Genomic DNA, 144,179 nt, shown 5'->3' on the forward strand with positions numbered 1-144,179 from the left:
CCTAGGTGCCAGCTGAGCTAAAGGCCAAAATCAACAGGTAGGCACTTTGCAAAAAACACCTCTGTTTTCTTTAAAAAAATGTGATGTGTCCACGTTGCGTTTTGGGGCATTTCCTGTCACGGGCGCTAGGCCTACCCACACAAGTGAGGTATCATTTTTATCGGTAGACTTGGGGGAACGCTGGGTGGAAGGAAATTTGTGGCTCCTCTCAGATTCCAGAACTTTCTGTCACCAAAATGTGAGGAAAACGTGTTTTTTTTGCCAAATTTTGAGGTTTGCAAAGTATTCTGGGTAACAGAACCTGGTAAGAGCCCCACAAGTCACCCCATGTTGGATTCCCCTAGGTCTATAGTTTTCAAAAACGCACAGGTTTGGTAGGTTTCCCTAGGTGCCGGCTGAGCTAGAGGCCAAAATCTACAGGTAGGCATTTTGCAAAAAACACCTCTGTTTTCTTTCAAAAAATGTGATGTGTCCACGTTGCGTTTTGGGGCATTTCCTGTCACGGGCGCTAGGCCTACCCACACAAGTGAGGTATCATTTTTATCGGGAGACTTGGGGGAACGCTGGGTGGAAGGTAATTTGTGGCTCCTCTCAGATTCCAGAACTTTCTGTCACCGAAATGTGAGGAAAACGTGTTTTTTTAGCCACATTTTGAGATTTGCAAAGGATTCTGGGTAACAGAACCTTGTCAGAGCCCCACAACTCACCCCATCTTGGATTCCCCTAGGTCTCTAGTTTTAAAAAATGCATAGGTTTGGTAGGTTTCCCTAGGGTCTGGCTGAGCTAGAGGCCAAAATCTACAGGTAGACACTTTGCAAAAAACACCTCTGTTTTCTGTCAAAAATTGTGATGTGTCCCCATTGCGTTTTGGGGCATTTCCTGTTGCGGGCGCTAGGCCTACTGACACAAGTGAGGTATCATTTTTATCAGGAGACTTGGGGGAACGCTGGGTGGAAGGTAATTTGTGGCTCCTCTCAGATTCCAGAACTTTCTGTCACCGAAATGTGAGGAAAACGTGTTTTTTTAGCCAAATTTTGAGATTTGCAAAGGATTCTGTGTAACAGAACCTGGTCAGAGCCCCACAACTCACCCGATCCTGGATCTCCCTAGGTCTCTAGTTTTAAAAAATGCACAGGTTTGGTAGGTTTCCCTCGGTGCCGGCTGAGCTAGAGGCCAAAATCTACAGGTAGGCACTTTGCAAAAAACACCTCAGTTTTATTTTAAAAAAATGCGATGTGTCCACGTTGCGTTTTGGGGTATTTCCTGTCACGGGCACTAGGCCTACCCACACAAGTGAGGTATCATTTTTATCGGGAGACTTGGGGGAACGCTGGGTGGAAGGACATTTGTGGCTCCTCTCAGATTCCAGAACTTTCTGTCACCGAAATGTGAGGAAAACGTGTTTTTTTAGCCAAATTTTGAGATTTGCAAAGGATTCTGGGTAACAGAACCTGGTCAGAGCCCCACAACTCACCCAATCCTGGATTCCCCTAGGTCTCTAGTTTTAAAAAATGCACAGGTTTGGTAGGTTTCCCTAGGTGCCGGCTGAGCTAGAGGCCAAAATCAACAGGTAGGCACTTTGCAAAAAACACCTCTGTTTTCTGTCAAAAAATGCGATGTGTCCACGTTGTGTTTTGGGGCATTTCCTGTCGCGGGCACCTGGCCCACTCACACAAGTGAGGTATCATTTTTATCGGGAGACTTGGGGTAACGCTGGGTGGAAGGAAATTTGTGGTTCCTCTCAGATTCCAGAACTTTCTGTCACCGAAATGTGAGGAAAACGTGTTTTTTAAGCCAAATTTTGAGGTTTGCAAAGGATTCTGGGTAACAGAACATGGTCAGAGCCCCACAACTCACCCCATCTTGGATTCCCCTAGGTCTCTAGTTTTAAAAAATGCACAGGTTTGGTAGGTTTCCCTAGGGTCTGGCTGAGCTAGAGGCCAAAATCTACAGGTAGACACTTTGCAAAAAACACCTCTGTTTTCTGTCAAAAATTGTGATGTGTCCCCGTTGTGTTTTGGGCATTTCCTGTTGCGTGCGCTAGGCCTACTGACACAAGTGAGGTATCATTTTTATCAGGAGACTTGGGGGAACGCTGGGTGGAAGGTAATTTGTGGCTCCTCTCAGATTCCAGAACTTTCTGTCACCGAAATGTGAGGAAAACGTGTTTTTTTAGCCAAATTTTGAGATTTGCAAAGGATTCTGGGTAACAGAACCTGGTCAGAGCCCCACAACTCACCCAATCCTGGATCTCCCTAGGTGTCTAGTTTTAAAAAATGCACAGGTTTGGTAGGTTTCCCTAGGTGCCGGCTGAGCTAGAGGCCAAAATCTACAGGTAGGCACTTTGCAAAAAACACCTCTGTTTTATTTTTAAAAAATGCGATGTGTCCACGTTGCGTTTTGGGGCATTTCCTGTCACGGGCACTAGGCCTACCCACACAAGTGAGGTATCATTTTTATCGGGAGACTTGGGGGAACGCTGGGTGGAAGGACATTTGTGGCTCCTCTCAGATTCCAGAACTTTCTGTCACCGAAATGTGAGGAAAATGTGTTTTTTTAGCCAAATTTTGAGATTTGCAAAGGATTCTGGGTAACAGAACCTGGTCAGAGCCCCACAACTCACCCAATCCTGGATTCCCCTAGGTCTCTAGTTTTAAAAAATGCACAGGTTTGGTAGGTTTCCCTAGGTGCCGGCTGAGCTAGAGGCCAAAATCTACAGGTAGGCACTTTGCAAAAAACACCTCTGTTTTCTGTCAAAAAATGCGATGTGTCCACGTTGTGTTTTGGGGCATTTCCTGTCGCGGGCACCTGGCCCACTCACACAAGTGAGGTATCATTTTTATCGGGAGACTTGGGGGAACGCTGGGTGGAAGGAAATTTGTGGCTCCTCTCAGATTCCAGAACTTTCTGTCACCGAAATGTGAGGAAAACGTGTTTTTTAAGCCAAATTTTGAGGTTTGCAAAGGATTCTGGGTAACAGAACCTGGTCAGAGCCCCACAAGTCACCCCATCTTGGATTCCCCTAGGTCTCTAGTTTTAAAAAATGCACATGTTTGGTAGGTTTTCCAAGGTGCCGGCTGAGCTAGATGCCAAAATCTACAGGTAGGCACTTTGCAAAAAACACCTCTGTTTTCTTTAAAAAAATGTGATGTGTCCACGTTGCGTTTTGGGGCATTTCCTGTCGCGGGCGCTAGGCCTACTGACACATGTGAGGTATCATTTTGATCAGGAGACTTGAGGGAACGCTGGGTGGAAGGTAATTTGTGGCTCATTTCAGATTCCAGAACTTTCTGTCACCGAAATGTGAGGAAAACGTGTTTTTTTAGCCAAATTTTGAGATTTGCAAAGGATTCTGGGTAACAGAACCCGGTCAGAGCCCCACAACTCACCCAATCCTGGATTTCCCTCGGTCTCTAGTTTTAAAAAATGCACAGGTTTGGTAGGTTTCCCTAGGTGCCGGCTGAGCTAGAGGCCAAAATCTACATGTAGGCACTTTGCAAAAAACACCTCTGTTTTATTTTAAAAAATGCGATGTGTCCACGTTGCGTTTTGGGGCATTTCCTGTCACGGGCACTAGGCCTACCCACACAAGTGAGGTACCATTTTTATCGGGAGACTTGGGGGAACGCTGGGTGGAAGGACATTTGTGGCTCCTCTCAGATTCCAGAACTTTCTGTCACCAAAATGTGAGGAAAACGTGTTTTTTTAGCCAAATTTTGAGATTTGCAAAGGATTCTGGGTAACAGAACCTGGTCAGAGCCCCACAAGTCACCCCATGTTGGATTCCCCTAGGTCTATAGTTTTCAAAAACGCTCAGGTTTGGTAGGTTTCCCTAGGTGCCGGCTGAGCTAGAGGCCAAAATCTACAGGTAGGCATTTTGCAAAAAACACCTCTGTTTTCTTTCAAAAAATGTGATATGTCCACGTTGCGTTTTGGGGCATTTCCTGTCACGGGCGCTAGGCCTACCCACACAAGTGAGGTATCATTTTTATCGGGAGACTTGGGGGAACGCTGGGTGGAAGGTAATTTGTGGCTCCTCTCAGATTCCAGAACTTTCTGTCACCGAAATGTGAGGAAAATGTGTTTTTTTAGCCAAATTTTTAGATTTGCAAAGGATTCTGGGTAACAGAACCTGGTCAGAGCCCCACAACTCACCCCATCTTGGATTCCCCTAGGTCTCTAGTTTTAAAAAATGCACAGGTTTGGTAGGTTTCCCTAGGGTCTGGCTGAGCTAGAGTCCAAAATCTACAGATAGACACTTTGCAAAAAACACCTCTGTTTTCTGTCAAAAATTGCGATGTGTCCCCGTTGCGTTTTGGGGTATTTCCTGTTGCGGGCGCTAGGCCTACTGACACAAGTGAGGTATCATTTATATCAGGAGACTTTTGGGAACGCTGGGTGGAAGGTAATTTGTGGCTCCTCTCAGATTCCAGAACTTTCTGTCACCGAAATGTGAGGAAAACGTGTTTTTTTAGCCAAATTGTGAGATTTGCAAAGGATTCTGGGTAACAGAACCTGGTCAGAGCCCCACAACTCACCCAATCCTGGATTTCCCTAGGTCTCTAGTTTTAAAAAATGCACAGGTTTGGTAGGTTTCCCTAGGTGCCGGCTGAGCTAGAGGCCAAAATCTACAGGTAGGCACTTTGCAAAAAACACCTCTGTTTTATTTTAAAAAAATGCGATGTGTCCACGTTGCGTTTTGGGGCATTTCCTGTCACGGGCACTAGGCCTACCCACACAAGTGAGGTATCATTTTTATCGGGAGACTTGGGGGAACGCTGGGTGGAAGGACATTTGTGGCTCCTCTCAGATTCCAGAACTTTCTGTCACCGAAATGTGAGGAAAACGTGTTTTTTTAGCCAAATTTTGAGATTTGCAAAGGATTCTGGGTAACAGAACCTGGTCAGAGCCCCACAACTCACCCAATCCTGGAATCCCCTAGGTCTCTAGTTTTAAAAAATGCACAGGTTTGGTAGGTTTCCCTAGGTGCCGGCTGAGCTAGAGGCCAAAATCTACAGGTAGGCACTTTGCAAAAAACACCTCTGTTTTCTGTCAAAAAATGCGATGTGTCCACGTTGTGTTTTGGGGCATTTCCTGTCGCGGGCACCTGGCCCACTCACACAAGTGAGGTATCATTTTTATCGGGAGACTTGGGGGAACGCTGGGTGGAAGGAAATTTGTGGCTCCTCTCAGATTCCAGAACTTTCTGTCACCGAAATGTGAGTAAAACGTGTTTTTTAAGCCACATTTTGAGGTTTGCAAAGGATTCTGGGTAACAGAACCTGGTCAGAGCCCCACAAGTCACCCCATCTTGGATTCCCCTAGGTCTCTAGTTTTAAAAAATGCACAGGTTTGGTAGGTTTTCCAAGGTGCCGGCTGAGCTAGATGCCAAAATCTACAGGTAGGCACTTTGCAAAAAACACCTCTGTTTTCTTTAAAAAAATGTGATGTGTCCACATTGCGTTTTGGGGCAATTCCTGTCGCGGGCGCTAGGCCTACTGACACATGTGAGGTATCATTTTGATCAGGAGACTTGGGGGAACGCTGGGTGGAAGGTAATTTGTGGCTCCTTTCAGATTCCAGAACTTTCTGTCACAGAAATGTGAGGAAAACGTGTTTTTTTAGCCAACTTTTGAGATTTGCAAAGGATTCTGGGTAACAGAACCTGGTCAGAGCCCCACAACTCACCCAATCCTGGATTTCCCTCGGTCTCTAGTTTTAAAAAATGCACAGGTTTGGTAGGTTTCCCTAGGTGCCGGCTGAGCTAGAGGCCAAAATCTACAGGTAGGCACTTTGCAAAAAACACCTCTGTTTTCTGTCAAAAAATGCGATGTGTCCACGTTGTGTTTTGGGGCATTTCCTGTCGCGGGCGCTAGGCCTAGCCACACAAGTGAGGTATCATTTTTATCGGGAGACTTGGGGGAACGCTGGGTGGAAGGAAGTTTGTGGCTCCTCTCAGATTCCAGAACATTCTGTCACCGAATTGTGAGGAAAACGTGTTTTTGTAGCCACATTTTGAGGTTTGCAAAGGATTCTGGGTAACAGAACCTGGTCAGAGCCCCACAAGTCACCCCATCTTGGATTCCCCTAGGTATCTAGTTTTCAAAAATGCACAGGTTTGGTAGGTTTCCCTAGGTGCCGGCTGAGCTAGAGGCCAAAATCTACAGGTAGGCACTTTGCAAAAAACATCTCTGTTTTCTGTCAAAAAATTGTGTTGTGTCCCCGTTGCGTTTTGGGGCATTTCCTGTTGCGGGCTCTAGGCCTACTGACACAAGTGAGGTATCATTTTTATCGGGAGACTTGGGGGAACGCTGGGTGGAAGTAAATTTGTGGCTCCTCTCAGATTCCAGAACTTTCTGTCACCGAAATGTGAGGAAAACGTGTTTTTGCAGCCAAATTTTGAGGTTTGCAAAGGATTCTGGGTAACAGAACCTGGTCAGAGCCCCACAACTCACCCAATCTTGGATTCCCCTAGGTCTCTAGTTTTAAAAAATGCACAGGTTTGGTAGGTTTTCCTAGGTGCCGGCTGAGCTAGATGCCAAAATCTACAGGAAGGCACTTTGCAAAAAACACCTCTGTTTTCTTTAAAAAAATGTGATGTGTCCATGTTGCGTTTTGGGGCATTTCCTGTTGCGGGCGCTAGGCCTACTGACACAAGTGAGGTATCATTTTTATCGGGAGACTTGGGGGAACGCTGGGTGGAAGTAAATTTGTGGCTCCTCTCAGATTCCAGAACTTTCTGTCACCGAAATGTGAGGAAAACGTGTTTTTGCAGCCAAATTTTGAGATTTGCAAAGGATTCTGGGTAACAGAACCTGGTCAGAGCCCCACAACTCACCCAATCCTAGATTCCCCTAGGTCTCTAGTTTTAAAAAATGCACAGGTTCAGTAGTTTCCCTAGGTGCCGGCTGAGCTAGAGGCCAAAATCTACAGGTAGGCACTTTGCAAAAAACACCTCTGTTTTCTGTCAAAAAATGCGATGTGTCCACGTTGTGTTTTGGGGCATTTCCTGTCGCGGGCACCTGGCCCACTCACACAAGTGAGGTATCATTTTTATCGGGAGACTTGGGGGAACGCTGGGTGGAAGGAAATTTGTGGCTCCTCTCAGATTCCAGAACTTTCTGTCACGGAAATGTGAGGAAAACGTGTTTTTTAAGCCAAATTTTGAGGTTTGCAAAGGATTCTGGGTAACAGAACCTGGTCAGAGCCCCACAAGTCACCCCATCTTGGATTCCCCTAGGTCTCTAGTTTTAAAAAATGCACAGGTTTGGTAGGTTTTCCAAGGTGCCGGCTGAGCTAGATGCCAAAATCTACAGGTAGGCACTTTGCAAAAAACACCTCTGTTTTCTTTAAAAAAATGTGATGTGTCCACGTTGCGTTTTGGGGCATTTCCTGTCGCGGGCGCTAGGCCTACTGACACATGTGAGGTATCATTTTGATCAGGAGACTTGAGGGAACGCTGGGTGGAAGGTAATTTGTGGCTCATTTCAGATTCCAGAACTTTCTGTCACCGAAATGTGAGGAAAACGTGTTTTTTTAGCCAAATTTTGAGATTTGCAAAGGATTCTGGGTAACAGAACCCGGTCAGAGCCCCACAACTCACCCAATCCTGGATTTCCCTCGGTCTCTAGTTTTAAAAAATGCACAGGTTTGGTAAGTTTCCCTAGGTGCCGGCTGAGCTAGAGGCCAAAATCTACATGTAGGCACTTTGCAAAAAACACCTCTGTTTTATTTTAAAAAATGCGATGTGTCCACGTTGCGTTTTGGGGCATTTCCTGTCACGGGCACTAGGCCTACCCACACAAGTGAGGTACCATTTTTATCGGGAGACTTGGGGGAACGCTGGGTGGAAGGACATTTGTGGCTCCTCTCAGATTCCAGAACTTTCTGTCACCAAAATGTGAGGAAAACGTGTTTTTTTAGCCAAATTTTGAGATTTGCAAAGGATTCTGGGTAACAGAACCTGGTCAGAGCCCCACAACTCACCCAATCTTGGATTCCCCTAGGTCTCTAGTTTTCACAAATGCACAGGTTTGGTAGGTTTCCCTAGGTGCCGGCTGAGCTAAAAGCCAAAATCAACAGGTTGGCACTTTGCAAAAAACACCTCTGTTTTCATTAAAAAAAATGTGATGTGTCCACGTTGCGTTTTGGGGCATTTCCTGTCACGGGCGCTAGGCCTACCAACTCAAGTGAGGTACCATTTTTATCGGGAGACTTGGGGGAACGCTGGGTGGAAGGACATTTGTGGCTCCTCTCAGATTCCAGAACTTTCTGTCACCAAAATGTGAGGAAAACGTGTTTTTTTAGCCAAATTTTGAGATTTGCAAAGGATTCTGGGTAACAGAACCTGGTCAGAGCCCCACAACTCACCCAATCGTGGATTCCCCTAGGTCTCTAGTTTTCACAAACGCTCAGGTTTGGTAGGTTTCCCTAGGTGCCGGCTGAGCTAGAGGCCAAAATCTACAGGTAGGCATTTTGCAAAAAACACCTCTGTTTTCTTTCAAAAAATGTGATGTGTCCACGTTGCGTTTTGGGGCATTTCCTGTCACGGGCGCTAGGCCTACCCACACAAGTGAGGTATCATTTTTATCGGGAGACTTGGGGGAACGCTGGGTGGAAGGTAATTTGTGGCTCCTCTCAGATTCCAGAACTTTCTGTCACCGAAATGTGAGGAAAATGTGTTTTTTTAGCCAAATTTTTAGATTTGCAAAGGATTCTGGGTAACAGAACCTGGTCAGAGCCCCACAACTCACCCCATCTTGGATTCCCCTAGGTCTCTAGTTTTAAAAAATGCACAGGTTTGGTAGGTTTCCCTAGGGTCTGGCTGAGCTAGAGTCCAAAATCTACAGATAGACACTTTGCAAAAAACACCTCTGTTTTCTGTCAAAAATTGTGATGTGTCCCCGTTGCGTTTTGGGGCATTTCCTGTTGCGGGCGCTAGGCCTACTGACACAAGTGAGGTATCATTTATATCAGGAGACTTTTGGGAACGCTGGGTGGAAGGTAATTTGTGGCTCCTCTCAGATTCCAGAACTTTCTGTCACCGAAATGTGAGGAAAACTTATTTTTTTAGCCAAATTGTGAGATTTGCAAAGGATTCTGGGTAACAGAACCTGGTCAGAGCCCCACAACTCACCCAATCCTGGATTTCCCTAGGTCTCTAGTTTTAAAAAATGCACAGGTTTGGTAGGTTTCCCTAGGTGCCGGCTGAGCTAGAGGCCAAAATCTACAGGTAGGCACTTTGCAAAAAACACCTCTGTTTTATTTTAAAAAAATGCGATGTGTCCACGTTGCGTTTTGGGGCATTTCCTGTCACGGGCACTAGGCCTACCCACACAAGTGAGGTATCATTTTTATCGGGAGACTTGGGGGAACGCTGGGTGGAAGGACATTTGTGGCTCCTCTCAGATTCCAGAACTTTCTGTCACCGAAATGTGAGGAAAACGTGTTTTTTTAGCCAAATTTTGAGATTTGCAAAGGATTCTGGGTAACAGAACCTGGTCAGAGCCCCACAACTCACCCAATCCTGGATTCCCCTAGGTCTCTAGTTTTAAAAAATGCACAGGTTTGGTAGGTTTCCCTAGGTGCCGGCTGAGCTAGAGGCCAAAATCTACAGGTAGGCACTTTGCAAAAAACACCTCTGCTTTCTGTCAAAAAATGCGATGTGTCCACGTTGTGTTTTGGGGCATTTCCTGTCGCGGGCACCTGGCCCACTCACACAAGTGAGGTATCATTTTTATCGGGAGACTTGGGGGAACGCTGGGTGGAAGGAAATTTGTGGCTCCTCTCAGATTCCAGAACTTTCTGTCACCGAAATGTGAGTAAAACGTGTTTTTTAAGCCAAATTTTGAGGTTTGCAAAGGATTCTGGGTAACAGAACCTGGTCAGAGCCCCACAAGTCACCCCATCTTGGATTCCCCTAGGTCTCTAGTTTTAAAGAATGCACAGGTTTGGTAGGTTTTCCAAGGTGCCGGCTGAGCTAGATGCCAAAATCTACAGGTAGGCACTTTGCAAAAAACACCTCTGTTTTCTTTAAAAAAATGTGATGTGTCCACGTTGCGTTTTGGGGCAATTCCTGTCGCGGGCGCTAGGCCTACTGACACATGTGAGGTATCATTTTGATCAGGAGACTTGGGGGAACGCTGGGTGGAAGGTAATTTGTGGCTCCTTTCAGATTCCAGAACTTTCTGTCACAGAAATGTGAGGAAAACGTGTTTTTTTAGCCAACTTTTGAGATTTGCAAAGGATTCTGGGTAACAGAACCTGGTCTGAGCCCCACAACTCACCCAATCCTGGATTTCCCTCGGTCTCTAGTTTTAAAAAATGCACAGGTTTGGTAGGTTTCCCTAGGTGCCGGCTGAGCTAGAGGCCAAAATCTACAGGTAGGCATTTTGCAAAAAACACCTCTGTTTTCTTTCAAAAAATGTGATGTGTCCACGTTGCGTTTTGGGGCATTTCCTGTCACGGGCGCTAGGCCTACCCACACAAGTGAGGTATCATTTTTATCGGGAGACTTGGGGGAACGCTGGGTGGAAGGTAATTTGTGGCTCCTCTCAGATTCCAGAACTTTCTGTCACCGAAATGTGAGGAAAATGTGTTTTTTTAGCCAAATTTTTAGATTTGCAAAGGATTCTGGGTATCAGAACCTGGTCAGAGCCCCACAACTCACCCCATCTTGGATTCCCCTAGGTCTCTAGTTTTAAAAAATGCACAGGTTAGGTAGGTTTCCCTAGGGTCTGGCTGAGCTAGAGTCCAAAATCTACAGATAGACACTTTGCAAAAAACACCTCTGTTTTCTGTCAAAAATTGTGATGTGTCCCCGTTGCGTTTTGGGGTATTTCCTGTTGCGGGCGCTAGGCCTACTGACACAAGTGAGGTATCATTTATATCAGGAGACTTTTGGGAACGCTGGGTGGAAGGTAATTTGTGGCTCCTCTCAGATTCCAGAACTTTCTGTCACCGAAATGTGAGGAAAACGTGTTTTTTTAGCCAAATTGTGAGATTTGCAAAGGATTCTGGGTAACAGAACCTGGTCAGAGCCCCACAACTCACCCTATCCTGGATTTCCCTAGGTCTCTAGTTTTAAAAAATGCACAGGTTTGGTAGGTTTCCCTAGGTGCCGGCTGAGCTAGAGGCCAAAATCTACAGGTAGGCACTTTGCAAAAAACACCTCTGTTTTATTTTAAAAAAATGCGATGTGTCCACGTTGCGTTTTGGGGCATTTCCTGTCACGGGCACTAGGCCTACCCACACAAGTGAGGTATCATTTTTATCGGGAGACTTGGGGGAACGCTGGGTGGAAGGACATTTGTGGCTCCTCTCAGATTCCAGAACTTTCTGTCACCGAAATGTGAGGAAAACGTGTTTTTTTAGCCAAATTTTGAGATTTGCAAAGGATTCTGGGTAACAGAACCTGGTCAGAGCCCCACAACTCACCCAATCCTGGATTCCCCTAGGTCTCTAGTTTTAAAAAATGCACAGGTTTGGTAGGTTTCCCTAGGTGCCGGCTGAGCTAGAGGCCAAAATCTACAGGTAGGCACTTTGCAAAAAACACCTCTGTTTTCTGTCAAAAAATGCGATGTGTCCACGTTGTGTTTTGGGGCATTTCCTGTCGCGGGCACCTGGCCCACTCACACAAGTGAGGTATCATTTTTATCGGGAGACTTGGGGGAACGCTGGGTGGAAGGAAATTTGTGGCTCCTCTCAGATTCCAGAACTTTCTGTCACCGAAATGTGAGTAAAACGTGTTTTTTAAGCCAAATTTTGAGGTTTGCAAAGGATTCTGGGTAACAGAACCTGGTCAGAGCCCCACAAGTCACCCCATCTTGGATTCCCCTAGGTCTCTAGTTTTAAAAAATGCACAGGTTTGGTAGGTTTTCCAAGGTGCCGGCTGAGCTAGATGCCAAAATCTACAGGTAGGCACTTTGCAAAAAACACCTCTGTTTTCTTTAAAAAAATGTGATGTGTCCACGTTGCGTTTTGGGGCAATTCCTGTCGCGGGCGCTAGGCCTACTGACACATGTGAGGTATCATTTTGATCAGGAGACTTGGGGGAACGCTGGGTGGAAGGTAATTTGTGGCTCCTTACAGATTCCAGAACTTTCTGTCACAGAAATGTGAGGAAAACGTGTTTGTTTTAGCCAACTTTTGAGATTTGCAAAGGATTCTGGGTAACAGAACCTGGTCAGAGCCCCACAACTCACCCAATCCTGGATTTCCCTCGGTCTCTAGTTTTAAAAAATGCACAGGTTTGGTAGGTTTCCCTAGGTGCCGGCTGAGCTAGAGGCCAAAATCTACAGGTAGGCACTTTGCAAAAAACACCTCTGTTTTCTGTCAAAAAATGCGATGTGTCCACGTTGTGTTTTGGGGCATTTCCTGTCGCGGGCGCTAGGCCTAGCCACACAAGTGAGGTATCATTTTTATCGGGAGACTTGGGGGAACGCTGGGTGGAAGGAAATTTGTGGCTCCTCTCAGATTCCAGAACTTTCTGTCACCGAATTGTGAGGAAAACGTGTTTTTGTAGCCACATTTTGAGGTTTGCAAAGGATTCTGGGTAACAGAACCTGGTCAGAGCCCCACAAGTCACCCCATCTTGGATTCCCCTAGGTATCTAGTTTTAAAAAATGCACAGGTTTGGTAGGTTTCCCTAGGTGCCGGCTGAGCTAGAGGCCAAAATCTACAGGTAGGCACTTTGCAAAAAACATCTCTGTTTTCTGTCAAAAAATTGTGTTGTGTCCCCGTTGCGTTTTGGGGCATTTCCTGTTGCGGGCGCTAGGCCTACTGACACAAGTGAGGTATCATTTTTATCGGGAGACTTGGGGGAACGCTGGGTGGAAGTAAATTTGTGGCTCCTCTCAGATTCCAGAACTTTCTGTCACCGAAATGTGAGGAAAACGTGTTTTTGCAGCCAAATTTTGAGGTTTGCAAAGGATTCTGGGTAACAGAACCTGGTCAGAGCCCCACAACTCACCCAATCTTGGATTCCCCTAGGTCTCTAGTTTTAAAAAATGCACAGGTTTGGTAGGTTTTCCTAGGTGCCGGCTGAGCTAGATGCCAAAATCTACAGGTAGGCACTTTGCAAAAAACACCTCTGTTTTCTTTAAAAAAATGTGATGTGTCCATGTTGCGTTTTGGGGCATTTCCTGTCGCGGGCGCTAGGCCTACCCACACAAGTGAGGTATCATTTTTATCGAGAGACTTGGGGGAACGCTGGGTGGAAGGACATTTGTGGCTCCTCTCAGATTCCAGAATTTTCTGTCACCGAAATGTGAGGAAAACGTGTTTTTTTAGCCAAATTTTGAGGTTTGCAAAGGATTCTGGGTAACAGAACCTGGTCAGAGCCCCACAACTCACCCAATCCTAGATTCCCCTAGGTCTCTAGTTTTAAAAAATGCACAGGTTCAGTAGTTTCCCTAGGTGCCGGTTGAGCTAGAGGCCAAAATCTACAGGTAGGCACTTTGCAAAAAACACCTCTGTTTTCTGTCAAAAAATGCGATGTGTCCACGTTGTGTTTTGGGGCATTTCCTGTCGCGGGCGCTAGGCCTACCCACACAAGTGAGGTATCATTTTTATCGGGAGACTTGGGGGAAGGCTGGGTGGAAGGAAATTTGTGGCTCCTCTAAGATTCCAGAACTTTCTGTCACCGAATTGTGAGGAAAACGTGTTTTTTTAGCCAGATTTTGAGGTTTGCAAAGGATTCTGGGTAACAGAACCTGGTCAGAGCCCCACAACTCACCCAATCTTGGATTTCCCTAGGTCTCTAGTTTTAAAAAATGCACAGGTTTGGTAGGTTTTCCTATGTGCCGGCTGAGCTAGATGCCAAAATCTTCAGGTAGGCACTTTGCAAAAAACACCTCTGTTTTCTTTAAAAAAAATTGATGTGTCCATGTTGCGTTTTGGGGCATTTCCTGTCGCGGGCGCTAGGCCTACCCACACAAGTGAGGTATCATTTTTATCGAGAGACTTGGGGGAACGCTGGGTGGAAGGAAATTTGTGGCTCCTCTAAGATTCCAGAACTTTCTGTCACCGAATTGTGAGGAAAACGTGTTTTTTTAGCCAGATTTTGAGGTTTGCAAAGGATTCTGGGTAACAGAACCTGGTCAGAGCCCCACAACTCACCCCATCTTGGATTCCCCTAGGTCTCTAGTTTTAAAAAATGCACAGGTTTGGTAGGTTTCCCTAGGGTCTGGCTGAGCTAGAGGCCAAAATCTACAGGTAGACACTTTGCAAAAAACACCTCTGTTTTCTGTCAAAAATTGTGATGTGTCCCTGTTGCGTTTTGGGGCGTTTCCTGTTGCGGGCGCTAGGCCTACTGACACAAGTGAGGTATCATTTTTATCAGGAGACTTAGAGGAACGCTGGGTGGAAGGAAATTTGTGGCTCCTCTTAGATTCCAGAACTTTCTGTCACCGAAATGTGAGGAAAACGTGTTTTTGTAGCCAAATTTTGAGGTTTGCAAAGGATTCTGGGTAACAGAACCTGGTCAGAGCCCCACAACTCACACAATCTTAGATTCCCCTAGGTCTCTAGTTTTCAAAAATGCACAGGTTTGGTAGGTTTCCCTAGGTGCCGGCTGAGCTAGAGGCCAAAATCTACAGGTAGGCACTTTGCAAGAAACACCTCTGTTTTCTTTCAAAAAATGTGATGTGTCCACGTTGCGTTTTGGGGCATTTTCTGTCACAGGCGCTAGGCCTACCCACACAAGTGAGGTATCATTTTTATCGGGAGACTTAGGGGAACGCTAGGTGGAAGGAAATTTATGGCTCCTCTCAGATTCCAGAACTTTCTGTCACCGAAATGTGAGGAAAACGTGTTTTTTTAGCCAAATTTTGAGATTTGCAAAGGATTCTGGGTAACAGAACCTGGTCAGAGCCCCACAACTCACCCAATCTTGGATTCCCCTAGGTCTCTAGTTTTCACAAATGCACAGGTTTGGTAGGTTTCCCTAGGTGCAGGCTGAGCTAAAGGCCAAAATCAACAGGTAGGCACTTTGCAAAAAACACCTCTGTTTTCTTTAAAATAATGTGATGTGTCCACGTTGCGTTTTGGGGCATTTCCTGTCACGGGCGCTAGGCCTACCCACACAAGTGAGGTATCATTTTTATCGGTAGACTTGGGGGAACGCTGGGTGGAAGGAAATTTGTGGCTCCTCTCAGATTCCAGAACTTTCTGTCACCAAAATGTGAGGAAAACGTGTTTTTTTAGCCAAATTGTGAGGTTTGCAAAGTATTCTGGGTAACAGAACCTGGTAAGAGCCCCGCAAGTCACCCCATGTTGGATTCCCCTAGGTCTATAGTTTTCAAAAACGCACAGGTTTGGTAGGTTTCTCTAGGTGCCGGCTGAGCTAGAGGCCAAAATCTACAGGTAGGCATTTTGCAAAAAACACCTCTGTTTTCTTTCAAAAAATGTGATGTGTCCACGTTGCATTTTGGGGTATTTCCTGTCACGGGCGCTGGGCCTACCCACACAAGTGAGGTATCATTTTTATCGGGAGACTTGGGGGAACATAGAATAGCAAAACAAGTGTTATTGCCCCTTGTCTTTCTCTACATTTTTTCCTTCCAAATATAAGATAGTGTGTAAAAAAGACGTTTATTTGAGAAATGCTGTGTAATTCACATGCTAGTATGGTCACCCCGAAATTCAGAGATGTGCAAATAACCACTGCTCCTCAACACCTTATCTTGTGCCCATTTGGGAAATACAAAGGTTTTCTTGATAGCTATTTTTCACTCTTTATATTTCAGCAAATTATTTGCTGTATACCCGGTATAGAATGAAAACGCACTGCAGGGTGCAGCTCATTTATTGGCTCTGGGTACCTAGGGTTCTTGATTAACCTACAAGCCCTATATATCCCCGCAACCAGAAGAGACCAGCAGACGTAACTGTATACTGCTTTCCAAAATCTGACATTGCAGGAAAAAGCTACAGAGTAAAACGTGGAGAAAAATTGCTTTTTTATTACCTCAATTTCAATATTTTTCTTTTTCAGTTGTTATTTTCTGTAGGAAATCCTTGTAGGATCTACACAAATTACCCCTTGCTGAATTCAGAATTTTGTCTACTTGTCAGAAATGTTTAGGTCTCTGGGATCCAGCATTGGTTTAACACACATTTCTGTCACTGACTGGAAGGAGGCTGAAAGCACAAAAAAATCGTATTTGTGTTGAAAAACTGGGTTTTCTGATTCAAGTCTGCCTGTTCCTGAAAGCCGGGAAGCTGGTGATTTTAGCACCACAAACCCTTTGTTGATGCCATTTCCAGGGAAAAAACCACAAGCCTTCTTCTGCAGCCACTTTTTTCCCATTTTTTTGAAAAAAACGAAATGTTCACTGTTTTTTGGCTAATTTCTTGGCCTCCTTCAGGGAAACCCACAAAGTCTGGGTACCTCTAGAATCCCTATGATGTTGGAAAAAAAGGACGCAAATTTGGCTTGGCTAGCTTATGTGGACAAAAAGTTATGAGGGCCTATGCGCGAACTGCCCCAAATAGCCAAAAAAAGACCTGGCACAGGAGGGGGAAAAGGCCTGACAGCGAAGTGGTTAAATGATATCCTTAACAGTGAAAAGCCCCTTATAGTATTTGCTACAGCAGATAACTTATTAAAACCATGCTGGTGTTAAACATGGATAATAGAATGGACATTCAAAATGTGCCCCAAACCACTTATTCAAATATACACCATATGTTGAATATCAAAACATTAATATACCACTCATATATGCCGAGATTCTTAATAAACACAGTAGCACTTACTACAAACTGCTAAACCTCATTGACGTTTAAATAAACAACTACTCCCCACATAAAATAACAAGGCCCTCATTACAACCCTGGCGGTCTGTGTTAAAGCAGCGGTAATACAGCCAGCAGGCCGGTGGAAAAAAAATGGAATCACGACCATGGCGGAAACCGCCAACACAGACAGCCACTTTAACACTCCGACCACCACGGCGGTAGAAACAAACACCGCAGCGGTAACCACCAACAGACAGGCGGAAGACAATGTACCACCCACTGTATTACAACAGGCCTATCCGCCACCTTTTCCGGGGCTGTACCAACGCGATCAAAAGCACGGCGGAAACAGTACTTGAAAGGAAAACCACTCACCTCTCAACACCCAACGAGGAACCAGGACGCCACGGAGCCCGAACTACATGTCCTGCCCATGCTGGTCTTCTTCCTTCTGTTTCAGGAGCATTTTTTGGTTAATGGAAAATGTTGTTACTTTAATGTTTTATAATGAAATGTCTTCATTTTCGCAATATTAATGCAGGCAATGTTGTGTGTTGTGATTTGACAGTTTATATGTTTATTTAAAGGTAACAATATGTTTGTTTCTGTTATTTTTGTTACCAATATAAGTAAAAATTGATCATTTTTAAGGCAATATTTTTGTGAACAATATTAGATATAGTTGCGTTTGATGACCTGTCATTGATCCATTTTTATGAGATCTGTTTAAACATTATTTTATGAAAAAGTACTATTGTAATAAGTGCATCATCACTGTGTTAAGAAATGCAATTGGAAAAAAAGTTACATCCAATCATTATTTTTATTATTGAATTCTCAAAGGATATATTTTGCTCTTTGGGAAATAACTTATAGGAGCAAAGCCCAATCTGTAGTAACCATTGTCCTTTAAAATTGTTGTTTCGTCAAAGTATATTACTTCTCATTTATGGCAGCCGCAGCGCGGACGCGCAGCCAAGACTGCGACCAGCGCCAGACAAATCTACTCCCCCCTCACCCTCCACTCACTCAACCCAGGCCCTCCCCCCACCTGCACCCTTTCCAGCCCCACACACACCCATGGCCCTTGGTTTCATAAGAAAATCAAAATGTCTCCTTGCTATTACAAAGGGCATTTAGAGGAATCGTTTGACCGGGGCGGATCAGAGAACAAAAGTAGATGCTGAAAAAAGTACGATGTTCCTTCCACATTAAATCATTGCAGGGATCGGAGTTGTCATGTGACCGTCTGCAGAGAATGTGCATTGTGTTTAAAAACCCACATGAAAAAAACTAATGAATTTCAGATGGGTGAAATGAAAATGCAGTTTACCGCTTTGACTTCATTTTAGTTAAACTCTGAGGAACAGCAATAAGTAAAAATGTAGTGCAATCCCACTGAAATTGAAAATTTAAAAACCGAGCGCGATCGCGCTATGTAAAACCCAGCGCGATCGCGCTCCATGGAAAATAAACAGATAAAGTAGTCCGGAAACCATGCTGAAAACATCGAGCCTCAAATGGTTTCAGTAGTTTACCGGTGCTGTGTAGATGGGCTAAACACTGGAAAGGGCATGATGTATGCATGCCTTTCACAAATGAAAGCAAGTGGATTTTAAAAGGCAAGCCCATGAACCAATGTAAGTGACTGATGTGACATGGGCGTGTTTTGAAGCCCAAAGAGAGATTACAGAGTGGGACAGAGCGCTTTGCGCTCGCCCATAAAAACAGACTGTAAAAGAAAAGGCAACAATAAAATGATATTATCAATTATACTAATAATCTAAAACACACACAAAATATAGCAACCTACTACACCAAAAGCTATGCAAGTTGTAGTACAATGAGACACAGCCAGATTTGCCAAATGTAATCTGAAAGCAGAAGTGGAAGCATATATACAACTACCTTCTAAAGGAAGTAAAACATTTATTTAACCTAACTTATACATTAATTAAAAATGTAAAATAATACATAACTAACAAAGCACTCTACTTATTTTATCATTTAAACTGTAAATACGACAGAGATCACTACACCATCAAAAAAACAATTCTCTGCACAGCAAACATGTACCTAAAAAGACATACAGAAAAAGTAAATAAAAATATTTCTAGAGACCAGGGTACCCTAAAATGCTAGAAATATAATTAAACTCCCTCAGTCCCACTAGGTAGCAAAAAAAAAAAAAAAAAACTAAAACAACTTTTTCTCCCAACTAAAACACCCCAATGGAAAACCAGCAAGAACACACACATATAAATATGTGTCAGTAACAAATGTAATATAAATATTTTAACATGTAATTATTTTTATTATTACACTATTTTCAGACATAACAGAAAGAGCAAGATACATCACATTACAGAAAGGGAAACAATTACTCTCACACATGGGCAACACTTACAGCCAAGAATTAGTAAAAGCACAGAAACTATCAATTGGAAATGTACTTAATATTATTCCAATGCTTTCCATGAGAATGTGACTACAAAAGATGATGTTATTAATGTAAGAGAACACAACCACCCCATAATGTCACCGAAATCGAAGTAAAGCATGGGCTACAAGATTTAAGGAAGGCAGCAGTAGCTCCCAAGAGCCCACATCTAAAATACTAAAAGATAAAGGACGTCATTATGAGTTGATAGTCTCAAGACCGCCAACCTCGCAGTGGCTGTCGGACCGCCGCTGGGGACCGTCACCTACACCAGGATCACAGATCCTGAGGAGGTAGTGGTGGTCAGAGTCGTGGTCAGCCATGGCGGTGCCCATGGCAGCCCTGCCGTGCTGCTCATGAGTCCACTTTCCGCCAGCTTTTCTATGGCAGTTTCACCACCATGGAAAGGCTGCTGGAAAGCCAGTGCTGGAGGCTACAGGAAGGCCCCTGCACAGCCCATGCCACCCTGCCAGAATCTCGGAATGCGCACTGTCTGCTCTGCAGATAGTGCGCATTCCAAGGGTACTGAAGTGGAACGGCATTGGCCTTGGCTCCCTTCAGTGAGCCAAGGCCAATGCTGTGGCACTGTTTCCACTGGGCTATAATGTTTCCACTGTAATACAATCTTTCTGCCAGTCAGCCCAGTAAAAACATCATAATATGACAGAGGGTGAGGCTGCTGGTATCATGGTAGCCTCACACCCGTGGCTTTGGCAATCCATCGGTCAGACCGCCAAAGACGTATTGAGGCCCATACTCTCTACTCTCGAGGGACCCTTCCTATTAAATGATATCCTTACCAGTGAAAAGCACCTTATAGTATTTGCTACAGCAGATAACTTATTAAAACCATGCTGGTGTTAAACATGGATAATGGAATAGACATTCAAAATGTGCCCCAAACGACTTACTCAAATGTACACCATATATGTTGAATATCAAAACATTAATATACCACTCATATATGCTGAGATTCCTAATAAACACAGTAGCACTTACTACGAACTGCTAAACCTCATTGACGTTTAAATAAACAACTACTCCCCACATAAAATAATAAGGCCCTCATTACAACCCTGGCGGTCTGTATTAAAGCAGCGCTAATTCCGCCAACAGGCCGGCGGAAACAAAATGGATTCACGACCATGGCGGAAACCGCCAACGCAGACAGCCACGTTAACACTCTGACCGCAACGGCGGTAGAAACAAACACCGCAGCGGTAACCACCAACAGACAGGCGGAAGACAATGTACCGCCCACTGTATTACAACAGGCCTATCCGCCACCTTTTCCGGGGTGGTACCAACGCGATCAAAAGCACAGTGGAAACAGTACTTGAAAGGAAAACCACTCACCTCTCAACACCCAATGAGGAACCAGGACGCCATGGAGCCCGAACTACATGTCCTGCCCATGCTGGTCTTCTTCCTTCTGTTTCAAGAGCATGAAAGATGCCGTCGACGACCACGGTGAGTACTGCACCTACAACACAGGGGGAGGGAAAAGATAGTGACACACACACGCAACATGCAATACCCCCACCCTCACCCACAACACCATACACACAAATACATGCAGCAACATTACATATATACCCCGTCACCCCCTGGAAGAACACAAGGACAAAAGGAAATGATTGAAACGATTGCAATAAATAAAAATCAGATGTTGCAAGTTCAAAAATAAGTATATACAAATATGTACACCAACTACACAAGTCCGGATATTAATCAAACATCATCCGTGGATCAGTGTCCCAAAATGCATGGGCAAAGCCCACACAAGATACCTGATTCGAAACAGGAGAACACTGCAGGGGCATCAGATCAAAATGAAACAGGCACCTCAGGGGGAGAGGGAGGGGACACCTCAGCCGGATGAACGCACAACGCCACTGCTCCACGCGGGGGCTCCATGCCCACTGCTGTATCCTGGGGAGTGCAAAGCCACAGTCTCACAAGTCTTTCCAGTGGGTGGTTTGCCCACTGCTCTATCCTGGGGAATGCAAAGCCACAGTCTCACAAGTCTCTCCAGTGGGTGGCTTGCCCACTACTCTATCCTGGGGAGTGCAAAGCCACAGTCTCACAAGTCTTTACAGTGGGTGGTTTGCCCACTGCTCTAACCTGGGGAGTGCAAAGCCACAGTCTCACAAGTGGATAACAGTCTCCACTGGTCCTGGAGGGGGCTTGGTGCCCACACTGCTTCATCCTACCAAGGACTGAGGAAGTGGATGTGATACTCCACTGGTTCTGGAGGGGGCTTGGTGCCCAGAGTGCTTCATCCTGCCAAGGACTGAGGAAGTGGATGTGATACTCCACTGGTTCTGGAGTGGGCTTGGTGCCCAGACTGCTTCATCCTGCCAAGGACTGAGGAAGTGGATGTGATTCTCCACTGGTTCTGGAGGGGGCTTGGTGCCCAGAGTGCTTCACATGCAGTGTGGCTGGTCCCATTCCCTCACATGGGTGTGTGCACCACGAGAAAGCCTGGGAACAGGTAGCATGAGGCAGAGACATACCCCACCCTGCTGCGTCTTCGCCTGCGACCTGCAGGTGCAAACAGTGCTGAGAATCATGCCTCATGGAAGCTGGGCAGGGTCCAGGACGTCTCCTGCAGCCTCGGACGGCTGCCCACAGCTGATGATAGCCATGTCAGCTGTGGTGTCACTGTCTGAGCACGTCGCGGGACTGGTGGCGGTGCTTGCGGCGGTGTCTGTAGCGAGGTGCTGGCGGTGGTGCATGTGCCTGCACCTGTTGAGGGACATAGCAGGACGTCTCCTACAGCCTCGGATGGCTGCACACTGGGGATGATGCTGGGGTCTGTTGCTGAGGCAGCAGACGTGCAGGTGGCGGTGCTGGTGGAGGTACAGGTGGCAGTGTCCACCGCTGTACAGGTTGGTGTAGTGGTTGACAGAAGGGGTGACTCTAGTCCCTCAGTCGGAGCCACCGTGCCCTGTCCTGACCTGCTCTTCGGCTTGTGTCCCTTCCCCGCCTTTGATGTTGCTGCAGGTGTCTTGCCACTGTCCCCTTTTGGTTTGGAGGAGCCCTTGCTTGCTGGTAGGCGCGGCTTCTCCCTCCGGGATGTGGGCACCTTCTTCACATTGGCAGGTGGTGGAATGGCCTGCTCCTTGGCCTCGCTAGGTGGCATACTGGCAGCCCTGATGGGTGGCGCACTCAATGAGACCTGAGTTGCTGGCACCACTGTGCTTGGGGATTTGGTGGCTGAGGTGCTGGGCTGGGACCTGGAAAGCCTGGCCCTAGGGGAGGAGGGGTGTGTGTAGGGAAGAGGGCAATGTTAGCCAGGAAAAGTTTCTTAGACACACTGGGACTGGAAGACGGAGGGAGTTTGGGAGTGGAGGAAGAGGTAGTGGTTGTATGAGGTGTACGTTTGCCTCATTTGGGTGAAGGTGCATGGGCACTAGTGGCTTCAGATTCTGTTACTTCACCCTCCAGGGCCATGTGGGATGCAGCTTCCTCCTGCTCCGGTGCCACTGCTCCTCCACCAGATGATGCTAATGCACGCAAGGACAGGGTGATAAAACAAAAATGGGGAAGGGGAAACAGAAGATACACATGGTCAGTGCATGCAACACCACTACCGTTGGCTGACACAACACACAGGGAGCAGCACTATGCACTAAGCCATGCACTAACATTTCTTAAGAAATTCACCTGCCCATGGGGGACGATGCCTAAGCCCATTTGCTGCACACCTGGGACCCACAGGAGCCTGACTAGGTGTAGATGGCTATTACCACTATTGGGGCTGGAGTGCCACAGAGCCTGCCTAACAAGGGACCTACCCTACCAAGTTCGCCCTGGCCTAGGGGAACCCACAGCCCACTTACCCCAGCCAGATACCTCGTAAAGCGCGCTGAGTCAGCTGAATTAGACTGTACTCACCCCCTTGTGGCTGCTGTGATGCCCTCAAGCGCCCATCCAACTCTGGATAGGCCACCGCCAGGATCCGGTACATCAGGGGGGTCATGGTGCGACGGGCACCCCTTCCACGTTGGGAGGCCATTCCCAGTTGGGCCTCTGCCGTCTTCTTGCTCCAGCGGCGCAGGTCCTCCCATCTTTTCCGGCAGTGGGTGCTCCGTCTAATGGTAGACCCCCAGGGTCCGGACGCCAAATACCCTTCTTCTGGTGGGCGCTGACCTAGAGGATAAGTGAAGTTAGAATGGATGTTACTATCCCGTACAGTTCTTCTCACGCATTACCTAAACACCTCCCACTCTGGCCCAGACATACATACACACACACACACTATCCTCACATGCTGGCCTGTTCCCCTCCCCACCCTCTTCCATCCATGCCACTCCATACAATCATGTGCCATCCACCATGCTCACAGTGTACTCACCTGTTTGTCTGGAGGACCGTACAGTAGGCAGGGGCCCTTTCTCCAGACACTGTAGCCATCGTCACTTCCAGACACAGGTCACAGCAGCGCTTGCAGTGTAGGTCCTCTCCTGTTGAAGGTCTGGTATCAAGTGAGGGAACAGGTAGAAAATGGCTGCCACTTCTGCAGCGGTGCGTACCATCACCGCGGCGTACATCGTCATTGGCTCCTGGAACCCATAGGGCCCAATGTTAACCAGTGCTGAATTGCGCTGCGGTCTTCGACCGACTACCGCTACGGTGTACAATGCCAGCGCAGTTACCTCATTTCCCCTTGTCCCACCTTACAGGTCAGGCAGGTCAGGCCACCGCCATTTCAGGGGAACACATGGCAGGCAAAAAAAAGTGCAACACACCTATTTAGACCAGGAATACGGACAGACAAAGGCACATATAGAAAATGTAACGTTTTTGCAAAAAACACATTGTGATACCTAAGTGTTGCATGACCCTCTGCTCACCGTTCTCCTCCATAGGGTACGTCCGCTGGGGCAGGTGATGAGATGGCGGCATCCTACAGTGTACAGACCCCTGGTGGACGTGTCGACAATGGAAGAGAGACACATCATTATCACTTACAGACTTGATCGTGCAACAATCCAGGATCTGTGTGCCCAGTTGGAGCCAGGCCTGATTTCAGCTATCTGCCATCCCACAGGAATCCCCCCTCTAGTGCAGGTTCTGTCTGTACTCCATTTCCTAGCCAGTGGGTCTTTTCAAACAACAGTGGCCATGGCATCAGGGATGTCCCAGCCAATGTTCTCTAACGTGTTGTCCAGAGTGTTGTCTGCCCTGCTGAAACACATGCGCAGCTACATCGTTTTCCCTCAAGTGGAGGATTTGCATACAGTGCAAGGTGACTTCTATGCCCTGGGACATATCCCCAACATAATTGGTGCCATTGATGGTATACATGTGGCATTTGTCCTCCCCCGCAGGAATGAACAGGTGTACAGAAACCACAAAAGCTACCATTCAATGAATGTGCAGATGGTGTATTTGGCAGACCAGTACATCTCCCATGTGAATGCCAAGTATCCTGGCTCAGTGCATGACGCTTACATTTTGAGAAATAGCAGCATTCCTCATGTGATGGGGCAACTCCAGAGGCACTGTGTGTGGCTAATAGGTGAGCCTAAAGTCCCCACACAGTTCCATTTGGTGTCTGGGTATGGGAGATTCCCTAATGTTTGGAGGATGTCTAACTGTTGTCCCTCGATATTTGCAGGTGACTCTGGTTACCCCAACCTGTCATGGCTACTGACCCCAGTGACGAATCCCAGGACAAGGGCAGAGGAACGCTACAATGAGGCACCTGGGCGAACTAGGAGGATTATAGAGCGCACCTTCGGCCTCCTGAAGGCCAAATTCCGGTGCCTCAATCTTACAGGTGGATCCCTATACTACTCACCGAAGAAGGTGTGCCAGATCATCGTGGCCTGCTGTATGTTGCACAACCTGGCTTTGTGATGCCAGGTGCTTTATCTGCAGGAAGATAGGGCTGATGTTGGCCTTGGGGCAGCTATGGAGCCTGTGGATAGTGAAGAAGAGGAGGCAGAAGAGGAAGATGTAGACAACCAAAACAACATCATCATGCAATATTTCCAGTGAGACACAGGTAAGAGGATGGAACTGCTTCCCACATCTCATACTATTGTAGGCGCTAGCCTACATCTGCCTTTTTCACTCTGTGTATGGACCCTGACTTGTCACTTTGCCTTTCCATTTCACAGATGTGGGTCCCACTTTGTGCCCTCTGCTATGTTTACTCCTGGCCTACAGCTGTGTAACCTTGGTATGTGAACAAGTACATTGACATTGCTATATTCCAGAGATTTTGCAATTACACATTTGTGAAAGCACAGACTGACTCCAGCTTGTTTTGTGAATCAAGGGTGTTTATTTCTGTGCAAATAAGTGGAGGGGTGTGTGAAATGGGCTAGGGAGATGGTGGAGGAATGTCCATGGCAGAGTCCAGTCTATTTGTATCACAGGTGCATTGTCCAATGGGGCATAGGAAGTGGAGCAATGGCAGTTTAAGGTGGACAGGATGACAAAGTGGGACAGAGGGGTGACACTCAGGAGGGTCTTATTTCCTGGTGGGGTCTTGGCAATGTTCTCTGCCTTGTGCCTGGATTTCAGGGACCGTTTGTGGGGTGGTTATCCTTCTGCAGGGGGTGGGGTGCTGGTGGCCTGTTGTTCCTGTGGCGGTGCCTCCTGTCCACTAGCGCCGACGGAGGTGGAGGGCTGTTCATCATCCAGGCTAGTGTCAGGGGCCCGTTTGTGAGCCGCTGTGTCCCTCATGGTGTTGACAAGGTCTCCCAGCACCCCTGCAATGGTGACCAGGGTGGTGTTAATGGACTTCAAGTCCTCCCTGATCCCAAGGTAGTGTTCCTCCTGCAGCCACTGGGTCTCCTGAAACTTGGCAGGTACCGTGCCCATGGTCTCCTGGGAATAGTGGTATGCTCCCATGATGTTTGAGATTGCCTCGTGGAGAGTGGGTTCCCTGGGCCTGTCCTCCCCCTGTCGCACAGCAGTCCTCCCAGCTTCCCTGTTATCCTGTGCCTCTGTTCCCTGAGCTGTGTGCCCACTGCCACTGAACTCAGGTCCCTGATTGTCTTGGGTTGGTGGGTTTGCCTGGGGTCCCGGTAGTGGTGGACACACTGCTGATTGATGTGTCCTGGGGACAGAGGGATGGACCCGCTGGGTGGGTGCTGTGGTGGTGTTTCCTGAGGGGGGAGGCTCTGTGGTGGTTTGTGACTGTGTCAGGGGAACCGACTGTCCCGAGGTCACTGATGGGCCGGACTGGTCCTCTTGATCCAGGCGTGCAGAGCTGCTGTCATCACTGTGGGCCTCTTCTGTGGGGGGACTGGATATGTCTGGCACCTCCTGTCCGGTGATGTTGGGTATGGGTCCTGTTGGGGTGTAAATGCATAATTTTAGTATCTGTGTGTGCCATCTTGTGCATTGGGTGCAGTACCCTCTACTCCTGTGCTTGCGTCATTGTGTTAGCCCTTTTGTGATAGTTGGTTTGGGGTCTGTGTGGGTTTCTGTACTGGACATGCTTTGGTGACGGTGGTCTATGCATAGGTGTTGCATGCAGGGGTTTGGTATTGAGATGTGTGGGTTCTGATTGTGGGACATATGGAGTTGATGGAGTGATGGGGGTGAGGGTAAGAGTGGGAGTATATTATGGCATGCAGGTGGGGTGGGGGGATATGGTAGTAAAGAATTGACTTACCAGAGTCCAGTCCCCCTGGTACTCCTGCAAGGCCCTCAGGATGCATGATCGCCAAGACTTGCTCCTCCCATGTTGTTAATTGTGGGGGACGAGGTGGGGGTCCACCGCCAGTCCTCTGTACAGCAATCTGGTGTCTGGATACCACAGAACGCCCCTTCCCCTGTAGGTCGTTCCACCTCTTCCTGATGTCATCCCATGTTCTTGGATGCTGTTCCACTGCGTTGACCTTGCTTTTCTCTGCTATAGCTCCATCTTCCTAGCAATGGATTTCTGCTGCACCTGTGATCCGTATAAAGGGAGACACTCACCTGCAGGCAGCCTTACACATCCAATGCCGCCATGGAGCCATTCAAAAACATCATGCCGCTGCTGCTGATCATCGATAGACAACAAAGTCAACATCACCATGGTCACCAACAACCATAAGTACACACGCCTATGTGCATCACCAACCTTAACAATAGCTTGCAGTGCTGGCGAACACATCATAGGGGGGCACGCCACTGGCAGCCGGTACATGTCGCAAACAACACACACTCACAAACATACATCAATAGGGATAGGTACACAGTCACAATGCGCACACTTTGGCCAGCACACTCACACAGCACTGCAACACAAACACTACACAAATACACACGGCCATACATCTCAGGCACAAGGAGACTGAAGGCTACACAACATTGTCATACACATCAACAACAACACACCTACTGCACATATACAAATGCAACTCACACACTCACATTCCACACTGGCCAGGGACTGTCCTGACATACAACACACATATGTATTGATATGGCATGGAACACAAACAACACCACCATAAAATGCATGATCGCCAAGACTTGCTCCTCCCATGTTGTTAATTGTGGGGGACGAGGTGGGGGTCCACCGCCAGTCCTCTGTACAGCAATCTGGTGTCTGGATACCACGGAACGCCCCTTCCCCTGTAGGTCGTTCCACCTCTTCCTGATGTCATCCCATGTTCTTGGATGCTGTTCCACTGCGTTGACCCTGTCGACAATTCTCTGCTATAGCTCCATCTTCCTAGCAATGGATTTCTGCTGCACCTGTGATCCGAATAGCTGTGGCTCTACCCGGATGATTTCCTCCACCTTGATCCTGAGCTCCTCCTCAGAAAACCTGGGGTGTCTTTGAGGTGCCATGATGTGGTGTGGGTGATGTGTGAGGTGCTGTCTATTGTGATGTCTGAGGGGATGTGTTGGTGTGTGTTGTTTGAGGTGCGTGGATGTTGTATGAGTGATGGTGTTGTGTGTCTGTGGATGCTGGTTGTAGGTTTTGGTATCGCCAGTTTATCACTGACCTTTGGTGTGGCAGACTTGTGTGGGTGTCTGTAATGTGGCGGATTCCAAGCTGTGGGTTGTGATACCTGTAGCGGAATTCCGCTTCCGCAACAGTATGTTGGCGGTCATCAGCATGGCGGAAAGCGGGACTTACCGCCAGGGTTGTAATGAGGGCCTAAATTTTGAGCAAGCCATGATCCAGGCTGTCCTTAATCTATACCCACACACAGCTATACAAGGCTATTACTACCATCTAAACCAAAACATATCTAACAAACTGCACTAAAAGGCCCCATTATGAGTTTGGCGGTCCCGGGACCGCCATGTTGGCGGTCCGACCACCATCGGTCTGGCAGATGTGACTGCCGTATTATCAGTTTGGCGGTCATACCAACAGAAGACCGTCAGCGGTCCACCGGCACCGCCAGGCAGCATAGACTGCCACAGTCACAAGGAAGCATAAACAGCCCAGCGGAGCCTGTGTTTCCGTTGGACTCATTATGAGGTTGCACACCGCTAATGTGACTGTGGTGGTCCAACCACCACGTACCAGAAGGCAGAAATGGGCAGTATAAAGGGAGACACTCACCTGCAGGCAGCCTTACACATCCGATGCCGCCATGGAGCCATTCAAAAACATCATGCCGCTGCTGCTGATCATCGATAGACAACAAAGTCAACATCACCATGGTCACCAACAACCATAAGTACACACGCCTATGTGCATCACCAACCTTATAAATAGCTTGCAGTGCTGGCGAACACATCATAGGGGGGCACGCCACTGGCAGCCGGTACATGTCGCAAACAACACACACTCACAAACATACATCAATAGGGATAGGTACACAGTCACAATGCGCACACTTTGGCCAGCACACTCACACAGCACTGCAACACAAACACTACACAAATACACACGGCCATACATCTCAGGCACAAGGAGACTGAAGGCTACACAACATTGTCATACACATCAACAACAACACACCTACTGCACATATACAAATGCAACTCACACACTCACATTCCACACTGGCCAGGGACTGTCCTGACATACAACACACATATGTATTGATATGGCATGGAACACAAACAACACCACCATAAAACAACCCTGCAATGGACACACATTTCAAAACACAATGGAAGCAAAATGGCATGCACAAAACACAGAGACACAAATAGACCAATAACAACATGGGTTTCTGGGACGAACAATACTAAAATCAATAGTCAAGTGCATCTGTAGGTATGCTTGATGTCGTGTGTGTGATGCTAGGGATGGTGGGGGTATCAGGGGAAGTTGTGAGTGTTGCTGTGTCTGTGGGTGGATGTTGATTGCGTGTGTGCTGGTGTGTCTTGTGGTGCTTGTGTTTGAGTGCACTCCATTTGTTTCTTGAGGTAAAAGTCTGAAGATCTGTTTGTGTGCTTTCGGTAGGTATAGGAATGGGGAATATGGACAGGGAAGATGAAGGTGAAGGGGGGGACAGAAGGTGAGGGGTGACTGGGTGCAGTCAGTGTGGAGGCCAGAGCCTGAAAAGATCTCTGTAGGCCAGCCATTGCGCTATGAATGCCTTTCAGGAGTACATTAGTCTGTTGGAGCTGACTTGCCAATCTGACCCACAGAGATATTTCTCAGGAGTGCAATAGCCTCCTCACTGAGGGCAGCAGGTGTAACAGGGGCTGGAGCAAAGGTGCCTGCAGCAAATGAGATGCCCACCCTCTTAGGTGAGCAGGCACGGCCAACTGGGTGGGGAGCAACAGAAAGTGCGGTGATAGAAGGGGGAGTGGACAAGGATGGTATTGGGGGATTCCCCGATGGGTCCACTCCCACTAGGGAGTGACCACTGGAGGAGGAATCCAAGGATGATGATGATGTCCCGGTTTTCCCCGTGGCACTCCCCTCGCCCTCCAGGCCATTGGGTCCCTATGTGTTGGTGGTGTCTTGACCTGAGGTCCTGTGGCCAGATGCTTCCTCACTTGGGTGAGCCCCATTTCCTTCGCTTGCCAGGGCCGATGTTGCAAAAAGAAAGAGAAATAGGGTCATAACATCTCCATTATAACACTTCAATTACAACTCTGATTGACATACAAAACCAACATGTCAAGTAGGCCCCAGCACAAACTTACACCTAAGTGGCACATACATGTGTCAAAACATGTGCATGCATGCAATCTGGATTTACTAAAGTTGCCCACAGGAAAATCAGGATCTCAGACAACTTCAATTGCATGGCCGAAGTCTAGCAACCACAATAACCATACAACTAGGAGACCTCTCCATCCTCAAAGCTGTGCCACATGCAGCAGACCTAAGTAAACTTTTGGCAAATAATGGTATCCTATAGTAAAGTCCATTCCCACATTTCACACACAAGGTCTTTCACACATCTGTTTGGCATATACATAATGTACCACAATTAGAAATGATGCCATGAAATCCTGCTATGTTGATTACAAAATTGCAATATCCTGGAGTAGGTGGCATGGAAATACCCGTGTCACACTGGAAACATTTCAACAATGTACACTTCAACAAGTGACACCTGTCCCAATAGAGTCTAGGAGGTTAGGTCCATGTCACTCAGATAGGCCTCATATTTGCCATTAAAAGGAACAATTTTGATGCAACTTTGGTGTCTGTCTGTGGATGAATACCTGTACCCAAACACATGTGATGTCAACATCACTGCAAGCAACTCTATTATACATGCCAACAGTCAGGGCACAATCCTCAACCATTACACATGTGCATTGCACTTTTATACATGAATCCACATCAAAGGCATATATAAACACATAGGGGGTCATTACAACCCTGGCGGTACAAGACCACCAGGGCTGTTATGACGGAAGCACCAACTACAGGCTGGTGGTGCTTCGCAGGTCATTACGACCGCGGCGGAAGCGCTGCGGTCGCACCGCTGGGGCCGGTGGTTTCCTGCCACAATGGCCCCAGCGGTAGTAATCCGCCAGGGCAGCGCTGCTAGCAGCGCTGCCCAGGGGATTACGAGTCCCCCTACCGCCAGCCTTTTCCTGGCGGTTTGAACCGCCAGGAAAAGGCTGGCGGTATGGGGAGTCGCGGGACCCCTGGGGGCCCCGTGCAGCTTTTCACTGTCTGCTATGCAGACAATGAAAAGCGCGACAGGTGCAACTGCACCCGTCGCACGGCCGCAACACCGCCGGCTCCATTTGGAGCCGCCTCCTGTGTTGCGGCCGAGATCCCCGCTGGGCCGGCGGGCGGAAACTAGTTTTCCGCCCGCCGGCCCAGCTGGGATCTCCAAATGGCCGCGACGGGGGTGCGGCCGCATAGACGGCCGCCCAGCGGTCCGATCTTCGTAATGAGGGCCATAGTGGTTCCACAATCTGGCCCTAGCTGACCTGCCCCTCGTTGCTACTGCAGTTCTACATGCCAAATTATATACTATAACACATGAAGGTATCTGTCAGACAATAAACAATGGTGACACACTCCTGTCTGTTACACAACATAAAATGTACCACCATTGTAACTATAGTATTCCACAAACACTTTTCCATACATATATATGTGAGGGAATACAGACATCATCCAATCAACCTGGGTAGAACATGGATGTAATTGCAGAATAAGCATTTTTCCTGAAGAGAAAAGGACACATTCTGACATGTAGGCACAAGTAATGTTGGCATCAGTCAGAGGACATAATTCATGTCAATGGACATTCCCCACTTACAAAGGGAAAGAAGATTGCCACATCTGCAAACAATTAGCCATGTAAGCCATGTCACATGTATGATGGACACCTACACATCACAGACTGCAGTGAGGCACCAGCACCCATCATTTACTGAAGATAACTAGCTTAAGGGTGGCAGATGTTTACATGCTCATATACCCAGACACATTGCAGAGGACAGTGATTCATAACCTACCTACCTGTGGCCAGTAACATTTAGGTGTAGTGATCTGTAGATTAGAAATTACACCCACTACGTCAACAAATAGTACATGGATGATCACGGTACAAAGCCATTTGTGGTCAAAGCCATTTGTGGTCACGGTACAAAGCCCAAGTTGTTTGAGGATTCCCCCCAGTTTTCTACTAGGTCCCAGGTTCAAAAGGCAAGGCAAATCAGTTTGATACACATGACATGTCAACACAATCTCCCATCTTCTGTGTGACACATGGCTCAACCCCAGTTGTATGGGGGAGCAGTCAGTACATCACTCAATCACCTGGCAACGGGACAGGCAGAAATTTGTTGTGTACTCACCCCCTTGTGGCTGCTGTGCTGCCTTCAAACATCCATTAAGCTCCAGGTAGGCCACCGCCGGAATGCAGGCCATTAGAGGGGTCATTGTCTGATGGGCACCCTGCCCATGTTTGGAAGACAGCCCCAGCTGGGCCTCTGCGATCTTCCGGGCCCAGTGTCTCAGGTCCTCCCACCTCTTGCAACAGTGGGAGCTCTGCCGGCTACAAACCCCCAGGATCCCCACCTTCCTGGCAATGGCTCTCCATATCCCTTTCTTCTTATGGGCGTTGGCCTGCATGGATGCAAAAGACAAGAGAAGAAATTATGGGCCAGATGTAGGTAGCCTTTTGCACGTCGCAAACTGCGAAAAACGCAGTTTGCGGCATGCAAAAGGACTAACGCGATGCACAACCTCAAATTGCGAGTCGGTACCGACTCGCAATTTGAGGCTGCGACTCGCAAATAGAAAGGGGTGTTCTCTTCCTATTTGCGACCGCATCGCCATGCTGAGTTGCTTTGTGACCGCGAATGCGGTCGCAAACCAACTCGGAGTTACCACCCACTTTAAGTGGGTGGTAACTCATTCGCAAAAGGGAAGGGGTCCCCATGGGACCCCTTCCCCTTTGTGAATGCCATAAAAATGGTAATGGTAAATGGTAAATGGTTTCGGAAGTTTTTCTTTTTGGAACTCGTTTTCCTTTAAGGAAAACGGGCTGCAAAAAGAAAAAAAAACTGCTTTATTAAAAAAGCAGTCACAGACATGGAAGTCTGCTGTCTCCAGCAGGGCACCATCCCTGTGAGTGCATGGACTCGCTATGGGGTCGCAAACTGCAACCCACCTCATTAATATTCATGAGGTGGGTCTTTGCGACCCCATAGCAAGTCGCAGAAGGTGTCTGAGACACCTTTCTGCATTTGGTTTTGCGAGTTGCAATTTGCGAGTCGGTATGACTCGCAAATTGCAATTCGCAAAATCTTACTTACCTACATCTGGCCCTATGTCCCCAAGTCCCATCCAAAACTTTTGAATTACATTCATGTCAGTACACAAAGCTAAGAACATTCTTCTTTTGCCCAAACTGCCCAAGTATGCCACAAACTAACCATTGAGTACAGGGACATGATTACAAACACTTCCCAATCTGCTGACCAACCCACCACCCTGCTCAGGCCCTCCACTAACTAGATAGGCCAAATGACATCTTGTGGAACATGCTGTAGCAATCTGACTGAGATCTGAGGAACTATGGGACACATCACACCTGTGTGGCTTCTGAACGGTAGCCTCCTTAGGCATGAATGCATTAAAACACCTGTCCTCTGTGAGAATGATTCTCTACATACAGTTCCTACAGGCTACTTCCAGAGTACCAACTCAAACATTACACATTGATAACAATGAGGGGACTGGCACGATGTGTACAGAAAGTGTCTCCCCTGTCCATGTGTGGATATGTGGTCCTACAGATGCATACTTATGCCACCTCAGTGGGTGGGGTTCTGTGTCATGTATGTGTGCCACAGAACATGCTTTTGGGCATATGTGTCCTTCCTACAGAGATGGAATACAACAAACAAAGGCATGCATTGTCTATTTACTGACATGTGACCAAGCTACTAAATCACATATCATGGCTTCCCAGGAATCAACACACTGTCTGCACTGTGGGACTATCATTTATGGACTAAGCCTGCACAGGGCTAATTTGACCTTTGTGAAGGTGACAACAGGGCTGTGTGAGTAAGGGGCATGTCAGGTGACAGATACACACATTGACAATGATGCCAAGTGCGGGAGAACATGGCGGCTGGCTGAGGTGCCGGTCACCGAGGGCTCCGGCAGACATGGAGACATAAAACATAAAACAAAAGAAGAGGACTTACTGGAGGCTGGGAGAGTGCGGGGGCTCGAGGAGTGAGGCAGAGGCAGGTGCTTGAGCCACTGAGATCCCGCATTGGAGGTGATGCGTGGCGTTCAAGGTCTGTGGCGATCTGGGCCAGTGTTGAGAACCGCGGCTGACATCCATTGTGGAAAAGAGGCAGTGGAAAGGATTTCGTTCCAGGGGAAGTTTGGCAGAGCAAGCACAAGATGAGGACGTTTAGGAGGAGGTGGAGAGGGGTTTTCCCCACCGATTGAAGTGAGAAATGGACAAGGAACCCCAAGAGGTACACTTTGTTTGAATAATATTGTGTCGCATTCGGGAGGTAATTGTGTATCTTTGGCCCCTCACGTTTTGTGGTGGATAGGGCAGGGGGGTGGGCTCCTGCCAAAAGAGAAGGAGGAAAGGTGGCATCCAGGAGCTTTAGTGGTGGTTCAGCCTACTCTTTGTGGAGCACTAAAAGAGCTAAAAAGTGTGCAGTAGCAGAAGAATGTGAGACCTCCCAGAAGCAAATTACGGCCAGGAATAAAGAAGGGCAAAATAATAATAACAACAAAAGAAAAACCACTCTGAATAAGCTGGGAACTGTAAGTAATAGAAAAGCGAGGGTTACCCCATCTTTGAGAACTTATTTCAGAGTGCTACCAGGAGCGCCGGCAATGCCAACTAGTGAGGAGAGAAAGCAATGTGAGGAGAGAGAATCGGCCCTGATTAGAAGTAAGGACAGGGAAGCCTCAGTGGGTTTAGATATAAGTGGCCCGGCAGATAACTCAGATCATAACCTGATAATGGTATAGCACAGTCCTCCTGAAGCATGCCCGGAGAAGCAGGTAGCACTGGGAGGAGGATGTGGGGACAGTCAAGGGGATGTGCAATTTCCTTGTGAAACAGAGTCCTTGGAAGGAAACAATCTTGAAGAGTCGCTTAGCCACACCATCACAGGCATGTTAAAAGCATTATCAATGGGATTGAGGGGTGGTTTCGAGACTTCAAATACCAATCAGGCTGAGATCAGAAATCTCTGTGAGGACCTTGGTAAAAACATTGACGAGCTAGCAGGTCGGACAGCAGCCCTGGGGGGAGGAGGTTGGCGATCTGACTGCTGCAGTAGAGGAAACTAAAGAAAAAATCAAAGATTTAAAAGTTGGAGAGGCCGGGGTAATGGCTAAGATGGAATCTTTGGAATATAATCAAAGGAGAAACAATTTCAGGTTTCTTAGAGTCCCTGACGGATTGGAAGTAGATGACTTGAATGGACTAGTGGTACGATTAATAAAACAAGAAGCACACTTTGAGGATATGGAGGTTGATATCGCAAAGGATATTCAAAGAGTACAAAGGGTCCTGGCGAAAATGACCCCCAACAGGGATAAGCCAAGGAAATTATTTGTTTAATTCCATGCATACGCAATTAAAGAGCATATTTTGGGGATGGCATTAAAGAAAAAATCGTCGGTGGATGGGGTCGCTTTTGAGATCAGATCTAGTAACTATTATTCGAAACAAGCAATGAAAGTTGGGAAAAAGAAATGACATATTAAAAAAGTTGGGGGCGATGGCCAAATTGAGGTTCCCAGCATCCTTAATAGTAATGGCGAATAACAAAATGTATAACTTTAGTGATTGGAGAGAAGTAGATGACCTGATCAAGAATTTAGAGAAGGGTACTGACTTTGTGCATGCCTCTTCCCCTTAGACAAAGTTAGTCGTTTAACTGAAAAGGTAGTCTACGAGTCCAGGCAGTGACACCGGATTCAAGAAGACAGGGTGGGTTCTCCCAGGGTATGTAGGGATGGGAAGGATTGGGGGGAGGTTGATGGGGAGCACAGGGTGGGGAGCATAAGGGAAAAAATAAAAAAAGGGTCCTTAGAAATGAGGAAAGAGAGGGAGTTGGCTTGGGCCTAATCCTGGAGGATGACTGTAAAAGATCTGAAATTTCTGTCCTGGAATATTAATTGCCTACGCGTGAAGAGTAGACAAAAGAGGTTTTTGCAATATTTGAAGAATGCCTGAGCCGATGGGTTTATCTTACAGGAAACACTTCTTTCTAAGCAAGAATGTTTTGAAGTGTTTAAACCATATAGATGGGTGCAGCAGATAATAAGCTCCAACTATGCAGGAAGTAGTAGGGGTGGTTATTTTAATCAAGAACCACACTCATATAACCTTTGTTGAGGGCCCAGTAGATAAATCTGGGAGGTGGGTTGTGGGAAAATTACTCGTGTACGATTGTGCTTTCACATTGGTGGGATATTACGGCCCTAATAGACATGATATAGCCCTATTGACAGAGTTGTATCACCTTTTGCTGCAATACTGGGACCCTATAATATGGATGGGTGATTTTCATGTTGTATTGAATTATCAGTTGAATAGGTCCTCGTGTAGCAGGTCAAGAGTTAATGAGAAGATGCAAGCTCAGGTGCGAATAATGATGACCCAGTTTGGGTTACATTATGTAGAGAGAGAGAAGATAGGGCTTAAAAGAGGTTATACTTACAACAATAAAAAATATAGACACCAGTCTAGGATTGACTATATTTTAATAGACAGTGGTGTAAGAGAGTGTGTGGAGGAAGTAATATATGTTGGGGCACATTTATCAGACCATTCTGCCCTTAGTTTGAAGCTTAGGCTGCCAGTAAACAAAGGGGAGAGGAGTTGGACCTTAGATAGGACACTATTATTAGATGAGGAGGTAGTAGTGGAATTACGGGCGGAAACACAGGACTTTTTTAATCTTCATAAAGGGTCAGCTTTGCCACTTTCAAAGCTTTCTTGAGGGGGAGGTTAATAAGGATAGCCTCATTTTGGAGGAAAATCTATAATGAAGAGATTAGTGGTTTAGAAAATCGGGTACAGCAGATTGAGCAGAGATTGGCACATATGGACCTTGAGGAGGATGAAGTTGATCAGTTACTAAAACTAGATCAGGAGGTCTGTTCGAAATTAGCACCGGTAATAGACAGAAGGATTATTGAGATGTGAGGCTAATAGGGTGGCACATTTTGAGTATGGTGTCAACAGTGGCAAAATGTTGGTCTGGAAAATAAAAACTGATACAGTTAGAAATAGGGTGGCAGAAATTTGGGGTGGAAACCCAGAGGAGATTAGGAGAAGAGGAAGGAGGTGCTTTTTCGATTTTTTAAAGAAAAACACACAGAAGAATTAGAGATGTCACCAGAGTCAGTGAAGAGATGGTTAGGGGAGTTAGAACTAGCTTCTTTGAGTGAGGAAGACAATAAGGTGGTTAATGAGCCGATAAAGATGATAGAAGTAGAGCGGACCATAAAATCTGTCAAATTAGGTAAGACACCAGGGCCAGATGGTTTACCCATAGAAATCTATAGAGCCCTGGGAAGCAGTATTGTGAATTTTTGGAGGGAACTGTGTAATAATATAGAGGCTGATAGGAGACTCCCCCCTTCCTGGAAGGAAGCTAATATTACAATAATTTTAAAAGCAGGTAAAGACCCTAAAAAATGCGCATCATAGCGCCCGATATCCCTTTTAAACTGCGATTATAAAATCTTCGCAAACCTTTTGGCAGATAGATTAAGGGGAGTTGGGGGGAACCTTATACAAACAGATCAGAACGTTTTTTTAAAAGGGAGACATATGCATGTCCTGACACAAGGCCTGGTAGGGATAATCAATTTAGCCACCACATGTCAAGCCACCTTAGCAGTCGTAATGGTTTATGCTACAAAGGCATTTGACAGGGTTAATTGGGGCTACTTAAATACGATATGCGAGGTCTATAACCAGGGTGGAACTTTTACTAGGACATTACAAAAGGGGAAGGATAGAAAGGGGAACGAGACAGGGATGCCCGCTATCTCCGTTATTGTTCGACCTATATATTAAGCCATTGGCTAGTAGAATTAGAAGTGATCAGAGAATTGCCCTATTCATGTGTAGGAATCTATTCAGGAAGGTCTCTTTATATGTGGACGATTTAATGATTTATATATCTAATTTAAGTCAGGCTAAACCGTCCCTAGAAGAAGTAATGGCAGACTTTGGGGAAATCTCTGGTTATGTGGTCAATAATAAAAAGACAGATGTTATGGCTTGGAATATGGATACAGGTAGCCCTGTAATTAAAAAGGAGGAGGTTAAATATTTAGGGATTACTATAATGCATGATATACGTAAATTAGCAGAAACAAACTTTATGACGGTGATGAGGGATGTAGATCAGTTAATGAAGAGATGGTTACATCTCCCTTTTACTATTATAGGGCGTGTAAATTTAATTAAGATGGTGATTGTACCTAAATTTACATTTATTTTCAATTCAATACCATTAATGTACAACAAAGAATGGTTAAGGAAGCTCCAGCTTAAAATAAGTAGTTTTATCTGGGACTCTAAGGGAATTTGTATTGCTTGGAAAAAGTTGAGAAGAAAGAAAGAGAAAGGAGGGCTGGCAGTACCAGACATGCAACATTACACATGGGCTTTCTTTTTGAAAAACGCGAGGGAGGTCTTTAATGAGCCAGGTTGCTGGGAGCTGGGACAGATTTTGAAGTCAATGATGGAGGAAAACTGTTGCAGAAGAGCTTTTTATATCATTTTGGAGACCCCATATTCTTTAAGAAAGTCTGATTTAAGGTGCTACAGGATTTAGCAAGACTTTGGTATACGGTCAGGAGGACTACAAACTTGCCATACTATAGCGAGCTTGCCCCTGTTTAGGACTCTCCAGGCTCGCCAGAGTAGGCTAAAAATGCTTTGGCGACCCCATTGAAAGAAGCTGGACTTTTGCAGTGGGGACAATTCTGTTATAACGGAGAAGTCAGGTCATATGAAAACCTTAATGGGGATGTGGGGGGTAAGCTGTCTAAGTATAAATACCTCCAGGTAATAAGCTGGGTAAGGAATCTGAATGAGGAGGTGGGGGTACGAATAACTTGTAGGAGCAGGTGCATTTGGAAATCCCTCTGAAGAAGGAAGTGGCCAGACGTTACTGATTGATTATGGACATTGTGGACGGCGAATTCGCCCTTCCGGAAGAGTTATGGAACGCTTGCTGGAGCTACAGCAAAAAGACTTATGGCAAGTATCTATTACACTTCTATATAATACAGTTAAATTAGGAAGAAATCATTTGTTTTCAATTCATAGAGTGTTTTGGACACCAGCAAAGCTCTCCAGACTGGACATGGGTAACCTGGTCAGATGCAAAAAGTGTGGGTCGGCATCTACAGATGATCTACATATGTTCGTGGAATGTCCACAGCTCAGTAAGTTTTGGGAAAAGGTCGGTGAAGCAATTAGCCAAATACTCCCCATGCCCTGAGGTACGCATCCCGTTATTTTTGGGATGCGTACCTCAGGGCATGGGGAGTAAGTTTGCATGAACCATCGAAGATCAATAGGGATGGCTCTAAATAGCTTTTCTATATAATGCTTGTGGCGAGGAGGGAGATTTGCAAAAAATTGATCCGTGCCTACCCTCCTACTTTTGTTGACTGGAAAGATTCCTTAATGTACAATTTGAAGTTAGATATCAGGGAGGACAATACGAGAAATAGATTCTTGAACCCACTAAAACAATGGCTGGATATATGAGAGGATATGGTTATTTAGTAAACTTGGTGTGGTCCTCTGATTATACACACTTCTTGGTACACCTCTATGCTTCCCCAGTATGTTGGAAAAGTGTTTACCGTAGAGCTCAGATGTATTCCAGACAAGAGCGGTCTTGCGGAGTTGGGCCGCGAGTAAAAATCTGTAAAATCCGCACTGGAAAGACCCCTATCTCTCTCTCTGAGTGGAATGGTGGAAGGTAAATGAGGACCAAAAATAGAGAAAAAAATGATGCCAAGAACAGGTTAACTCGCCCCTAAAGACATATCCCTGCTCATCAGGGAAAGAGCCTTAATAAGCTGCCAATTAGCACAAAACCTAGATTTGGCCACATGACAGGATCAACTGGAATACAGGGAGTGGGCACAGTGCCACAGTTGCATAGCAAAAGTGGCTCAATACCAGCCTAGACTTGGACCCACACTGGGAAAGACATTTGACAGTTCCAGGTCTCTGTAGGCTGAGCAGCCAGAATCTACATGAAACTCCATTCCCTTCACTTCCATGCATGACAGTACATTATGTAGCCAACAGCAATTTGGCATGCGTTGTGTATGTGGCAACCTGAAGGGCAGGTTGAATCAGGATTTGCCTACAAAATAACAGATTAGCAAGGCCAGATGTGGTTTGAAATCTCAGTGTAATGTACATATAGCTCACTTTACACACACCTCACATATACAACATGCATACACAGCTCATGCTATCATACAAGTACATGCTGTCTCACTTTGACAACGTCCATGTGGTAAGTGATGTATGGGGCTAGCTGTGATGTCACCTCACCTAGTTGTGTGCATCCAACATAGGTAGATCAGGGTACACTTAAAACACACACAACAATGTGTTAGCAATCAACATCTGGCACTAAATACAGGTACATGCTCATTGACTCTCCCATTGATGCCACACCGACTACACCTTCATGGTCTTGACTTCACATTCTGGCACACATGAGCACAATCTAGCCTGTGAGGAGAGAATATATGGTGAAATACAGAAATAAATGTGGACATGAGGCACTTACCTGCTCCTCTGGTGCACCATAAAGCTCTCCATATAGGGGTAGGACCTCTGTGACCAGCCTCTCCAGCTCCTCCAGGGAGAAGGCACCGGCCATATCACCTGCTGGACGTGGCATGATTGCTCCCAGAGGTGGCACATCAGCTCAGGTAGTAGAGGTCTTGCTGGCAACAGTGTCAGGAGTTAAGTGAGGGATTTTGCAGAACATGGAGGTCACATCCTCCACATATGCAGCTGTTGCCACCAGCGAACACAGCTATTGGTCTGTGACTACCACTGGCAACAACATTAGCCTATGGCTGTATCCGCCGCAATTGCAACTGCCTACCGTCATGATGTCCAGTGGAGTAGGTCAGGCAGCTGTCATTTTAGAGGCCTGAAATGCGTTATATGCCTCTGAAAAATGTGTCACAGCTCCAAAAATGTTGATGTGTCCAGTGATAAGTGCCTGTCTTGTCCTGTCATGTAGGTACTACTACTCAGACACTATTTTTATAAATTGTTAGGCACATATGGTAATTTGCTTTGGAGCACAGTTCCCCTCTTACAAAGGACATTTTAAAGATTGGGACATGAAGTCACAGGCCGAGTGGCAAGATTCATGTACAAATTGTTGATGACCAGATAGATGATGTGTACACATCTTGCAAAGCAAGAGGGTCACATGTTTCTTATCTCTAATTAGCATTTGTGATGTGCACTGTGTATCGTTTCCTCAACGTACAACATGCCTTGTCACAGTTTGTCATTGACATGCATCATGTATGTTGCAAGGGACACATTGAATGATGGTCAAATTTTTATGTCATAAATAGGTACCCAGGGAAGGGGAGGATCAGGCAACCTCCTGTCTATCGTCTACTGCCAGACCTTCAGACCATGAAAGAACGCCACATCATCCAGATCTACAGTCTGAATCGGCAAGCAATCATGGATCTATGTTGTCAGTTGGAGCCAGATCTGATGCCTGCCATTCGTCATCCAAATAGCATACTACTCTTTGCACAAGTCATGGTGGTGGTGCACTTCCTGGCCAAAGGGTCCTTCCAAAATGCAGTGGCCCTATCTGCTGGGATGGCCCAGTCTATGTTCCATCTTGTTTTGAAGTATGTACTCTCAGCAATGTTGAAACACCTGTACAGGTGCATCCGGTTTCCTCAACGTGAGGATTTTACCCATGTGAAGGCTGATTGTTATGGTTTGGCACATATCCCACATGTGGCGGGAGCCATTGCTGGCACACGTTGCCTTGGTCTACCGAATGGTAATGAACAAGTGTACCACAAGAAAAGAGCTTCCGTTCCATCAATGTCCAAGTTGTTTGTTTGGCAGATCTCTACATTTCACAGGTCTGTGCCTGTTCTCTAGGTTCATTCCATGATGCCTTCATTATGCGGAACAATGTAATCCCCCAGCTGATATAATAAATGTACCCAGAGAGGGCATGGTTGGTTGCTAAGTCACATATGTCCTGTTTGTTTGTGTGCAATGTCTGCAGCAAAAATTGCAATAAGATGGACTTATAGTTGCACATATGTCCCATTCCATACCAGGGGACTCTGCATACCCAAACCGTCCATGGTTGTTGACGCTGGTAAGGAACTCAAGTACGCCACGGAAGGCCACTTCAGTGATGCCCATGGAAGAACACAGCATGTCGAGGAGCAGGCTTTTAGGCTCCTGAAGGCCAGATTTAGGTGTCCGGACAAGATAGGTGGAACCCTCCTCTACTCACCTGAAAAAGTTTGCAAGATCATTGTGGCCTGCTGCATGCTCCACAACATTTTCCTGCAGAGGGTTATCCCATACATTCCAGATGAGGGGGAGCTAGCAGTGCCACTGGGTGAGAATCCTGAAATGACAAGTGAAGATGACAGTGATGAAGAGGAAGGTGAAGACTGTAGGCAGAAATCATCAATTACAACTTTACTTGAGTGTAAGTATGTAATGTTATGCAATCACTGTGACTGTGTGAGGAACTGTAGTTGTCAGGATGTGTTGAGTAGGGTTTTCCAAAAGACCTTATGCTTTGCCAAAAGACCTTATGCTTTGCAGTAGACAGCCAAGGTTTGCTTGCTGAGTCAGGCTTGAACATTTCACTACCTTGATTATCTGCTTTGTTTGTGTCAGTCTCATTGCAATGTAAATGGGTCTACTGATTTTTGGTATAAGGTTTTGGTCATAGGTCGTACATTACCAGCATAAATTCCTTGTATTGTTTCTGACCCGGTACCTTCATCATGCCATCCTCATGTGGGCATTTCAGAGATGTGACATTGGCAGGTATATGTTGCTGTTCTGACATGTGATGTGGACATGGATTGATCCAGGTAATGTTGGCCACAGATTTAGGGGGCATGAGTGCTGTGCCAATGCAGCTTGGACAGTGGGTGAGTGGAATTCTTAAGTGCACAATACACTGCTTTGATGTGGTGTGTTGGTCCAATTGTCTCATGTGTGTGATCATGTGGTCTTGAAGTATGTTCTCACCAAGAGCAATCTATGCACTCTTTCTTGACATTGTGTTGACAACTGGATCCAGGACCATCATTGTCAGAGGTGTGTTGCTGTTACTCAGGATCCTGGATTTGGGGGGCCACAAGATAGTTGTCATAGTCCTGAGGAAAAAGGTTTGGGGGACAAAATTCTACATGCCATGTAGATACAACGAGGTTGGGAGGACTCGATGTGGTCACCGTGAGGCTCACTGAGGTCATCTGATCAGCTTGCCCTGATAGGCCAGAACCGTCCTCAATGTCCAGTCGTCCAGGAGAGTTGTCCTCACTGAGAGCTTCATCCATGGGGTTAGTGGCAGTCTCTTGATTGACTCGGTGTTCCCAGTGGCAGCTAGACCTGTTAATGTTAGAGATACAATATTACAGGTTCTATTGTGACATCTATCTCCAATAGCTGACAGTGACATTTAACAAAGCCATGTACACATTGGATTTGCAGGTTTTCCTTATGTGACAGGTATACATGGTATCAATTGTATTGACCTGATATTTGAGTCAGTCAACCAGCTGCAGAATGTATGAGTTCATTAGTACTTGGGGGGATGGTCATAGACCTACATCTTGCCAGCAGTGCAGGCAAAACAGTGGCTGGACAGAATGTGTTATGACCTAGTTGACTGTTATGCAGACAGACCCATAACTTTGTTGTATATGTGATTGTTGTCATCATGTGGTCAGTGCATTGTGAATGTATATGCTGCCAGTACCATTCAGATGATGCATCTTGAGGCCTTTGATGTTTGCATTTTTCTGTTGCACACAGGTTGAGCTGTCCTTTCTGTCCACAATATTTTCATCTTGGCTTAGCTGCTCAAGATGGATCTAGGAGGTTAGCCACATCACAGAGTGTACCATGATCTGTACTTGGTCCCTTCCAGGTGGGTAAACTTCATTTATGAGTTCACAGACAAATTCACAATGTCATAAGGACACTGGCCTGGTTCTTGGTGTTACAGGGACTGGCCCTCCTGGGATCCACTGTGATGTCACCCCAAGCACTACACACAGTATACATAGGTCATCCTCTCAGGGGAGTACACTTCCATTGCAAGATGGCGAACAAGGCTATTTAGACATATGCACACTGTGGTTGTGTTTGGATTTGGGGAGACAGTGTTTGTAGGAAAGTATCCTCTTTCTAGCTTGGTTATCCCCACTTTTGTACTGTTTGTCAGTGGGTTTGACTGTCTCCACTGGGATCCTGCTAATCAGGACCCCAGTAGTTATGCTTTCTCCCCTAAATTTTAGTTGTTGCATACTGGTAACCAAGTATTTCACCCACAATTGGCATGCATGTGCCCCCTTCTAAGTCCCTAGTATATGGTACTTGAGTACCCAGGGCACTGGGATTCCAGGGGATCCCTATGAGCTGCAGCATATATTTTGCCACTAATAGGGAGCCCACGCAAAGGCTTCTGCAGGACTGCCAAAGCAGCCTGTGTGAAAAGGTGCATGCACACTTTCACTGCTATTTACACTGCACCAGGACACTTATAAGCCACCCCTATATCAGACCCTCCATCCTTGAGGGCAAGGTGAAAAGTACCTGTGTGTGAAGGCACCCATGCACTAGCAGAGGGGCCCCCACAGCCTCCAGGACCATTTTTCCGGACTTCGTGAGTGCGGGGACGCCATTTTATGCGTGTACTGGACATAGGTCACTTCCTATGTCCAGCTACATAATGGTAACTCCGAACATAGCCATATTTAGTATCAAACATGTTGGAATCATACCCCAAAACTTTTGCAAGCATTGGTTGTATGATTCCATGCACTCTGGGGGCTGCTTAGAGGACCCCCAGTATTGCCATTACAGCCTTTTGAGGTTTTCCAGGCAGCCCCAGCTGCTGCCACCTCACAGAAAGGTTTCTGCCTTCCTGTTGCTTGAAAAGCTCAAGCTCAGGAAGGCAGAACAAAGGATTTCCTTTGGGAGAGGGGTGTTACAACCTCTCCCTTTTGGAAATAGGTGTTACAGTTTTGGGAGGTGTAGCCTCCCCAAGCCCCTGGAAATGCTTTGAAGGGCATATTTGGTGCCCTCCTTGCATAATACATTCTACACTGGTTCAGGAACCCCCAGTCCCTGCTCTGGCACAAGACTGGAAAAAGGGAAGGGGAGTGACCACTCCCCTGTCCATCAACACCCCAGGGGTGGTGCTCGGAATTCCTCCAGAGGGTCCCTAGGTTTTGCCTTCTTGGATTTCAAGTTGGCAAGGAACTCTGGGAGCATCTGAGTGGCCAGTTTCAGCAGGTGACTTCAGAGCCCTCCCTTCATAGTTGCTTACGTAGTTAAATGACCAATCCCCCTTTCAGGGCTATTTAAGGTCTCTCCTTTGGGTGGTTTCTTCAGATTCGGATTGCAAGACTCCACTTCAACTTCTCACCATAGAAACTGCATCTGAACCCTCCAGGAACTGTACAAACTGAAACAAAGAAGCAAAGACAAATTCTACAACATTGTATCTTCAGCCTGCACCAGAAGAGCGAAGGAATCTCCCATGGGGTGAAGGAGTCACTCTCCTGCTTCAGCAGGCACCTACTGCAATGACGACCTGCTGCGTGGATCACCTCTCCTGACGAGCTGCGTCAATCCTGCATCACGGGTGGTGGACTGATGTGGTCCCGACGGTCCTGACGTCCTACCGTCTAATTTTGGTGGAGGGAAGAGCTTGCCTTCCCACGCAAGACAGTATCCCCGTGCACTGCGTGTTTTGCAGTTGCCAAGGCTGGTTGATATCCTTCCATGAAGTTCTTTGTACATGGTGCAGCTCCAGCCTCCAGCACTCTATCCTGCGATGCACATCTTCCTGAGTGGTTCTCTGGATGTGTGGGAGCCTTTGTGGTAGTAATGTGTGGGCCTCCTTTTGCACCTCCTTTGTCCCTGTGCTGTGGGACAGCCTGGTCTTCTGTGGGGTCTCTGAGTTGCTGAGAGCCCCCTCTGACTCCCACCCCTGGGTAGAGTCCACCTGGTCCTTCCTGGTCCTGGGCAGCACCATTTTCTGCTAACCGTGAGCTTCGCATGTGCCAAGGCTTGTTGGCGGACTCCAGCGCGCAAATTAGACTGCGATCCTCCATCCGCGTGGGACATCATCTGCACCAACCAGAAACCCAAATCCATCTTCTTGGGTGCAGTACTGACTGTTCTTGTTCACCAGTGGTTCTTCTTTAGCATCTTCATCAGTGTTGGCAGAGGCTCCTGTTCTCCCTGGACTCTTCTGTGCTTCTTGGACTTGGTCCCCTTCTTCCACAGGTCTTCAGGTCCAGGAATCCACTGTTTGTGTCTTGCAGTCTATTCTGATTCTTGCATAATCTTCTTTCTCGTGTTTCTGTGTGTTCTGGGGAAGTTACTGTGTTTTACTCCTGCTTAACTGGGCACTGGGGTGGTTTCTAGTACTTAAATTTGGTGTTTTCTAGTACTGCCAGTGACCCTCTCCACACTACACTTGCCTCGGTGGGAAACTGACATTCGCATTCCACTTTCTTAGTATATGGTTTGTGTTCCCACAAGCCCATTTGTAACTATTGTGATCTTCACTAATTGCACTGTTTTCATGCATATTTCTGCATACTAGTGTAAATGATTTGTGTATTACTTACCTCCTAAGGGAGTATAGCCTCTATGGTATTTTTGGCATTGGTGTCACCAAAACAAAGTACCTTTATTTTTCCAACACTGAGTATTTTCTTTCATGTGTATGAGTAATATGTAACTACAGTGGTATTGCATGAGCTTTGCATGTCTCCTAGGTAAGCCGTGGCTGCTCAGCTACAGCTACCTCTAGAAAGCCTGGCTGCTAGACACTGCCTACATTTTACTAATTAGGGAGAACTGGGACTGGTGCAAGGTATAAGTACCATAGGTACCCACCATACACCAGGCCAGCCTCCTACACAGCCCCATGCCTTTAGCAGTCCTGTCACTCCCTGTACTTCATTCACTTGTCATATGCAACCCCACCAGGTGTATACACTTGTGTGATTTCCAAAATAAGGGTATATTTGCTAGTATGCACTGGACTGGTGTAGGGAGTGACAGTAAGGGAGCCTCCTGAGAGTTGCAGCCATGTAATCCCCTGTATAACCCACACAATACTGTTGGTTCCTTCTCAGGTGAGTACACTTCAATGATGATTTGGTAAATAGATACGTTTTGTGGAAGGAAACAGTTTTGTTGCTTGTGGTTACAGGAGCATTGCCTGCTGTGGGTTGCAGTCCTGTCACTCTCACTTCTTCACAATACCTGACAGATGCCAACTCCCCCAGTGAGCACACATAATTTGAGATTTGAAATACTGTTGTATTCAGGAAAAAGGACACTGTTCTGTTGTTTGTAGTGACAGTACCAGTGCCTCTGGCCTTAGAAGTCCTGTCAGTGCCTGTACTACAAGCAACACTATACAGATGTCATCCTTCCAGGTGGGTACACTTCAATGGGGAGTTCAGAGACAAGGGTCATTGGAGCAAAGACCACTGTGTTGACTGAGTGGAGTGACAGTACCTGTGCCTCTTGGCCTTAGCAGTCCTGTCAGTGCCTGTCCTACATACACTCTATACAGATGTCATCCTTCCAGGTAGGTACACTCCAATGATGAGTTCATGGACAAGTGTCATTGGAGCAGAGGACACTGTGTTGGCTGAGTGGAGTGATAGTACCAGTGCCTCTTGGCCTTATCAGTCCTGTCAGTGCATGTACTGCACACAAACTACAGATGTCATCACCTCAGGTGGGTACACTCCAATGCGGGTTCACAGACAAGGTAATTTTGAGTAGGATTCACTGTTCTGGTTTTTGTGATTGTAGAACAGTGCCTGCTGAGAATTGTAGTGCTGTCAATCCCTGCACTACACACAATATGCAGAGATGTTGTTCCCCCAGGTGTGTCTACTTCACATGTGGTATGCCAGACCGGGGTCTATGGACAGGCGGACACTGTGCAGGTGAGTGGGGTGACCGTGAAGGTGGCATTAGGCAATCAGTGAGCATGCATGCCAATACAGTGTGATAATATTTTTGTGTTGTGACTTACCAGACTCAACTCCTCAAAGTATTCCTGTCAAGCCCTCAGGATGGCCAAGGCCTTCTCCTCCCAGGATGTGAGTTGTAAGGGAAGATTGGGGGGACCAGCAGCTCGTGCCTGGATGACCCCCTGAGGTTGTACCACCTCTTCTTGATGTTGTCCCTTGTGCACCGGGTGAGGCCTACAGAATTCACTCTGTTGACTATTCTTTGCCACATTTCCATTTTCCTGGCATTAGTAGTGTGCTGGACTTGGGCTCCAAATAAATGTGGCTGTACTCTTATGATTTCGTCCACCATGGCTCTTAACTCATCTTCAGTGAAACAGGGATTTTTCTGGGATGACGTGGTGGGGATTCAAAAAATAAGTGGTGGGAAATTAACAGGTGATGGTGAGTTAATATGGTTGGGGAGTGCAAATGCATGTGATTGGAAGTAGGACTGAGTTGAGGTTGTGGGATATGTGCTTAGGGAAAGTTGTGGGGGTGCCTAATCTATGGTTTGGTAAATTTTGGATGTGCTCTGGTTTGGTGTTTGGCGTTATAGATGCAAAGGATTGTGGTTAGTGAAGGGGTGTGTTTTATAGTGTGTTTTGCAGGTGTGTCTAGTGTGGCAATATGTGTCAGCTGTATCGTTTTCAAATCCATCCAATGTGGTGTTGTGAATTACTTTGTTTACCATGAACCACAGTGGTTCAGACTGCCATTGCTAGACCGCTATGGGTGTCCCCACTGAGACCTTTGACTTGTAATACGTTCAGTGGTTGATTGATGGGCTTTCGATACTGGCGGTCAGACCACCTATTTCCCACCCTCAATGGTAGTGGCTGTGTATTTTTTTTGGCTTTTGCAGGTCCTGCCTGTGTAACTTGTAATACAGCTGCCTGCATGACCACCAACATGGAAGTCTTTTGGCAGCTGCCACTATGGCAGTCTGGCATTCCAACCACCAAACTCGTAATCAGGCCTTAAATGTAGAATATGCAACAAACAGCCAACTTTTCTTTGAAAATAAAAACATGCTTGCACTAGCTTATGTCCCTGTAACATGAGAAGCTAACAATACAAGTTACTTATAGAAAGTCCATTCTACCAAAACAACAAACACAAACTAAGGCCCTCATTATGAGTTTGGCTGTCCCACCACCAAACCTGGGGGAGGACACCACTGCCATGGTGGTGACGCCCCTCTGAGAATATTACAATGTTCCCTTCAGGCTGACCGGCGGGAACATTGTAGTATGCGGTTCCCACTGGGTTGCCTGGTGGGAACAGTGCTAAAAATTTTGGTCTTGGCTCCTTTGGGACAGCTGAGGCCAATATCGTAGCACTCCAGCACCCTTGGAATGTGCACTGTCCTGGGTCACCGCCATGGAAAGGCCGGCCGAAAGCTGAGTTGTAATCAGCCAGGCGGCGATGTGTTCACCGCCGTCCCGGCTGAGTACAACTCAGACAGCTGTCACCATGTCAAGAACCATGTGCCTAGTGAGGGCGGCAGTCTTTTATGGGTCTGCCCGCCAAGGTTGTAATTTGCCGTCGGACCGCCTGGAGTGCAGCAGTTCGACCATCACAGTGAGTGTACAATAATCCCAAAAATCCTACATAGTACATAGTTACTGTTCCTCCTTGGTGGTGGTCTGAATTCTTTTGATTTATTATTTTTCTTTTAAAAACTTACACATTGGTGTCACCTGTATTATTCAAGAGGTATTATTGGTATAACTGTAGTTCCGATTTTATACTACAGATATTTTCTAGTGGTCGGTTTTGACGTTCTAGGTTGCAGTTCTATTTTTTCATGGAAGTACTGTTTTTTGACTGCCGTTATTTGGAAGAATTATATTGATTTGCTTTATGACTATATGGACTCTACAACTATATCACTAATGCAACCACAATGACTCTACTGTTGCTTTTATGTTTCAAGATGGGCGCCATGATTTTAGAAGCGTTTACAGTCCGTTTTCAGACTTGACAGCAGGTACACATTTATTTCTGCGAACTAACATCTTAATGCGCAGACATTTGTAAACACGGGCTACGCTAACCTAAGGACTCACACAACTTAGGTTTTTAATATGTGGTGAGTATGGGTCCTGAAGGTTACTTCTATTGTTTGTAGATTTAACTTGACGATATTCTTCTGTACTAATTTGGAGCATACTTTTGACATTTGGATGTCTCAAGATGGCCGCCATGATTCTTCCAGTGTCCTTAGTCCATTTTCAGATTTGAGAACTCGAGCACACCTCTTCTGCCAGCATATTTGAATGGACGCACACTTGTGTGATGCGTCCATGCTGACTTAAGGAACTATACATATCAGGTAATTTTGTCAGTACGTGATGACTGCAGGTTCATATATGTTTTTAGTATCGTAAACAGTTTTCAGTACCCCCGGGTATGCCATTTTTCTTATTCTAAGTTTATAACATGTAGGTGAGAAATGTTGACATGTGGAACTTCTCGACAGACAAGATTGTTTAATTCCAAACACTTGTTCAGACTACCACAATATTGAGTCTAATTGTGGGGTCTTACACCTTGTGCTCTAATTATGTTTGATCTAAAGACGTTAGATTGTTGTTTCTGGGTATCATTGGTGCCATTGTTTGAGTACTGGTACAGTTGGCTCTCTGTAGAAATTTGGCTTGGGAAATATACTGGTTTGTATTCAGATTGTAATGCAATCACAAGGGTACTGGATGGTGCGCAGTGTGTTGGGTGATCGTTTTTTTAAACCTTGGAATCTCCAACAGCATGTATATATTTACGTAATTTTCTTGAATGCTACATAGCATTTGGTCCATTCTAGGATCACTTGAGTTACTTTGGGAACTAAAAATAAAAAAATCTTTACATATGACTAATAAACTTTTAGGTTAAAGCTTCTGGCAACCTATTTGTGTGTGTGTTTCCTCTTTTGACAATAGGACTAGGACAATTCATGGTCCCAGCATGATTAGTAGATATTATTAATTCAATTGAATTGATACTGATTTCTATTCTTGGAACTTCATCCAACGGACGTATACTTATCTTTGTTATAAGATGCACGTATAGAGGAATTGGATTGATATAAACAGGTACTTAGGTCTTAGCCATCTAGTATTTTTTCATTAATAGTTTAAATTTGGGACTCTTATTGATCCCGTTTTCTTTACAGTTACTTGACCTATGATATTTATATGCCTATGTGACCACATTCGTCTTCATATACATTCATTGGTAGGTTATGTTTTGTGGCTGAAGTATTGGCACTTTGTTTGGTTTCAATGTCTCTTTATACGCAGTAATTTCTTTTCCTCCTTTTCTTCTTCTCGCTATACTTGGCACTAGGGCCCTCATTACAAACCTAGCAGTAAATGCCACCGACCAAAGGTCAGTGATAAATTGACAGTACCAAAACCTGCACCGTTACGCCAACAGGAATCCTCCCACAGTATCAGGACCCACGAATCACTGCAGCGGTCTTTTAACCGCGGTAAACCATTGGCAGTATACACCGCCGCGCTCAAAATACACATACACTTACAAAACACCACCACATTGGACAATTCAAACTACACACACCTGACGCACATACACACACCACACCAATATAAAACACACACCCACACTACCCACAACCCTTTCAACTAAAAAAATAGATTGCCAACAGAGAGACACAAGCCAGGAGCACCCAATCAATGTGAGCCACAGAACACCATCACCCATACACCATCCACGTACCTCACAGCACACACCCCAACACATCACCCCACACATCACCCCACACATCCTCACACATATCACTCACACCACATCCATGGCACCCCAAAGACACCCCAAGTTTTCAGAGGAGGAGTTAAGGGTCATGGTGGAGGAAATCATCCGGGTAGAGCCACAGCTATTCGGATCACAGGTGCAGCAGACGTCCATTGCAAGGAAGATGGAGCTATGGCGGAGAATCGTGGACAGGGTCAATGCCGTGGGACAGCACCCCAGAACAAGGGATGACATTAGGAAGAGGTGGAATGACCTACGGGGGAAGGTGTGTTCTGTAGTTGCAAGACACCAGGTAGCTGTACAGAGGTACTGGCGGTGGAACCCCACCTCCTCCTCCACAACTAACAACATGGGAGGAGCAAGTCTTGGCGATCATGCATCCTGAGGGCCTCGCAGGAGTAGCAGGAGGACTGGACTCTGGTAAATCAAATCTTTACTACTATATCCCCCATCCTACCTGCATGCCATCACAAACTCCTACCCATACCCTCACCCCATCACTCCACCACCTCACATATGCCCCACTATCACAACCCATCCATCCCAATACCAAGCCCTGCATGCAACAACCATCCATGGACCCCCATCACAGACCTGCATGGACACCCATTACCACAGCATTCCCATTAAAGAGAATCACCTAGTCCACAAAATCACCACGCACACAAGGCAAAGTTGACAGGGCAATCACAACCATACAGGGAAACACACCCATGCACAAGATGGCACACGCAGATACAATAACCCTGCATTTGCATCCCCACAGGACCCCTACTCAATGTCACCGGAGAGGAGTTGCCAGCAACATTCAGTCCCCCCCCAGAGGATGGCCACAGTGATGACAGGAGCTCTGCATGCCTGGATCACGATGACCAACCTGGCCCATCAGGGACCTCTGGACAGTCGGTTACCCTGCCACAGTCCCAACCCACCACAGAGCCTCCCCCTCAGGAAACACCTCCACAGCACCCACCCAGCGGACCCATGCCACTGTCCCCAGGACACGTCAATCAGCAGTGTGTCCACCACTACAGGGACCCCAGGCAACCCCACAAACACAGGACAATCAGGGATCTGGGGTCAGTGGCAGTGGGCACACAGTTCAGGGGACAGAGGCACAGCTCAACAGGGAAGCTGGGAGGACTGCTGTGCGACAGGGGGAGGACGGGCCCAGGGAACCCACTCTCCAGGAGGCACTCACCAACATCCTGGGAGCATACCACCATTCCCAGGAGACGATGGGACAGATACTGGCCAAGTTGCAGAAGACCCAGCGGCTGCAGGAGGGACAGTATCTGGGGCTCAGGGAGGACCTCAAACACATCTACACCATCTTGGTCACCATTGCAGGGGTGCTGGCCGAAATGGCCAACCACATGAGGGAGGCAGTGGCACACCAACGGGCCTCTGACACCATCCACACCGAAGAACAGCCCTCCACCTCTGCCAGCGCTAGTGGACAGGAGGCCCCCCCACAGGAACAACAGGCCACCAGCACTCCACCACCTGCAGAAGGAGAACCACCCCGCAAACGGTCCCTGCGATCTAGGCAGAAGCCAGAGAACATTGCTAAGACCCCCACCAGGAAATAAAACTCTCCTGATTGTCACCCTTCTGACCCACTCTGTCACCCTGTCCACCTTGAACTGCCATTACTCCCCTTCCTCTGCCCCATTGGACAATGCACCTGTGATACCAAGAGACTAGACTCTAACTGGACATTCATCCACCATCACCCCATCCCATTGCACATCCCCCTCAACGTATGAGCACTGAAATAAACACCCTTGGAACAAATATCAATCTGGAGTCTGTCAAATGATTGAAATATTAATTAGTACAACATTCTGAATACATTGCAAGTCATATGTACAGTACAGTTCTATATACATTAGTATGGCCTTTAGTGGGCAGCAGTAAACATACCAGGAGCCAGAGTGGGCCACAGAAATCTGAAAATAGAGATGCCAAAGGGGACAGTAAGTGGCCATAGACATAGGGAAATCAGGCTACCATGTACAATGTCCAACAGAAAACTGAAAAGTAGAGTGAACTTACAGGGTCTTACCTGTGTGTCACTGGAAGTACTGCTGTATGATATTACTTCTGTTGTCAACATCTTCTTCCTCTGCCTCCTCTTCCTCACTGTCCACACGCTCCACTGCTGCCACAAGACCATCTCCAGGCTCATCCTCCTGCAGAAAATGCACCTGGCGTCTTAAAGCCAGATTGTGCAACATACAACATGCAACGATGATCTAGTACACCTTCTTTGGTGAGTAGTACAGGGATCCACCTGTCAGATGGAGGTACCGAAACCTGGCCTACAGGAGGCCAAAGGTTCTTACAATGATCCTCCTTGTTCGCCCATGTGCCTCATTGTAACGTTCCCCTGCCATTGTCTTGGCATTCCTCACTGGGGTCAGTAGTCATGAGAGGTTGGAGGGTCATAATCACACATCTATTGCAATAATGATGCATTTCTACATTTACAGAACCAGTATGTGAATCCGAGAGTCAGTTGACGTGCCAATGTTGGCTGCCTTACCTGTGAGGAGGGACAAGTGGAAATGAGGTAATTCCGCTGGCATTGTGTGACGTTGCGGTAGGCGGTCGATGACCGCCGCGCAACTTCGCATTGGTTATCATTGGGCCATATGGATTCCAGGAACGAATGGCGATGAACGCCGGCGGTGACGGTACGCACCGTCGAGGACGTGACCGCCATTTTCTATCTATTCACTCACTTGCTACCTGACCTTCAACAGGAGAGGACCTACACTGCAAGTGCTGCTGTGACCTGTGTCTGGAAGCGACAATGGCTCATGTGTCTGGGGAAAGGGCCCCTGTCTTCACTGCGGAGGAGTTGAAGAGGCTGGTGGGTGGGGTCCTATCCCAGTACACGTTACTCTACGGTCCTCCAGACAAACAGGTGAGTACACTGTGAGCATGATGTGTGGGCCATGAATGTATGGAGTACTGTGTGTGTAAGCCACATGTAGGGGGGTGAGGCATCCTGGCCAGAGTGCTGCATGTATGGTGGTCAATGTATGTGTGTCAGGGGATGGGAGGGATATGGTGGGCCATGAGTGTGACGGTCCAGACGGTTAACTAATTCCCTTTTCTGCTGTCTTTGTCCTGCAGGTGGGCGCTCATCAGAAAAAGGGTATTTGGCGTGCCAACGCCAAAGAGATGCAGACCCTGGGGGTCTTTGACAGGTGGAGCACCCACTGCCGCAAACAGTGGGAGGACCTGCGCCACTGGGCAAGGAAGGCGGCGGAGGCCCAACTGGGACTGGCCTCCCAACGAGGAAGGGGGGCCCGTCGTACCCTGAACCCCATGATGTTCCGCATCCGGGCGGTGGCCTATCCGGAGTTGGAGGGCATCACAGCACCCACAAGGGGGTGAGTGCAAATTCTGATTCATTACTTTGCATGTGTTAAGGTTTTACCTGGGTGGGGATGTGGACTGTGGGTGCCCCTAGGCCAGGGCAAACATGGCAGGGTAGGTCCCTTGTTGGGCAGGCTCTGAAACACTCCAACCCCAATAGTATTAGTGGGCAGTGGGCATCTACCACTGGTCAGGGCCCTGTTTGTTTCAGGTGTGCGGCTGATGGCGTTAGGCATTGTACCCCATGGGCTGGTGACTAGCATTGTAACTGGTAGTGCATGGAATTGTGCATAGGGCTGTTCCCTGTGAGTTGTGTATGCCAACTGTAGTGTTGTTGCTAGCATTGACCAAGTGTATCCTCTGTCTCTCCTCCCCTTTTTGTTTTGTCACCCTGTCCTTGTGTGCATTAGCATCATCCGGCGGAGGAGCAGAGGCACCGGTGACGGATGGAGCTACATCCCACATGGGCCTGGAGGCTGAATCCACTGAAGGTGAGGGCACCAGTGGGACGGAGGGCGAGGGGAGCACCACGACGGGGACAGGAAGGGACACCACAGACAGCAACTCCTCCTCTGATGGACGCTCCCTGGCGGTGGCAGACACCTCTGTGCCCACCCCAACAACAGATAAAGCCGCCACCCCCCTACCAGCACCGCCCTCCCAGCAGCCCCTCAGTGTGTTTCCCGTGCCTGCTCAGACAGGAGGGTGGGCATCTCCTTCGTCCCAGGCACCTCGGGCCTTGCCCAGTGAGCCCTCCTGCCCTCAGTGAGGAGGCTATTGACCTCCTGAGATACCTCACTGTTGGGCAGTGAACCATTCTGAATGCCATCCAGGGTGTTGAGAGGCATTTGCAACAAACAAATACATACCTGGAGGGCATTCACTCTGGCGTGGCGCCCCAACAGAGAGCATTTCAGGCTCTGGCCTCCGCACTTATGGCAGCCATTGTCCCTGTATCTAGCCTCCGCCCTCCAACTTCCTCTACCCAGTCCCAATCCCCTCAACCCCAGCCTATCCCAAGCACACCTTCAGACCAGCATTCACCCAAATCAACACACAGAAGTGGTTCAGGCAAACACAGGCACCACTCTTCATCTCACAGGCACTCACACAAGCACCATCCCAATGCAGACACACCAACATCCAGTGTGACCCCCTCCTCCTCCTCCTCCACCTCCCTCCCAGTAGTGTCTCCAATCACACCTGCATGCACTACATCCTCATCCACTACCTCCATCACCAGCATGCCCATCACTACACACCCCTCACTGGCAGTCACCACCACCACATCCATGCACACGTCCCATGTGTCCTTTCCTACAGTGTCTGTACCCCTCCTCCCAAAGTACACAAACACAAGCACCCACCCACCAGCCATCCACCTCACAACAGCATCCAGCCCATGCACCTGCACCCAAACTCAGCAGACACCACCTACAACCACTCCCTCTTCCTCCACTCCCAGACCTTCTTCCACTTCCCGCCCCAATGTCCCCAAGAAGCTTTTCCTTGCAAACATTGACCTCTTCCCTACTCCTACCCCCGTCCTTCCCCTCGGGCCAGGGTGGCCAATACACAGCCCAGCACCTCAGCCACCAAGACTACGCCTGCTGTGGTTCCTGCAGCTGTTAGAGGCTCAAAGGGGGCATCCGTCAGCCCAGCCAATGTGCCACCAACCCCTGCCAAGGCAAAAAACATTCCGCCACCTGGCAAGGTGACGAAGGGGACAGCGTCCAGCAAGGGGAAGGAGCCACAACCACCCAGGAAGGCCACCTCAAAGACTCCAGCTGACACCACCATCTGCCAAGGTGAGGAAGGGGCCCAAAACACCAGGCAAGGCACTTCAGCCGTCCGAGGCTGCAGGTGAAGGCCTGGTGGCTACCAGCACAACCGCCAGCACTGCCGCCAGCACTGCCACCTGCACCGCCGCAAGCACCACTACTGTCAGCAGCAGCAGCCCCAGTGGGTAGCCATCTGAGGCTGCAGGAGAAGGGCTGGAGCCTCCCCCAACCACTGGTAGCACCAGCACCGCAGCCAGCACCACCACCTCCACCGCCGCAATCCCCGCCGCAATCCCCGCCGCAAGCACCACCACCTGCACCACTGACAGTAGCACCGCTGCCAACAGAAGCAGCCCTAGTGGGAGGATTCAGGAGAGGGGCTGGAGCCTCCCTCCACCACTGGCAGCACCCCCACCAACACCAGCACTACCACCATTGTGCAGCCGTAGCTGCCACCGGATGGACTCTAGCCTTGCCTCCATGGACTATCATGCATCCTGGTCACTGCACATCTCGTGGCTCAGACACCCAGGTGAGGGACTGTGAACTGCCACATCCCAAGTGTTGCATCACTGGGCACAGAGCCCCCTCTAGAACCAGTGGAAGAAGGCATCCACTCACCCTATCCTTGGCAGGATGAAGCACAGTGGGCACAAAGCCCCCTCCAGAACCAGTGGAGAAATGCATCCACTCACCCTATCCTTGGCAGGATGAAGCACACTGGGCACAAAGCCCCCTCCAGAACCATTGGAGAAAGGCATCCACTTGAGAGACTGTGGCTTTGCACTCCCGAGGAGCAAGCAGTGGGCAAATCACCCACTTGAGAGACTTGAGAGACTGTGGCTTTGCACTCCCCAGGAGCAAGCAGTGGGCAAACCACCCACTTGAGAGACTGTGGCTTTGTACTCCCCAGGAGCAAGCAGTGGGCAAACCACCCACTTGAGAAACTGTGGTTTTGAACTCCCCAGGACATCGCTATGGGCATGGATCCCCCTTCAGGAGCAGTGGCGCTGTCCCATCTTCCGGCTGAAGTGCCCCCTCCCTTCCCCGTCCCCCTGAGGTGCCTGTGTGTTTTCAACCTGATGCCCCTGCAGTGTTCTCTCCGTACTGAGGCAGGAGTCAAGTGTGGGCTTGGCCTATGAGTTTTGGCCCAGTGGCCGACAGACATTTCGAGTGGACAATGTACCGCCTGATGTACATATTGTATATATTGTAAATGCTGTTTTTGAATTTGTAACGTATATCTGACTATTTCTAATATGACACTCATTTGACTCAATTCCTTTTGTCCTTGCGTTCTTCCAGAGGGTTATGGTGTGTATATGTAATGTTGATGCATGTGTTTGTGTATATGGTGTTGAGGGTGAGGGTGGGGGTGGGGGTGTTTGGTGTTGCGTGTGTCTTTTTCCTCCCCCCCTCGCCTGTGTGCTAGGTGCAGTACTCACAGTGGTCGTCGCCGCCGCTGTTCGTACTCCTGGTAGCTGAAAGATACACCAACATGGGTAACACCTGTAATTCGGGCTCCATGGCGTCCTAGTTCTTCCTTGGGTGTCGAGAGGTGAGTGGTTTCCCTTCTGTGTACTGTTCCTACCGAGCTGTTTGTGGTGTTGGTACCGCCCCGGAAAAGCTGGCGGATGGGCGGGTTGTAATGTGGTGGGTGGTACATTGTATTCCGCCTGTCTGTTGGCGGCTACCACTGTGGTGGTTGTTGCTACCGCCGTGGCGGTCAGAGTGTTAAAGTGGCTGTCTGTGTTGGCGGTTTCCGCCGTGGTCGTGATTCCATTTTTTTTACTGCCAGCCTGTTGGCGATATTACCACCTCTTCAACACCGACTGCCAGGGTTGTAATGAGGGCCTATGTGTTTGGGGTTGTATAAGTTATTTGTTGGTGCACTAGTTTGTGGTGAACCCTGGCTATTCTTGGTACGCTTTCTTTCCATACACACTCATTTCTGTGGTGATGGAATAGGCTGTCCAATAAGGATGTCACGTGTTTTTTAAATGATACCATTTGTAATGTATTTGTATGTATATTTTATACTTTGCCGTGTTGGGAAAGTCACATTGTGTGACGAAACATGTGTTGGCTGTTACTTTATAATTTGGCTTGTTTTATACAACTTGATAAAGCAAGGACTGATTCATCTATCCAAATGACTGATATTTAGTGAATTTGCAAGAAGATGTAGACATTCATTGATCAATAAAGTCAACAATGAACTGAGGTTCGCATTACCTTTTCTCGTGGGATACATTATTCTAAATGTCATTGAGTACTGTGGGATTATTGTTCATTATCTGTGCTCCTGAGGAGTACATTGTTTGATGCCCTGGGGTAGTAAGGCATTGTTAACCCTTCAGCACCAAGTTTGAACTATTTAATTGTTATTACTACTATTAGACACCCATAGAATGTGCAGTTGAATACACCACTACTACCTTTGGGGTATTCTGTTACATTGTCTGATGTGGTAACTCACACTTCTGGTCTTTCCATCTGAACTTGAATTTTTCTATTCTATATTAGGCTTCTTTAGAACACACGTAACATGGCATCTTTTGAGGATAACAGGGAGAAACTAGCTGAAGAATTATTTTCTATAAAGCCTGCACCAACTAAAGATAAGGACAAGGGGCAGGTGCAAGAAGGTTTGAAGTATACATTCATGAAATTAGAATGCCTTAAAAACAGGAACTTTAAAGATGGTGGGATGCCACTACTCTCAAGAGATGTTTGGACCTTAACAAGCCCCGCGTGTGCTACGGGTGATCGTTTTTCCACCTTTTGATGATTTAGACTTAGATCTCTTGAGAGAGCGGGAACATTTAATTTCATCATCTTCCATTGGCATGATTAATATTTTAATCAGACATGCTGAAAGAAAAAGAGAAAAACTGTTAGAAGAAATCAAAACTTTAGAACACGACATTAGGAGTTTGAACTTGCCAGAAGCTACTGAAAAAAATTACAACATTCTCAAGGATGTACTTAATACACATCAGATATATCTAAAGGATAAAAAATTAAAGAAACTTAGAAGTGATGATAATGATTACCGCAATGGTCGTGTATTCACATTTGCGTGAAAATGTATTATAAACATTAGAATTAAACCATGCAAAACACATACAATTGCATAATATAAAATAGCAATACATTACTATCAAACTCTAACTAGGAGTAACACAGCACACTAGTGAACAACATTTTACAAACTACAAATAAACGTTCAAAAAATTAGAAACCAGCACTATAAATACTGCCTAGTAGTACTCCCCAGAAACCCACTACCCCTAAAATCCTGAAGGTCTTACCTAAATTAATGAACAAAGCACTTTCCTTCAACTGATTCAAATATAAAAATGTTTAAATAATGTTTTGGTTTAAAAATGCTCCTGATTACAAAGGCAGCACAAATAGTGCAACTTTCCCCTCCCGAGAACAAGTACCCTCCCTCTTCCCCCGTGCTACTTGTACGCTTCGGCCTCCGCAATTCATGTGCATGTACTATATTTCCAATATCAATAGGCCGCATTATCAGGTGTGTGCTAGTCATCAAGGGTCTATTGTCGATCCATCATACCTGCTGATTACAGTTTAGATCAGGGTCACTTGATTTTCTTTCTGTCTACTTAGTATCTCAGCGACACAGGCCAGCTCCCACAGAGAGCTAGTCCCCTTCTGTCTCTCTCTCTCTCTTGGACATGTGTAGTAGGGGTGATCGTTTCTATTTCACTCACTTACCCAGACTCTGGCACCTTATCTGGCGGTTCATGCAACTCCAGTAGCATTTGCCCCCAGGCAGCCAAGTCATTCATTAACTTATCTCTTCTTACATGTTTCATGCTCAGCTCTTCGGCCACCGCACATTCTACTATATCTCTAATCCATTTGGGATGCTTGAGTGACTCTGCCTTTGGCCATCTAATGGCTATACATCTATCAATAAAGGCACTAGACCTCTGTGATAAAGCTCCCTTATGGCCTCTGGAATTTTTGATATGCACTAGGACCTGTTAACCTTGGCGGGGCTGTCACATGCTATGTATAAAGACTACCAGTGGGGCCTGTTTCACATTAGAACTGACACAAGATCATGAATATCAAATCAGGGTGACCTAGCTATTTGTTCAATTTGATTTACTCCAGATCACCAGATTGAGGGCCTAATTACGAGTTTAATGATCTCACCACTGCACCACTGCAGTGGTGGGCCCAAGAAGACTGCTGAGCCAGAGGTCTTCCATCCCCTGTATTACAATGCATGCAGCCTGAACCGCCGACCTTGTTAACGGAGTGGTTCCCGCCAGGGGCGCCTCAGACTGCAATATTGGCGATACGTACTCTGTTGTTATCAGGGATGCAGCTTCCCACCAAGCCGATTGCAAACACACAGTTGTACTGGTGGTCCCCTTCAGGTGGTTCCCTGATGGCGTTATTATGTCACAGTACACTCTCAGAAAAGCCTATTGGATGGATACAAAAACAACACAGCTGATATCCTTGGACTAAGTGTACACACCTTCAAATCACACTATAAACCACACCCCATCCCAGACCATGATCCTTTGCCTCACCACTGCATCACAGCAAGACAGAGACCACATTTTTGGTGAGATACGGCAGCCCTTTTTTCCCCGATCCCATTTAACACTTTCCACACACTTTTGTTGCATTATTTTCTAATAGCAGTTGCTGTTTTTGTTAGTCATTGTCACTCACTTTAATTTATGGTTATGTCACGGCCAAAAAATCAAGTTTGTCAGAGGCTGAGTTGTCAGTCATGGTGAATGAAATCATAACAGTAGAGCCACTGAGTCCAACATACTCCTCTCAGTAGGAACATGGAAATGTGGGACAAGATAGTCAACAGAGTGAATGCTGTAGGTGCCACCCTGCGCACAAAGGAAGATATTAGGAAGAAGTGAAACGGCCTGAGTGAAACAGTGCGTTCCCTGGCCTCCAAACAACATCTGGAGGCCCAGAAGACTGGCGGTAGTCCTCCCACCACCCCATTACAACTGTTTCCCTGGGATGAGAAGGTCTTGGCCATCCTGCATACTGAGGGCTTGACAGGAATAGCCGGGGGAGAGAAGTCTGGTAAGTTAGATTTCACTGCCACAACACTTCAATGTCCTGTGCGCTTTCATCTCAGTTTTTGCTATTGTGCAGACTATCTACTTTTCTAACAAGCAATACTCAAAGTATAAGAGATCTTTGATTGTCAGTGTCAATTTGTATTGTTGTGTATAAGATCACATGTATCAATCTCCACTGCATGCCACATGTTTGAATGGTGTCTGTAAGTGTATTACTATTAAGTTATCCTCCTAGGACTCATGGTATGTGTCAATTTGTAAATGTATGGTCCAGCCCAACTGTATTCTGCCAACATGTGTGTAAGAAGAACCATTTATTGGGAAGTAGAGACTGAAATGACCACAAATACCACAAGGCCCTGTTTCTGTAACAGAAAACAATATGCAAATGTGATTTTGCCCTTTTTCACTTGTCTGCCCTATTACAACTGATGTTCACTTCTCATGGATTGATCGATCTACATTCAATGTTCTACTCAGAGGAATATCTGGCTACTTAGCTTGATGTTGTCCTGGTCTCCTCAGCTGAAACTATTGATGGCATGAGTGACACCATATACATGTTACTTCTCCACTGTGTTGGCTTGAATGTTTGTGAAATGTCATGTTCATTCCTTAATCCAAAATGCAACATATCAGCACATCTAATGAACTGCTCAATTCTATGGAATGCATCTAAATGTCTTGTTAACAAGTTCAATACCACAGAAATATATCACAATGGTAATCTCTACCTGTTTTGTTTTTCCTAGGTCTCTACTTACTGTGATTCAAAACATTTGGATGTAGAAACTACACTTCTACCAATAACAATATTCTCTATTTCACAGCTGGTCGATCTGGCACAGCATCTAGGAAGAGACTGGCCACCAAAGAGACTCCCACTCCATCCCCTGATGAAGCTCTCAGTGATGACAATAATCCTGGACATGTGGATGTGGATGACGGTCCTGGCACATCTGGTCAGCCTGGGGAAACAAAAACAGTGAGTCTCATTGTGCCTACACCAGCTCCTCCCACCCCAACTGCAACACCTCAGTCAACCTCAGTACCTCCAACCTGTGTACCCAGCACAGTTACTACCATCTTGTGCCCCCTAGTCCTGTATTCTGAGGTGAAAATCACCAGCCCAGTCACAGAGGAACCAGGACACAGTGGGAGAAGGTACTCTGGGCCAACAGCAAAGGCTCGTGGAGGTAGGGTTCGTGGTAGGGCTACTGTGGGCCGGCAGAGTGAGGCTACTGGGGCCACACACACACAGGCAACCATTGACCAAGTCTTGGGAATCTATCATGAGTCCCAAGACGCGATAGGCAAGGTAATGGTGGAAATCTGGGAGATGAAGCAGCTGCAGAGGGATTTACAGAAGGAGCTGGCCACCCACAACACCAAAATGACTTCCTTGATTGGGGTGCTGCACAACATCAACACAACCCTGTGCAGGGCTTTTCCACCACCATCTATCTACCTTTTCCTATGGTCCAACTACATCCGGGCTATCTACATCTGTGGCAGCCACAGGAAGGGAGGCCCTGCCAGATAAAGACATGCCTGCAGACATCCCTGTCTCTGCAGCAGCGGAACCCCCCCGCCTTTGCAAGAGGGGACATCCATGCAAAAATCCAGGAGGTGCAGATGGCAAGACACCCACCACCTCCAGCAAGGAACCTCAACCTTAATTTCTTCCAGAGTGTGTAACACATTCACTCCATGAACTATTTCTGGGCACTTTCCCTTTCTGATGGAAGTAGTATTTTGGACGTTGGACTTCAGGCGATTTGGCATCTACAGCTTCATTTACCATGACTGGCTACTTCCCTTATGTGTTTTTCATGTTTGTTTTTGCACAATGTAACTCTTCACCTTTAGCACTTTAATAAATACGTCACAAACTAATTTTCTGCTTTAGTAAATCTCACATCTATCAATGTATAAATGTACAACCATGTGAACTTTATAATGCGAAAACAAGCTACTTGTGTATCATGAATATGTTGCATGTACACAATGTTTAGCTCAGGATCACAACTATGTTAGACTAACACATACATGCAAGTGTCTTGTCTTATAACATCTTGATTCCATTGTTCCAATCATAGGCTGGCATGATGTCAGAAACATATCAAATCATACAGGACTCATATTCTCTGTCAGTGAACACATTTTCAGGTGCAGACCTTAAAATCATGGAAGGAGGAGATACATCAGACAATAGACTATAGAATAGACAAAATAAAATGTGTCTATGTCATCAGCTGGAGCCACATTGTCTATCTCACAAAATAAATCCTATATCATTTGAACCAAGAAACAGACAGATGGCAGCACAACAGTTTCTGATAAAAGGGTCATTCCAATTCAGTGTTGCTGCATCTGGTGGAATGTCACAAACAAATGTCAGTGATGTGCCACAAGCACTTTTGCCTACATTGTTGAGCCACATCAACAGCTGCATACAGGTTATACATAATCAGGATTTAGCCAATGTGAAGGGAGACTATCAAGATTTGGGACCACAACAACATTTTGTTGAAGTACATAATAGCACACATATTGCATTAGGATCACCACATAACAAGGAACAAGTCCAGTGGAGTCTTCCTAACTTCCATCCGATCACTGTGCAAGCTGTCTTGGTACAGGTTGTGTTACACCCAGTCCGTGACACACCATCCTAGGAACAATACATGTCCACTTCATACATCCAAACAGCATCATATACTTGCTAATGTCACAACTCTGAAATGTCCAAATGAAGTTGCCAGGGTGAAGGTACCTAAAACAGACTAAAACAAAGAGATTAACTATGAAACCATCACATATGGCACAATTCACAGTCAACTTCTGGAGAACATAGTCCATGACAAAATTCTAAGCTAAACAAAGAACACTAAAAAAATGAGCATGTGTCAAAACCTTCCTCCACCAACACCTTTCACCAGAATTTGCCAGAGCTTAAGCTTCCTAATATTTTCCTGAACATACTCCTCACATTGTCACAACAGGAGTTGCTTTATTAGACAAAGTCATGACATCTCATAACATACACTCATGAGAAGAAGTTGTCGATGAGATTTGGACACGTCAGCTCCTTCCTCTTCACCATTATCATTATCATTTAGCAATTCAGGATCTTCAACCGGTAGTACTTCATGGTCTCTGTTCTCTGCGATATAAGGGATGTTCCGTTGCAGGACAATGCTGTGGAGCATGCAGCAGGCCACACCTTCCCGGTGAGTAGAGGAGGGCTCCCCCTGTCTTCTCCAAACATCTGAATCTGGCTTTCATGAGCCCAAAAGCCTCCTCCACAGGCTGCCCTGTTCTTCCATAGGCCTCATTGAAGCGGACTTCCCCTGGCAAAGTTGGATTCCTCAGAGGTGTCAACAACTGTGAACAGTTCGGATATACTGAGTCTCCTATTTGAAAGTCAGGCATAAATGCCATAGTAAGCCCCCCTTCTGATTATAGCAACTGACATTTCATACTTACCAACAAGTCAGGCCCCTTCCAGTAGTAGTTTCAAGTACTGGGTTTTTCAGAACCCAGTGGTGCCAGGGAACACACCCTAAGACTTCGAGTCCTTCCTGTTTCAGACTACAGAAAGACAGAGTCTTCTTGGTGAAGTCAAAGATCTTGTTTATTGGCTGCAGCCAGTAACAGGTATCCTAGAAGTACAACACGGTGTATATTCTCAGGAGACTGTTCCCCTTGCAAAGCTAACCTTCTCTTTTTATACAAAATATTATGCTTTAGGCAAACATTCCTTATTTTACAGTTGACCATTCACATATTTTCACTACAAAGAAATAGCAGGGTTATGATGACAAGCCATATTTCAGTCTGTCCAGCCCTCAATCAATTACCCGGCAAGGCTCAGTACTTTCAACAGATATCGACGGACCCCCAATATAAACAGGCACCTCCTTCTTGTAAAGCAAGTCATAAAGAAAGAAACAGGGACAGGTGTGTGTAAGATTAGGCATGGTTTGTGTGTGATGAAAAGGTTTTATGATGTGTTGTGCCTTGATACTAATCTCATTCGGCCACTGGGAAAGAAACTGGCCGAACAGGTTTGGCTTCAGGCAGTGGAGTCAGCTTGCTCAGGTCACAGAGGAGTCAGCAAAGATGTACGTGTCCTTCAGACTCGTTTTCAGCATTAGTCATTGGCCTATGTGAGGGCAATCACAAAATGGCTGTCGTTTAAATGGAACCTCAGAGTTTCAGGACGGAAACTCTGATATTCGGGTGATTTCGTCACCTGAATATGAATACAATGCTTGTGCATACTATTCTAACCATTCTCGGTTTGCTGATACCAAAATCGTTGTGATACGACGATGTTTATAACACGGGTTCAGAATTTTCAGTACCACAGACCCTCCTTTTGCCCTTACATAGGCAATAACCCATACTCACGCTAATCTGAGTCCAGGTCTATATTCATAAAGTCGTTGAGATGTTGCTGTAGCATCATCCTATTACTTAGCTCATCTTTTGATACAGGTTTCCTTACACACGATGTAGCACAGAGGCCACATATTGCAGGAGCACACTGTACACACAAACAGGACAGGAAAAGAATGGCTAAGATGATCCCAATGACTACCAGAGTCTTCCATCCCCAGGCGGATATCAGCTCCCAGAACCACCCCATCAATGACCAATCTCCTTTATCCACGTGAATAGATTTGGAGATCTTATGCAGTTTGGAAATGGCCTGGTAGACTGTCGGAGCGTTATCTGGGATGAAAACACAACAACTTGATTGGATCACTTTACATACCCCACCTCGGTCTGCAAGTATGACGTCTAATGCGACCCTGTTCTGAAGAGTCATAAGGCGATCTGACTGGAGCTCAGCAGTCAAATTACTAAGGGCACCGGCGGTTTCAACTACCGTGGATTCAACCACCCTTGTCAATTGCCTTATGTTCCTGCTGTTAACCATAGGACCCCAAAACGGCAGAAAACCCTTTACGAAATCTCCAAATTCTTGTCCTGTAGTGTCTTCTTTACTTATGACACCTCTAACTATCCTTGTCTTATGGTAATCTGCTGCGGCCGTGTAGGTGGGAGGTAACAGGAACGAAACAAAACATGTGCCTGAGAAGTCAGGGGGCAACCATGTATAGGCTCTATTATGGCAGATGAAATAGGTACCCTTAGCTGCTAATAACGAAGGAGAAGTCTGAGACGCAAAAACATATGTTTCAGTGCGGATACTTTTCCCTAACTGAGCTCTGGGATTCTTGCCATTACCTTGCAGACATAGGTGACCCTGATGGGGTACAATCCAAATCGGGGAGGATCTCTTTGCTCGCTGGTTCCCACTCAGAGTACCTCCATATCCTGTTATGTTCCATCCAATATATGCTAGTGTCTCATCTCTCGGGATAGTCTCATAGGAAATATCTTCCCTAATCATATCTACTATACCCTTAGCTAGAGCACTATTCTTAGGATTATCTTTCACAGAACGTAGGGGGTTGGCTTCATACGCGTATATGAACACCGTTCTATATGCCCACACAGAACCATTATGGCTGAAAGGCAGGACCAGATAAGGGATACCTTTATCAGTAGTATGAGGCATAAGACCACACACCCAACAGTTAGTTGTGTTCACTACTAATTGGTGTTGGTGTAGAAGCTGAATGAATGAATTGTTGACAAATTCTAATCTTCTGGCAGACTCGTGTTCAGGCAGGGGGTGAAAAGAATGCGAGGAAACAGTAGAAGGAGGTATGGGCTGTGTAATGTCACTTGAAATGTCACTTGAAAAGAGAATAAAACATATCCTATTAAAAACATCATTACACTGAGCAACATGAAAATACATAATATAAAAAATCGTTTCTTTGTCATTATTATAGACATTCTGGCTTTAAAATCCATCTGTTTGGCAGGTCTCTCATTCTTGACAAAAACTCCATCCTCTCTAATTGCTGCTCACGGTGGTAGGGTGTTCTATGCTAGGGAATGCTTCTGTCAGTCCAGGGCAACTCCCTTAGACCGACCAGAACTGTCGACCTAACGTCTTCAGCTGCACTCCAAAGACTTGGCCAACTACGACCCTACAGCTGAACCCGGAAGGCGGTTCGAAAAGAAAAAAACAAAAATAAGAAAGTTTCTCAGATGAGAGAGGCGCACTTTAAAAAAAAATAGCAAAGGAACGGGAAAAAATTATTTGTCCTTAGTTCTTGGTCTCAAATTATAACAGCTTTTTCCAGGTACTGTCTGGTTCTGGAACAAGAGTTCAGGCTCTGTAGTGTTCAATCGAATTGACGGTGGAACAGCTTCTTGCAAATTATTGTCACTTTCTTGTTCAGAAATTGTTCCTTTTACACGTGCATCGCTAAATGGCAAAAAACGAGGCACAGTCTCAGTCTCAGAGTCAGCGATCCCCTCCTGGACCCACCGGTCGTACGGTAGAGGAAAAGGGACCCTCTTGCAGTGTACGCCGTGGATCCAGTTCTTTTTCCCTTCCACTCGAACAGCTGATCTTGTTGAGAGAAGGACGAGGTGGGGGCCGGTCCAACAGGGCTGGTCATTCTTTGTCCGCTGGAAGTTCTTGACCAGCACCCATGATCCAGGATCGATAAGATGTCCTGGAGCTTCAGAGACCTGAGGCAGAGTATCGTGAACCTGTTGGTGTAGAACACGCAATTTAGCCGTCAATTCATACAAATAATCAAGCAGTACAGGGTGTTCGATCTCACTGAATTTTGTTGGTCTTGGCACTCCCCATATGTTGGCCGGGCGGCCGAACACAATTTCATAGGGACTAAGTCCCACTCGCAAATGCACAGACATTCTTGTTGATAGGAGTGCTAAAGGCAGAGCGTCAGGCCATTTAAGACCAGAGCTCGCTTGTATCTTTGCCAACTTCAGTTTTATAGCACTCTACTAGTCCAGCTGATTGGGGGTGATTTGCAGCGTGGAATTTTTGCTGGATACCTAGCCCCTCACATACTTTTTTCATCACTCGACCCACAAATTCACTCCCATTATCACTCCAGACCATTCTCGGCATTCCAAACCTAGGGAAGAATTCTTTGGCAAGGGCTTTAGCTGTGGATAAGGCAGTGTTGTCTTTTAAGGGATATGCTTCTACCCATCTTGAAAAGGCACAATCAACAACGAGTACGTATTTCAGATTGTTGCACCTTTCCATGTGGATGAAATCTAGCTGCAAAACCTCGAACGGATACGTTGGAGGCGCAAAATGACCAGCTGGAGTTGGGGTTCCCCTACCAGGATTGTATTTCAGACACACCATGCAATTCTTGACCACATTCTCTGCACATTTAGGAATTCCAGCATTTTGCCATACTGGAGCCAACAACTTACAAATCCCTTTCACACTGATATGGGCCATTCCATGAGCCATTGTCACCACTGCAAGCACATACGCATCGGGTAACAACCATCGCTGATGTTCTGACAAGTCAACCCAACAACCATTTTCATCCAATTTACCCGTACTTTCTTTCCACACATTCAACTCTTTCTCTGAAGCTTCAGCTTGAAGAGACTTCACACCCTCTATCGTATCTTCACACATTCCAACGTCACCAACCCATCTTGCGGGGCCTGCAACATACATTCGATTCATCACATCTTTTGCTGTTTCTTTTGCGATTTCGTCAGCAAATGCATTGCCACGACCGACATCATCAGTAACCTTCTTGTGTGCACTGCATTTCACAATCGCAACTTGTAATGGCAAGGTCAGTGACTCAAGAAGCTCATTCACCAACTGACCATGCTGAATTTTAGTTCCATGCGAAGTTAGGAACCCACGTTCTTTCCACAATCGTCCAAAACTATGGGCCACACCAAGCGCATACTGGCTGTCGGTATATATGGTCACTTTCATTCCTTTCGATAACACACACGCTCTCGTAAGTGCAATCGGCTCTGCTGCTTGAGCTGAATTATGTGTTATACGTGCAGCTTCAACAATCGTATGCAAAGTTGTGACATCATATGCTGCAGTCGTATCACCATTCGGAAGCTTAAAGCATGAACCATCCACCCATAAGGTACCATCACACTTTACAAGAGGAGTGTCTTTAAGATCTACTCTCCCTTTTGTTTCTTCTTCTGTCCTAAGAAAACAATCATGTTGTTCAACATCATCTGTTTCTACTGAAATCGGCAATAACGTGGCTGGATTCAACGTATTGCACCTCTTTATGTGCATATGACTCGCTAACAGTGTCAACTCGTAACCTGACAATCGAGCACTAGTTAAATGCTGTGTCTTGGTCCTGTTTAACAGCGTGTCCACTGCATGTGGAACCATCACAATCAACATATTATTCATCACTAACCCAGCAGACTGTCGAATAGAAACAGCTGCTGACGCTGTGGCTCTCAAGCAACTCGGCAATGCTTTAGCTACCGGATCCAAAATCGACGAAAAATATGCGCATGGGCGCTGCTTGTCTCCAAAAGACTGTGTCAGCACTGACAATGCACAACCCTCTCTCTCATGGACATACAGTGTAAAGGGCTTACTGTAGTCGGGGGTACCCAACACAGGAGCCGAACACAATGCATTACGCAATTCGGAAAAACTTTTCTGACAATCTTCAGACCACGGAACGGGATTCGGTGTATCTGTATAGGTCAATGCTACCAAAGGTTTGGCCAGCAAAGAAAAATTCGGTATCCATTGTCTGCAGTATGATGTAATGCCCAAGAAAGCACGTACTTCTCTCTGTGTCCTTGGCACCCTCAATTTTGCAATTGCCTGAATTCTTTCTGAGGTTAGTTTTCTTCCCTCCTTCGATAAGAGATGACCTAAGTAGGTCACTTCTTGTCGACAATATTGCAGTTTTGAAAGGGACACTTTGTGATGTAAATCAGACAAATGACGCAACAACAACAAGGTGGCTTCTTTACAAATCTCTTCAGTATCTGTAGCGACTAGCAAATCATCAATGTACTGAATAAGGGTAGCGCCGTCAGGTAAAACAATTGCATCAAGCTGTGTTTTTAAAGCCTGACTATATATTGATGGACTTTCACAGTAGCCTTGAGGAGCGTGTTTGAAGCAGAAACTTCGGCCTCCTAAACTGAAGCCAAAAATATCCCTGCTCTCCTCGGCAATCGGGATGCTGAAGAAAGCATTCTTTAAGTCAATCACCGAGAACCAGGTGGCGGAAGCTGGAATCATAGTTAATATGGCAGTGATATCAGGAACAACTGGAAACTGTGGCACAACTATTTTATTTACCTCTCTAAGATCAATCACGAACCTGTAAACAGGTGGCTTAGAGGGGTCAGTACGTTTCAAAACAGGCAGAACAGGACTATTACAAACGTTACCTCTTGTCTCTTCAATTACATCTTTTTCAATTAAATCATAAATGATCGCTAGCAACGCCTTTTCACCTTCACTAGAGATCTTGTATTGTTGAATGCGTGGTAATTTAACATTGGCTTTTAATGTCACAACATAAGGCGGTATTTCCAAAAGACCCACATCATTAGGACCAGTAGCCCAAATGATATCAGGAAGAAACGACAATTCGGTCGGAAGTTTATCCTTCGACAAATACATTGGAGAGACCATTTTCCTACCCAGTGTAAGTTGTACTCCCGAAGGAGAACAATATAATGTCGCATACAATCTTTTCAACAGATCCAATCCTAACAAGTTTTCACCACAACCTGTCGTCAGAATAAGGGGTGCTTCCAATTCACAAGGTCCAACAGAAAGGGACATAGGACTAGAAATCGGGTTCCTAACCGGGGCGCCAGAAAAACCTACTGAAACATTCATCTCGCCAGACAAAGGTGCGCTAGGGAGTTTTGAGTGCATAATAGAACTCTTTGTAGCACCAGTATCCAACAGAAAAGGCTCTGACACACCTGATGTAATCACCTTAACATAAGGTCCATTCTGATCTACTGGAACTAAAAAAACTCCCTCTCTTCGTCTATGGCTGTCCTAGTAATTATTACCTTCCAGATTCTCATCTTCTGCATAGTAGTCGTCAGCATAGTACTGAGCCCTCCTACCAGACGCGTTATGTTGCTGGTCAAAGCTATTCATTGAGTTTTGAGACGGAAGGAACGCGTGTTCTTGGGGAAACTTCCACGTCCTCTACCTCTAGGAGCTTGTTGAACACCTCGACCTCTTGCGCCAGAAGCACCATTCGTACGCTGTAACAAAATAGGACAACTATACTTGAAATGACCCTCTTCTTTACAATATGAACACTGATTGGGACCTACAGGAACACGTGGTTGAGAAAACTCGAACCTTTGCGAGTTTCTCTGGAACTGTTGAGGTTGCTGATAGTTACTCTGACCACCACGTGGCGGATACGCCTGTTGTAAAAGAACCTTTGTCTTTAATTCTTTAGTTTTCTTGTCTGCTCTATCCTTCTCATCTTTATCCCTATTTTTGTAGTACTGTGCAGTAGCCAATATTTGTGCCGAAGAGGAAACGACCCAAGAACTCTCTGAATCCTTCAATTTCTTACACAGCTCGGCAAGCAAATTGTGCACAAACTTGTCGACGAACAACCGTTGACCACCTTCTGTACTCATATCTTGACCACTGTGGTCGATAAACGTTTCCTCAAACCTGGTGAAGAAATCAGACACTGTTTCATCTTTCTTCTTCTTACACGCAGACAGTTTATCCCAATTCACACGCATCGCTGGCATTAAAGTCTTCATGTAAGTAATGATCCTAGCAGGCAGTTCTGCTACCAAAGGCTTGGCACCACCAACTTGTCTATCATTTGCAGCACTAATATTAGCCCATGAGTCACCTAACTCTTGCGCATGATCTGTATGGTGAATCAATCCCCACAAAGGCTGTGGAACAACATTCCCAAACAACATGTCTATGTCGGCTAAATTCATAATGCATGAGTCTGCAGTCTGTGATAATTCCTTATAATACCCTGCAGGGTTTTTACGGGGATCAGGCAAAGTCTGCTTAAGGGCTAAAACTTCAGCTCGCTTCCACGGAACATGTACCCAAACACGCTGAAAATGAGCTGGGACAGCATCAATTTGATTAGCAACATCAGCCTCAACGGCGTCCTTCCATACCGGAGGGACTTCTCTCATTGGGTACTGTCGCACCTTTTTTTTAACAGAGGAGTCATGTTCGAACAATGACTGAGAAGGATCCTTATTCCTAAAGGACAACAACGTCGCAACTGCTTTCTCAACATCGGAACCCACAATCGTGCCCTTTGCAAACTCAAACCGTACACGGCACAAATCAGGCGGATTTGTTTCCAAATCACTATCCTCCAATTCCTCACAAAGGAAAGCACACATTTTCTCAAAAACGTATCTTTGTTTCGGTGCTTCCCATTGACAGAAGACATCCATAACAGACTCTACATCGTATCTTGAAGGGTAAACAACCCATTTACGCGCCATACGGTCAAACATTTCTCTCTCTCGAGAATTAGGCAGTTGACTACGCGACTGCTTACGCTCCGAATCTGGGGTCACACCAGACGACCCAAAGAGAGGAAATATAAGGCTGGCAACAGTATCTGTCATTCTCTGTCGGACAGAAGGAGAAGTTGATGAAAGAACAGGAGGAAAAACAGAGGGAGGCAAGGCAGACGCAGAGGCAGACTCAGAGGCAGTATCAGGAAGAACACCAGAAGAGGCAGTCGATGTAGTACATAAAGTCGTAGGAGGTACAGATGGAGCAGGTAGCGAAGTCGGCGGCCCTTGAAGGGGCTGCGCCATAGTAGTAGGAGCCAACTGAAGAGGAGCTGGCGGCTGTGGAAGAACCTGAGGCACAATAACCGGAGGTTGCACAGCTAAAGGTTGCGGAGGTGCTGTAGCATTCTGCGCATAAGGGGGTGGCGACCTCAACAAGTGTGACATTAAAGGATCTTTCTCAAGTTCTTTGGCTGCATCTTGCTGAAGAAGCGGAAAAACTGGATAACATTTATCAGTCACCATTTTACGTTGCCTGTGCAACTGCTCATTCATCTGTTCTTCTTCATCATCTTTAAACTGTATGGCAGCTTGCATTATCGAGATACCCTCTTCCCTCTTATTTCTCTTTGCTAATTTAATTTCCTTCTGTTTGGCTTCCTTACGCCATAGGCGGAAAGAGTCAAACATCGCCGGCCGGGCTTTCTTCTTAAAAAGTTTAACCTCCAGATTATCCAGAATCTCTGTGTCAAAACTACCATATTGAGGCCATTTTAAAACACCATCTTTCCTGGTGTATCGGATCCATACTTCATTATATATGATGGGGCCTATGCCATGTTTCACCTATAGTTCATAGGTTGGAGTTCCAATCGGAGGAACCGGACACGAGTCCTCCAATCGGGAATCCCTATTATAACCAAGACAAAACAAATTTCCATGTCTGCTAAGACCAGGCATCTTCGCTCTCCAGTCTAGCTTCAAACTTCAAAGGATTATTGAATATAATAGTCTCGTGAATACACGAATCCCTCGGCTTTGGTACTTGCAAGTTCCAAATCAAAGATCCCAAGGGGATACCAAACTAAGAACCAAACTAAGGACTGGGAGACGCTCCACTTATACTTAACTGAGGTATCGATGACGTCACCAGAAGACTCGTTTATCGTTTCGCTCTACCAAATCATCAAGGGTCCAAAACAGGGCGATAGTCAGGGCAGCAGTCCTTCGTAGCCGTCGGGAAGCGGGGAACCTCGCAGCAAAGACTTTCGGACCACGTCGACATACAGGGGTCGATGAAGTGGCGGCCTCCCTCCAGAATTTTCACACAAAGCTCCTCACGAACCTCTGGCTTGGACCGGTACCGCTGAAATCGCCCCACTTTGGGCGCCAACTGAAGTACTGGGTTTTTCAGAACCCAGTGATGCCAGGGAACACACCCTAAGACTTCGAGTCCTTCCTGTTTCAGACTACAGAAACACAGAGGGGGTCATTCCGACGCCGGGGCCGGGGATGCGGGAGCACCGCCAACAGGCTGGCGGTGCCCCGCAGGGCATTCTGACCGCGGCGGTTTGGCCGCGGTCAGACAAGGAAAACCGGCGGTCTCCCGACGGTTTTCCGCTGCCCTTGGAATCCCCCATGGCGGCGCAGCTTGCTGCGCCGCCATGGGGGATTCTGACACCCCCTACCGCCATCCTGTTCCTGGTGGTTCGCCAGCCAGGAACAGGATGGCGGTAGGGGGTGCCGCGGGGCCCCCGTAAGAGGGCCCCACTGTGTATTTCAGTGTCTGCAATGCAGACACTGAAATACGCGACGGGTGCAAACTGCACCCGTCGCACATACCCACTCCGCCGGCTCCATTCGGAGCCGGCTTCCTCGTGGGGAGGGGTTTCCCGCTGGGCTGGCGGGCGGCCTCCTGGCGGTCGCCCGCCAGCCCAGCGGGAAAGCCTGAATGGCCTCCGCGGTCTTTCGACCGCGAAGCGGCCATATGGCGGTTATATATACCGCCGCCCGCCTCTATCGGAATCACCCCCAGAGTCTTCTTGGTGAAGTCAAAGATCTTGTTTATTGGCTGCAGCCAGTAACAGGTATCCTAGAAGTACAACACCGTGTATATTCTCAGGAGACTGCTCCCCTTGCAAAGCTAACCTTCTCTTTTTATACAAAATATTATGCTTTAGGCAAACATTCCTTATGTTACAGTTGACCATTCACATATTTTCACTACAAAGAAATAGCAGGGTTATGATGACAAGCCATATTTCAGTTTGTCCAGCCCTCAATCAATTACCCGGCAAGGCTCAGTACTTTCATCAGATATCGACGGACCCCCAATATAAACAGGCACCTCCTCCTTGTAAAGCAAGTCATAAAGAAAGAAACAGGGACAGGTGTGTGTAAGATTAGGCATGGTTTGTGTGTGATGAAAAGGTTTTATGATGTGTTGTGCCTTGATACTAATCTCATTCGGCCACTAGGAAAGAAACTGGCCGAACAGGTTTGGCTTCAGGCAGTGGAGTCAGCTTGCTCAGGTCACAGAGGATTCAGCAAAGATGTACGTGTCCTTCAGACAAGTTTTCAGCATTAGTCATTGGCCTATGTGAGGGCAATCACAAAATGGCTGTCGTTTAAATGGAACCTCACAGTTTCAGGACGTAAACTCTGATATTCGGGTGATTTCGTCACCTGAATATGAATACAATGCTTGTGCATACTATTCTAACCATTCTCGGTCTGCTGATACCAAAATCGTTGTGATACGACGATGTTTATAACACGGGTCCAGAATTTTCAGTACCACAAGTTGTGACATCAGCTGGGGTGTGGTGCTGTTCTGCAGTTTGAAGGAATTATGGGCTGATCCTGGGAACGGGGCATAGATGTTTAAGAAATACAAATCCAGTAAGCAGACAACTTGCATATTGATAGAATGGAAGTTATTTCTGTTCCGATAAACTTGTTCCCTGGCTTGTGGTGGTACTAAAGTAATATGGGTGCCATCAATGACTCCAACCACATGTGGGAAGCGACAAAATCCATAGACGTCAACCTTCACATTGGCTAAATACTCATGTCTGGGGAACTGGATGTAGATGTCAATGTTGTGACATAACACCAGATATAGCCACAGTGTATTGAAAGGAACCTGTGGCCAGAAAATGCAATAGTGCCATAAGTTTCTACAATTGGTGGGATACATGTAGGATTAGTGTTTTGAGGCAGGAGATCAGGCTCCAACTAATGACATAAATACTGGATTGCCTATTCAAAGAAAACATCTTGATGACATTCCTTTCTTCCATGTTCTGAAGGTCTGGAAATAGGCAGCACACTGAAGGCTGTCATCACCTACCTCTCCCAGAGTATCTATGTGTGATTTGAAAACAGTTTTTTAACATTGCCCCCAATGTCCACAGTAACATATGTGAAGAGTCACCCAAAAGTAATGTAACAACACATAACTGGATCCGAAAGCATAACACCTTATCTACCTGACAATTACATAATGTCCAACTGTAGGAGGCTGGCCTGGCTTATAGTGGGTACCAATGGTACTTACACCGTGTGCCAGGTCCAGTTATCCCTTATTAGTAGATTAGTAGTGTTCTAGCAGCTTAGGTTGATAGCGGTAGCTATAGCAGAGCAGCTTAGGCTAAACTAGGAGACATGCAAAGCTCCTACATACCAATTATATCATATAGGTACTACATCATAAGAAAGACAATACTCAAAGTTACTAAAAATAAAGGTACTTTATTTTAGTGACAATGTGCCAAACATATCTCGGAGGATATACTCCCTTAGGAAGTAAAATATACAAAATATACACACAAACCAAAATCAGGTAAGTAAAACAGTCAGAAAGTAGTGCAAACACTGTAGAATACAATAGGATGCAATAGGCTTAGGGGCAACACAAACCATATACTAAGAAAGTGGAATGCGAACCACTAATGGACCCCTAGGCTAGTGAAGTGTGTAGAGGGTCGCTGGGAGTGTAAGAAAACACAAAGGGTGTCCAAGATACCCCACCCCAAGACCCTGGAAAGTAGGAGTAAAGTACTACTATTTACCCAGAAACACACTAAAGTCGTGATAGAGGATTTTGCAAAGACCACAACAGATTGCAAAGCACTGAAGACGGATTCCTGGACCTGAGGACCTGCAAAGGAAAGGGACCAAGTCCAAGAGTCGTGAAAGTGTCCAGGAGGGTCAGGAGCCCACTAAACCCCAGATGAAGGTGCAAAATCGCTGCCTCCAGATGGAAGAAGCTGAAGATTCTGCAACAATGAAAGGTGCTAGGAACTTCTCTTTCATGCAGAAAATGTCCCACGGAGTGCTGGAGGATGCAGAATTGTTTCTTTGGCAAAATACCACAAACAAGCCTTGCTAGCTGCAAGAGTCGCGGTGAAGGAAAAGGGTGCTGCCCAGGCCCAGGAAGGACCAGGATGTCGCCACTTGGGTGAGGAGACAGAGGCAGCCCTCAGCAATGTAGAGAGCCCATGCACAAGAAGGTAACATCCGCAGAAGTCATTGAACACGGGTTCAAGAAGTCTGAACATGACACAAGAGATCAACTCAGGCTTGGCTGTGCATGCAGGATTTCATGGAAATGTGCACAGAAGCCCTTGTAGCTGCAGTCCACGCAGTGCACAGGATTAATGTCTGGAGAGGGGAGGCAAGGACTTACCTCCTCCAAATTTTGACAGTTGGACCACTGGACAGTCTGGGTCACTTGGGTCTATGACCCGTGTGTTACAGGGGCCACACTCGTTAGGATGAGAGGGGGGCCCGAGTACCGGTGACTCTGAAGTTTGATGCCTGCTGAAGCAGGGGGAAGAGTCCGTCGACCCACAGGAGATTTCATCGTGGCTTCCAGTACAGAATGAAGGCAAGCAGTCCCCAAAGCATGCACCACCAGGAAACAGTTGAGAAAGCCAGCAGAATTAGGCGCTACAATGTCGCTGGTAGACTTCTTGCTATTTTGTTGCAGTTTTGCAGGCGTCCTGGAGCAGTCAGCGGTCGATCCTTGGCAGAAGTCGAAGAGAGAGGTGCAGAGGAACTCTGGTGAATTTTTGTAAGCCGTTATCTGAGGAAAAGCCCGCTGCAGAGAACCTAAATAGCCTGCAGAGGAGGATTGGCCACCTAGTCAGGTAAGCACCTATCAGGAGGGGTCTCTGATGTCACCTGCTGGCACTGGCCACTCAGAGGCCTCCAGAGTGCCCTCACACCTCTGGATCCAAGATGGCAGAGGTCTGGGACACACTGGAGGAGCTCTGGGCACCACCCCTGGGATGGTGATGGACGGGAGTGGTCACTCCCCTTTCCTTTGCCCAGTTTCGCACCAGAGCAGGGACTGGGGGTTCCCTAAACCGGTGTAGACTGGCTTTTGCAAGGAAGGCACCATCTGTGCCCTTCAAAGCATTTCCAGAGGCTGGAAGAGGCTACCCCTCCCCAGCCTTTAACACCTATTTCCAAAGGGAGAGGGTGTTACACCCTCTCTCAGAGGAAATTCTTTGTTCTGCCTTCCTGGGACTGAGCTGCCCAGACCACAGGAGGGCAGAACCCTGTCTGTGGGTTGGCAGCAGCGGTAGCTGCAGAGAAAACTCTAGAGAGCTGGTTTGGCAGTACCCGGGGTCCACAGTGGAGCCCCGGGGATGCATGGAATTGGCACCCCAATACCAGATTTAGTATGGGGGGACAATTCCATGATCTTAGACATGTTACATGGCCATATTCAGAGTTACCATTGTCAAGCTACATATAGGTATTGACCTATATGTAGTGCACACGTGTAATGGTGTCCCCGCACTCACAAAGTCTGGGGAAATGGTCCTGAACTATGTGGGGCACCTTTGCTAGTGCAAGTGTGCCCGCACACTTAGTAACTTTGCACTTAACCTTCAGCAAGTGAAGGTTAAACATATAGGTGACTTATAAGTTACTTAAGTGCAGTGAAAATGGCTGTGAAATAACATGTGCGTTATTTCACTGAGGCTGCAGTGGCAGTCCTGTGTAAAGGTTTGTCTGAGCTCCCTATGGGTGGCAAAAGAAATGCTGCAGCACATAGGGATCTGCGGGAACCCCAATACCCTGGGTACCTAGGTACCATATACTGGGGAATTATAAGGGTGTTCCAGTGTGCCAATTGAAATTGGTGAAAGTGGTCACTAGCCTATAGTGACAATTTTGAAGGCAGAGGGAGCATAAGCCCTGAGGTTCTGATTAGCAGAGCCCCAGTGACACAGTTAGTCACTACACAGGTACACACATTCAGGCCACAAACTATGAGCACTGGGATCCTAGCTAGCAGGATCCCAGTGAGACAGGCAAAAACAAACTGACATACATGTAAAAATGGGGGTAACATGCCAGGCAAGATGGTACTTTCCTTCACCAACATCCACCAATAATCCCTATTGTGGCCTTTGCCTGTGTCTGTAACATAAATGTGCAAATTGTACATTCAGTATTTTTAGCACAATAATGTTAATTTCGAAAATTTAAGGTAAAAAAAAAAGTCAACCGCGGATTATAGTGCACCGTGCACATTTTGCCTTTATGAACAGTAATGACCTACACAGTTGATTTGTGTCATGAAATCACATGGCACTGAAGTAGTTCATATGTAAACATGTTAGCCCTCCTTTGGAGTAGTTGTGATGCACTTCACAGTCACCAATACTGTACTTACAACCGCTAAAATGCTGGATGCCTGACCTCCCATATTATACATTTAGAACTTGCAGCGGGAGGCAGAAGTCAGCCGCGCGGTGGGTGGTTTTATCCACGACAGACACAGCCATGGGCTAACGTAGGTGATTGTGACGGTAGAGGGCCAATTATTGAGTCTGTCTACGCTGATGACCACGTACGTGGCGTGCATGTACGTCATGGTTTGAAAAATAACTCACCTCCTGACACTGCTGCTATCAACACCTCCTCCACTTTAGCTGCTGTTTGTCACCTGTGGGAGCAATCATGCCAGGCCAAGTAGGTGAGATGGCCCATACCTTCTCTCCAGAGGAGCTGGAGCTACTGGTAGAAAAGTGCTTCCCCTGTATGGGCAGCACTATGGCACACCAGAGCAACAGATACCTATCTTACATACGTTTTTTACTCTGTTTCACTCCATCTTTTCCATTCCCACAGGCCACAATGTGCCTCTGAGTCCCAGAGTGAATCCTGATTACTCTTGTAGCATTTGGATGGCGACAAGATGTACTTTTATGTATTGAAGTGGTGGAAATGTGATGTTCATGTTCGATCAGTATGCTCAGCCTGCAGAGAGCAAGACCTCACAATGAGTTTTGCCCATTATGGGCCACGGCCTAGGCTGGGGCAGAGTTACTATCTCAATACAACTGATGCACAGGGTAATCTCTCTGTGGACCTGTAGATCATTGGATGTTCCCAAAATGAGTTTTCTGAACCAATGGCAGCCCTGATTGCTTTTACATGGACTACATTTGGAATTGTGACTGAGGTAACCCCTTAACCTGATACTTATTTCCATTGACCCACATTGTCAATGTGTGCCATTTACTTATGGCAGGCCTCTTTCTCCCACAGGTCTGTTGTCACTTTTCCATAAATCATGCTTGCACTATGCAGGCCTTTTGCACATGTGACACAATAACAGTGCAGATAGTTGGTTATTTCTGAAGAGAATTTGATATGTGAATCACCAGCTTAGTTACATTAAACCAAACAAACAATAAATACAATGCTATGTTGATGCCATCCCTGTAACAGTGCCAGATATGCCAAAATTGTGTGTCGTGTGATAGCAATACATACCACGCAAATTCAATCAGACGTAGTATGATAACCCAATGAGTAGTCCACATGTCCACACATTCACAGAGATTAAGCTGTCAGTGACACACACGCCAGCACTTTCTTTGTGACCTATGTCTTAGGATATAGCCTATACTATGATACCAGGCTGTATGGACCGTATGCATCAGGTCAATGGGCCTGGTTGTAAAGGTATCTGTACAATCATGCAAAAGTGTTTTACCCTTCAGAAGGTCACAATAGTGTATTGTGTGTTATATTAGCTCACATTACAGTACACGTTGGATAGCCCTGGGAGCCTTGATGTTAGTGGGCTGGCTTAGTCAGTGTAGCACAGTCAGCAGATGACACCAAAAGTTTGTATTCATGTCTTTGTACTGCTGAGCATGTGAGAACTACACATGTAGTGTGTTGACTATTGCTTTAGGCTTTTACTAAATGTAAATAAAATGTGTCTAAACCAAATGTATATCCAAAAACTTGCAGTTATAATCTGTGTATTCATCTATTGTATCCATACAGGCTGGCGGTGCCCCGCAGGGCATTCTGACCGTTCTGACCATTCTGGCATTCTGACCGCGGCGGTTTGGCCGCGGTCAGACAAGGAAAACCGGCGGTCTCCCGCCGGTTTTCCGCTGCCCTTGGAATCCCCCATGGCGGCGCAGCTTGCTGCGCCGCCATGGGGGATTCTGACACCCCCTACCGCCATCCTGTTCCTGGTGGTTTGCCAGCCAGGAACAGGATGGCGGTAGGGGGTGCCGCGGGGCCCCCGTAAGAGGGCCCCACTGTGTATTTCAGTGTCTGCAATGCAGACACTGAAATACGCGACGGGTGCAAACTGCACCCGTCGCACATACCCACTCCGCCGGCTCCATTCGGAGCCGGCTTCCTCGTGGGGAGGGGTTTCCCGCTGGGCTGGCGGGCGGCCTCCTGGCGGTCGCCCGCCAGCCCAGCGGGAAAGCCTGAATGGCCTCCGCGGTCTTTCGACCGCGAAGCGGCCATATGGCGGTTCCCGCGAGGCGGGCGGCTACCGCCGCCCGCCTCTATCGGAATCACCCCCAGAGTCTTCTTGGTGAAGTCAAAGATCTTGTTTATTGGCTGCAGCCAGTAACAGGTATCCTAGAAGTACAACACCGTGTATATTCTCAGGAGACTGCTCCCCTTGCAAAGCTAACCTTCTCTTTTTATACAAAATATTATGCTTTAGGCAAACATTCCTTATGTTACAGTTGACCATTCACATATTTTCACTACAAAGAAATAGCAGGGTTATGATGACAAGCCATATTTCAGTTTGTCCAGCCCTCAATCAATTACCCGGCAAGGCTCAGTACTTTCATCAGATATCGACGGACCCCCAATATAAACAGGCACCTCCTCCTTGTAAAGCAAGTCATAAAGAAAGAAACAGGGACAGGTGTGTGTAAGATTAGGCATGGTTTGTGTGTGATGAAAAGGTTTTATGATGTGTTGTGCCTTGATACTAATCTCATTCGGCCACTAGGAAAGAAACTGGCCGAACAGGTTTGGCTTCAGGCAGTGGAGTCAGCTTGCTCAGGTCACAGAGGATTCAGCAAAGATGTACGTGTCCTTCAGACAAGTTTTCAGCATTAGTCATTGGCCTATGTGAGGGCAATCACAAAATGGCTGTCGTTTAAATGGAACCTCACAGTTTCAGGACGTAAACTCTGATATTCGGGTGATTTCGTCACCTGAATATGAATACAATGCTTGTGCATACTATTCTAACCATTCTCGGTCTGCTGATACCAAAATCGTTGTGATACGACGATGTTTATAACACGGGTCCAGAATTTTCAGTACCACAAGTTGTGACATCAGCTGGGGTGTGGTGCTGTTCTGCAGTTTGAAGGAATTATGGGCTGATCCTGGGAACGGGGCATAGATGTTTAAGAAATACAAATCCAGTAAGCAGACAACTTGCATATTGATAGAATGGAAGTTATTTCTGTTCCGATAAACTTGTTCCCTGGCTTGTGGTGGTACTAAAGTAATATGGGTGCCATCAATGACTCCAACCACATGTGGGAAGCGACAAAATCCATAGACGTCAACCTTCACATTGGCTAAATACTCATGTCTGGGGAACTGGATGTAGATGTCAATGTTGTGACATAACACCAGATATAGCCACAGTGTATTGAAAGGAACCTGTGGCCAGAAAATGCAATAGTGCCATAAGTTTCTACAATTGGTGGGATACATGTAGGATTAGTGTTTTGAGGCAGGAGATCAGGCTCCAACTAATGACATAAATACTGGATTGCCTATTCAAAGAAAACATCTTGATGACATTCCTTTCTTCCATGTTCTGAAGGTCTGGAAATAGGCAGCACACTGAAGGCTGTCATCACCTACCTCTCCCAGAGTATCTATGTGTGATTTGAAAACAGTTTTTTAACATTGCCCCCAATGTCCACAGTAACATATGTGAAGAGTCACCCAAAAGTAATGTAACAACACATAACTGGATCCGAAAGCATAACACCTTATCTACCTGACAATTACATAATGTCCAACTGTAGGAGGCTGGCCTGGCTTATAGTGGGTACCAATGGTACTTACACCGTGTGCCAGGTCCAGTTATCCCTTATTAGTAGATTAGTAGTGTTCTAGCAGCTTAGGTTGATAGCGGTAGCTATAGCAGAGCAGCTTAGGCTAAACTAGGAGACATGCAAAGCTCCTACATACCAATTATATCATATAGGTACTACATCATAAGAAAGACAATACTCAAAGTTACTAAAAGTAAAGGTACTTTATTTTAGTGACAATGTGCCAAACATATCTCGGAGGATACTCCCTTAGGAAGTAAAATATACAAAATATACACACAAACCAAAATCAGGTAAGTAAAACAGTCAGAAAGTAGTGCAAACACTGTAGAATACAATAGGATGCAATAGGCTTAGGGGCAACACAAACCATATACTAAGAAAGTGGAATGCGAACCACTAATGGACCCCTAGGCTAGTGAAGTGTGTAGAGGGTCGCTGGGAGTGTAAGAAAACACAAAGGGTGTCCAAGATACCCCACCCCAAGACCCTGGAAAGTAGGAGTAAAGTACTACTATTTACCCAGAAACACACTAAAGTCGTGATAGAGGATTTTGCAAAGACCACAACAGATTGCAAAGCACTGAAGACGGATTCCTGGACCTGAGGACCTGCAAAGGAAAGGGACCAAGTCCAAGAGTCGTGAAAGTGTCCAGGAGGGTCAGGAGCCCACTAAACCCCAGATGAAGGTGCAAAATCGCTGCCTCCAGATGGAAGAAGCTGAAGATTCTGCAACAATGAAAGGTGCTAGGAACTTCTCTTTCATGCAGAAAATGTCCCACGGAGTGCTGGAGGATGCAGAATTGTTTCTTTGGCAAAATACCACAAACAAGCCTTGCTAGCTGCAAGAGTCGCGGTGAAGGAAAAGGGTGCTGCCCAGGCCCAGGAAGGACCAGGATGTCGCCACTTGGGTGAGGAGACAGAGGCAGCCCTCAGCAATGTAGAGAGCCCATGCACAAGAAGGTAACATCCGCAGAAGTCATTGAACACGGGTTCAAGAAGTCTGAACATGACACGAGAGATCAACTCAGGCTTGGCTGTGCATGCAGGATTTCATGGAAATGTGCACAGAAGCCCTTGTAGCTGCAGTCCACGCAGTGCACAGGATTAATGTCTGGAGAGGGGAGGCAAGGACTTACCTCCTCCAAATTTTGACAGTTGGACCACTGGACAGTCTGGGTCACTTGGGTCTATGACCCGTGTGTTACAGGGGCCACACTCGTTAGGATGAGAGGGGGGCCCGAGTACCGGTGACTCTGAAGTTTGATGCCTGCTGAAGCAGGGGGAAGAGTCCGTCGACCCACAGGAGATTTCGTCGTGGCTTCCAGTACAGAATGAAGGCAAGCAGTCCCCAAAGCATGCACCACCAGGAAACAGTTGAGAAAGCCAGCAGAATTAGGTGCTACAATGTCGCTGGTAGACTTCTTGCTATTTTGTTGCAGTTTTGCAGGCGTCCTGGAGCAGTCAGCGGTCGATCCTTGGCAGAAGTCGAAGAGAGAGGTGCAGAGGAACTCTGGTGAATTTTTGTAAGCCGTTATCTGAGGAAAAGCCCGCTGCAGAGAACCTAAATAGCCTGCAGAGGAGGATTGGCCACCTAGTCAGGTAAGCACCTATCAGGAGGGGTCTCTGATGTCACCTGCTGGCACTGGCCACTCAGAGGCCTCCAGAGTGCCCTCACACCTCTGGATCCAAGATGGCAGAGGTCTGGGACACACTGGAGGAGCTCTGGGCACCACCCCTGGGATGGTGATGGACGGGAGTGGTCACTCCCCTTTCCTTTGCCCAGTTTCGCACCAGAGCAGGGACTGGGGGTTCCCTAAACCGGTGTAGACTGGCTTTTGCAAGGAAGGCACCATCTGTGCCCTTCAAAGCATTTCCAGAGGCTGGAAGAGGCTACCCCTCCCCAGCCTTTAACACCTATTTCCAAAGGGAGAGGGTGTTACACCCTCTCTCAGAGGAAATTCTTTGTTCTGCCTTCCTGGGACTGAGCTGCCCAGACCACAGGAGGGCAGAACCCTGTCTGTGGGTTGGCAGCAGCGGTAGCTGCAGAGAAAACTCTAGAGAGCTGGTTTGGCAGTACCCGGGGTCCACAGTGGAGCCCCGGGGATGCATGGAATTGGCACCCCAATACCAGATTTAGTATGGGGGGACAATTCCATGATCTTAGACATGTTACATGGCCATATTCAGAGTTACCATTGTCAAGCTACATATAGGTATTGACCTATATGTAGTGCACACGTGTAATGGTGTCCCCGCACTCACAAAGTCTGGGGAAATGGTCCTGAACTATGTGGGGCACCTTTGCTAGTGCAAGTGTGCCCGCACACTTAGTAACTTTGCACTTAACCTTCAGCAAGTGAAGGTTAAACATATAGGTGACTTATAAGTTACTTAAGTGCAGTGAAAATGGCTGTGAAATAACATGTGCGTTATTTCACTGAGGCTGCAGTGGCAGTCCTGTGTAAAGGTTTGTCTGAGCTCCCTATGGGTGGCAAAAGAAATGCTGCAGCACATAGGGATCTGCGGGAACCCCAATACCCTGGGTACCTAGGTACCATATACTGGGGAATTATAAGGGTGTTCCAGTGTGCCAATTGAAATTGGTGAAAGTGGTCACTAGCCTATAGTGACAATTTTGAAGGCAGAGGGAGCATAAGCCCTGAGGTTCTGATTAGCAGAGCCCCAGTGACACAGTTAGTCACTACACAGGTACACACATTCAGGCCACAAACTATGAGCACTGGGATCCTAGCTAGCAGGATCCCAGTGAGACAGGCAAAAACAAACTGACATACATGTAAAAATGGGGGTAACATGCCAGGCAAGATGGTACTTTCCTTCACCAACATCCACCAATAATCCCTATTGTGGCCTTTGCCTGTGTCTGTAACATAAATGTGCAAATTGTACATTCAGTATTTTTAGCACAATAATGTTAATTTCGAAAATTTAAGGTAAAAGAAAAAGTCAACCGCGGATTATAGTGCACCGTGCACATTTTGCCTTTATGAACAGTAATGACCTACACAGTTGATTTGTGTCATGAAATCACATGGCACTGAAGTAGTTCATATGTAAACATGTTAGCCCTCCTTTGGAGTAGTTGTGATGCACTTCACAGTCACCAATACTGTACTTACAACCGCTAAAATGCTGGATGCCTGACCTCCCATATTATACATTTAGAACTTGCAGCGGGAGGCAGAAGTCAGCCGCGCGGTGGGTGGTTTTATCCACGACAGACACAGCCATGGGCTAACGTAGGTGATTGTGACGGTAGAGGGCCAATTATTGAGTCTGTCTACGCTGATGACCACGTACGTGGCGTGCATGTACGTCATGGTTTGAAAAATAACTCACCTCCTGACACTGCTGCTATCAACACCTCCTCCACTTTAGCTGCTGTTTGTCACCTGTGGGAGCAATCATGCCAGGCCAAGTAGGTGAGATGGCCCATACCTTCTCTCCAGAGGAGCTGGAGCTACTGGTAGAAAAGTGCTTCCCCTGTATGGGCAGCACTATGGCACACCAGAGCAACAGATACCTATCTTACATACGTGTTTCACTCCATCTTTTCCATTCCCACAGGCCACAATGTGCCTCTGAGTCCCAGAGTGAATCCTGATTACTCTTGTAGCATTTGGATGGCGACAAGATGTACTTTTATGTATTGAAGTGGTGGAAATGTGATGTTCATGTTCGATCAGTATGCTCAGCCTGCAGAGAGCAAGACCTCACAATGAGTTTTGCCCATTATGGGCCACGGCCTAGGCTGGGGCAGAGTTACTATCTCAATACAACTGATGCACAGGGTAATCTCTCTGTGGACCTGTAGATCATTGGATGTTCCCAAAATGAGTTTTCTGAACCAATGGCAGCCCTGATTGCTTTTACATGGACTACATTTGGAATTGTGACTGAGGTAACCCCTTAACCTGATACTTATTTCCATTGACCCACATTGTCAATGTGTGCCATTTACTTATGGCAGGCCTCTTTCTCCCACAGGTCTGTTGTCACTTTTCCATAAATCATGCTTGCACTATGCAGGCCTTTTGCACATGTGACACAATAACAGTGCAGATAGTTGGTTATTTCTGAAGAGAATTTGATATGTGAATCACCAGCTTAGTTACATTAAACCAAACAAACAATAAATACAATGCTATGTTGATGCCATCCCTGTAACAGTGCCAGATATGCCAAAATTGTGTGTCGTGTGATAGCAATACATACCACGCAAATTCAATCAGACGTAGTATGATAACCCAATGAGTAGTCCACATGTCCACACATTCACAGAGATTAAGCTGTCAGTGACACACACGCCAGCACTTTCTTTGTGACCTATGTCTTAGGATATAGTCTATACTATGATACCAGGCTGTATGGACCGTATGCATCAGGTCAATGGGCCTGGTTGTAAAGGTATCTGTACAATCATGCAAAAGTGTTTTACCCTTCAGAAGGTCACAATAGTGTATTGTGTGTTATATTAGCTCACATTACAGTACACGTTGGATAGCCCTGGGAGCCTTGATGTTAGTGGGCTGGCTTAGTCAGTGTAGCACAGTCAGCAGATGACACCAAAAGTTTGTATTCATGTCTTTGTACTGCTGAGCATGTGAGAACTACACATGTAGTGTGTTGACTATTGCTTTAGGCTTTTACTAAATGTAAATAAAATGTGTCTAAACCAAATGTATATCCAAAAACTTGCAGTTATAATCTGTGTATTCATCTATTGTATCCATACAGGTCAAAGCCCATCAAAAACAATCTTTTTGGAAGCCATCACTCAGAAGGTGCGGACCCTGGGGGTTTATCACCAGTGCAACGTCCATTGCCGAAAGAGGTGCTGGACCCAGAAGATCACGTAGTTTAGCTGGGGATGTCCTCCCAACGTGGACGGGGCATGTGCTGGACCACAAACTCCCTAATGGCCCGCATACTTGCAGTGGCCTACCTGGACCTTGATGGGTAGTTGAGGGCCCAACAGCAGCTACAAGGGGTCAGGGTCCTGGCCAGAGTCAGACATGTTTACGTTGTCAACTTTGTGTGTTACAGGCAGGCATTTCCCCATCAATAAGGGGGGTGGCCCATGTGTGACACACAAACGTTACTGTGTAGGTCTGGTAGTAGGTGCATGCTGATGTGTTGTGCATATTGTCTTTATGACCGGGAACAGAGCAGAGTCCAGTCCACCACCAACTTAATGTCTTGAGCAGACACATGGCTGAGTGAACTGATAAATCATCTCATGTTCTTTGATGTTCTCGGTGACAATTGTACTAAACTGGCCACTTACCTTCCTTGTGTAAGGAGTGACATTCCCTCACTACTATCTCTCTATAGGTGGCCCTATTACATGTGACATGCACTCATGTGCACAGTGCACTCTTCATGCAGTGGCTGGCTACACTTCCCCTTGGTAAGTAGCGATTCAACGATTCAACAGTGACGTGAGTTTGCGAACATCACTGGTGCCATCAGCATTTGGCCCAGTGTACATTTCCCTGTTGGCATTTCACCTGCAATATTATTTAAAAAATCATTCACTGAATAGTGACATTCATCAGGGAGTAAGATGTAGAAATGTAGAGATCACATGTGAGTGTCTACACTCACCTGTACACGACAATCTGTGTTTGCTATATCAAATAGTGCTTTGATGTGTCATCCCATTGGGGCTATAGTGATCCCACATATTCATGTCCTAGATATTCACTGACACACAACAATCTTCAAATGTGTATTGGTCTATAGGAATGCAATCTATGAATGGTGTTATCACCTGTACCAAGCAGGATTGGGGATGTTCATATTGCTATAAGAAGTCTTATGCTGTGTGCATTTGGAGTAACCCTGGCCCTCAGTGTCTCCAGGCTACTTTTCTACTCTACATGTAATGTGGAGCTAAACTACTTCAGTACAACTTTTACTAAACTTTTTGGTAAGTGTACATATGATGAAGTATCAAGTCAAAGATGTCATCAGTGTGCAATGAGCATTTGCATGTGACATGATTTCTGCCACGGCACATATTGATAGTGCATTGGTCTTTAACTTGACCTTTATGACATCATGATGTGTTGTACGGTAAATGAACATTTGATAAAAACTGGGCCTTGTGTGAACATTATGGAAATGTATATTTTGTAGCCATCCTATTTCGTAACACCATTTTATTATGGTATACTACAAGTACCAAAGTATACAAAGTGATCAACTATCCTAGTATCGACATAAGGATGGAGTGTAGACAAGTCAACACATTTGGAGCTATTTGGGGTTATGACATAACTGGAACCAACTGTTTCCAGGCGTGGGAGGCTGGCCCTCTTTTAGTGTGCAAAGCTAGGCATACTGTGTAGGGGGTCCAGACAACAACACATTGGTTTCCAGGGGTAAAAACTAGATCACCTAATGCTCTAAATTTTAAGATAGCTTAGTCAAGCAGTTAGGCCAATCTTGGGGGAGTACAAAGCATTTGTTATTCTCACAGTATCAATCTTGCCACTCACACACTCAAAGGAATAACTTGAGACCAATTTATAAAAATACTTCAGATTTTAACATAATTTTTAAGACCAATATTATCAAAATTGGTTAAGTACTTTTTGAGATATGGATTCTTTAAATTTAATAAAAATAGTATTTGTGTGTGTAATTACTCACCGTTGGAATCAATGAAAAGTCACCTTTAAAAATATATATAAAATCGAATGTGTGAGTTGCATGATTGATATTGTGAGCATAACAAATGCTTTGCAGTTCTTCAAGATTGGCCTAACTGCTTGACCAAGCTACCTTAAAAATTAGAACATTAGGTGATCTAGTTTTCACCTCTGTAAACCAACGTGTGATTGCTTGGACCCCCTGCACAGTATGCCTAGCTTTGCACACTACATAGAGGGCCAGCCTCCTACATTTGGTGGATCAGCGGTGGGGTAAAGACTTTGCATTTGCTGATACCACTTTGTCAATTTCATGAGCACACTGATAACTCTCCAAATTGCCCCTATTTAATTACTTTTGATCTTTAATTGACTAAACATTTTTTGCTAATTTTTAAAGTAACTGTTAGGGCCCAGGTTGGGTCCCTACAAATTTAGCAAAAAGTTCTAAAAGTCCTTACTATAGTTGGTCCATCCAAAAGGGGGATTCTAAATTTCTAAAAAGGTCCCAACTTTAGTAAAAGTAAAAATGACAGATGCAGAGACCAAGACCCAGGAGTTTGACCTAGAATCTTATCAGGCATATAGCTATGACCAATTAAGGAGACTCTGCAGGGTGTACCAAATTTGTACTAAAAAAAGCCCCACTGCAGAGAAACTTAATTTTCTGCTGGCCTGTTATGAAAAAAATAATCTCCCAGATGATGGAGAAGATAATGCATCCGTGGTGGGTGAAGAAGATCCTGTGGATAATGGGGATGAGGGTAGCTCCTCTTCCACCAGAAACTCTAGAGCACCCACAGAAACAGACCTGGACATTGCCAGGCTGACCAAGAGACTGGCCTCTCTTAGAAATAGAGAAACAGAGAAAAGAGCTGGGCCTAGGACCTTTCTCTGGTGGCATCATACAAGTGTTGAAGGAAAAATCTTTCAAAATTAAACTTCCAAAAGGAGTTGTCCCTCCCTTCACTGAAGGGGATGATATGGTTAAATGGTTTTCTGCCTTTGAAAGAGCCTGCATTGAGTGGGATATTGAAAAGAAGCATTGGGGCACATTGTTATGGGAGTTACTGTAAGGAAAGTGCAGGGATAGGCTCCTGACACTGAAAAAGGTACATTCTAAATCCTATGACCTCGTGAAGGGTGCCCTGATTGAGGGCTTTGGATTTACAGCTGCTGAATACAGAATAAAGTTCAGGGAGGCTTGAAAAACCCCGAGCCAAACCTGGGTAGACTTTGTGGACTATTCAGAAACAATGGTTGGTTAGCTGGAAACAAGGTACCAGATTATGATGGACTGTATAACCTATTCATAAAAGAGCATTTGCTGAGTGATAGGCTACATCAACATTTGGTATACCTGGGTCCTCTTTTCCCTTGAGAATTGGGGAGGAAGGCAGACCTTTGGATCAAAACAAGGGTGACCAAAACTACCACTGGTGGGGGCGACCAAGAGAAAGAAGCCAAAAAGCCCCATGAAGGGAAAGATGGGAAACCAAACAAAAATAACAGGGTTTTCTCAAGGCCACTAAAAACCTGCACAGGAGGATTGGCCCAGAGACTCCTCACAGTCCAGGGGTGGTTACAAAGGGAGACACCTTGATCCCAGCAAGGCCTGGTGTGGTGTCATGACTATAAAACTAAAGGGCCCCAAACTGGAGACTCTGGCCCTCATTCTGACCTTGGCGGTCGGCGGAGAGGCGGCGGTCGGACCGCGAACAGACCGGCGGTCCAAAAAATGGCATTCTGACCGCGGCGGTCACCGCCGCGATCGACCGCCACTTCCCCACTCCGACCGCCACGGCGGTCATGACCGACGGGCTGGAGTTTGCGCACTCCGGCCCGGCGGTCGCCCCAAGACCGCCACCCGTATCATGACCCCGCTTACTGCCGCGGTTTCTGGCGGTCGGGAACCGCCATGCGAACCATGGCGGTAGGCACTATCGGGGCCCGGGAATCCCTTCCCTGGCACTAATAGGGGTCCCCCCCCACCCCCCACTGCCCCCCCGAGTCCTCCCCCCACCCCCTCCACCCCCCTGCCACCCCCCAGAGGTGGTACGAACCCCCTCCCCACCCCCACCCCGAAATGCACATACACGCACCCCGACATGCACGCACCCCAACATGCACATCTGCACACCCCCATGCACGCACACATCACACAACACCCCCCCACCCCCTCCCCTCACGGACGATCAACTTACCTTGTGCGTTGGTCCTCCGGGAGGCGACGGGAGCCATAGGGACGTGACCGCCGACAGCACACCGCCAACAGAAGACCGCCACACAGAAATGTGGGTCGTAATTCTGGGGGCGGTGTTCTGCTGGCGTGGCGGTGGAGGTTGACCAGTCTCCACTTTCCCGCCGACTGCCAGTTTGACTGCCGGCGGTTTCCCGGCAGAACGCTCCCAGCGGTCGGAATGCGCGCAGCGGCATACCGCCGCGGTCGGCGGTCTTCACCGCGGCGGTAACTCGGCGGTCTTGCGAAAAGACTGAGGGCCTCTGTCTGTAAAAACAAAAAGAATGCTTATAGTCAATCTGCAGTAAATGCAGTCGCCAATCTCCAGATGGGATCAGAAGTGGGGCCTGACCATGTCAGTGATGCCACAGAAGCAACATTAGTTACTGAGGGTGGGGTATAATTATCTTGTGCTGCGTCGCCAAGTAATATGCAAAAATACAGACAGACCCCTTTAATTAATGGGGAGAAAGTGGAAGCACTGAGGGACACAGGAGCTAGTGTTACCATGGTAGCCCAGAACTTTGTCCACTCAAATCAGTTCCTGGTAGGGAAGTTCTATCCTGTAACCAATGCTGATAATGAGACAAAGTTCCATCCCATGGCTACGGTAACTTTTCAGTGGGGGGAGTAGTAGGGCAAAAAGAAGTGGTTCTGTCCTCATCCATCCCTGTAGTTTGCCTGCTTGAAAATTACCTGGAGCATTCCCCCTGGGCTGATGTAGAACTGAAGACCCATGCAGCAATACTACAGATCCCTGAGTGGCCATGTGTCAAGACAAGGGCACAGAGGGACCTTCAGAGGGAAAATGGAGAGCTGGATCCTGAAATAGTAGACCAGCCTCCCAAGTGAAAAGAAAAGAGACTGGGGAACCAGCTTCAAAACAGATCCCAAATCAGGACCCCTCTTCTCAGGAGGAGGAGTCAACCTTCTTAGAGGGAACTGAGCCTGAAGAGCTTGGGCCTTACCACCCAGAGATCCTGGGCCCAGGAGAACCCTTCAGAGAAGATCCGTGCCAGAGACAGAGGACCTGCCCCACTCTTGAAGGCCTTAGGCAGCAAGCTGCACAGGAAGAGTTAGGGAATGTCAGTGGTTCCCAAAGGTTCTATTGTGAGTAGGGGCTCTTGCACACTGAGGCCAGAGACCTCAAACCTGGTGCAACTAGGAGGGTGGTAGTGCCCCAGAAGTTCAGATGATTCTTCTTCACTCTAGCCCATGACATCCCCCTAGCAGGGCATCTGGGACAAAACAAAACTTGGAGTAGGTTGGCTAACCACTTTTAATGGCCAGGAATGTTCCAAAAAGTAAAGGACTTTTGTCAGTCCTTTCCCACCTGCCAGGCCATTGGCCAAGCAGGTGGGCACTTAAAGTTCCCCTTAATCCCACTACCTGTGGTTGGGGTACCCTTTGAAAGGGTAGGGGTCGACATTGTTGGCCCCCTTGACCCTCAAACAGCAATAGGGCACAGATGCATACTAGTGGATCATCCCACTAGATATCCAGAGGCTTAGGACCATTACTAAAGTTTCCAAATCCCTCCTGGGTATCTTCACCAGGGTAGGGTTCCCTAAGGAGGTAGTGTCAGACAGAGGTTTAAACATCAGGTCTGCATACTCAAAACATATGTGGCAGAAATGTGGGGTGACCTATAAGTTCACCACCATATACCATTCACAAACAAATGGGCTGGTTGAGAGATGTAACCAGACCCTAAATGGCATGATTGGGGGACTCCCTGTAGAGCAAAGGAGGAGATGGGATGTTCTGCTTCCTTGCTTTCTGTTTGCCTACGGGGACGTGCCACCAAAGGGCAGTAGTTTTTTTTCTCCATTTGGGCACCCTGATAGGGGACTACTGAATCTTGTTAGGGAAAGCTTGGAGAGGCCTCTCAAAGAGCCCAAGCAAGACATTGTGGACTATGTGCTTGGCCTGCATTCAAGAATGGCTGAGTACATTGAGAAAGCCAGCAAACATCTTCAGGCCAGACAGGAGCTTCAACAGCCCTGGTATGACCAGAAAGTAGCTATGGTGGAGTTCCAACCAGGGCAGACAGTCTGGAGCCTGTTGTGCCAGTGGCCCTCAAGGACAAATGGTCTGGGCCCTATCCCATACTTGAGAGAAAAGGGGAGGTATCTTATCTAGTTGACCTAGGCAGTTACAAAAATCCCAAAAGAATAATCCATGTCAGCCGCCTAAAACCCTTCTATGACAGAACTGATGTGACCACGCTCATGGTTACAGATGAAGGACAGGAGATGAGAGTGAGCCTCTCCCTGATCTCCTCTCCAGCAACCCACAAGATGTTTCTGTAGATGGGGCCATTTTATCAGACACTCTCACTGAACAACAGCAAGTCCTCAACCATTATGCTGAGTTGTTCTCTCTGACCCCTGGGAAGACAAACTGGTGTACCTATGATGTGGACACTGGTGACAGCTTGCCTGTCAAGAACAAGATTTACAGACATTCAGACCGTGTGAGAGAGAGTATCCAGACAGAAGTTAAAACAATGCTGGATTTGGGTGCCATTGAACCCTCTGAGAGTCCCTGGACTAGCCCAGTAGTTTTAGTCCCCAAACCTCACTCCAAAGGAGAGAAAAAGGAAATGAGGTTTTGTGTGGACTACAGGGGCCTTAATTATGTGACAAAAACTGATGCACACTGTTAGAAAATTGGTTTCTGGTTGACTAGGGTATGCACCTAAGCCAGGCAGAACCCACCCACTCTAGTCCGGGCGATGGAGCTATACAGCCAATATAACCCCTGATCACTCCCTTGGTAGCTTGGCACGAGCAGTCAGGGTTATCTCAGAGGCAATGTGTAAAGTGATTGCACAACACCCACAGCACACGTGACACAATAAATACACCACAAAGGAAACATAACAACGAGCTATATAAAAATAAACTGTATTGCATACAACATCATCAGACCAAACACAACATGTATCAGTAATACCCTGCTACACAAGCAGTTGTCAGAACATTACACAGGTTACTGGTAGACAGCGGAGATAAGCAGTAGTCAGGTAAACATATGGGTTACTGAGTATTCTGCAACAGAAGCGGTAGACAGGTTGTCATACCCACCAAGAAGCGCATGTTATCGTAACCCTATCAGAGATACCAAGACACCAGCATGAATAAAACATTCCCCACATGGCAAATACTCAGTATTACCAACATGGATGCACATAGCATGAAAACATTCCCTTATAACACTAGTCAAATAAAGCCTTATGCTGCATGCACATAAAGGAAACAAATGCATGTGCTATAAAATATTCTGAGGAGTGCCCATGAAAGGAAATCTCTCCATATGACATGTCATAAACACAAACACTCCTGCATCAGAGTATGAGGGTGTAGGAAGTTGGCTCTGTATATACTATTTAAAAGTAAGAAATAGTGTGCACAGGGTCCAAGGGTTCCCCTTAGAGGTAAGATAGTGGCAAAATTAGATAATTCTAATGCTCTATTTTGTGGTAGTGTGGTCGAGCAGTAGGCTTATCAGAGGGTAGTGATAAGCATTTGTTGTACACACACAGGCAATAAATGAGGAACACATACTCACAGACTTACTCCAGGCCAATAGGTTTTTATAGAGAAAATCATATTTTCTTAGTTTATTTCAAGAACCACAGGTTCAAGATTTGAAGTAAACACATAAAATGCAAGGTATTTCACACAGGTAAGTTAGGAACTTTGAATAAAAGCAATATCATGTACAGTCTTTGGTAAAATGCAATAAGCTATTTTAAAAGTGGACACAGTGCAAAAATCAACAGTTCCTGGGGGAGGTAAGTAATGGTTAGTTTGTCAGGTAAGTAAAACACTTACAGATCTCAGTTCCTGGGCATAGGCAGCCCACCATTGGGGGTTCAAGGCAACCCCAAAGTTACCACACCAGCAGCTCAGGGACGGTCAGGTGCAGAGGTCAAAGAGGTGCCCAAAACACATAGCCGCCTATGGAGAACAGGGGTGCTACGGTTTCAGTCTGCCAGCAGGTAAGCACCCGCGTCATCGGGGGGCAGACCAGGGGGGTTTTGTAGAGCACTGGGGGGACACACAAGTAGGCACATGAAACACACCCTCAACCTTAAAGTTGTAGAAATGTTGCAAGTTTGTTGCAGTTTGTTGAGCAGAGGCGCTGCTCACTGGAGTTTCTTGGTCCTGGGGGTCAGGACAGTCCTCTGAGACTTCAGAGGTCACTGGTCCCTGGTGGATGCGTTGCTGGTTGCAGGTTTTCGCCTCTGGAGATAGGCCGGTAGGGCTGGGGCCAAAGCAGTTGTCGTCGTCCGTCGTCTCTGCAGGCTTGTAGGTCAGCAGTCCTTCTTCTTTGGTTCAGGTTGAAGGAATCGGATTTCCTGGGTTCTGGGGTGCCCCTAAATACTAAATGTAGGGGTGTGTTTAGGTCTGGGAGGGCAGTAGCCAATGGCTACTGTCTTGGAGAGTGGCTACACCCTCTTTGTGCCGCCTCCCTGAGGGGAGGAGGGCACATCCCTAATCCTATTGGGGGAATCCTCCAAACTTAAGATGGAGGATTTCTAAAGGTTGTTGTCACCTCAGCTCAGGACACCTTAGGGGCTGTCCTGACTGGTGGGTAACTCCTCCTTGTTTTTCTCATTATCTCCTCCAGCCTTGCCACCAAAAGTGGGGGCAGTGGCCGGAGGGGAGGGCATTCCCATTAGCTGGGATGCCCTGGGGCGCTGTAACAAAATGGGTGAGCCTTAGTTTCTGCAGGGGGAGGTGTGAGGCACCTTCACCCAGAAGGCTTTGTTCCTGGCCACAGAGTGACAAGGCACTCTCCCGATGTGGTCAGCAACTTGTCTGGTTTGTGGCAGGCTGGCAGGAACTGGTCAGCCTACACTAGAAGTCGGATTGGTATTCAGGGGCATCTCTAAGATGCCCTCTGGGTGCATATTACAATAAATTGCACACTGGCATCAGTGTGCATTTATTGTGCTGAGAAGTTTGATACCAAACTTCCCAGATTTCAGTGTAGCCATTATGGAACTGTGGTGTTCGTGTTTGACCAACTCCCAGACCATATACTCTTATGGCTACCCTGCACTTACAATGTCTAAGGTTTTGCTTAGACACTGTAGGGGCATAGTGCTCATGCACATATGCCCTCACCTGTGGTATAGTGCACCCTACCTTAGGGCTGTAAGGCCTGCTAGAGGGGTGACTTACCTATGCCACAGGCAGTGTGAGGTTGGCATGGCACTCTGAGGGGAGTGCCATGTCAACTTAGTCTTTTTCTCCCCACCTGCACACACAAGCTGTGAGGCAGTGCATATGTGCTGAGTGAGGGGGTCTCAGGGTGGCATAAGACATGCTGCAGCCCTTAGAGACCTTCCCTGGCATCAGGGCCCTTGGTACCAGGGGTACCACTTACAAGGAACTTATCTGAGTGCCACGGCTGTGCCAAGTGTGGAGACAAAGGTACAGTATAAGGAAAGAACACTGGTGCTGGGGCCTGGTTAGCAGGGTCCCAGCACACTTTCAATCAAAACTTAGCATCAGCAAAGGCAAAATGTTGTGGGGTAACCATGCCGAGGAGGCATTTCCTTACAGAGGGCCTGAAATATAACAGACTAGGACATCATCACCGTCAGGTGCAACGCATAACAAATTACCCCAGGTCAGCACAGGCCGTACAAAAGGACCTGAGGGCAAAAGCACAATAGGGAATTGCCAAGGGTGAGTCAGTCCTCTAGTATCCGTTCAGTAGGGTGGCCACAGTGCCTGCCACAGAGAGGAACCCTCCTCGGAGGCCTCACGATGGAGGAAGGTGTCAGGCAGCTGTCCGCCACCTGGGACACAAAACCCTGGTGCTCCCACCAGGGGAAAGGCATCCCTGCATGGCAGCGGCAACGAGGGTAGAAGTTCCCTTTGGGTGGACAGCATGGCCATCAAGGGCGAGGTCTCTGGCATGCACCACCCCAAGAAGCTGTTGGGCCCGCTACGCTAAGTCCCTCTGAGCCGGCGCAGCCCAAGAGAGGCAGACGTCCCTCTGCCCGCTGCAGAGTTGGGCTCCGCTAGGGAGTCCCTCGACGAGGGGCGCTGCTGCTCCACCGCAGCCCCGGGTGGGGGGTGGCACTGGACGGCAACTCTCCTCACTTTCTGAATACCGTGGGCGAGAGGCTGGAGGCCCTCTTGTTGCTCCAGCAACACCCTCAGTGATAAACGTGGCCTCTCCAGACAACCGCGGAGCCCACGCTGCAGGCTGGAAGCAGCCTGTGATGCCACACTCGGTTCCTCAGAGCAGGAAAAGGGAACACAAGACGGACTTCTGTCTCTCCCTGGTGGAGGGGAGCCCACTGAGGGAGAGATTTCCAACAGCGGCAGGCGCCACTCTCACATGAAGGAGCTGGAGCCGCCAAGGGGGATGAGAAAAGTGCTAGCCGCACGCTGGTTCCAGGTTGAGAGAAGCACTCCTCACATGCTAAAAACAGTGCATCCAGGAAGCAAACCAGTACCCTTCACATGCTGGGTTTCCTGGGAGAACACTGGTGCACACAGGGTCAGTCAGGTCGCATGCAGAAGAGGCCAGCACTCTAAAGGCATGTAGGGACGGTCCTCCTGGCAGTCCAGCAGTGCCCAGGGGAACCCAAGTCAGGTAGCAGCTGGCAGGTGGGGCAACAAGCAGAAGAGCAGTCCAGATGAGCCCTTTGGTGCTGTCCAGCAGTCCTTCTGACAGAGGTTCAGTCCCAGCTCCAAAAGTGCTCTAAAAATGTAGGGGGGAGCCCCCTGTACTTATACTCATGTTGTGCAGTCTCCACAAAAAGGGTGACAAGGAGATCCAGCCAGTCCTAACTGGTTCTAGGAGTGTCCCCTCTCTCCTCCAGCACAGTCCCAGACATCAGTAGAGGGGTAAACGAGCCCTTTGTGTGAGACAAGGGCGCAGCCTTTACAAATGCAAATCTCTCTCTCTCAGCCCAGGAAGACCATTCAGTATACAGATGCACCTCTGTGACAACTCCACCCTCCTTGAGCACATGCTTTCTGAAAAGTATGCACAAAGTCCTGCTGTCACTCTGCCCCAGACATGGATTGGACCCAAGCTGCAAAACACCAGCGTAGTAAGCACAAATAAATGCTCAGTTTCTAGAATGGGCATTTCTATAATGGTTATAAAAAATCCACCTACACCAGTAAGCAGCATTTCTCACTATCATTACTTCTATACCAAACATTCCCACGCTACCCTTCATAGATAAGACAATACCCCCTAAACAAAAGGCCGGGCATTTCCAATGCAATCATATGGGAAAGGCAGAACTCACAGCAGTGAAAAAACAAATAGGTTGTTTGTCAGTACCAGGAGAGGCCACACACCAAGGCACATATCCTGCATTTTACATACATAGCACCCTGCCCATAGGACTAGCTAGGTCCTACCTATGTGTGATTTATATGTAGTAAAAGGGTAGTTCCTGTCCTGGCAAGTAAATTTAGATGCCAGGTCCCTGTGCCACCCTCGAGGGCCTTGCACTCAGATGCACCCAGCACTGTCAGTGCAGGCTGAGTGTACTGGGGCATACCTAAAATGGCAAACTCGACCTGGCACATTCCCTGTGAGTCCTGTCCACCTTACACTGCATACGATAAGGGTAAGTCACCCCTCTGGTAGACCTTACTTACAGCCTGAAGACACGGTGCACCATACTATATAGAGGGCATAGTTGCATGAGCAATATGCCCCCACTGTGTCCTTGCTAAACCTGGGACATAGTGAGTGAACAGAGCAGCCATTTTAAATACATGTATGGGACACTGGTCAAACACGAGTTCCCCAGGTACATGATGGCCACTCTGCACCCTGGGATGTTTAGTATCAAACAACTCAGAATGAGAAATCCAAACTGGTACCAGTGTTGGATTTAACCCTAAATGTACCTGGGGGGTCACCTTAGAGGTGCCCCCTGCAAAAGCTAACCTAACTGGCATAGTTGCTGACTGGTTCCATCCAGCCTGCCACTTCCAGACAGCCAATATACAAAACTGGGGGAGAGCCATGGCTCTCTGGTTTGTAAACCAATGCCCTTCCTGGGTGGAGGAGCTAACACCCCCTCCCTCAGGAACGTGCAATACGCTGACAGTCAGCTTCAAAGGGCTACTGCCCCTGAAACTCAACCCCCCCAGGCCTGCTGCTAGCAGCAGGTGGCTTCCCCCTTTGCAAATCCCCACTTTTGGTGGGAGCAAAGGCAGGAAAACAGATAAAGGGTAGGAGGAGTGGCCTCACTGAGCATGCACCACCCTTAGGGGCTTGCAGGCAAAGTGGACCCTCCATTTCATTTTCCTCCATGGTGGATGGCAGGAAAATAGCCAATGAGGTTTAGGGAAATGACCCTTCCCACAGGAAGTGGTCAGTGTAGTGGGTGTAGCCACCCAAGGGTAGGTGTCCCATTGGACATTACAGGTTCCCCCTAAAATGCCCACTAAATTCAGTATTTAATGGGTTCTCCTAGATCAGGAAATCAGATTCATCTGGAAGAATAGAAGACAGTACCAAAGAACCCGACAGAACGAGAACAGGGGACCTGCTTCACCAGCAGAGGCTCCAAGACCCCTCCTTGCTGCACCAGAGACCCGACAATCGCAGCTGCGGAAGAGCTGACTACTGGACCGACCTCAAATGACCCCAAGGACCTCCAGGCTTTGCAAATGTTATTTATTTTATCTAGTATTTGATAGAGCGCAGTTCGATCAGAGGTATCAAAGCGCTAAATATCCTGAGATCTCCTTCATGAGTGGAGGCACCACTCAAGAAACTAAAGAAATCCACAAGAAACCAGTGAGGGTCACTTCACAGACCAGATGATATCTCTGCAACCCGAAGTCGCAGCCGGACCCGACAACACACCAACAATAGCCCGGACGAGACCTGCAAGTGTGCCAACTTAGGTGGCACAGCGCCCTCCCATGGCTGAGTTCTGCCAATACCCCAAGTACTGGTCAGTGCACGTCGGACAACCCCAAACACAGCTCACCCAGAGCTGCAACTGTACCAGGAGGAAGCCCCAGTTGAGTGACTTCAGTAAAACCCTGGACCACCTGCCAGAGCACCTGCGACGTCCTGCAAGACCATAAGAAGAAGACTTACCTACAGCTCAAAAGGGTCCCTATGCACACAGCATCCAAGACCTCCAAAACGCCCTGCATTTGGCCGCCCTGATCCTTGCATCATGGGATCTGCTGTGTGCCCCGAGGCCCCAACCCCTTGTGACCTTAACAGCCCAAGGGAACCTCAAAGCACCACCTTGAAATCTGCAATCCAGCTCCTTTTCCAAGTGGCCCCTCCAAGGGACTCTGTGCCAAGAGACTCTTCAACGCTGCTCCCACCGGAACCGGGAGCTGCCCGAGGCTCTCCAGCTATCACTAGCTGCCCACTGACTACCTTGACCACCCTGCAAAAGAAGTGACTGGTAACTCACCTGTATGATTTTTAATGCATTTTAAAAGTGACTGCCTCTTGATTCCTATGGTGCATAATTACGCACAGAAAGACTAACTTTATTACAACTTGAAAAAGTCATAACTTAAAAAGTACTTAATGAATTTTTAAAGATCTTGGTCTTAAAATGTATATAAAAGTCTGAAGTATTTTTATACATTCTGGACTCAAGTTATTCATTGACTGTGTGTGGTGCATGATTGGATTTGTGAGTACAACAAATACTTGGCACATCTTCTGGATTAGCCTAACTGCTCGACCAGTTACCATAAAAACTGGAGCATTATGTGTTCTAATTTTTTAACCCCCGGAAACCAACGTATAGTTGCCTGGATCCCCTGCATAGTGTGCCTTTATTTTGCACACTACATAGAGGGCCAGCCTCCTACAGCCTACCTAGAAGGCATTCAAAGTGCCATGTCTGGCTTACAGATATCTTTTCAGGCTCTGGCCTCCTCACTCGCTGCAGCATCCCATCTACCCCAACCTTGTGCTCCTCTCTCTGGCCAGTACATATCCAAATACCGTATTATGAAACCTGCCCAAAGCACATACACACATTGCCACGCACCCAACCGTAAAGACCTGTTAATAATGGGGTCTCTAGTTGGCAGAGGTATACACCCTAGTCCAAGTAAGGACCACAGTCCTAGTCAGGGTAAGTCACACACAATCCAAATTATCCTGTGCCCACCCTCTGGTAGCTTGGCACTGAGCAGTCAAGCTTAACTTAGAAGGCAATGTGTGAAGTATTTGAGCAATAAATCATGCAATAACAGAGTGAAAACACCACAAAAATACACACACAGGTTTAGAAAAATAAGATATTTATCTGATTAAATTAAGGTCAAAACTATCAAGATTTGCTAAGCACAAGTTGAAATGTCACTTTTGCAATGTTAGGAAGAGTCTTAAGTCTTAACAAATCAGCAATTGTCTCTTGTGTGCACAAAGTACCTGGTTTGCGTCAAAATTACATGCATGGAGACCGCAGAGAAGGAGATGAGTGGAAAAAGGAATATGCGCATCGGATTCCCCGATGAGGAACAGACAATACGTTGTTTCTTCCAACGCTGCAAGGGCTTTGCGTCAATTTACGGCTCACAGTCTTGGATCCTCATTGCGATACAGGGTTCTTTTGATGCCCAGGACGATGCATGGAAATCCTGGGCGTGCGGGATGCAATCACAGGCACTGCGTCCATCCGGTGGGTGATGCGTCAGAGTTTCTGTCGCACGGCAGGCGCTGCATCGATTTTTCACTCAGGAAGTCGGGCTGTGTCGTTCCGGCTCAGCTGTGCGTCGATCTTGTATGGCTGTGCGTCGAAGTTCAGGTCTCAACACAGGCGCTGCGTCGATCTCCACTCGGGGATCCGGGCTGCGTCATTCCGGTTCGGTGATACAGTGATTTTCTAGTCACTGGGCAGACTGTGAGTTGTTTACGGCAGGCCATGCGGTGATTTTCACCGCACAAGGAGTTTCCTTGAAGAGAGGAAGTCTTTTTGGCCCTGAGACTTCGGAAACAGGAGGCAAGCTCAATCCAAGCCCTTGGAGAGCAGTTTTTAGCAAATTTAGAGGCCAGCAAGGCAGCAGGGCAAAAACAAGGCAGCAGTCCTTCCCAGCAAAGCAGTCCAGGTGAGTCCTTTGGGCAGCCAGGCAGCTCCTCTTGACAGGTTGCAGGATCTGGTCCAGAAGTGTCTGATTTGGTGGGGTCAGGTACCCAGTTTATATACCCAAAGATGCCTTTGAAGTGGGGGAGACTTCAAAGAGTGATTGTGAAGTGCACAAGGTCCTCTTTCAGTACAGGTCTGTCTGCCAGGGTCCCAGTAGGGGGTTTGGCAGTCCATTGTGTGAGAGAAGGCCACTAGCCTTTTAAATGTAAGTGTCAGGTCCCTCCACCCTTCCAGCCCAGGAGGACCCATTCAGTGTGCAGATGAGTGCAGGTGTGACTGAATACCCTTTGTTTATGGTTGTCTGGGTGAAATGCACAAGGGAGCTGTCAACCAGCCCAACCCAGACGTGGATTGGAGACAGGCTGTAAGGCACAGATGGATTCTAAGTGCAGAGAAATGCTCAGTTTCTAAAAGTGGCATTTCTGAAATAGTAATATAAAATCCAACCTCACCAATAAGCAGGATTTTCTATTACCATTCTGGCCATACTAAACATGACCTGTTTACTCCTTCCTGATCAGAATCTACCACTCACACATCCCTAATGTTAACATTAGCCCTAATGTTAGCCTATGAAAGGAGCAGTCCTCACAGTAGTGGAAAACAAATGTAGGAGTTTTTTACTACCAGTACTTATAAAACACACAAGCATATGTCCTGCCTTTTACCTACATAGCACCCTGCCCTATGGGTTACCTAGGGCCTACCTTAGGGGTGACTTATATGTATAAAAAAGGGAGTTTAAGGCGTGGCAAGTAATTTTAAATGCCAAGTCGGAGTGACAGTGAAACTGCACGCAGGCCTTGCAATGGCAGGCCTGAGACATGGTTAATGGGCTACTTATGTGGGTAGCACAATCAGTGCTGCAGGTCCACTAGTAGCATTTAATTTACAGGCCCTGGGCACAGGCAGTGCAGTTTACTAGGGACTTACAAGTAAATCAAATATGCCAATTGGGAATGAACCATTGTTACCATCTTTAAGTGAGAGAGCATATGCACTTTAGTACTGATTAGCAGTGGTAAACTGTGCAGAGTCCTAAACCAAGCAACAACAGTGTCATAAAAATGGAAGGAGGTAGGCTAAAAGTTGGGGGATGACCACCCTAAGGCTGTCAGGTTTAACAAGACCCAAGCAGCACACACTCACAACACACACAACCAAACACAAAGAAATTATACTACGCATCCAAATACAGATCTCACATCTACCACTGACAACACCACACCTACATACTCACACCACTCCCCCATCACATCTCAGGAGACAACACACACATGCACACCCCCCCCCCCCATCTGACCATGGAACCAGTGCTGGTATTACATAGGACAAGTGGAAATGTTCAATGGATTGATATGTGCAATGAAATTCAATTGGGGCGGACATTGCATTGGGTGGTATTTCATATGGTAATTATTTCAGCTTCACTTGGCAAATGTCAACATAATTTAGGTTGCACCTCTCCCTATGATGTAGGTTGGATATGTGTTTGATTTCTGCAAGTTAGTTATTTGTCAGTTCACACATGGAGGGTGTTAAATTGTCATACCTTATTAGGAATTTTAATTGACATGTACCCTACACCTATTAAATATTGATGTGAAACAAATACTGTTACTGCTTTGTTTGCTTTCATGACTTGCACATTACCCATATATGCATGGCACGTGCTTATGCTTTTAGTTGTCCATGATATACTTCAAGCCACATGTTTTGAGGCATGTGCTAAGTGGATTGTGGTCCAGGGTCCTAGCCTTCCACAGGTCCCCCGGGTAGAGGCAAACCTAATCTGCAGAATCTTTACACTGTGACCTTCACACTGATTATTTTGAATCCCATTTACCAAACCTTACCTTTAATGTCAGTGACGTATGAGAGTCCTTTACAGAGATTTAGCACAGAAGGTGTGCTTGAGTTTCATGACACTTCCATACAGATGTATCTTTAATATCACAATTGGACCTAGCATGTTGGCAATGTGAGGGTGTCACAGAGATTAATAGCTGTGATACTGATGAGGAGGTGCTGTTATGTTACACAATTTAATGCACACATCACTATCCTTGATTATGAGATGAGAACACATGTCATCTTTTATACAGTGTGCCTGTGCAATGTCAGTGACTTAGTGAAAGAGGGCATCATAGACGTACATTGGATCATACATTGGGAACAATTCCAAACAGGGGCCCACAAAATATTTTTGACCCAAGGACCACAAACCCCTTGCCAGGTCGATGGTGGTACATATATTTGCAAATGAGTCAATGGAAATGGGTAAGACTTTAGCTTACTGTTGGTCGCGTCCACAACAGTGTTGCTTTTGGACGTCATCAAGCAGGAACAGCAGCGGCAGGCCATGTAGGATTATTTCCATGGTGGCACAGGAAATGTAAAGCTGAATACAGGTGAGTCTCAGCCTTATATCCCTCCCTTTCTGCTAGCTCACATGTGGTGGTTGGACCGCCACATTCACGGTGGCAGGAACGCACTTTGTGATTGGACTGGCGGTAACACTGGTGGTCCGCCCTCTGACAGACTCATTGGACAATCCCACCAACGCAGCTCTCAAGATTTCTTGGCATCGTAATAAGCCAGGCAAATCGCCAATGGTGCGGAGGTTAATCCGACGTTGTTTCAACAGCAGTACCATGATCACCAAACTCGTAATCAGGCTCTGAGTCTGGATATGAATTATATGAATTATGATTTATTATTTTAAAGATACTTTGTAACATTTTTACATGACTAGCCTGATTTTGACATATACTGTGACGGCTTGTGATTTCCCAAGAGGCCTATTCCTTACTTTAGGAGGGTAAAACCACTTCTCTGTCCTTGTCTCATCACTTAAGTGTTGTGATAGCATGAATTTGGTGTTTCTCACCAGAAACATCTATTCACAAAGTGTATGCATGTGGACAATAACTTTCACAGATACAAGTTCTGTCCACTCATAATGCAAAATTGTTTTTCATGCTGCTTCCTATTTTTTTCAGGTTACACACATCAGGAAATCTACACATTAGTGTAAGTTACACTTGCATGACGTATCCTGACGCTGATAGCATGCTTAATCTTTTTTACAGTGAGGACTAGGTGTTTTTTTCCTCTCTTTGGTATTGAAGAAAGTCCTCTCCATCCATAGGGACACACCAAATTGTAAAACATGTCAACCAGTACTCGGTATTGTTGACATACACAGATTCAAATTAGGAGGGTAGAAACATTACTTTCCATAATCCTCTCCCCTGTTTTGTTTTTAACTTTGACATAGGCACTTTACGGTAGAATAAAGTATAATTCCATTATCTATAATCAATTTTAACCTCACTTATTCCAGTCCTTCACCACATTAAACTATAGGTCTCAGAGTATTCCTGTAGGTTTCATCAGTACTTTTTTCAATAGATCTCCAGCAAAGAGCCCCATTTTGGGGTCCATTGTACATTGTAGCACCGGCCCAACGAGGGGAAGGCCTGATGATGAAGCATGCCACCAATTGGTGGGTGAAGGCTCTTGCTTCTAAACACTTGTGTGCCTACGTGAGCTGGCAGCTCTCCCCTATTCAGGGATGAGTAATTTCATTTACGGAACAGTGTACTCTGTTGTTTTGTCTTGTCCCAGCAGTAGGGCCTGGGGCGTTAATGGTGTCTCCCAGCCGTTACTCTACCGGAGCATCCATCCGATTGATTGTTGTAAATAAGGTGGACAACCTTGGAAGTTAAGTACACCTGGTGTATAGTTATATTGTACTAATTTAAAATGAGCATTAGAGCTCTCATCTTTTGCCCCAGTATGAACTCTCTCCCACTCACGTTCAGTGAGTGTGTCACCCAATGCTATCTTCCATTTCTTCTCTGCTATAGGGGTATGTCTGGGAAGATCATCTCCAAGTGGTCTCTAAATATGAGAGATCAATCTTCTACCTTCCTGTCATGGTTAATGATGTTTCAATAATGTTAAATGTAATATGAAGTATTAACGAATTAGTGCTATACAAAATAAACAACATAGTATTATTAAAGATATGCTATAAAAAGGATTTTGAAATTGCTTACAAAAAATGTATGTGAAACAAGTGTGTATATATATGCATAGAGATATAGAAAGATATAAAAATAAATATTCCACACTTGAAAAAATAAAATAAAAATGTAGAAATGTAGAGCACTGTTCATGCAGTTATATACGCTTTTTTTAATATTAAAAATATACTTAATTATTGTTTAACTATAAGAAGGTTTTATCTTATATGTACAAATACATATTTAATTTAAAATATATGCATTAAATGAATGTTAAAAAATTAAAATACAAAATTACAAAATGTGTTATGTATCTTTGTTATTTAAAAAAAAAAAATGTGAGAAATGCATTACCAACTCCTGTCTAAACCATTTAGCAAAAAATGTTGGACAATACAGGGAATACATTAACTAATTTCACTTCAATCTAAACCATTTAATGGAAGGTATTTGACACTATTCCCACTCCAATGTAGACCATTTTGGAGAAGGTGTTGGGCACTACAGGAATTTTGTTTTCTATTCCTGCTAGAATCTAAACCATTTTAGGGAATGTGTTTGACACTAAAGAGCTTACCCTTAGTGTTCCAACTCCAAACTAAGCCATTTTGGGGAAGGTGTTGGACACTAAAGTGGTTACATTTACTATTCCCACTCAAATCTTTCCAATTTTAAGGAAGGTGTTGGATACTAAAGGGGTTACAGTTACTCTTCCAGCTCCAATCTAAACCATTTTAAAGAAGGTGTTGGACAGTAAAGGGATTACATTTAATATTCCCACTGCAGAGTAAGGGCCTCATTACGAGTGTGGCGGTTGAGGACTACCACACTCACAGTGACGGTTGGACCGCCGCACTCCATGTGGTCCAACTGCAATTTTCCAACCCTGGTGGGCGGACCCACCTACAGACCTCTGTCCCCGCCGGGAACATGGTTCCCGACATGGTGACGGCAGCCTGAGTTGTACTCAGCCAGGGCGGCGCTGAACTCAGCACCACCTGGCTGATTACAACTCAGCTTTCTGCCAGCCTTTTGATGGCAGGGACCCCGCCAGGGAAAAGCTGATGGAAAGCCAGTTCTGGGGGCAACAGGGGCCCCCAGCACTGCCCATGGACAGTGCATAGGCCTCCCTGCCTAGCACCGTCAGATTGCGCACTGTGTGCTTTAAAGACAGTGCGCATTCCAAGAGTGCTGGAGTGCTACGATACTGGCCAATATCGTAGGTCTGTTCTCGCTGAGCAGACTGGCAGGAACCACATACTGGTGGGAACATTGTAATACACTTGGTGAGGGACGTCACAGCCATGAAGGTGGATTCCTCCCTCCGAGTTTGGCGGTCCCGCGGTGCACCACCAAACTCATAATGAGGCACACAGACATTCTACATAGTTTTTTAACAGTAAACAAAGTAACTTGTAACCCACTGCCTAATAAATCTTTGTAATATAATTAAAAGTACAAATTATCCAAACATATCTATGTATTTTTAATTTATAACATAAAAATAATCATTTTAATCTATATTTTTACTAGATCATTATATAAATTATTATAAAATATATTATATATTTAAAATAGCATATATAAATTACAGAAAATGCCCTACAAATGGCATCAACAAATGGTTTGCAGTGCTAAACTCACCATCTTTCTACCTTTCACGACCAGGAAGACTTGAATCAGAAAACCAAATTTATCAACACGGTTTTAGCATTTTACTGGGACATAGCCCATTTTTCCTATTTTGTTTCTCCTTCCATTTAGTGGTAGAAATTGGTATAAAACCAGTGGTGTATCCTGGAAAGCTATACCTTTCTGAAAAGTAGACAAAATTCGGAATTCAGCAAGGGGTCATTTGTGTAGATCCTTCAAGGTTTTCCTAAAGAACAAGACAGTTGAAATAAAAAAAATATTAGCATTGAGTTGAAAAAAACAACCTTTTGTGTCTATATTTACATTGGTAACTTCTGACTATGGCAGATTTTCGAATGACTACATACATACGTCCCCTGGATCCTTCTGGATGCGGGAATATATAGGGCTTGTAGTTTCACCAAGAACCCTAGGTACCCAGCATCAATCCCTGAGCTGCACCTTGCAATGGTTTTTCATTGCATACAGGGTATAGAGCAATTCATTTGTAAAATATAAATAGTAAAAAATAGGTATGAAGGAAACCTATGTATTTCCAAAAGGGGCAGAAAATATGGAGTTTGGAAGCAGTGGTTATTTGCACATCTCTGAATTTTGGGTTACCCATGCTAGCATGTGAATTAGAGGACATTTCTCAAAATGACTTCTTTCTTACAAACTGCCTTGCATTTGGAAGGCACAAATACAGAGAAAGCCAATTGATAATTACACATATTCTACTGTTCTGTGTTCCTCTAAGTCTTTGAGTGAAAATGGTACCTCACTTGTGTGGGTAGGCTTACTGCCTATGACAGGAAACGGACCAAAACGCAACATAGATACATACATTTTTTCCATGCAAAACGGATGCATTTTTAGGTTGAGCGTGCAAGTGCTTCTGACCAGTTGTCATCTATTCTGTTGGGTTTTAACCACGCCCATGACATGCCCATCACTTTCATGCATTCGTGGGCTTGCCTTTCAAAAGTCCATTGATTTCATTTTTCAAAGGCATGCCTACGTCGTGCCTTATCCCTTGTTTAGCTCTCTTCGAGCGCACCGGCCAACTACTGTTTACATATGCAGCGTCCAAAACGCATGGTTTCTGGACTATTTTTATTTTTAGGTCGAGCTTCTCTTATGTCTCTACCCTTGGTGCTCCATGGCTCTTTGAAGTCTTACAAAGCGTAAACTCAATCGGCAGTATTGGAGCGCTTTGCATGACTACCGGTTACTTCACATTCTATATTGTTTATTTTGTTTCCCCAAAGCACTCCATGGTGCTTTCAAGTTTTATACAGCGGATACTCAATCAGTAGTATTGGACTGATTTACATGACTACCAGGTACTTCTTATTGTTTTTTTTAGTTTTCATTTGTGCTCATGGCGGCCGTGGCCCTTACAAGTTTTACACAGCACAATGGGGAGTATGGGAGCACTTTGCATGACTATGTTGGAGCGCTTTGTAGTGGATCCTGTTAGTTTTATTGGGACTCAGGAAGTTAGCTTAGCATTTTAGCTTGCAAGCTGGTGCCCCTGTCACCTAGTGACTTTTAACCTACTTAGTTTTCTCTAATTTAGCCCATTTATTTGATTATTTCTTTTAAAATGGCTGCCATGTTTATAGTTAGAGAAATGTTTTGATTTTGCATAATCAGTGCCACTCTGTGAAGGTGTCATTATCAGTATCATAATTAAGTAATATGGGTAGGTAGGCACATCATGTCCCCTTCTCAATTATGGGTGACAGGAACGTAATGCACACTTGTCGCGGATTATTTACATAATTGCTGCCACAAGTATGCCTCCTTATCTATTGTTTTGGAACATACCTGTGTGAGGGGTCCTACGTAGTCAGTATAAATACACCTCATACATAGAGGATTATCAGAGGGATTCCTACCAGATGCCATTGACGCCATCTAAGCTGCACGTCACCTTGTTGCAGAATTCAGCCTTCACATCCCCACTGAGTCTGACCTAGACCTCATTCCAAGGTAACAAGGGTTTGGGGGGGAGGATGCTTCTCATGGACATGGTACTGGCAGATTAGGTTTATCACACCTAGCTCTCATTAGGTTAGGGATTATGGGGGTTATTCTAACTTTGGAGGAGTGTTAATCCGTCCCAAAAGTGACGGTAAAGTGACGGATATACCACCAGCCGTATTACGAGCTCCATAGGATATAATGGACTCGTAATACGGCTGGTGGTAAATCCGTCACTTTTCCGTCACTTTTGGGACGGATTAACACCTCCTCCAAAGTTAGAATAACCCCCTATGTTCTCTATGCCATGAATTTTACATTTCTTGTTTATCACAAGATTGTGGGGCTCTTTGTATTCACAACTCTCATCTTTACAATCATGCTTCTTTTACTATGCATTATCTTAATCATTGTAGCTCATGTATTTTATCGTAGATTGTAGCCTTTTCAATAAATCTATTGAAAACTTTCCTGAATCTCCTTCATTGATTATGTGGGACTGAGACTTATTGCTTACCTGAGAAAAGGGTAACTTCTGTTCCACCACGACTCTCCTAAGATGTCACATCCTAGAGTCCATGCGTAAGCCTGACAGAAATCACCTTTTACTGTTTGAGTATTTGGTGAGGTACTGCTTGTGAGACAGGAGGGTCGGGCTGACAGCTGTGACTTGTTTTTGGAGTGACTCAGTTGCGTACAAACAAAAGTGCTGTCATACCTAAACCAGCAGCCTCGCTTAGGAGCGAGAGGCCAACTACAACATGGCACCACCAACAATGGTGTTTTGGCACTAATTTACGGATATCCTGAGTATCACACAGTCTCACACAGGACAGGTACCTTAGGTACCATTACACACAGTCTCAAACAGGACAGGTACCTTAGGTACCATTATACGGAGATGTCTGTGGTCTTGGGGATAATCCTTCTTAGCTGAACATAGAGCACCTAATTAGGCTGTAGGTTGTTCAAGCTTTAACTCATAAAATTACTTTCTCCCCATTTGGAGTTCCATCTCTGCGCCCATTACTCAATATAGCTAACAGCATAGACATTTCAGAAAATGTCAGAAACGCATTAACACAACATCTAGTACCCCATGGCTTAACAGATGAGGGGGGTGATATCACATTTATCATGGAAATTCATGAAGTTTACCAAACAGAAACATTCTATTCTTGGGTTACCTTTCCTGAAGAAGACACTACAACATACACATTTTACACATACCAAATTGTGAACGTACCACAGTGGTACTGAGCATATCAGTATCTAGAGATACCTCTTTCCTATCAAGAACATCAAATTTGGTTGAATGGCGCCCTACAACATGTAACACAACTTGTGGGATTAGGTCCTTTAAGTAATGACGGGCCAATGTGGCCTATGTTTGCCACATACACACCACATCCTGGCATGCAGGCTATGCAAGTAGCTGACGTATGCACACTTTATAATGAACTAGTACAACTTTACAGACGATTTTTACAATTTGCTACACAGACTTTGAACACCACTTCAGCATGGGCTGCACCAGCTGGTCACCAATTGGTTCCAACTGGGATTAATCCACAAACAATACATTTGATCATGGGCGAAGCCCCTGCAGAACATGAAAAGATTCTGTTCTGGATAGTACAAACAACTAACCAGCTGGAAGCAGTGTTTCCCCATACGTGTGCCCAAGACAAACATAGAATTCTCACCATGTGATTGCCATTCGGAATGGTTCCCTCAGTGGACCACACAGGGCATGGTCTTTGCTACAATTTACACCACCACTCATGGTACCCTGACACTTGCCAATTTACAATAAGTATTAAAACAGATTCAAAATGAGCACGGGCCTGCTCCAGCCTTGGATTTGGGAATGAAATTGATGCATAACTTCGACACAGTCTCCTCAGTAATACTCAGTAACCTTAAAAGGGAAGCAGTACTGTTGGCCATAGGCAAGCAGCTCTGGGAGATTCCACAGTTGGAACAGGAGTGTTAACTACCGAAAATTATTTCCAACACCTATACTAGTATAGGACGGGATAGTTTGGGAGTCAAGCTGAAAAAGTATCAAATTCAGAGTACCCCTCTTTAGGTCGGTAATAAACAGGCACAAAAGTGTTCTAAAAAACGCCAGGATAAACAAAAACAAAATAAAGACAGACAAAGTCAGAGAGCAGACTCTCCACATTTGGAAAACTCCAAAAGAAGACATAGGTGGTCATTCTGACCTCGGCGGTAAAAGGCGCCTACCGCCGGTCAGAAATCCTCCATAATCCCGCCGCGGTCGCAGAAACCCGCCACGGTCATTCTGACCCGCAGAAGGCAAACCTCCGAAAATCTGACCGCCACAACAGACTGCCAGACCAGCGGTCGGCGGAAAGGTGGAGGTGACCAAACCTCCACCGCCACGCCAACAGAAATACGCCCATGCCATTACGACCCACGAATCCACGCGGCGGTCATTCAAACGCGGTATTCCATTGGCGGGACACACCGGCGCGGTCAGAATACACACAAACGAACAAAACTCACCCACATTGGACGATTTGAATCCCACACACCTGATACACATACACACACCACTCCCACACACACAATACAATATAAAACACCCACCCACATCACCCACAAACCCCTACGCTTAAAAATTCGTAAAGAAGACAAGAGCGAGACACCAGCATCCAAAACATAACAGCCACAGCCACTCAACACCATCACCCACACACTATCCACACACAAAACAACACACACCACCACACTCAACTCACTTAAATACACATACTCCACCCCACACATCATACACACCACCCCATGGCACCCCAAAGACAACCCCGCTTCACAGACGAAGAACTCAGGGTTATGGTGGAGGAAATCGTTCGTGTAGAGCCCCAGCTGTTCGGCACACAGATACAATACACCAGCATTGCCCGGAGGACGGAGCTATGGCAGAGGATTGTCGACAGGGTGAACGCAGTGGGACAGCACCCCAGAAATCGGGAAGACATCAGGAAGCGATGGAACGACCTACGGGGGAAGGTGCGTTCCATGGTATCCAGGCACAACATCGCCGTGCAGAAGACTGGCGGAGGACCCCCACCTCAACCCCCACAATTCACATCATGGGAGGAGGAAGTCTTGAACATCCTGCATCCTGACGGCCTCGCAGGAGTCGGCGGAGGAATGGATACTGGTAAGTTGAAGCTTCAATACTGCTTCCCCCCCACCTGCATGCCAAATCAGACCCCAACCCTCACCCCCATCCTCGAACCCCACCCTCACCCCCACCCCCATCCTCACCCCCACCCTCACCCCCACCACCATCCTCACCCCCACCACCATCCTCACCCCCACCCCCAGCACACCTATTCCCCGCCAATGTCTCACCATCACAACCCACACATCCCAAAACCTAGGCCTGCATGCGTCCACTAAGCATGGACACCCATCACCAAAGCATGCCCAATGCATATACACATCCCCCCCACAAGCCACCCTCACCAAAGCCCCCACACACGAATGCCAGCACTTGGGGACACGGGAACCCACAGATACACCCATATGCCACACATTGAAACTATAACCATACCTCTATACCCCTGCAGGACCCGACCGTCAACACACCGCGGCGGAGGGGCCAGAATTATCCACACCCCCCACCCAAGAGGCCGTCAGCGATGACAGCAGCTCTGTCGATCTGGACACCGATGACCAGCCCGGACCATCGGGGACCTCTGGACAGTCGGTTCCCCTCACACAGGCACAGGCCACTATAGACCCTAACCCCTCTGGGAACACCAGCACAGCTCCCACCCAGCGGGCCCATGCCTCTGTCTCCAGGGCGCGTCAATCTGCGGTGTGTCTACCACTACAGGGCACCCAGGATAACCCACCACCCCAACAACAACAGGGACCTGGGGGCAGTGGTAGTGGGCACACCGGCCAGGGGGCAGAGGCCCAGGGAAACAGGGCAACTCGGCGGGCAGCTGTGCGACAGGGGGGGGAGGAGAGGCCCAGGGAACCCACTCTCCACGAGGTCCTCACCACCATCATGGGAGCATACAACCGCTCCCAGGAGACGATGGCGACGGTACTGGCCCGGTTCCAGGAGATCCAGGTGCTGCAGGAGGAACACTATCGGGGGTACAGGGAGGACATCAGAGCCATCAACACCACCCTGGTTACCATGGTAGGGCTGCTGCAGGACCTCGTAAACAGCAGGGCGGACACTGAACAACACCCAAGGGCCCCTGCCACTAGCCTGGACCAAGAACAGCCATCCACCTCCGCCGGCGCTAGTGGACAGGAGGCCCCCGCACAGCAGCAGCCCACCAGACCCCCACCTCCTGCAGGAGAAGAACCACCCCGCAAGAGGGCCCTGAGATCTCGCAAGACAGAGTAGGATGTCAAGACCCCCGCCAGCAATGGATACCACCTGATGTCATCCCACTGTCCCACATTGTCACCCTGTCCATCCTTGAACTGCCCATGCTCCATCTCTCCACAGGCCTCTGGACAATGCACCTGTGTGACTGTTACTCTGGACTCTGCCATGGACATTCCTTCACCATAGCCCCCACCCACTTGAAACCACCCATCCCATTTTGAGCACTTCAATAAACACCTATTTTGCACCAAAATATCAGGAGTCTGGCTGTGATTTCAATAGATTGTAATTGACATGACAGTGCAAATATGTCCTTGTACATGGTGAAGTCAACAAACAGCTGCCACAAAGCTGTAGTCCATGGGGAAACGAAGCACAGGACTCGTAGTGGGGACCCCAGATCTGAAATAGGGAGGGAAAAGCCAAAACTCAGTCATCATACACTGGGGCAAATAGACAGGCAGCAGAGATGCTGCAGAGTAGTTAACATTTACTAAATTATCTTTGAAATGTTACCTGTGTCCTATTGGAAGTACTGTTCAATGATTCTGTCCCTGTTGTCTGTTTCAGCCCCGTCGTCTTCCTCCTCGTCACTCTCCTCAGGTTCCACCGCTGCCACAACACCACCGTCTCGACCATCCTCCTGCAGGAAAGGCACCTGGCGGCGCAAAGCCAGGTTGTGAAGCATGCAGCAGGCCACGATGATGTGACACACCTTCTTAGGTGAGTACATTAGGGATCCACCGGTCATATGCAGGCACCTAAACCTGGCCTTTAGGAGGCCAAAGGTGCGTTCGATCACCCTCCTAGTACGCCCATGGGCCTCATTGTACCGTTCCTCTGCCCTGGTCCGGGGATTCCTTACTGGGGTCAGTAGCCACGACAGGTTGGGGTACCCAGAGTCCCCCACTAGCCATACACGGTGTCTCTGTAGCTGTTCCATCACGTAAGGGATGCTGCTATTCCTGAGGATGTAGGCGTCATGCACTGACCCTGGGAATTTGGCATTTACATGCGAGATGTACTGGTCAGCCAAACACACCACCTGGATGTTCATTGAATGGTAACTTTTTCTGTTCCTGTACACCTGCTCCCTGTCTCTTGGGGGAACCAAAGCCACATGGGTCCCATCAATGGCACCAATTACGTTGGGAATATGTCCAAGGGCGTAGAAATCACCCTTCACTGTAGCCAATTCGCCCACCTCAGGGAAAATGATGTAGTTCCTCACGGATTTCATCAGGGCAGACAACACTCTGGATAACACCTTTGAAAACATGGGCTGAGACATCCCGGAAGCAATTCCCACGGTTGTCTGAAATGACCCACTTGCCAAGAAATGTAGTACTGACATGACCTGCACCAGAGGGGGAATCCCTGTGGGTTGGCGGATGGGGGACATCAGGTCGGGCTCCAGCTGGGCACACAGTTCATGGATAGTGGCACGGTTAAGACGGTAGGTCAGGATAATGTGGCGTTCTTCCATTGTCGACAGGTCCACCAGCGGTCGGTACACGGGAGGATTCATCCGTCTCCTCGCCCAACCCAGCGGACGGTGCCTAGGAAGGACAACATGGAGCACACAGTCAGGCAACCCACAGGTACGTACTCACAGCTAGCACAGTATACGATTCTCTATGCAGTGAATGGCGTGTCTGAGTGGCTATGCAAGGCCTAGGCCTGTGTGACGCAGTTGAAATTGAGCCATGTGGGCCCTGGAAATGGCGGCTGCCTGACCTGTGAAGTGTGACAATGGGATGTGAGGTCAATGCGCTGGCGTGGCACACCGCGGCGGGCGGCGGGCGAAGACCGCGGCGCGAAGCCGCATTGGTTAACATTGAAGCCTATGGGTTTCAGGAGCCAATGGCGAAGGGCGCCGGCGGTGGCGGGACGCACCGCCGCGGTACGCACCGCCGCGGACGTGACCGCCATTTTCTATCTACTTATCCACTTGCGACTTGAACTTTCACAGGAGAGGACCTATACTGCAAGTGTTGCTGTGACCTCGGTCTGGAAGGGACAATGGCTGCTGCGACTGGGGAAAGGGCCCCTGCCTTCACTGGAGAGGAGTTGGAGAAACTTGTGGATGGGGTCCTCCCCCAGTATGTGCTACTCTACGGTCCTCCAGACCAACAAGTGAGTTTAATTCAATCTGGATTTGGGGCCACTGGCTGGCTTGGGGGCCTGGCGGGGATGGGGGGCATGTTGGGGCTGGCGGGGGGCCTGGCGGGGGGCCTGGCGGGGATGGGGGGCATGTTGGGCCTGGCGGGGGGCCTGGCGGGGATGGGGGGCATGTTGGGCATGGCGGGGGGCCTGGCGGGGGGCCTGGCGGGGGGCCTGGCGGGGATGGGGGGCATGTTGGGGCTGGCGGGGGGCCTGGCGGGGGGCCTGGCGGGGATGGGGGGCATGTTGGGCCTGACGGGGGGCCTGGCGGGGATGGGGGGCATGTTGGGCCTGGCGGGGGGCCTGGCGGGGATGGGGGGCATGTTGGGCATGGCGGGGGGCCTGGCGGGGGGCCTGGCGGGGATGGGGGGCATGTTGGGCCTGGCGGGGGGCCTGGCGGGGATGGGGGGCATGTTGGTCATGGCGGGGGGCCTGGCGGGGGGCCTGGCGGGGATGGGGGGCATGTTGGGCATGGCGGGGGGCCTGGCGGGGGGCCTGGCGGGGATGGGGGGCGTTGGGCCACTGGAAAGGAAAATGCTGAGTAACTTGAACGTGGTATTTCTCCCTCCCTGTACGTGTCACATAGGTCCGCGCCCATGAGAAGATCGGGATTTGGCGTGCCATCGCCAAGGAAGTCCGGGCCCTGGGGGTCCACCATCGACGGGGCACCCACTGCCGCAAGAGGTGGGAGGACATCCGCCGCGGGACCAAGAAGACCGCCGAGTCTCTGCTGGGGATGGCCTCCGAACGTAGGCGGGGTGCCTGCCGTCAACTGAGCCCCCTGATGTTCCGGATCCAGGCGGTGGCCTACCCGGATTTGGATGGGCGAGTGAGGGCAGCACAGCAGACACAAGGGGGTGAGTACAAGCATTATCTACTCTGTTGTCGCGCAGTGGAGGTGTCTGGGTGGGGGAGGAGGGCTGGGGGTCCCCCTAGGCCAGGGCGATATCTGTAGGCTGGGCACCCCCGTAAGCCCCTGTGTCCCCAGCCACCACCCTCAGTAGTTTGTCAGTACAGCCATCCCTGGGCCGTGTCATCCATGGGTGCAGTTGTCAACTCTAGGCGTGTAGGCCATGTTCCACGGAATGCGTAGCGTACCCCAAGTGCGCAACTTAGTGCAGGGGGCATCTGTGTCTGTCATGTCCGCTAACTGTACCGGAGATCCATGTACTCAATATGCCTTTATTTCTCTCTCCCCCCCCCTTTTTGTTTGTCTTTCTGTGCTTGTGTGCATCAGCATCATCAGGCGGAGGAGAAGTGGCATCGGGGCAGGAGGGAGCTGCATCTCACATGGCCCAGGAGGGCCATGCCACAGAGTCAGACTGGACCAGTGAGACGGAGGGCGAGGGGAGCTCCACGACGGGGACGACTGGACCCTGCAGCGACACGGAAACGTCCTCGGAAGGGGGCTCCCTTGCGGGGGTGGCACCATCCGTGCCCCCCGCCATTACAGGTACAGCCGCCACCCAGCGCACCATCACCGCCCTCCCAGCAGCCCCTCAGCGTTCGCCCCGTGCCCGCTCTGCCAGGAAGCCGGGCATCTCCTTTGCCCCAGGCACCTCAGGCCCTGCCCCTGTTACCCCCGTTGCCCTCAGTGAGGAGGTCATTGACCTCCTCCGAACGCTCATTGTTGGGCAGACTACCCTTTTGAATGCCATCCAGGGTGTGGAGAGGGAGGTTCATCGCAGCAATGCGTACCTGGAGGGCATTCATTCGGGTCAGGCTGCCCATCAGCGATCGTTCCAGGCTCTGGCCTCAGCACTGACGGCAGCCATTGTCCCTGTCTCCTGCCTGCCTCTACTAACTCCCTCCTCCCAGTCTCCTGTTCCTCTGCCTGTCCCACCCACACCATCAGACCAGCCTGCACACACCTCAACACCCAAGAGAAGCTCATCCAAACATAAGCACCACAGATCACGCAGACATTCACACACGCAACATTCCGATGCAGACATGCCAACAGTCACTACCACCTCTGTGACCCCCACCTCCTCGTCTCCCTCCTCCCTCCCTGTGACGTCTACACTCACACCTCCATTCACCTCACCATCAGCCAGTGTTTCCATCACCAGCACACCCTCCACTCCAGTCCGCACACATGCAGTCACCACCCCCACTGCCATTTACACGTCCCCTGTGTCCTCTCCCACTGTGTCTGTCACCCCCTGTTCCACACCACACAAACGCAGCCACCCACCCACCCAACAGCCATCCACCTCACGACAGCCTATCCCTCCTGCACCTGCACCCAAAGACAGCAAACGTGACTCACCTACAACCACATCCTCTCCCTCCACTCCCATTCCCACTGTACCTACCACTCTCCATTGTCCCAAGAAGCTCTTCCTCGCCACTACTAACTTCTTTCCTGACCCTGAGCCCCCCCCTCCTTCTCGTCGGGGTAAGAAGAGCACCTCAGCCACCACCAGCCCTGCAGCCCCCTTGACAAGGGTGCAGGGGTATTGGAGCCCGCCAGCCCGCATGTCTGGATCTTCGCCCAGCAGCAAGGGGACAGCCAGCCCACCCCCTGGGAAGAGGAGCAGAAGGCGGAAGGGGCGCCGCAGGAGCCCGCCTTCTACATCCCCCCCGGACACCACCCAGAGACAGTCACCAGCCACAGCTCCAAAGGGAGGAAAGGGCCACAGGCCGACGACTAAGGAGGGCAAGGGCAGCAAGTTGGAGAGGTCAGGCAGCAGGCCTGCTGCCCAGGAGGAGCCCACAACCCCCATAGCCGCTGCCCCGGGAGGAACCGGCACAGCTGCCCCGGGAGAGCCCACCAGCCCCATAGCCGCTGCCCAGGGAGGACCCAGCCCAGCTGGCCAGGAGGGCCCCACCACCCACAGCCCAGGTGGGCAGTGAAGGAGCACCATCCCCGCTGCCCAGGAGGGCACCACCAGGCATTTAGCAGTTGGCCATAGACCGTCCGCCGTCTCAAGAACCGCTGAACTGGGCCCTTCAAGGCAAGAACCGCTGAACTGGGCCCTTCAAGGCAAGAACTGCTGAACTGGGCCCCGCCGTCTCAAGAACCGCTGAACTGGGCCCTTCAAGGCAAGAACCGCTGAACTGGGCCCTTCAAGGCAAGAACCGCTGAACTGGGCCCCGCCGTCTCAAGAACCGCTGAACTGGGCCCCGCCGTCTCAAGAACCGCTGAACTGGGCCCTTCAAGGCAAGAACCGCTGAACTGGGCCCTTCAAGGCAAGAACCGCTGAACTGGGCCCCGCCGTCTCAAGAACCGCTGAACTGGGCCCCGCCGTCTCAAGAACCGCTGAACTGGGCCCTTCAAGGCAAGAACCGCTGAACTGGGCCCCGCCGTCTCAAGAACCGCTGAACTGGGCCCCGCCGTCTCAAGAACCGCTGAACTGGGCCCTTCAAGGCAAGAACCGCTGAACTGGGCCCTTCAAGGCAAGAACCGCTGAACTGGGCCCCGCCGTCTCAAGAACCACTGAACTGGGCCCTTCAAGGCAAGAACCGCTGAACTGGGCCCCGCCGTCTCAAGAACCGCTGAACTGGGCCCTTCAAGGCAAGAACCGCTGAACTGGGCCCCGCCGTCTCAAGAACCGCTGAACTGGGCCCCGCCGTCTCATGAACCGCTGAACTGGGCCCTTCAGGGCAAGAACCGCTGGCCCTTTGGCAGACGTGGCAGGGCAGGATCTATCTCGGGCAGGGCTGCAGGATGTCCTCTGGCCAACTTGCCTCCTCCAGTGGCAGTGGGGTCTGTTATGGACTGTATGGACTGTGGCTTTGCTCTCCCCAGGATGGCCCAGTGGGCAGGCCACCCACTGTATGGACTGTTTGGACTGTGGCTTTGCTCTCCCCAGGATGGCCCAGTGGGCAGGCCACCCACTGTATGGACTGTATGGACTGTGGCTTTGCTCTCCCCAGGATGGCCCAGTGGGCAGGCCACCCACTGTATGGACTGTATGGACTGTGGCTTTGCTCTCCCCAGGATGGCCCAGTGGGCAGGCCACCCACTGTATGGACTGTTTGGACTGTGGCTTTGCTCTCCCCAGGATGGCCCAGTGGGCAGGCCACCCACTGTATGGACTGTTTGGACTGTGGCTTTGCTCTCCCCAGGATGGCCCAGTGGGCAGGCCACCCACTGTATGGACTGTATGGACTGTGGCTTTGCTCTCCCCAGGATGGCCCAGTGGGCAGGCCACCCACTGTATGGACTGTATGGACTGTGGCTTTGCTCTCCCCAGGATGGCCCAGTGGGCAGGCCACCCACTGTATGGACTGTATGGACTGTATGGACTGTGGCTTTGCTCTCCCCAGGATGGCCCAGTGGGCAGGCCACCCACTGTATGGACTGTATGGACTGTGGCTTTGCTCTCCCCAGGTTGGCCCAGTGGGCAGGCCACCCACTGTATGGACTGTTTGGACTGTGGCTTTGCTCTCCCCAGGATGGCCCAGTGGTCATGGAGTCCCCTCGTGGATCTGGCGTCGTGTACTCAAGTGGCTGAGGTGCCCCCCCTTCCCTTCCCCCTGAGGTGCCTGTCCTATTTTCTTTCTGATGCCCCTGCAGTGTTCTCTCCGTGGAGTTCTTGTCGTGGGACTGGGCCTTGCCCCTTTGCACAGGACCCCTGTGATCCACGGACAGTGGTTGGACTACATTTAGTAGCTGTATATATTTTGTACATAGTTTATTTATTTATTGGGATTAATGGCGTACATATTTCAATATATCTGCCCGTTTATGATCTCTTCTTTTGGTCTTTGCATTATTTCGGAGGGGGGTGGTTTGTGGGTTGTGACAGTGATCTGTGGGAATGCATTGATGTGTGTGTTGTAGTGGGTGTGGGTGGGTGGGTGTGTGCCGGTAATCTTTTCCCTCCCCTGTGTCGTAGGTGCAGTACTCACCGATGTCTTCCGCGCCGCCGGGCGTGCTCCTGGTATATGAGGAGGAATAGGAGTGCGGGGATGACCTGTAACTCTGGCTCCATACTGCCGGAATCTCGCGTGGAGTGCGTAGAGGTGAGCGTTTTCCCGTTCGTAGTCTGTTTCCGCCGTGTTCTTATCGGCGGTGCTCCCGCCCCGGAAAAGGTGGCAGATTGGTGGGTCGTAATAGGGTGGGCGGTACTTTGTCTGCCGCCGGGCTGTTGGCGGGAACCGCCGCGCTGTTTGTTTGTACCGCCGTGGCGGTCGGAGTGTTAAGTTGGCGGGCTGTGTTGGCGGTTCCCGCCAGGGTCAGAATTGCATATTTTAGACCGCCGGCCTGTTGGCGGCTTGGCCGCCGCTTTATCACCGACCGCCAGGGTCAGAATGAGGGCCATAATCTCAGATATAGAGAAAATATAAAGGCTCCTGACAGACGTACTGATTCACGTCCCTCTCGTTCCTTTCAGTACACCTTGGATAGACGTAGTGAGAGAGCTGGCCAGTCAGAGCAACGTCCTGACTATGTAAAACAGAAGGCTTACAGCAGTCTTCAGACAAGAAAGAAGACATATCCCCACAACAAAAGCCATCATTTAAAAAGAAAAAGGTGGCATCAATTTCAATTAAACATGCCAGCAAACTTGAGAACATTGCTGCAGAACAAGATGTGGGCGGTGACCCTGCTGGACAGCGCGGCAGAAGTCACGATATGTCGCTAGAGTATGAAAGATCATCTGAATGCAACAGCAACTAACTTCTTTCTTGCATTTGAGACTGCGGACCGACGCGTTCTCCCACCCAACAGGGTTTGTGATTTAAATATCCAGATTGAGGTAGATATAGAGTGCACCATTAGTGTAATATTTTGGGATGAACTTAATTGTGATATCCTATTGGCAGAAAGAGACTGGCCACCTGAACACGTCAGTAAGCTCCCACATGGAGAAGATGTCATTTTGCCTTTCTCAGATCTTGTTCCAGAAGCGGTAAAAGAAGTCTACACTGTCGACTGGGCTTTAGCATAGGCAACTGCGCTGTACTGCAACCATGTAGGATGGGATAGAGTTTCCCCCTACCATGTAATACCTATCATGTCTATATCCTAGCCTCAACACACACATTCTAAGAGGATTGCAGAAAGACATCCTAGAAGCAAAACACGCACACACAAGTGAAAAAAAAACTATTTTGTCATCAGACAAATTGCTGGTGCCATTGGGTTCACCTATATCACATTTAATGAGGGAGACACAGTGCCCATAGCATATAAATCACATTTATATTCCAATGCAGAACAACGCTTTGCACCCACAGAAAAAATTATAACAGCTGGACAGATGTCTGTCATCAAGGAGAGGCCACTTGCCCAAGGAAAACACATTATTGTTGTTACCCTGGTGCCGGCTTTGAAGGCTGTCACCAAAGCGTTCCCAATGCTAAAGCATTACATCCACACTGGATTCAATGGGCAATTTCCCTGACTGCCACTGATGTAGATTACATCTTTGACTCAAAACTTCAAACACAATAATTTATTCGATATGAAAAGGAGTACCCCACACCTCTTAACATTTTGCCACTAGACAGATACCAAGCTGCAATTTACACTGATGGATCTGCACAACCTCAACACTCAGCCGCTTGTGCATCCGTGAGCAAGGTGATGAAGGCTGGTGTATTCCACACTCAGAATACCTACACACAGACCCTGGGGGGCTGCACAGCACAGTTGGCTGAGCTTAAAGCTCTTATCTTGGCACTGGAACATACGGATCCAGAACAGCTCACATTGATTGTGTGTGATTTGTACTATTGTGTCCAGTCCTACAATGATTATCTTAATTATAGGTGGTTGAACGGGTTTAGAGACTCAAATGGGAAGACCATAAAACACAAAACTCTGGGGAAGGGAGGCTGATCTTAAGGATAAGCTACCAGAAGCTCATGTAGTCCATACATTGGGCCATTAACGTGTATGAGTACATGTTATTGGCAACACTTTGGCTGATGAAGCAGCCAAATCTGGATTAGCTACGGCTTCTTTTGCTGCAGTGACTTGTTCTCATACAAAATCGGATAATGAAACTCAGGTTGCTGTGAAAGCTTCAGCTGAAGGCAAGCCTCTTCCAAAAGCATACCCTACAAAATATTCATAACATATCAGTGCACAGAATGTTGCCTTTAGGACAATTCCTGGGGTTGGGGATCTACTGATCCCCAACCAGGACCAGAGATTAGCTCTCATCAAAGCAGCGCATGAGGGTGTCGCATCTGCCCATGCTGGTGTCACGGCCACAATGGCACTGTCACAGAAACGCTTCTGGTGGCCGGGTCTATACAAACAGACCAAGCAATGCATCCTTTCTTGTGACATTTGCCAGCAAATAAAGGGTTCAAACATCAAATGCCCACCACAGATATCCGTCTTAGTGTGCAACAGGCCACTACAATGTACGTACCTGGACCACTGTGGTCCCTTACAACCTGATGATGCATACAAATATATCTTAGTCGCTACTGATTCTTGTTCTAGATTCCTGTGGGTATGGCCACAGTGGTCGGCTGATGCTCAAGCTGTTAAAAAAGACTTACTGGTCTTTATCAGTACATATGCGGTTGCAGCATTCCACTTGGACCAGAGCCCTGCATTTGCCTCCAGAGCACTCAGGGACACCATGAGGATGACAGAGGTTGAACTCCATTATTCTTCCCCATCTCATCCGATGGAAATTCTGTCATGGAGAGGAGGAATTCTGACCTAAAGCAGTCCTTAACAGCTGGGGGATTAGGTTCAGGCCGCAGTTGGCTTCATCACCTTTATGGGGTCCAGAAAGCACTGAATAATCTGCCAAAACTGTCCTTGGGAGGACACACTGCTTAGGAGGTCCTCTTTGGGATACCTATATATGTCCCAGATCTAGATGGCCCTGGTATGGTGGCAGCAGACAGATCTTTTGACTTAAATGAACGTCTCACTGTCTTACAGGAGCTTCAGCAATTTCGTGATGATAATTCACCCGCCAGCGCTGCCACCTTACGAATAAAGGATTTGCCAACAACAGCTACAGGCCGGATTCCTAAAATTGGGGATCTGGTTCATAAGAAGATTGCTGTGAAGAAGGAATTAGGCCCATCCTACAGAGCACTGATTCCAGTCCTGGGAATACAAGGCACCAGAACTGGCATTCTACCACCACTACCAGGTTCCAAAGGAAACAGATTTGTCTCCATTGACAACATCAAATTGCATTGTGTGGCTGATCATGCACAGTAGACCCAGAGGTCCCTTGGGTAGTCCCTGGTTCCCTCTCACTACCCAACAGGACATACCTCTACAAAGAAGAAACAACAACACTTGTGAATACACCAGCATGTACAGCAATGCTACAAATGCCACCTTGAGCATGGGGAGGGTAGAAAATGAGCTTCTGCTGATTCCTGTCACCACTTCACTGACAAGAACTGTCCAAGATGTGACTGTTTTCTACTCCAATACAACGCAAACGGACAACACTGTCTACTATGAACCTCCATGCGAAGTGGCTCCATCCACCGGTAATGCACCTGCTCCAGGTGTTTGCAGAGACTGCTTCTGGTTACTTCATCGACCAAGATGACTTCTCTACATCTGCAACTGAAAGTGTTTCAAAGACACATAAGCTATACATATGGCTCAAAAATAACTATTTAGTTTATCCATGGTATTATCTGTGGATATTTTTGACATTGCTTGACTTTCTGTTGTGGATTGGTTTCATGACTGTTTTCTTTCTCTTGATAAATGGACATTATCTTCCTGAACGCTACTCTGTTGAGCCAGTGGATGAAGTTTTAACACCTTATCTTTCCTCACATAAGGTCCGAAGAGACTTGTCCCTTGTGAACATTTCAGCAGTACCAATTCCAGATGGTATTATTTGGGATAAAGATCCTTTTCAGATTTATGGGCCTACTGAGGTTATCCAAATTCCATATGTATTCAAAATTGCAAACTGATGTAATTACACCTGATATTGTTTCTGATGACTGGGATGTTCAAACTGTTGATTTAATGCTTGCTAAGCTACAGGATTACACTGTATTTGAAAGTGATGATGTATATGTGAACACAGAGTAGGAACATCCTAATCTCCCATCAGAGATAGCAGACTTGCAAGATTTCTTGCTAGGTCCAAGAAAGCCATGCTCTAAAGGATTCCTGTATGCCAAATACAATAAAATATGGAAGCATTCTCAAATTGAAGCAGCTGCACTTTTAAGGCATATAGATAAGGAAAATATGGAAAAGGTTTTAGCTGTTGTCGATAAAGTCATGAATACTCTATCCAGCAGAATACACACACTTTAAGAACATTGGCCCTCATTATGACATTGGCGGTAAATTCCAAATACCGTCGCAGTGACTGCCGCCAATATACTGCAGCAGATGCGAACATCCGTCCAACAGATTATGACACATACACACAAACCCGACAGAAACCAGCCACAACCACAAATCCACCAGACTCACTGAACAAGATAAACTGTTGAAACTACTACCCATACTGTTACGTCACCAAAACAATGCCCTCCAAATAATGACCCATGAATCACCAGAGCGGACATTCAACAGCGGTAAACTGGCTGATATGGCCACCCAAAAACAAAACAAGACAACATTGGCCAGAACCAAAAACCCACACCTGACACAAATACACACACCCCACATACCCACCAACAGCACTATAAACCCCCACATCACCCACAAACCTTTGCAAACAGAAGAAGACCGCTACACCTTGCCACGCCAATCACAGAGAACACACATACCACAACTACCCATTCATCCGTCACGCACCAGACGCCCCACCACTTCACCCTCTGCACAATCAATCAATCAATCAATCACTCTATTTATAGAGCGCACTTCATACCCGTTAGGGTTTTAAGGCGCTGAGGTGGGTGGGGGGGGTGGTAAACTGCTACTGGTCTAAGAGCCAGGTCTTGAGGAGTCTTCTGAAGGCGAGTAGGTCCTGGGTCCGTCGTAGGTTGATTGGGAGAGTGTTCCATGGTTTGGCGGCGAGGTAGGAGAAGGATCTGCCGCCGGATCTCTTTAGCTGGATGCAGGGGACGGTGGCGAGTGCGAGATCTGCGGAGCAGAGCTGGCGGGTGGGGGTGTAGAAGCTGAGTCTGTTGTTGAGGTAGGCAGGTCCGGTGTTGTGTAGTGCTTTGTGTGCGTGGATGAGGAGCTTGAAGGTGATCCTCTTTTCAACGGGGAGCCAGTGGCGGTCTCTCAAGTAGGGTGTGATGTGGTTGTGGCGGGGTACGTTGAGGATCAGTCGGGCGGAGGCGTTTTGGATGCGTTGGAGGCGCCGTAGTTGTTTTGTCGGGATGCCTGTGTAGAGTCACAACACACAACACCCATGTCCTCACAAAGGCACCCCGGTTCACTGATGAGGAGTTGCGGGTCATGATGGAGGATTTAGCCAGGGTAGAGCCAGAGCTGTTTGGAGCACAGGTACAGCAGATCTCCATTGCCAGGAAGATGGCAGAGAATCGTGGACAGGGTGAACGCCGTGGGACAACATCCACGCACAAGGGACGACATGTGGAAGAGGTGGAACAACCTACGAGGGAAGGTGCATCCTATTGCAGAAAGGCACAAGCTCACCATCAGAAGGACTGGCGGTGGACCCCTACCTCCTCCCCACAGCTGACAACATGGGAGGTAATACTGCATCCTGAGGGACTCACTGGAGTAGCTGGAGGACTGGACACTGGTGAATCACCATTTAGAACCTATCACCCCCCCATACCTGCATGCCATCTCGACCCCTCACCCTGACTCCCTTCACCCTACTCCAGCCCATACAGTGCATCACCCCAATGACTAAACCTAAATGCCAAGCCCTGCATGCCATACCCACTGAATGCACACCCACCACCAATGCATGCACAGCATGGAGAACTAACAATCCCACAATCCATCACCACTTACTACCAAAGGTGGGAGGATAACAACGTTGTCATTGAGAAAGCTAGGAATGAGGAATATGTCACAGACAAGTATGATAACACATCACTTACATCCCCACACGTGCCCCAGCCAATGTCAGCATCGAGGAGGTGCCACAGCTACCCAGTCCCCCACCAGAAGATGCCCCCAGTGATGACAGCAACTCAGGAGCTCTGGATCTTAATGAACTCCCTGGCCCATCAGGGACCACTGGTCAGTCAGCTACCCCATCCCACAGCCAGTCCACCACAGAGCCCCCCTCAGAATCTAACACCACAGCAGCCAGCCAACGCCCCCAGACCTCTGTCCCAGGACATATCAATCAGTAGTGTGCCCACCTGTACAGGGACCACACCACACAGGAAGACAATGAGGGTCCTAGTGTCAGTGGGAGTGGGCACACCGTTCAGGGGATGCATGCACAGGGGGCCAAGGACAGTCGGAGAACAGCTGTGCACCAGGGGGAGGACAGGCCCAGGGAATCCCCTGCCCAGGAGGCACTCACAAATGTCCTGGAGTATACCAACAATCCCAGGACAGGATGGGGCAGGTGATCAACATCATGCAGGAGAACCAGCAGCTGCAGGGGGAACACCACCAGGAGGTCATGCAACATTTGCAGGCCTTGAATACCACCATGGCCTCCAATGCAGGGGTGCTGGGTGACATGGCCAACATCATGCAGTAGTACCCAGCACACCAGTGGGCCCCTACCACTAGCCAGTATACTGACCTGCCCTCCATATCTGCTGCAACTAGACTAGTGGACAGGAGGCCCTGCCACAGGACCCACAGGCCAACAGCACCCCCCCTTTGCAGGAGGTGAACCACCCGCAAATGTTCCCTGCGACCCAGACAGACACCAGAGACAGTTGCCAAGACCACCGCCAGTAAATGAGCCCCTCCACAATGTCCCCCTTGTGTTCCACTGTGTCACCATGTCCACTTTGAACTGCCATTGCTCCCCTTCCTATGGCCCCTTCAACACTGGCTCTGTGGTACAAACAGACTGGTCCACTACACTGGACTTTTCCCAACATCACCTCACCCTATTGCACTTTGCATTGTATACCTAATTTATTAATAAACACCCTTGGACACAACTTGATTAATAGTGCTTTATCTGAAGGAAATGTACAATGTATCGAACTGCATTGAACTGCATGATGCTGTGCAAATGTCCTGTAATATGTTGATCCATCCTACATATGTGTCTCAGCAGTCTGTACACATCAGAGCATTACAGTGTTGTAACTACACCAACATCTCCAAAAATGGAAGGCATAGGTGATAGTCAGTTGGAATGCAACGGTAGTGACTGGCATTATGCTACAGCCACACAGCACAACACTGAAATGGAGAAATGTTTAGTTCAACAGTCTTACCTGAGTGTCATTGGATGTACTGTTGTATTATACGTGTCCTGTTGTCCACATCCTCCTCCTCTTCCTCCTCCTCACTGTCCTCACTGTCCACTGCTGCCACAGGTGCATTATCACCCCCCTCCTCCTGCAGATAGGGCACATGGTGTCTGAGAACCAAATTGTGCAACATGCAGCACACAACAACAATCTTGCAGACCTTCTCAGGGAAGTACCATAGGGATCCACCTGTCAGATAGAGGCACCTGACCTGAACCTGGCCTTCAGGAGACCAAAGGTCCTTTCAACAATCCTCCTGGTACGCCCATGAGCATCATTGTACCTATTCTCAGCTCCTGTTCTGAGATTTCTAACAGGGGTCAAGAGCTAGGACAGGTTTGGGTAGCCAGAGTCACCTGGAATAAGTGAGGGACATACATTAGCCTTGCACAATGGCATGGGGTATGACTCCTGAAGGCATACACTGACATACATTGGGTGGGGACTCAGGCTCACCTATAAACCACGGTCTGTGCCTCTGTAGTTGTTTCATCAGCTGTGGGATGCTGCTATTCCTCAGGACAAAGGCATCATGCACCAACCCAGGATAATTGTCAGTGACATGTGAGATGTACTGGTCAGCAAGGCACACCATCTGGACATTGAGTGAGTCGAAACTCTTCCTATTCCTGTACACCTGTTCATTGGCCCTGGGGGGTACTAAGGCAGTATGGGTCCCGTCAATGGATGCAATTGCATGTGGTAAATGTCCCATTGCATAGAGTCCAGCCTTCACAGTGGGCAAATCATCTACCTGGGAGAATGTGATGAAGCTGCACATGTGTTTGAGCAAGGCAGCCAAGACCCTTACAAGCACAGTAGAGAACATTGGCTGTGACATTCCTTCAGCCAAGCCCACTGTCACCTGGAAATAGCCTGTTGCCAGGAAATGGAGCACTGAAAGTACCTGCACAAGAGGGGGTATTACTTTGGTGCAAGAGATAGTAGGTATCAGATCAGGCTCCAATTGTGCACAGAGCTCTGTGATTGTGGCCCTATCCAGACGATAGGTGAGTATGATGTGCCTGTCCTCCAGTGTAGCCAGGTCCACATGGAGTCTGTATACGGTTGCTTGCCTTCTCCTCCTATTCCTCCGCAGTGGTTGGTACCTAAGTGACCCAAAAGTAGAAAGGGAGTGACAGCAGGAACTCTGGACACACAAAATCAGAGTACACAGATCATGTGTGAATGTTGGACACTGGAATTGTCTAGGTGTGTACAGTCAACACCAATGATGCACTTTTAAATCAATACATGTGTATTAGCAGCAGAAAATGGCAACTGCCTGTCCTGTATGCAGGGACAGATGGAAGTGACCTCACTCCGCCGGCATTAGGCGTCATGGCGGAAGGCGGTCTGCCCGCTGTGCAATTCCTCATTGGCTAACATGGGGCTCTGGGGAGTACAGGAACCACTGATGATCAACGCCAGCGGTGATGGTGTTCACTGCTGCAGACGTAACCATCATTTTCTTCGAACTACTTCACTTGATTCCTGATTTTCCACTGGACTACATCTCCACTCCATGTGCTGCTGTGACCTGTGTCTGATACCTGCATGGCCTGTGCTACAGGGGAAAGGGCCCAGCCTTCACGTCTGACTAGATGGAGAGGCTTGTGGATGATGTCCTACCTCTGTGTGGCAGTTGAATGGGCCTCCAGACCAACAGGTGAGTACATCATGGGTACGTTGCATGAGACATGGCTGGATGTAGATGTGTGTATATGCTGGCAGTGTGTCATTTGGGGGGTGGATGGCTGGTGGCAGTGTGAATGCAGATGTATGGGTCATGTGTGTACTTGAAGAGGGGCAAATGCAGTATGTAGGCCATATGTGTGATAGGCTGGATTGTATGGTTCATGTTGTCCCTCTGTCTGTATTTCCTCTGCAGGTCATCGCCCATCAGAAGAAGGGGTTGTGGTGTGCCATCGCCAAGGACGTGAGGACCCTGGGGGTCCATAACCCGGCAGAGCACCCACTGCAGGAAACGGTGGGAGGACCTGAGACGCTGGGCCCGGAAGACCGTGGAAGCCCAGCTGGGGATGGCCTCCCAACGAGGGAGGAGTGCCCATCGAAACCTGACCCCTCTAACAACTTGCATACTGGCGGTGGCCTACCCAGAGATGGATGGGCGCTTGAGGGCATCACAGCAGCCACAGGGTGGTGAGTAGAGTGTGGGTGACAACCATCATTTGTTGCCTGGCGTGGGATTTGATTGCAAGGTTCTAGTCAGTGGATGCCCCAATATGGCAGTTTAGACATTGCTGCGTGGTCCAACTTAGTTATTTTGGATGTAATTAATATTTTTGATAGCTAGGTAGCTGGCTTTCCATGCCAGACAGGGCTTAGTTGGTCCCAGTAGGTGTGCAGGTGGCAGTATTTGGGTCCTACCTGCTGTAGTACCTAGCCAATGGTATGCCAGTGTGGTCCATATTGCCCATTCTTAGTCCCAGTGAGTGATAGTGATGTGTATGCCATCTGTGCTGTTGGTGATGTGATTGACCCTGTGCACCCCTTCTTTCTCCCACCCTCTCCTTTTGTCATCCTGTCCAAGTGTGCATTAGCATCATCTGGTGAAGGAGCAGGGGCACCGGCGAGTGAGGGAGCTGCAGCCCATGGGTCCCAAGAGGCAGAGCCCACCAACGCCAAGGGGACAGTGGGACGGAATGCGAGCGGAGCACCATGGGGGGAACAGGAGCTGATACAACTGACTCTGATTCCTCCTCCAATGAGAACTTCCTGGTGGAGGTGGACCCTCTGGGACCACCCGAGCTACAGGATCTTCCGTCACCCCTGTACCAGCACCGCCCTCCCAGTAGTCCCCCACCGAGTTGCCCGTGCCCGTTCACCCAGGGGGGGTGAGTGTCTCCTTCGCCCCAGGAACCTCAGGCCCTGCCCCAGTCAGCCCTGCTGCCCTCAGCAAGGAGGCTATTGACCTCCTGAGATCCATCTCTGTAGGGCAGTCAACCATAGTGAATGCCATCGAAGGACTGGCATCCCAGATTCAGCAATGCAATGCCTTCCTGAAGGGCATTTGCGGTAGCTTGGCAGCCTTAAAGAGATTGTTTCAAGCTCTGCCCTCCTCTCTGATGGTGGCCAGTGTCTGTATTTCTTCCATCCCCCACAAACTACCTCTTCCCAGTCTCCTCTCCCCAAACCCATCCGACACACACCTTCCTGCAAACATGCACCCAAAACAACAGACAAGACTCGTACAGACAAACACTGGCAGCACACTTCAGTCCACAAGCACACACACAGCCAACACACAGATGCACACACAACATCAGCCACAGCCTCCACTGTCCCCCTCCTCCTCCTCCCTCACTGTCACATCAGCACTCACACCTGCATGAACAGCATCAATAGTCCCAGTTCCTGCCACCTGCACAGCCTTGCCCACAGTCACCACAACAGCAGACTTGCAGACATGCACCCCACACACCACAGCGCAGTCACAACCACCACTATCACCACTTCATGCGGTACAACCACCTCACTTGCAGACACTACCACAACATCCATCCACACAACCTGTTTGACCTCCCCCACCCTGTCTGCCCCCCTCCAAAGACACACAAATGCTCGCACTCAGGCCCCCAATAACCATCCACCTCACACACGCACACTGTCCATGCACCTGTACCCAAGTCCAGCATACCTCCTCCTCCTACAATCACTACCTCTTCCTCCACTCCCATACCTCATCCCACACCCTGCCCCATTGGTCCTAAGAAAGCTTTTCCTTTCCCGCCTTGACCTCTTCCCTGCCCCTCCCATCTTTCCTGTAAGAGAAAAGTCCCCCCACCAGCCCAGTACCTCCAGCACCAAATCTAGCCCTGTTCTACCCCCTAAGACTTCAGCTGCCACTAAGGGGCATAAGAGTGGCACTCCGGCCCCAAGCCCACTCTTCCGCCCCCAAAATGGAAGGGTAAAGACCCGCCCCACCCCCTACCACACCTAAGGACTGCCCTCCCAAGAAGAAGCCCCAACCACCCCCTGCCCCCTGAGGTGCCTCCCTATTTCCTACATGATGCCCCTGCACAGTGGAGTCCCGATGTTGTCAGGAGTCAAGTTTGGCCTTGGAATTTGCCCTGTGCGGATTTACAGACTTTGGACTGGCCAATGGCCCTGCCTGTAAATATGTATTTCTGTTCTATCTAGATTTGGGCTCTTCATCCAACAGGATTACAGGGGTTGAAACAGAGGTATGTGTCCTAGCTTTCTTTGCTCCTGAGTTCTGTTTCTGTCGATTTACTGTGCAGATAGTTCTGGGGGTGTGGTGTGTGTGTATGGTGTGTGTTGTGGGTGTGTGTGTCACTCTCCCCTCCCTCCCTCCCTTGTGTGCTAGGCGACTGTACTCACCAGCATCGTCTTCATCAGCATTGGTGCTCCTGGACGGCCATGGTGTGGTACAGCATCGGGAAGACTTCCAGTTCTGGTTCCATGGCGGCAGCGGACTCCTCTTTGTCCCCGGAGGTGAGTGTCTCCTTTTTTATGATGTATTTTCACCAGGCCTTTGGTGGTGTTGCTACCACTCCGGAAATACTGGCGGAATGGTATGTCATAATATGGTGGGCAGATCCTTGTGTTCCACCTGCCTGGAGATTGCTACCGCCATGTTCAGTGGTCGTACCGCACTGGCGTTTGGGGTGGTATATTGGCTGTCTATGGGAGGGATCACCGCCATGGTAATTATTTGGCGGTCGTTACCACCGGGCTGGCAGCGGTACTACCGCCACCGCCGGTGTGGCGGTCACCTGACCACCAATGTCATAATGACCACCATCGTGTCTTCTGCAATTGACCTCATTCAGAATGACATTTACACCATGGACAAAGTCAGCTGCGTTCTATCATGCAGTTAGGTTGGACATTACGACAATGAACTGATGATGTTCCCAATGAGGGTTCATTTATGGTCGTGCCCCATGAGACTGAGGCTGATTCGCGAGGCCACCTATGAGCCACCTCTTGTTAACTATTTAGCTTCACCAGACACTATGGTTGATGCTGCCTTTGAGAGTAATCCTGCACTTGAGGCTTCTGCACACTTCTACTCCTGGATCTATCTGCAAATCCTGTCATTGATCTGACATCTGACGATGTGGCATCATTCCAGGATGCGCTCCGATTCGATGACTTCAGAGACACTCTTCAAAGTCATGATTATTGTTGACAAGAAAATATTCTTCCAAATTGCCTTCTTAAATTAGTTTAACTTTGGCCTGCTGTGCTTGTCATGGTCAGCATTTATCTCTTTGTATGTTTTTAGGTAGTTTTAAATAAGATTTTAGTATTTTTTTTTTAGTTCAGAGCATTTTTAGCTTGGATTCATGCACCTACTATGGCGTCATCTTTATGGCTTCATCTTTGTTCCGGCAATGGGGAGGGTGTAGTGGATCCTGTTAGTTTTACTGGGACTCAGGAGGTTAGCTTAGCCTTTTGGCTTGCAGGCCTGTGACCCGCTTCATCTAGTAATCTATAACCTACTTGGGGGCATATTTATACCCGGTTTGTTCTGTTTTAGCATAATTTTTTTTAAGCTAAAATGGTGCAAACTTAACCCCATATTTATATTTTGACACTAGACACGTCTAGCGTCAAAATATTGGAGTTAGCGCCATTTTTTGGATGCGTGAACCCACCTTGCTTCAATGAGATGCAAGGTAGGCGTTCTCGTCCAAAAATGACTCTAAGCCTATAGCGGCATATTTAGCCCCGTACAAAAATGGTGCACGGGTGGGAGGCGGCCCAAAGAATGGCGCTAAGCCTGCTTAGCGGCATTATTTAACACTTGAGTCAGACCAGGCATTAAGGTACCTATGGAACCATTTCCATGGCCAAACACCATGGAATGGGCGTACAGGTGCCCAACCCAAGCCCCAGGAACACCCCCATCCACACCAGAGGGACACCAGAGGACGGGGGACTCCATCCTGGGTAAGTATAGGTAAGTATTTATTTAATTTCTTTTCTGTGCCATTGGGGGCCCCCTGCATGGCATTGGGTCTAATGGCCATGCCCAGGGGACAATGGTCCCTTGGGCATGGCCACTGCGATGGTGGGCACGACTCCAGTCTTTTCTGGAGTAATTTTTGGGTGCTATTGTGTCAAGATATGATGCTAGGCTGGTTAACACTAAATATATTGGCGTTAACCAGCCTAGCGTCATTTCTGGTGCCCTACCGCCACCCCACACCCCGGCTAGTGTCTTTTCTTTTGACACCAGCCGATCCTTAGTGCCGGCTTGCACCATTCCATAGGTATGATGCCCAGCTGGCTCTCAGGAATAATGCAAGCCAGCGGTAAACTTTTTGACGTAAAACTGCATTCGCGCAGTTTTGCATCAAAAAGTATAAATATGCCCCTTAGTTTGCTATGTTTTAGGCCATTTACTTTTTTTTAAATGTCTGCCATGTTTATAGTTGGAGAAATGTTTTGATTTTGCATTATTTGTGCCACTCTGTGAAGGCGTCACTATCAGCGTCATAATCAAGTGATGTACGTAGGTAGGCACATCATGCCCCCTTCTCACTTATGGGTGACAGGAACATAATGTACACTTGTCAGGAGTTGTTTACATAATCGCTGCCACAAGTATGCCTCCTTATCTACTGTTTTGGAACATACCTGCGTCAGGGGTCCTATATGGTCTGTATAAATACACCTCACACAGACAGGGTATCCGAGGGATTCCTACCAGATGCCATTGATGCCATCTATGCTGCACATCACCTTGCTGCCAAATTCAGCCTTCGTGTCCCCACTGAGTCTGACTTAGAGCTAATTCCAAGGTAAAAAGGATTGGGGGGCACTTCTCATGGACATGGTACTCGCAGATTAGATTTATCACACCTAGATCTCATTAGGTTAGGGATTAGGTTCTCTATGCTAGGGATTTTACATTTCATGTTTATTGCAAGATGGTGGGGGTCTTTGTACTCACGACTCTCATCTTTACAATCATGCTTCTTTAATCATGAATTATCCTAATCACTGCAGCTCATGCATTTTATAATAGATTGCAGTCTTTTCAATAAACCTTTGAAAACTTACCTGCATCTCCTGGTGTGTGACTGAGACTTATTGCTTACATGAGAAAAAGGTAACTTCAGTTACACCACGATTCCCCTGAGATGTTGCATTGTAGAGTGCATGCGTAAGACTGCCAGAAATAACTTTTTACTGTTTGGGTATTCGGTGAGGTACTGCTTGTGAGCGGAGTGGGTTGGGCCGACCATTGCAACTTGTTGTAGGAGTGACTAAGTCGCCTACAAACAATAGTGCTGTCATCCCTAAACCAGTAGTCTTGCCTAGGAGTAAGAATCCAACTACGACAGCTTTGCATGATTATATTGACTATATTGCCCATGTTTTGCCTCTCTGTAGTGCGGCAATGTCCAGATTGTGCCTGGATGGCAGACATGTGCACTATAGTGTGAGATGTGGAAGTTGAGCCAAACACTAGTGTGTAGACATCTTCTGTTTGCTTGTTTGCCCCCAGAGTGGCTCCAGAGAGCAAACAAACCCAGAAGTGTGTTAGGTGACCCAACTAGCTCGCTGCATTCAGCCTCCAAGGCCCATGTGTACCTTACTAATAACAGGGTTTGAAAGCTGAGCGAGAGAATGCATCTCAGCCTTTTATCCTTCCACCGTCACCACCTCCTACCACAATGGTGCCATTGTGTAGCGTGGATCCAAAGCGGTGATGTGCAGGGTGCACACAGCTCTCAAGAGCACAAGCCCAGCCCACTTAGCTACCTTATTCACTAGCATCATGGCGGCTACATTTCATAAAGTGTGTCCCTTTCCCTCTACACTCCTGCCAAGGATGTACCCTTACTTTTGTAACAGAGCCCCTCCTATGCTCCCGTCTCGCCTACCCCCTTCAGCTTGGTTTGCGTCTCCTCACCACTCCAACCCCCTCTTCCAGAATGTTGGACCCTGCTAGAACCCCTCACTCATCAGCTTTCAATCACTTCTCAAAGTCCCATCTCTTCAGCAAACCTTTCATCCTCAATCAGTTAAAAACTGAATGTTATGGCCAGCAACATAACTGGAGGAAACTGAGACTGGCTTTAATGTGAACCTGTAAGGACACATTTACACAGCGCAATGGCCATTATTGGAGCGCTTTTCATAACTACCAGTTACTTCACATTGGGCCAGATGTACCATCACGGCACATTGTTAATCGGTAATAGCGATTTCTTTAAAATCGCAAATGCTATTACCGAATCGCAAATTGCGATATTGGCCCCATTCGCAGCAATGGGCCTGTTGGCCCATAGCTGCGAATATTTTGCATTTCCAAAATTGCGATTTCTGAACCAGAAATCGCAATTTTGGAAATGCAAAAGGCCAGGGTGCTGGGGGCCTAAGGCCCCCTCTCCTGCACCCCAAAAACTTTTTTTAAACATGTAAGGTACACACATGCCAAAAGGGCATGTGTGCTTTACATGTTAAATTTAAAAATGCAGTTTAACTGCATTTTTAAATTTTGCACCAGGTTACCACCTGGTTGCAAAGCATGGTATTTTGCAAGTGCAAAATGCCATTTTTGGAAAAATCGCGATTTGCGATTTTCTCCAGAATAGCCTTGCGACCTGGAAATTGCGAATCACAAATTGCGACTAGCAATTTCCAGGTCGCAACGCAAGAAATCGCTATTTTAGAGATTTCTTATCTGTGGTCTGCGAATGCATTTCATGCATCGCAGACCATGGTTTTGCACTCGCAAACGGCTGAATTTACCGTTTGCGAGTTCAAAACTTTTTAATACATCTGGCCCATTGTTTCTTAGTTACCTCACGTTACAATTACGGAGAAGACAGTTCATCCCATTCACAAATATTTTACATAACAACAACGCAAAGCTTGTTTAACCCCTTCGCTGCCAGGCCTTTTCCCACTCCTGTGCCAGGCCTTTTTTTGGCTATTTGGGGCAGTTCGCGCTTAGGCCCTCATAACTTTTTGTCCACATAAGATAGCCAAGCCAAATGTGTGTCCTTTTTTTCCCAACATCCTAGGGATTCTAGAGGTACCCAGACTTTGTGGGTTCCCCTGAAGGAGGCCAAGAAATTAGCCGAAATACAGGGAAATTTTCGTTTTTTTCAAGAAAACTGGAAAAAGGGGCTGCAGAAGAAGGCTTGTGGTTTTTTCCCTGAAAATGGCATCAACAAAGTGTTTGCAGAGCTAAAATCACCAGCTTCCCAGCTTTCAGGAACAGGCAGACTTGAATCAGAAAACCCAATTTCTCAACACAATTCTGGCATTTTACTGGGACATACCCCATTTTTACGATTTTTTGTGCTTTTAGCCTCCTTCCAGACAGTGACAGAAATGGGCATGAAACCAATGCTGGATCCCAGATACCTAAACATTTCTGAACAGTAGACAAAATTCTGAATTCAGCAAGGGGTCATTTGTGTAGATCCTACAAGGGTTTCCTACAGAAAATAACAACTGAAAAAATAAAATATTGAAATTAAGGTGAAAAAAACTGCACTTTTTCTCAACGTTTTACTCTGTAACTTTTTCCTGCAATGTTAGATTTTTTAAAGCAATACACTGTTACATCTGCTGGACTCTTCTGGTTGGCGGGATATATAGGGCTTGTAGGTTCATCAAGAACCCTAGGTACCCAGAGCCAATAAATGAGCTGCACCCTGCAGTGGGTTTTCATTCTATTCCGGGTATATAGCAATTCATTTGCTGAAATATAAAGAGTGAAAAATAGCTATCAAGAAAACCTTTGTATTTCCGCAATGGGCACAAGATAAGGTGTTGAGGAGCAGTGGTTATTTGCACATTTCTGAATTCCGGGGTTCCCATACTAGCATGTGAATTACAGGGCATTTCTCAAATAGACGTCTTTTTTACACACTCTCATATGTTTGGAAGGAAAAAATGTAGAGAAAGACAAAGGGCAATAACACTTGTTTTGCTATTCTATGTTCCCCCAAGTCTCCCGATAAAAATGATACCTCACTTGTGTGGGTAGGCCTAGCGCCCGCGACAGGAAATGCCCCAAAACACAACATGGACACATCCCATTTTTTGACAGAAAACAGAGGTGTTTTTTGCAAAGTGCCTACCTGTAGATTTTGGCCTCTAGCTCACCTAGGGAAACCTACCAAACCTGTGCATTTCTGAAAACTAGAGACCTAGGGGAATCCAAGATGGGGTGACTTGTGGGGCTCTGACCAGGTTCTGTTACCCAGAATCCTTTGAAAACCTATAATGGCCTAAAATAAAAATGCCCCCCAACCCCCCCCCGGGGAGCGACCCTTGCCTACGGGGTCGTTCCCCCTGTGTGACATTGGCACAAAAAAAGGATCCCCGGTGCCTAGTTGTTTCTGCACCCCCTTGGGGGCAAATTGACCTAAAATCGGCCGATTTGCCCCCAAGGCGGGCAGAAATGATCTAAATACAATTTGCCCCCCAGGGGAGCGACCCTCGCCTAATGGGTCGCTCCCCATCTCTAAAAAAACAAACAAACAAACAAAAAACAACAAAAAAATTAACCCTGGCGCCTAGAGGTTTCTGCCCCCCCGGGGACAGATCGGCCTAAACACAATAGGCCGAAATGGCCTAAAATAAATTTGCCCCCAACCACCCCCCCCGAGCGACCCTTGCCTACAGGGTCGCTCCCCTTGCGTGACATTGGTGCAAAAAAAAAATTCCCAGTGCCTAGTGGTTTCTGCCTCCCTTGGGGGCAGATTGACCTAAAATCGGCCGATCTGCCCCCAAGGGGGGGCAGAAATGGTCTAAATACAATTTGCCCCCCAGGGGAGCGACTCTTGCCTAATGGGTCGCTCCCCATCTCTAAAAAAACAAACAAACAAAAACAAAAAAACAACAAAAGAATTAGCCCTGGCGCCTAGAGGTTTCTGCCCCCCTGGGGGCCGATCTGCCTAATAACAATAGGCTGATCTGCCCCCAGGGGGGGCAGAATTGGCCTAAAATAAATTCACCCCCCCCCCCCGGAGCGACCCTTGCCTACGGGGTCGCTCCCCTTGCGTGACATTGACGCAAAAAAAAGGGGGGGTCGGAGGGGTCCATCCACGATCGGGGTGTGGGACCCATTGGGGGAGCGCTAGCGCTGCCTCCGGTTCCTGGGTGCAGGACGAAGTGATCTGTGCACATTCCGAGGGAACTGGGGGCACCCTCTGTGCAATAGAATTGACCTCGGTACTCTGAGGAGCTGCACAGTTTCCACCAGGATGACCGTCAGAAACCTACTAATACGGAATAATCTTAACATTATAATTGGGCTGGGGGGAGACCTCAAGCTTTGCCGCCGTATCCTCCCCATGGGCCTGGAGGCTAATGGTCGACCTGCCAAACTCATAATGAGGCCCTAAATCAGGCTGTTTGTGTCCTAGCTTATCTGACACTTAGGTGAAACCTACCAAACCCATACATTTCTAAAAAACTAAACACCCTCTGGAGTACAAAGTGGCATGGCTTGTGTGGCTCTCACCAGAATTTCTCACCCAGAAGGTCTTGCAAAAATCAAACAACAGACTTTGGCTAAAAGCACACATTTTTCACATATTTCTGTGAAGGGAGCTACTGGAATTCATGGGGAGCCACAAATCTCCTACCACTCAGCATTCCCCTCAGCCTTCTGATGAAAATAGTACCCACTTGTGCCTGAAATACAAAAGGGCCCAAAATACAACATGGGCACTTTAAATTTATCCATTGAAAACGGATTATTTTTTGCAGTTTAGGTAGCTGTGGAATTTGGGTCCTAACTCAGCCGGCACCTAGAGAAACCTACCACACTCAAATGCATTTCTAATAACTAGACATCTGGGGGAGTCGAGTGTCTTGATTTGTGTGGCCCCACCAGGTTCTCTTACTCAGAGATACCCTGCAAACCTCAAACTTTGGCCTAAAAACAACCATTTTCCTCCCATTTATGTGAGGGAAACTTTTGGAATCTGAAGGGAGCCACAAATTTCCTACTCCCAGTGTTTCTACAATTCTCCCTATAAAAATGGTACCACACTTGTGTAGCTAGGCCTAGCGCCTGTGACAGGAAAAGGCCGAACACTAAACACAGACACTTCAAATTTTTTCATTGAAAACTGACCCCCTTTTTGCAATTTGATTAGTTGTTGGAACCTATCAAACCCAGACATTTCTGAAAACTAGACATCCAGAGGAGTTTGGGGTGGTGTGCCTCGCGTGGATCCCACAATGTTTTCATGCCCTCTGGTTTTGTTAGGTTTCCCTGGGTGGCTGCTGAGCCCGGCCCAAAAAATGCAGCTACTCTTTTGTTGATTTCACCACATTGCACCTTGAATCTTTTCCTGTTGCAGGGTATCTTTTTTTATTGGGAGATACGTGTGAATGCTTGATGGTAGGAAATCTGTGAATCCCCACAATTTCCAGTACTTCCAATCACAGAAGTGTGAAGAAAATGTATATTTTAGCCACTGCTTGAGGTTTGCAATGGATTCTGGGTAAGAAAACCTAGTGGTATCCACTCAAGGCTTACCATCCTGGAGTCCCTGGGTGTCTAAATTACAAGAATATCTGGTGTTGGTAGGTTTTCCATCAAGACAATTTATACACTGGTATGGAAAGTCAGAAAAGACAACAAATATTACAGCACATCGATCCACTTCTCAGGTATGCACACTTACTGGTTGTATTTGGCACAAGGGTGAGTGAAAAGTACAAAATGTAAATTTTATTAAATTATTTCAAGAAATTAAAACACCGACGTCACTATTGTAGAAGCTGGCCTGGTGTGTAGTGAGCACCTATGGTGTTATTATCTTATACCAGGTATCCCCTTTTAGTGAGGTGTAGACAGTGTCTAGGAAGCCAGGGCCCCCAAGAGGTAGTTGTGGATGAGCAGTCAACACTTATCTAGGAGACATGCAAAGCTTCTGCGATACTACTACAGTCACACAGCACTTACACACATGAAAGAACCACACAATGTTACAAAAGTAAAGGTACTTTTTTTATGGTAACACAGATATTAAAATAGTGTATAGGCAATACTCCACTCGGAGTAAACATACTATTATCTACACATTAGAAGTCAGTGATTAGCATAGAAAGCAATAGCAAATAGTAGAACAATAGAAAATAGTGAAGGCCCCAGTGGGAGACCAAGCCATATACTAAGTAAGTGGAATGTGAACAGCAGTCCCCCGTCCCCCAAGGAAGTGGAATCTGTAGAGGGGAGGTAGAGGAACTAGGAACTGGAAAAGGTAAGTACCAAGGTGCCTCCCAGCAACCAGGAGAGAAGAGGTAAGTGCCTGGTTTTTCCCCAAACCCACAGGTAAACTTTGGAAAAGGACAGTGCGAGATCCAAGCAAGACTGGAAGAAACCAAAGGTTGATCCTGATGGAAGAGGACCTGCA

The sequence above is a fragment of the Pleurodeles waltl genome, chromosome 8, assembly GCF_031143425.1.
Source record: "Pleurodeles waltl isolate 20211129_DDA chromosome 8, aPleWal1.hap1.20221129, whole genome shotgun sequence".
NCBI lineage: Eukaryota > Metazoa > Chordata > Amphibia > Caudata > Salamandridae > Pleurodeles > Pleurodeles waltl.